This window comes from Diadema setosum, chromosome 18, assembly GCF_964275005.1.
Source record: "Diadema setosum chromosome 18, eeDiaSeto1, whole genome shotgun sequence".
Taxonomy (NCBI): domain Eukaryota; kingdom Metazoa; phylum Echinodermata; class Echinoidea; order Diadematoida; family Diadematidae; genus Diadema; species Diadema setosum.
The window spans coordinates 27080344-27199114 of record NC_092702.1 but is presented as its reverse complement, the minus strand read 5'-3'; the positions used below and the strand labels follow the sequence as shown (position 1 = coordinate 27199114).

Below are 118771 nucleotides of genomic sequence, written 5' to 3'. Positions count from 1 at the left end.
TGTTAAACGTTACTAATGTAGACATATAAACCACACAACACATCGGTTAAGGATTTTTGTCTAAGGTGGCACATCCTTTCTTTTGTAATGGTTATTTGGGTTGCAGTGGAAAACTATTTTTGCTGGAATGCCCCTCCCCCATTCTTAGAATAGGGCAGTGTACTTAATCGGTACTTCATTGGTACCCCATGTAAAGCTAGCAGAGTCGAAATTTTTTGTGTTTATCTGTTTGCTTTGTAAGAGTATAAAAAATGCATGCTTGTATTTGTCTGTTTAGAAGATTGTGCAGCAGTATATTTATTTCAGTGCTCATTTATTTCAATTTAAACACGATTTTGTTGAAGTGGGAACACAATTAACTTAGAATTGACTGAGAATGCACCAATTGGGCAAAAATCCAGTTTTACTTATTCACCCAATGTCATTACGCAATGTACTGCTGTTAATGGAATGATGCGCTTCTTTGAAATATATCTATGAAATACTGCTCTTGGGTTCGAACAGAAAAGACAAAAGAAGGGATATATGAGTGAGAACATTGGCCACTGATTATTGGATGAAATTTTGGCTCACTGAGAGGGAGCCCATTGTTGGACAGTGTCATCATTTGAGAACCAGATTTTAGTATTTTAGCCTCTGCGTGGTTGAGCGCCTTCTCTGCAGTACGTGATCTTTCACATTTCAACGAGTGGACGCATGCATGACACTGTGATGGGAGAGAGTGTTTGCAAGCTCTTTCACGAGTTCTAGCTAGCTTTGTCGGTGAAACCCCCGTCCAGTTCATGGAGGCTGTGCCACAAGCTGCAGTTTGCAGTAAGAACAGTTCCTTGTTTCCATATTGTCACATGGCATTCACCTTCTTGCTACTGCTAGCTTTCCATTGTGCCGCATCTCGCTGTCCTTGATTCTAATCCAGTTTGTGTCTCGACGCTGAAGGTCTTTGATAGAGTGAAAACTGTGTGTGTGTGTGTGTTTTTGCCAAACTTCATCCACACTGGGTTTGGCTGTCAAGGTGTAAGGGGAGAAAAGATTTGTTCATAAATTCTATGGTAGTGTGTATATACTTATTCATGCTCATACTGTATAAATGTACATATATCTACACCGCTGACTTCTTGTAGAATGAATAGCACAGAGCATCGATATCAGTGTGGTATTTTGTCGATAGAAATAGTCATATTTTGGGGGGGTCAGGCTCAATGCGTCGTAGAATGTTGGCCTGGGTTGATGACGATTGGTTTTGGTGGATTTCGGTTTTTGTTGGTATTTTTTAAAGCATGTGAGGTTGATTCATCTGGAAACAATGCAGATGCTGTGTAGAAGACGTACGTTTTCACTGTGCATGACATCTTATTATGTGTAGTTCATCATGTGTACATTTCTCTGCAGCCACTATGTTTTGTTTCATGGATGATGTTATGCAATGATTTCACATGCCTGTTCCAAAAAAAAAAAAGAAGGAAAATTATCAATAAAAAATAAAGTGATCAATACAAGCTATGTTGGAATAGTTGTTCCTTCTGTACCATTCGTGCGTGATGTTTGTGGACTAAGATATGAGAATGAAACAATTGGTTTGGTGCTTGCATGGGAATGGGAGAATTACGGGAACATGTATTTTAACATAATATGTATGTATAATATGTATGAAATGTAACATGTAGTCTCTATAAAATACGAACATTTGGTCTATAACAAATTCTACATGCAGGTTCCTGTAAGACAGCATCCTATAGGTAGGAGGGCAGGGGAATATATGTATACATGTGTAAATATATAGATTATGTATGCATGTATGTGTGTATATACATATACACTTGGTGATTCTATCCTTCTATGAAGAGTGCTCGATATATACGGATGAACCTGCTCTCAACCGAGTGAACTTGTTCCAATACGTATATATATATATATATATATATATATATATATATATATATATATATATATATATATATATACCATATGTCCCCCCACAAAAATACGATGGTCCCCTCTGCAACAATAACTTAAAATATAGTGAATCAATCTAAATACAATTACAGGGTATGAAACTACTAACTTATTGCCCACATCTTGCGGTGGACCCCATCCAATTTGCTTCAGTGGTCAAAGAGAAATGAGGATTTTTGTAGAGCATGTCGGGAATCCCTTCCCTCCAAGTTAATATGCAGTTCCAAGAGCATCCAAGCGCTAAATCTGGAAGAATCGGACCCATGATATGCTTTACAACTATCCACAGTTTCTCTGTGACCAGTAACCAAATTGAATGGGGTTTTCTGCAATATATAGGTTATGATGTCATATTTCTAGACCCTGAAATAGCATTCAGACAGTTTTATCATATTGGAAGTTATCAATGGGAAAGTCCGATTGTATATATTTATTTTGGGACATACTGTATTCTGCATATAGTTATACAAAAATTGACATACATTGTACGTGTAAATATATTCCTGTCAAAATTATTGCTTTTATTGTGCTAGTCAACATTTTCAAAAATGAACATGAATATGTGTGTAATCAACCATTTCAGAAACACATTTAGCTATTTTCCTGGGATTTCTACTGTTGCTGTTTCATTTCTTACTAATTACAGTTATGATTCTACAGGTTATTCATGTATCAAACTACCCTCTGATTCCAAGCAGCAGAAGATGATAAGTAACATGGGAAAAATGTAGTCTGGTTTTTAAAGCGGGTTAGTACTGTTAAAATTACGGTTGAATATGCTCTTCTTCAATTTTGTGCTACTGCCAATTCGCTCGTACAACCTGGAATGCAAACATCTAAATATGCCACACTACACTATACAACAGGCATTTATCAGGTATGTACATGTGCCTCCTTTGTCGAATGAGACATTAAATTCATAAAATTCACTCAAAAAGCTCACAAGAACAGTTGCAATTTCCATGATATTAGTGCATGCATGGTTTTTTTTTTTTAATATTACTATTATTCAAAACCATGCACATAAGAAAATTTGTTCAAATTCATTCTGTAAGACACTGTATCACCAATGTACAAAAGATATCAGAGGCATGGATTTAAACATTGCATTCATCAATAACTGCTCAGGTACAGCAACTTCATAATCTGAAAGATCCCATGTATAACAGAGAAATACATATCATATTCCATTGACTTCCATTGCAAATTACAAATGAAAGTATATAGTCAGAAAGAGAGAATGAGAGAAAGGGGAAAATAAGCAGGCATCAAGGTATCAAGGTATGATATATGAATATTATGCTATGAAATAAATACACTCAATATTTCTACCAGGTATTTCATTGTTTGTAGAAATGAACCATATTTTGACACATTGTGCTTTTCTCATTTTCTGGTCTCACGCAGGGCAGCATCATATAAATGATAACCAGAAGTTTCACAGAAAACAAAACAAAACACAATTTTAAGTGTCTTCACAGATTATTGTCTTTTCTATAGAATTTCAACAACGACAACACCATGCCGCAATAAATATATTAGATTTCCATAACATCTTCGCACACGCAAAAATCTTGGCTCTTGACTATGAAATATAAGAAGATGTGTCTCTGGAACCCGTCTTTTCTTGGACTATAGATGAGGTCAAAGTTAACTGACTCGCTGACATGTTTGTTTCTTTATTTTCCAGTTTCTTGAATACATACTTATGTCTGCATTTGATTTGTAAACATAGTGTCTTTTGCTATTGAACAAATGTTTTAGAGCATCCGGCTACATACTGACACACCTTCTGTCATGAACAAGATTTTGCAGCTTGGATGCAACTTCAAGGAATTCAGACTTAAATAAACACACAATGGTTGATTTGATTGGATTAATACATGGTGGTGTGTATGAAACATGGCGTCTCTGATATATAAAATCTATATCTATAAACTATACTCTATGAATTGCATGTGAGGTAAATGTGCAGCTACACAGAAGCTATCCTGAAAGAATGCAATTGTTTGCAAGTTAGAAAATGATCACTTACTGTACACAACATTTATTTTATGGTGTATTCATTTCTGTGAATTTTGGAGTCGGATGATATTCGCAAATTTCTATAAACACATGAAAGGACTTAACTCTGATCCTGGAATGAATGCAACATGTACGCGTACCCATGATCGCGAATCTAACCACTCATAAAATTGTCAGGAAGTCCTGATTTGTAAAAAAAAAATTATACTGCAACTGATAGAATGAATTGCCCTACATTGACATAAATAAGCACTGAATTGATCAGTGATTTAGTAGCAGCCATGACGAAAGAAATCATGGGCATACATACTCGGGCAGGATTCGAACCTACAATCTCCTGATCTCCGGACAGGCGTCTTATCCACTAGACCACCGAGCTTCCGCCCGACAGCCAGTGCTGGCTCTAATCCTTGTAGTTTGCAGCGAGTACCGCGTAATTATTCAAATTCATTGAATTCTAGTTGTTTTTATTGCAGCTGATTAACAAAGTGCCCTCATCGACATAAATAAGACACATTCATTTCATGAATTTGGAAAATTATACTTGCTAAATATATGGCACATAAATCGGTATCTATTTCCATGTAATGATCTCGACAAAGACCTTTTCGTCAAATGGACAAGAGATGACATCATCCACCTTTCCATGTGGAGATCACATTTTTTTTTTTTTTTTTTTTTTTTTTTTTTTTTGCTGATGCAGCTCCTATTCTGAGGAATAGGTTGCCAGACAGACTTAGGGCTGAAACAGACACTAAGCAATTTGCAAAATTGTTGGCAACTTAGCTCTTTTCTGAAGTATAGGACAGTTATGTAGTTATGAAAAGCACATAGAGAATCTTTTAGATTTTAATGCATCATATAAATGAAAATTATTACTATTATTATTATTACTATCATTATTACTATTACTATTACTATTATCATCATCATCATCATTATTATTATTATTATCATTATTATTAGCATTGTTATTATTTTGATGTAAAATATGTCATATTCTTCCTTCCAGCCTTTTTTTCTCAAGTCTATCAAAAGTGTAGTAATTCATCCCTTTGCAACTCTCACTTCAATTCATTTCATGAGACTGCGATTTGTCTTGCAACTGATTGACAAATCAATAAGCAACTCCTTTCTTTCCTTACATGAAGTATTAATCTCTTAGGGTGTCAGTTCCCCCCCCCCCCCCCAATGCATCATTTTCTTTGCCGACATCGAGTCAAAAAATAATGTCATTTTCACAGAAATGAGGCAATCCTGAGAAGATCACATGTCTGTGACATATGGGAAAGAAGAATAAATGAAGTCTACGAGCACACGGCCACTCAAAGGGTGACTGTAAGGCCTCTATGTTTTCTAACATACTCAAACCTATGAAAATTGTGATAATACCCTCTCATTCACTATCTTCACTACCATCAAAGAGAAAAGATATCACATAAGAAATATACTGTATGTGCAAAAACAGATTTCAGACAAAAGAAGCCGACAGACTAAGATATGTGTAATCAACTGTGACCTGTCTGGTCTGTTGGTGCCGTCAGCACTAAAGCCAAGAAATCTGCCAAATACTGTAAAACCACAACAATTCTCGGTATGAACCTTCCATGAATTGGAACCAACAGCCTTTTTTTTCTTCCTTTCTTTTTTTTTAGTGGCTTGAAACATTACCAGTAGACTACATGTACCAGTAATACAGGGATTTGTTGAACTTACTGTATATGTGAATCTTGGCTCCTTGCAAAATTCAAGAAAGTTTTACGCTCATGAAAATTTCTGTTTTTTCTGTATGGCGATTTCATTGATGCTTATGTGAGCTTCGAGATGATTTCATCTTGATGAAACATCTCAGTTGTTACCCCTTAAGACTCCATTCCTCTGTACATCATACAAGTGAAGGCATAGTTACCTCCGCCAAGTAGGTTACGTTTTTGTCGGTGTTGGCTTGTTTGTTCATTTGCCTGTTTGCAAAATGACTCAAAAAGTTGTGAACGGATTTGGATGAAACTTACAGGAAAAGTTGATAATGACACACAGAATGGATGATCAAATTTTAGTAGTGATCTGGCAATTTCTATGAATTTTTGAAGGACTAAAAAAAATCTTTTGGCAAATAGGTTCATTGAACGTGAGAGTTCAAACTAAGCTATGCATATTTGAGGCTTGCATACGTGCACTAAAGCTCATGCTCTGCTCGAGGGGCCAAGCAGTAGGAAACTACTCATAAACACTCAGCTCCTTTATTGGAAAATTGGGCGATTTTCAGAATGTTTATATGGGCTGAAATGAAGTGAGTGGCGGAGGCCTGCGCTCTACAGTTGTTCTAGTTGAACAATGTTTTCACTGTGGTAAGTTTCAGCTGCATAGTTCTACTTGCCACCAGATTATTTCATATTGACGAAATATGAAGCTAAGAAAGTATGAAGATTGCAGATAAACATTTAGTGCTTGATAAAAGTGCAAATCTATGCAAGAGCATAGGCATAATTTCCTATAGACACTAGCGTTAGGATAAACCATTCAGTGTAAGGTTTAGTAGCATGCTGACATTTTTTTCGCAGATCTCATAAAAGTGACAGCATAATGTTGTGTTTATACCACATACACTATAATGTTTATAACTACAGAGGGCGGAAACCCATATCTGTAAATTATCCGTGAAACCAGATCAGACAACTGATCTCTTTGAGTAGAGATCACTGGACCAGACTGAAGACATCTTTGACCTGAAAAAATGCCTCATATCTGCACTTCTTTGAGTGATACCATTAATAATTCTTAAAACTTTTGAATGCTGGAGTTCATTTTGATGCAGTTAAACTTTATCACACAACACAGTGAGCAAGGTTTGACCATGGTTTGACAATCTCTATTTAAATATCCACCATGATGCTAACCGAGTCTTTTTCAAGACAGCAACTTCAAGTTTCTTCTCAATGCATCTATGCACTTTCATTTTGTGTGGACATGTCAGATTTAATCCAATTTCATCAAAAACATATCTGTGATAGATTGCCCTCAATCAATGTGTGCAAGGCAAATCAACTACTAGATACAGGGGTCATCCCACGAGACCGACACCCACGAGTTATACACCCACAAGTTCGACATTGAAAACAGGTTCATGAGTCATACAGCTCACAAGTCATACGGCCCATGAGTTCGACACTAGGCAAATAAAGCCAATGAGTTCAGCACTAGGTAAAAACAGCCCACGAGTTCGACAGATACAACATGAGGCTTAATGTGTCATATCAGTCTCGTGGGCCTTGTTTGCTAAGTGTCGAACTCATGGGCTGTATGACTCATGAGCTGTATAACTCGTAGGCTGTATGACTCATGGGCTGTATGACTCGTAGGTTGTATGGCTCGTGGGTGTCGGTCTCATGACGTGCACCCCTGATAAGCTCCCTTTCACAGAAAACTTTTCGTGGAGATTACACTGCAGGAAGTTGGACACTACCTCTCAGACCTTATTCCCACAATGAATAAAACAGGACCGGTCTCAACTTGTCAGTTCCCAATAAAGCCCTATTTCAACTGTGGAGAGAAGCCCAGTACCATGTCAGTAATCTCTCTCGTGTGGCTCCCGATACTCCAGCCCAAGATGGCGGAAGATGTCCTCCTCGCTGTTGACTGGGAGAGGTATTCCTTCGTGAATCTTTTCGTTGCCTCGCCGCACCACACCGGTCCGCAGAGCATGCTCAGACAGGGACATGCCCTGAAAATCCAGAAGGAGTCATTGTTAGGTTAGGTTGACACAATGTGAATTTATATTCATGTATTTTTTGTTTTGTTTTGTTTTGTTAGAGCATAACATTACAAAATCTTTCATTTCAATCACATTTCATAACATAATTTAAATATAACAGAGCATACAACAAAAATATAACAAGGAAAAGTACAAATTACGCGGTGCGTAATATATGTCCCCGCCGGAAGTTTAAATCTTTGGACTGGCATCAATGAGTGTTGAAGTTTTTAAGACCTCACCTAGTGCCATCACATATTAAGCAAATGGAATCGAAATCGGGTTAGTAATGGCGAAGGAGTAGCGTTTTGTAGCCAATGTACAATAAGGTCAAAAATCAAGGTCAAAGGTCAAAGAAGTCAAAGGTCAAAATTCTGTGTAGAGGTTTTGAAGCCGTCACCTAGTGCCATCACATAAAGCAAACAGAATCGAAATCGGGTTAGAAATGGCGAAGGAGTAGCATTTTGTAGCAAAATGTAGCATTTTGTAGCAAAATGTACAATATAGGTCAAAAATCAAGGTCAAAGGTCAAAGAAGTCAAAGGTCAAAATTCTGTGTATAAGTTTTGAAGTCCTCACCTAGTGCCATCACATAAAGCAAACGGAATCGAAAGCGGGTTAGAAATGGAAAAGGAGTAGCATTTTGTAGCCAATGTACAATATAGGTCAAAAATCAAGGTCAAAGGTCACATATCCCCTCTCCAACGTATCCAAAATTCAGCCGCTAGATTAGTCTCCCTTAGTAGGAGACATGACCATATATCTCCTGTTCGCCGCTCACTCCATTGGCTTCCAGTCCATTCCCGTATTACTTTCAAGATCCTTCTTCTGACGTACAAAATCACACGTAATCTTGCACCCATATATCTTCAAAACCTAGTCTCTCTCCGCTCCTCCTCTTCTGCCAGACCCCTCCGTTCATCTTCCTCTCTCCAATTACTTCATGGCCCACATACAAAAACCCGTTATGGTGACCGAGCCTTCTCTTCCATTGCTCCCACTCTTTGGAATAAAGTCCCTCTTTATATTCAGAATGCCTCATCTGTCGAATCATTTAAAATTTTTCTCAAAACTCACCTGTTTAATCAGTTGTAATTTTTTTTTTTTTTCTGGAGGCGCACACAGTTATCAATTATTGTACCATTGCATCACATGTATTTTTCTTTTCTTTTCTTTCTTCTTCTTTTGTTACTGTTAACGCTGATTTTGTTAATGCTATTGTGTTTTCTAGTCTATTTGTATGAGTAGCAAAAGTGCGCTTAGAAACGTCAGTATGAAGCGCCATATAAATGCAATTTTTATTAATTATTATTAAAGAAGTCAAAGGTCAAAATTCTGTGTAGAAGTTTTGAAGCCCTCACCTAGTGCCATCAACATAGAGCAAACGGAATCGAAATTGGGTTAGAAATGGCGAAGGAGTAGCATTTTGTAGCAAAATGTACAATACAGGTCAAAAATCAAGGTCAAAGGTCAAAGAAGTCAAAGGTCAAAATTCTGTGTAGAAGTTTTGAAGCCCTCACCTAGTGCCATCACATAAAGCAAACGGAATCGAAATCGGGTTAGAAATGGCGAAGGAGTAGCATTTTGTAGCAAAATGTACAATATAGGTAAAAAATCAAGGTCAAAGGTGAAAGAAGTCAAAGGTCAAAATTCTGTCTAGAAGTTTTGAAGCCCTCACCTAGTGCCATCACATAAAGCAAACGGAATTGAATTCGGGTTAGAAATGGCGAAGGAGTAGCATTTTGTAGCAAAATGTACAATGTAGGTCAAAGGTCAAGGTCAAAGGTCACAACTGAAATTCTGTGTAGAAGTTTCAAAGCTCCCATGTAGTGCTATCATATAAAGCAAACAGAATCAAAATTGGCTCATAAATGACAGAGAAGACACACATACACACGGACACACACACGTACGGAGCCCGTTTCATAGTCCCCTGCTCGAACTCGTTCGGCGGGGACAATAAATTGATACGAGGCATAGAAATATTCCCTTTTTTAAAGTTAATGAAATAATGTAATCCTACAATTTCTTTAATACTATGGTCTGTACCATGATCACAAATGAGAGCAAAGTACATTTTATGTGGTTGAAACTTTGCTTTTACCTCTTACAAATACTGTTACCTTTTTATCAACTTCATTTCATGCCATTTAGGTCAGATGTAACTTGGGGATTGATTTCATGATGTTGCACAGCAAAAAAAAAGAAAAAAAAAGAAGGTATACAAGCCCCATTATCATAGGTAGCACATAGGAAACAAGAACAATTTGGTTCTAAGTTTTTTCCATATTTACAAATTTTCTCATCATCTACATTCCAGATGGACACATTGCGTATTGAAAGTGGCTCTATGTAAGGAAAATTCAGGAAAGATAGAAATGGAAAAATGGTCATTAATTAACATTTACAATTAGAAATGTTGCTATAGCGACTGGTATGCCTCTGCCATAATGCATGGTTCTCCTAATAGGTCTATAGTACAATGTCTTGACAATGTAGGATGACAGTTTCACAGAACTGGCAAAATATTAAAATGACAGATTTGTCACAAATGTGCTGAATATTTACTTTCCTTGAACTACATTTAATTGGATGAATGGCTAAATTGTCTTTTAACTTCCACACGAATTTTAATTCCAGTGGGAGTATTCAGGAGGATCTTAACCAAGTACGAAGTACCAAGTACCAAGTGCAGGTATTTGGGAATTTGAGGATTCTTACTTGACTTTTAACCCTTTTATATGTTTATGCATTAAGTAATTTTCAATGTATGGAGAAAAAGTTTAATTTCAGTAATAAATAGTAAAATATTAGCATTTAAACCTGGCCTTTGACCCTTGACCTTTGACCTTATGACCCTAAAGTCCCCAAGAGAATCACTGTCAGGTAGAACATGCATAAATATGTACTAAGTTTCATGATGATACCTTGAGTCAGTTTTGAGATATGGAGGAAGAAGTGAAATTTAGCACCTTCACTTGACCTTTGACCTTTTGACTTTTTACCTTTGGGCAAGAAACTTCCCAGAGAATCTCTATTGGGTAATACATGTATATATCAAGTTTCAAGAAAAATCCTCCAGGCATTGCATAAATATGAGGGCAGTAGTGACATTTTGAGGAGTTGACCTTGACTTTTGTTTGTTAATTGTTTGTTTGTTGACCTTTGACCCATGACCCCCCAAAATTCCCTAGATAATCACTACCAGTCAATACATGCACACATACTAAGTTTCATGAAGATACCTTGAACCATTTGGGAGATATGGAGAAAAATGGAAAATTTCAACATTTTGACTTGATCATTGACCTTTGACCCGAAACTCTCTCTGGACAATCTTTATTTGGAAGTTCATGTATACACTAAGTTTAAAGAAAATACCTTGAGGTATTGCATGGATATGGGGGATATAGTGAAATTGTGAGCATTTGACCTTGAGCATGTGCACTTAAAAGTTGATAGGCACAGCTTTGCCCACTCGTACATATACATGCCAAGTTTCATCATGATACCTCAAACCGTTTTTTAGTTACGCTGTCCACAAAATTGATTACGGACGGAAGGACGGACGGACGGACCGACAACCCGAAAACATAATGCCTCCGGCACCACTTTGTGGCGGAGGCACAAAAATAGCTTCACCATAACTTCCGAACACTATTTGGTTGGCTTGCTTGTTGAATGTTTTCTTTTCTCCCTTTTTCTGTCTGTTAGAGGAAAGTGTCGGCTTTTCTCAGTATCGATCTTTAGTGCTATCATATTATCATCAGCAATCATAAATTTGGCACCGACAAAAAGAAAAATAACCAGAACGAGATTTCAATTTGTCATCCTGATGATTGCCTAGGTGATGAGCAACTATAAATTGATGAAGACCTGGCACTGACTGAAAGAACCATAATTAGAATAAATCGAGTAATCTGGCTTTCATTTCTTCACAGAAAAAAAAATGTGAAATGCCACAGCTCTGCTAATCAGCGACAACTGCCGTCTGTTGACACTGCTCTGCGGCGGGATTATACACATTATACAGTACACGGTAAAACTCCTTCGCATGGAGGATATTATTTTCATTGTGTGCAACTCGCCACTTACCTTTTTCTTGGCTAGCGCCCTCATGGAGCGATTAAAATGGCCCGATCCCGTGAAATGAACAAGAGCACACGGGTACTCGCTGTACGGCGCAACTATGATATCAATGCGACGATGCTGTGAAAAACACAAAACACACAAAGCTAAGAAAGAAATAACGAAGTAAAAATGCATAGGAGGAATTAAAAAAAAAAAGTTCAGCTTTAAGTTTCTCCCATTTCGGCCGTGGTCATTCAGGTTAATTCACCACGCTTTCTTGCCTTATAAGTGCATGTCTCGTTTTGTTGCTCTTTAATTCTGCTTGTGATACCAATCCATTGCCTGCGATATGCTGTAATGCACGTAGCGCAACCAATTTCCATTACCTGTACATTGTATATGCAATGTATAGATTCGGTAAACAATTTATAGATATCGAACAAAGGCTATAAATTCATTCCAACAGATAACAGACTACGATGTCTATTGGTATGATGACGAGATATAGCGGGATGTATAAGTAACGGCATTATACTAGCACTGCTAGTGAAATCAAAACCTGACTCCGCGCGTTCACAAGAATACAGGAAATAACGGGGTTTTTTTGGTTTTGTTTTTTATTTCAAACCAATTAGTGAGTGTCAGTTTAGATCATAATAATGACGTGTTGTTAGTAAAATTATACTGAATACATGGGAACTGGATGTGCTGAGTATATACGGGAAATCACCAGATATTGGAGACACTTGGGTCAGATTATGATATTATGGCAAAAAGTAGAGAGTGGTGTCACCGCTAAAACCGTGTTGTCGGGACTGTATATTATCATAATCAGAGTGTTAATACTTCTTATCATAATTAACGATAATTACAAACTCGCACTCGGCTTAAAGCTGTTTTTCAGCAAGTCCCTTAGTGCAAAGATCAATGATTACACAGTGCCTTTACAATGTATATCGAAGGTTTCTTTGTCTTGTTCGTGGTAACGTACTTAAGTTTCGCAGAGTTTTATTTCTATTTTATTATTACTACTTTTTTTACGTTATTCAAATTAACCTGCCCAAGGAAACTGATTGTCTAAAATCACTCTGAGGTATTTAATTGACAAAGGGTCGCCAGGTGTCTTTCGTGTAAGTGAATTCTAACACCTGTAAACTTTGTTATTTCTTTCTTTGTTCCAAACAATATCAGCTTACACTTGCATACATTCAACAAAAGCCCACATTGACAGCGGCACGTAGTGACTGATTTCAGATCGATATTCCAACAATATTGTCTGAAATTGATTTGGATCGTTTGACTCGACACACAATGTGCAAGCATCGTCTGCATACAGCGACATCTTACAATGTTTCATCGTATTCGGGAGGTCATTCAAATCAGTGCCTTTTCAAGAGAGTCTGGCCAACTCGGTTTTCGGCTCATGAGTTTTGAAGCCTGTGATTGGTCAAAAAGGGTCCCGTGATCTTTGTGGAGCCATGTCGTTACTAAAGTGCGATGTCGTTACTAACGTGCGCTCATACGCAGTGCCCATTGTTATTACTACCCCTTATTTGGCTTGGTTATTTTGTTACGTCTGAGCGTACACGCTAACCCTGTAAAGCGGAATACGCGCGGTAACGACATGGCGTCCAATTTAGCAGTTGGCCAGACTCTCTTTATATACGGCACTGATTCAAATGCACGCAAGATAAAAAGAAGCGGGCCAAGAATTCTGCCCAGGGGAACGTAGCGTTTGACCATGGACCTACTACACATGGACGTTCATCGCTCGTTAATTAATTCATGCACCTATTTCTGTCAAAAGTATCACAAAACATTTTAAACATACTTTCCTGCTTTGATTTCATCATGTTCGCCGACAGCCAGCCTGGACAACAAACAACATGGCGCTTTGAGAAATCTAAAAACTATATGCGCAGACAGTGGCGTATCTAGGGAAAACGGCGCCCGGGGCAAGCGCGAAAATTGCGCCCCTAATTTCTGAAAAATGTCCACATGATATGCCTTTTCAAGCACTTAAAAGGGGTCTTTTGAGGGTGATTTAAATATAATAGGCAACCCTAAATTTTGATACATTTTGGCGACAAGCGAGCCGAAAATTTTTGTATTTCAGCTTACAAAACATGGAATTCTTGTCATTTTTGGTTATTAAATCTTCGAATTACAGTTCTAATCAAGATATAGTGACGGCCTTATAGACAAGATTAATACCAACACTTAACAGTGTTCAACCCCAATCCTATCCCGGAAGGGACTTAAAAAAATCCACATGATAAGCTTTTTCAAGCACTTAAAATGGGTTTTTTTGAGGGTGATTTAAATGTAATAAATTTCGATGAATTTTGGCGAGCGAGTGCAGCGAGCGAGGCGAAATTTTTTTTATTTCAGCTTATAAAAACATTGAATTCTTGTCATTTTGGTTATTAAATCTTTGAATAACAATTCTAATCAATATATCATAGTGACGGCCTTATAGATAACGATTTGTACCAACAGTGTTCAATCCCAATCCCGTCCCGGTAGGGACTTTAAAAAAAGTCGACATGACATGCTTTTTCAAGCACTTAAAACGGGTCTTTTGTGGGTGATTTAAATGTTATGAATTTTGATGAATTTTGGCGAGCAAGCGCAGCGAGCGAGCCGAAAATTTATGTATTTCAGCTTATAAAAGCATTGAATTCTTGTCATTTTTGGTTATTAAATCTTCGAATTACAATTCTAATCAATATATAGTGACGGCCTTATAAATAACGATTTGTACCAACAGTGTTCAATCCCAATCCCGTCCCGGTAGGGACTTTAAAAAAAGTCGACATGACATGCTTTTTCAAGCACTTAAAACGGGTCTTTTGTGGGTGATTTAAATGTTATTAATTTTGATGAATTTTGGCGAGCAAGCGCAGCGAGCGAGCCGAAAATTTATGCATTTCAGCTTATAAAAACATTGAATTCTTGTCATTTTTGGTTATTAAATCTTCGAATTACAATTCTAATCAATATATAGTGACGGCCTTATAAATAACGATTTGTACCAACAGTGTTCAATCCCTATCCCGTCCCGGTAGGGACTTAAAAAAGGTCCACATTCCGCATGATATGCTTTTTCAAGCACTTAAAACGGGTCTTTTGAGGGTGATTTGGATGTAATAAATTTTGATGAATTTTGGCGAGCGAGCGCAGCGTGCGAGCCGAAATTTTTTTGTATTTCAGCTTACAAAACATGGAATTCTTGTCATTTTTTGGTTATTAAATCATACAATTCTAATCAAGATATAGTGACGGCCTACATAACGATTTATACCAACAAACTGAGGACTTGCAAAAATACTCTAAATTAGTACGAGCGAGTGACCGAAATTTGTATATTTCCGCGTCATCATTACGTTTTGTTTTTATCTCTTTTTTTTTTGAAAAATTTTGGCGAGCGAGCGCAGCGAGCGAGCCGAAAATTTTTATATTTCAGCTTACAAAACATGGAATTCATGTTTTGTTTTTATCTTGTTTGATTTAGTTTTCTGCCCCCCCCCCCCATTCATTCTCCCTTCCCACCCCCCCCCCCCCCCCCGGTCCGGGCGAGTTTCTTTTTTTTTTTCTTCTTCTTCTTCGTCGTTTTTTCCCCCGTTTTTTTCGTTTTTGGCGCCCCCAAGGAGTGGCGCCCGGGGCACGTGCCCCCCTTGCCCCCCCCCCCCCCAGATACGCCACTGGAGCGCAGAAGATAGTAGCTGTCTATCAAGAAAATGCATGTGTAGTTGAAGTCGGTGTGCTTGTCTCGGGAAATCATCGCTCACGCAATTTCATTTGCGGAATGCACTTGCTTTACAAGAGAAAGAAAAAAATTGGGCAGGTTGGTTGTGACTTGTAATCTAATTTTTCCCATTTTTTTCGCACATTTTCAAAGTACACACGGACAGTATCCGTAGACCGACATGTGTATGCCTTTATACCATTAAGGAATGTTTACTGCGCGTCCACAGGATAGTGTACACTGCAGTATAATTACCAATATTGTGTCACAAAATTTGTCATATTTTCAGGTTTGCTGCTCCCCATCATTGGTGTTTATTCAAAAGCAGTTGAGTCTGAAAAGACACCTCAGCCAAATAAGACCGACATGACGAAACGGTTCTTTTGTAAGTGACGATGCCGACAACATCGTCATTATAATTTATATCCAAACATCTGAATGTACTCATTCAGATGTACATACTCAGGTGGCGGCAGTGATGCTAGGATCAAAGAAAGACCTATGTGATTAGTCCATGTGTGTAGTAGGACCATGGTTTGACGTTCATGACAATTGAATACTGATGTAATTTACTAGTCACTGAACCATTTCAGCACAGTGTGCTCAAAATATTTAGGCTAAAAAATACAGGATCATATACTACTAACTACTAATAATAATTAGAACAATGATAATGATAAGATAATGATAATTATGATGACAACACTCATAGTGACAGTGACATAATGATAATTAAGACTACAATAAACAAAAACATGTATACAGCAGAATCAACATTTTGCTCATTTTTCCCTTGTACCTTTCTGTTTTCTCCCGGAAGTCTGCACACGCCCATGTACTTTCTTTGCTCACCCTTCTCTTCAACTTTAATGAGATCATCGGTGATAAAACCTGTGGTTGGAAAACAATGAAATACGGATGTTTATGATTATTCAATTCCTATTAAGTAGCAGAGTGAATTTACGCATTGCGTTGAAAAGGCTGTTGTTACGCTTAATTGTTTGTGTGTGAGTTGTTTTTGTTTGTTTGTTTGTTTGTTTGTTTGGGTTTATTTTACTGTCTACTGAAAACTGTTCACAATGTTCATTCCCCAAACAACTTTCCTGTATTCTAACTTTCCAAATACAATTTTGCTGAGCAGATGAGACAGTAAGGACGCCAATTGACATATTACTATCTCACATAATATTTTGCTCTTTGTTTATATAGATCTCAGTTAAAGCTCTCTATTGCGATCCACTCTGCATGTTTAAAAGCTATCAATCCGGGCTACAAGCGCTATGTTATTAAAGACAGTCAAAGACCTATCATCCGATCACACACACACACACACACACACACGCACACATACACACACACACACATACACATAGCTACCCCACCTATTGCCAATATTCTCCTGGCATATTCCAAAGAGCAAGATATTTTCCAAAAAAAAAAAAATGCAACGCAATCACCACAACAAGAACAAGCCATATGCATTGTTTCTAACAACCAACAACAGACAGCAGACATTACTTTGCAATTTGTTTCATTGTTTCGTTGGCGGTTGGGCTGATACATGCAGAGCAAAGGCGCTTCTCTTTGGGCCATCGCGGAAATCATTATACCCTGTCTGCGCCACGCCCATTACCTTACGATGGGTTCAGTACGCAAGCAAGCCGTCATCGCCGTGGGACGATGAGCATCGGCGTAAAAACAATATGCAACAGACGATGATTTCCGTCCTCTTATCGTATAATAGCTACGATAATTACACCACGGGATTATCTACCCCCAACTCCCGCTATTTCTTCCACCATGTACGTCTGTTCATTCGTCACTATTGTTTTGATGAGCCACACAATAACAAGGGTATATACCACGCGAGGCGCGACAGGATTTATCAGTCTTATGAAACGATCATGGTAGTGGCGCGAGGGGATTTGCCAGTCTTATGAAACGCTGATGTCAGTGAATTAATGGTTTTGGTGGATCTGCCTGGCATTTCGATTCAAATTATTGACTCTAATATAAACACATGCTGGCGAAGAAAATGTAGAGTCGGAAGCCAAAGGGGACTTCTCAGAGTTGCAAGTCACTAGTGTAACAATCACCATCATAGTCACATTACTTGGACATAATCGTGGGCATCCTCGCGACAAAACGGCATACGTGTTTACAACATTATGAAGAACCCGTCATCGCTTCTGCTTGGTAAACAGTAAGAAAAAAGAAAAAGAAGAAATGTTTAAGAAGTACCCAAGCGGAGAATTAATGCAATGACACAAGATAAAGTTTTCCAGCTGGTGTTATATTAACCATCTCAACAAAAACAAACAGCAAGAGTACTAACACAAAACAAAACATGATGATGTACGCAATGACAGACAACAGTGCGAGACACAACGATCATCATTATTTTGTTGTCATTAAGGTACAGACGACACCCCAGTGAGTACTCAATTTGCGAATTCATTTTCCTGTCAAACACGCCAGTGTTTGTGAGTCAGCATGTTTTCATCATGTCCCGCATTTTTTTTTTTTTTTTGTATTTTGAACGAACCCATCACCAATGTCACCAGTGTATTCGATGTGTTGTTTTTATCGTTGACATTGAATAAGATATCATCGTACGTGGGTTATAAAGACGGTTTCCTGAGTGAAAATGCCGCACCAACAGTGATTTCTACAGTGTAGATCATCAATGGGGTCACAGTAATGACCTCTACATAGAGATCAGTGGGTCACAGTTGATTTTTTGACATTTTCTGTTCGCTTGGGGTCAAAGTTCACTGTGCACGTCGGTTTGGAACAGGTGGACCATGCATTATGAGTGAATGTAATTCTACACCATGTTCAAGTTGGCTACAATCCACATCGTCTAAAGGTGCGATCACACATCGCCGGTTTAGATGGCGGTTCATGGCGGTTCTCAAACCGCCGTGAACCGTGTCCCAAAGATGGCGGAAAGCACTTTGACTACGTTCTCAACACGTTTTGAACACGGAGCAAACGCGGATTGACGCGGTAGTAACACGTATCGTCCCGGAAGGTGGAGGAGTCCATACCAAGCCCATGTAGTTGGATGCAATCAGAGCCCTTTCACTTGTCCTCAATGGGTTTCAACAAGGAGCGTTTTGCTTTATTAGGTATATAAACACAATTTGAGTGATGCAACAAGCAATTATCTTCAAGTTTCAACGTGACTTTTCTCTTTCTCTTTTAATTTTTAAAATATCCGTATTAACTGTCATTAAAAAGACATACATATCAAAGCAGAATCCAAAATAGTTTCCAAAGTTTCCTGATCATTTGTAGGTTTATTTATCAAGTGATGTACAAGTACTTGCTTGTTTCAACATCTCTCTTTTTTCAATTCTTTCTTAATCAAGTTTTCACATAATTATTTCGCGTGTTGAATTTAAGATCTTGTTGCTTGTTTATCCATGTTTTCACAAAATTGCTCCTTCTTATCTTTCACAGCTTCTTGTGAAATATGAGCCTAGGAGAGTTCCTAAATTGTAAGGGGAATCTTTATGTGATACCCTCGATCCATTACGACAAACTAATATGGCAAACGTGGTTTATGCCGCCCCAGAACTGTGGACAGCATCCCAAGTGATAGAACATGCAAGTTCCATCAATAAGTCAAAAATGTTTTAAATACTTAACTGTTAAAATAGTAACATAGTGATTGTAGATGATGATTTATGCAGCATGTTACTCTTTCTGAAATTACCTTTTCCTGTTTATCTTTTTGTTCCCCCTCTAAAGCGCATAGAGACCTTGCCAAAGGTATTATGCGCTATATAAGAACGGTAATGATGATAATATAATAATAATATCTTTAATAACAGTCAATAAAAAGACATATTATGTACATTATACCTTATCAAAGAAGCATATATAGTATTATGTGTATAGTTTCCTCTTTACTTACAGGTTCATGTAACATAATAATGGTGTTTTTTTTTCAAGTTTCAACATTGCTTTTCCCTCTACTCTCTTAAGTTTCAACATAAATTATCTGTATCAACATGCAGTCTTACAAAAATGGCATACATAATCACGAAAGCAGAACCCAACATATTTACATAAGTCTTCTGTGTGTAACACGTTGCTGGCCATCTTAAAAGCTGTTAAGTTTTGACTGAACTTACCTTTTAATGTAAATGATGTACTATTCAACATACCTAACAACTTTTTGAACATTAAACTTTATTTGTTACTGTATAAATGTTAAAGAAGTAAGGAAACTGTAGCATTCAATATATTTGCCCGATCTTGCATTATGGGTTCATCTTTGCGTTTATCTCCATTTTTTATTGCTCCGCCACGAAGTGTCGCCGGAGCCATTATTCTCTTTTAAGTTCATTGTTTCTTTTCGCTTGAAAATTATGGCGGTGTTAACACGGTATTATCACGGATCATGCGGTGCAAAGACGGAGGATGCCGTTCTTAACACGATGAACGGCGATGTGAACACGGTCCATTTCAAACCGCCTAGACCGCCACGAAAAATTAAACATGTTTAATTTTTCTGGCGGTTCCCCGCGGTTCCCGGCGGTTCTCGGGGTTCATGGCGGATGGGTGACGGATGACCACGGTTTGTGTACGGTGTAAACACGGTCTTTGGCGGAGCACGGCGATTTGCTGAACCGCCATGAACCGCCATCTAAACCGGCGATGTGTGATTGCACCTTAATCGTCTTACAAACAAAATGGTGCAAGTTTCTTTGGGCGAGCTCGCCGAGTATCTCCTTGGTTTGGTGAGACCCAACGCTCGCGAGCACTGCGTATTATAGTCTGGCTTCCAGACCCTCTGCCCATACTATTTCGCTATCCATGATATTGACGCCCTCAACGTCGAAAACTAGTATAGTTTAAGTTGATTTTCTCAAGCCTTTGACTTCGGCAAAGGCGGCGACTTCGTCGCCGCGGAGTCCAGTTGGCAAAGGGTCTGGAAACCAGACTATGCGTATTATGATGTCGTCAAGTGCAAGGGCTGGGGAACCGGGGTGGGGGTAGGACAGCCTCCCCCCCCCCCCCCCCCCCCACGCCGCACACAAAATGTAGTGACGCGCTATAGAACCGCATAATGATATGGGATTTGATTTTCAAAAGTTAGAGTAATAACTTTACATGATTGATAAAGCCATCTAAATAGCCATTTCAACAGAACAATAACATTGAACAAGTTTATTTCGTCTTGAAGGAAAAGAACGGACGAGAGGTAGGCCTATATATTTGTGTCGTGGAGCGCCTTGACCATCATGATGTATAGGAAAGCAACAAAATATTGACGGATACATAAACAGCAACTGATTTATTACCAATCGATGAGATATACCTTGAATTGATCACAAAAATTCCGCGTGATATACTCACACCGCAAAAACTCCAGTTTGACAACAGATGTAGCCTATACGGCATGAAAATAAGCTTTCGGATGTGTTTGTAATATTACTTGTCATTGTCACATCAGAGAGGACACAAAATGAAAACAATCAGCTTTCAGAGAAAATCAGAGGAAAGCCGAGTCACGTCCTCATAACTTCATCTCCACGACCATTGTGGAGGTTATACAGGACAGGTGTTATTTCGACTCCAACTGTCATCTTCAAATGAAATTCAGGGCGAGTCAGTAATATTCATATCTCGGGAAAAAGCGCTTAACCACACCTATATATTACTTTGAATAATTCAGCGTCGAATAACAATGATTGATTAATTGAAAACGCATTATTTTTTTTAACAGTGTAAACAAACATGAAACTCGGTATCATTGGAATTGAAAATGAATGTTTTTGGGGTTTTTTTATAATCTGTCCTTTTCTTGAGCACATATAGGGAGATTACGCACTATGTGTCATGCCCTAATATATTAAAATCCACGTTTATCATAATCATATCATTATTATCAACTAGTCACTTTGACCGGTGGAATAATATTGCTAGATTTTCAGTGCACAATGTATTATGCTAAAACTTCTTTGAACAGAGTTCTGCTGACTCGTAAATTCTACGATATCGGTAACAAAATCGGACGGGTTTCTGGGCCATATGCTTAGGTTGCTCGACTCTGCCTATAAAGCGTGAGAACTCTGCGCTCCCTTCTCAGCTACGGGGAAAGACCCTTGTGAATTTGACAAATGCTACATTTGGCCTGGCCTCTTCATTCCTTTGACACTTTCGATACAACAATGTACACGTAGTCCCTGGCATCTACACGTATACCAATGGAAACTGCTCGCTGATACAGCGATGATACGAGAGAGGCTCTTGGCGCTTCCGAGAATTGGCTCAAGACGCACCTATATTATAGATATTAAAGAACAATACTGATGATAATGTAGTCAAAGAAACTTCGAACTTGTAACTGGTTTGTATGTTTGTTTCTTTTTTGTCACTGTTCATTCGGTGTTATCTGTGAAGCGCTTAGATACATTTTGTAATGGGCAGGGCGCTACATAACTTTTTTTTTTTTTTAAAAACCAGTTGCCCAGGCGGGCAAGCAGATTTTCAAAATTGCTGCAGAACACTTGAGTTCTAATAGCCCGAAAAAGAAAGTCCAAAAATATCAGAAAATTAATCATATAGAAAATAACTTGTAAGTCAAGGGTCTGATAAATCATAAAGCATTTATAATAAACAAACTTGGTTAGATTAGAGTGTTGGTATCACATTGCAATTGGGACTTCCTCATATCAGTGTTGGAGAGTTGCTGAAATGAAATAAAAACTGTTTTGCATAGATCGCTAAACAGTCATTTATCTTTGAGCTTCTGTATGGTTGACTTCATGGGATCGAAGCATGGCCGGCGCCACGTTTTCAAAAGTGTGTGTGTGTGTGTGGGGGGGGGGGGGGACACTTCTGGGTTTCATGAGGTAACAAGCAAAAAAAAAAAGAAAGAAAAAAGAGGTCTTCGCCGCATCTTTCTCACTCCACTTCCGGGTTTCTTCAGCTGACAAGCAAACAAACAAACAAACAAACAAACACACAAACAAACAAAAACAAACAAACAAACAAACCACACACACACACAAACGCACAAAAGGGGTCCTCAGCGCCTTTACCTCGCTCAAAGGTTCAGAAAATCATCGGTTGTTCACATTGATGTCCAGTCTTTCCTTCTTTCCCTCGTCATGAGATATTTCCCATTTTACCCTCTCTTTTTTTTCCATTTCCTAACCATGAAATCGGAAATGATGGTCCTACTAAGAAAATGATTCAATGACAAAACCCTCCTCATCTATACTTCCTTATTAGATCAACACTCAGCGAACATATCTCACTTTCATATAGAACAATGCCAAACTAAAATAGAATAACAACACAACAAAAACACTTTTGCTCACTCTTTACAACATTGTGTCTGGCGTTTGGTTTGCATGCAGGCAACACAATAAACCTCATCACGCGTTGAATTAAGATCATGAGTTGACTACGCAACATCGAAATTTCGCTCTTCACAGGGGAATTCCCTCTCGTGACTGGTTGACGGTCAAAAGTGAAGTGAAAGTGACATAAAATCGAACACAGAAATTACAGAGAATTATAGTGGAATTTCAAATGACAAGTGAGGTATAATGCTCATTATTACACATACAAATCAGGTCACCCAAATAGCTCACAATTTTGCGCATTATACACAGTATTCTCATCATTGAATATAAAATATCGTAAATCAATTTGAAATTAATTTAAAAACGTGATGGATTAATATACTTTTAATAAATTCATTGAGCTACGTATATAGTGTAACCCCCTTTCTTTAAAGTGAAAGCATAATTCTCAGAAGGACTAAAAATTCATCTTCCACCACTTATTGGAATTTGTTTACAATACAAAGTAGGGTCTACCAAGAAAACCTATCTGGCTGACGCGATTTGGAAGGATAATGAATTGTTTGGAGTATTTTAGATCAATAGTGTATAAGATAATTTAGATTGTATACGCATAAACGACCTTTAATACTGAAGCACCCTCTATGTATACGTGCACGATGATCGATCGTGCTTTATAGCACTTAGCAATCGTATTTTCAAACAAGCTGCAAGCGACTCACACTATAGCGCGGAAGATCGGTGGAGACAAGTAGCCCGATTTGTTGATTATCGATAACCGATTGTACAATATCTATAGCAACCACGATCGGGTAGGCCTATTATGCTCTAAGACTGTAGTACATGTACTTCCAGGGAGTCTTTTTGCGTTATATCATTATTCTCCTTATCGAGAATATCTTGAACATGGAGAGGAGTTCCCTCTTCACAATGTAACCTGAAACTGCCCGACTGGTTACAGGTATGTACTATACCATTGCCAAAAGACCGCGTAGTTTAAGATCTCGAAGTTTTGCCCGGGTGACCGTAAATTTCCCGAAAACTTCTCGCGAAACTTCCCACTCAAATTATCCATAGGGAAATTTGAACGCTCGCAACTGACACTGACTGAAAGCGTCCAAAGTTTGTCAGGTGACCAATCCATCCTTCACATAGCTAGCTGTCATAGCAGACGGTGCGCTCTTTCTTCTTTGTTGCGCATGCGCACCAGTGACCCTAACTTTCAGTACTGAAACACCGAGAAGTTTGGCTGCTGGTGTGGGACGAGTTAAACTTCGCGATCTTTTACCAATGTGACCGTGGCTCTTGATATCATTATAATAATGTTTGAGTATAATGTTTGAAAATAAATTGAGAATGAATTCTTTATTCCAAATGCATGTGATATGCCCCGTATAGTACCACCCTCGCGGTCTTTTGCATGAACGATGTCAAGCAAACCTGACGAACATGCAGTATAAGCGGTAAGATATATGAATTCGTTATTCAGGAGCGTCGGGAAAAGATTTTGCCGGCTGATAAAACATAGAGTAGTAAAAAACAAAAACAAAAACAACTAGATGCACTTTAAACGCTCTAGTGTTTTGAACTAAAATCACACTGACAATAACTGCATTGTTCCTAGAGCAGGAATATACAATAGTAGGTGATATAGGTGTGGGTCATAAAGAAAATAACAACGAGGTTGTGCACTTCGTTTCTTTGCAATGCAAAGAATAGCGTGGACTGGAGAGGTAAAGTCATATGATGACAATTTAACAGAGGAAAGAGATCATCCGGTGACTGGAGAGATAGGAAGGAAGTTTTGTAGGAAGGAATTGTATCAATCACAATACAGCCTGTTCGAATAAAAACAACAAAAAGGCATGGTTTCAGCCCTTTTTACTGAAAGTCACCGAGATAACCACAGTTTTTCCTACATCCGTTAATTCTTGTCTCTAACATCCGCTATCCGGATTTAAAAGTTTACGGTGAACTTCTCACATTTGGTTTGTATTGTTTTGATTACAGTGCGGGCGCACTGTAATTTGGTTTTCTTTTCTTTTTTCATTTATTTTATTTTTTCCATCAGCTGCTAAAAAAAAAAAATTATATAAAGTAAAGCTGACGAAAAAGTCAACTAATTCAATGGAGGCATCAAAATAACAATGAACATGTACTCACTAAAACATTTCAGAGAGTGGCGGAATCATCAACAGCCTAACTGCTTCTCTAAGGTTGATTTCAAACAAGAATAATATAAAGGATTACAGGAAAAGTGAGACACAACATTACATAAACTGCGTACATTACAAGAGAGAACATGCAAGGATGTGACAAGTATTTTTTAAACCTAAGGGCATGATTGTATTCAAGGAGTAAGGTTATCGTCTGATGATGGATAAATTTCTCTTCACACAATACGGTGAAAAGGCTGATGGTACACTGAATATAAGGTAATATCTGCTTAAACAATTCATAAAAGAGGATCTCTAATTTCATAATTATTTTGCATACTATCTCGAAATATGAGATTTAGAGTTGAGAATGTAGAAATTTTACCTTGTCTGGTATCATACACATTTCTATAGTACCGAGAAATTGAGGAAGTATGAATTGATATGAAAACACAAATTGAGCACCACCAAGTGTCTTGATTTTTTTTCTCTTCGCAAATTTGATGAATTCCACAGAAATGTGGCATTAAATAAATGTACCAAATTTCACTTTTTGAGCTATCCTTCATATACACCATATGCCATCAGCAGAGATTCACAAGTGCTAGACATCCTTTTGTCTATACCTTCCAGCCTGAGGCGTACTTCAGTCACCACATTTTCACAAGTCAGGCATGTACAAGAATCTTTCACAGGATCTTATAGGCCTACTCCCTTTTCCTCAATAACAATCGGATTGATACTGTATTATAGCGTATTATATCAAGAGGGGGGAGTGTCTTTCTTAACTGACGTATTCATTAGCTGTGTATAGAGAGAAAGCGCCAGTATGCAGTAGCAGGAAATCGTTGTCGAACCCGGAAAAGTGGCTGTACGCGGTCTTACACGAATTGGCTTGATTATATTCTGGCTGTGAAAGTAAAAACACGCCGATTTAAAGGATCATTCTTGATGGTGGCGCGGGAACACGCGTCCATGCAAAGACGTATAGAAGACAGGCAGCCTGCATGTTTCTGGTTTCTGGTTTCTGGTTGGGGAATTAAAGTTCGAAACTGATTAACACAGTTCTTTGAAATGCGTTTTAGCTCCCCCTTCCACATCTTAAAGACAGAATAATGATCATCACATTGACAACCCCCCCCCCCCAAAAAAAAAAAAAAAAAAAAAAATAGATAAATAAATCCTAGTTCTCTTTTCCATCTTAATTGTTGTCACTGCCAGAAAAAAAAACAACAACAACAACACTAGTAGTAGATGCTTTGTAAGTCCTTGTCATGTGATGTTCCTTGTGGAGCCTGGGCCCGCTAAGTCAGGTTAAGATGTTGAAGGTGCAGAAAGTGAGCGAAAAATACCACTTCCCCGTGCTTGGATGAGGGTTATAGGGGAGAATCACAGTCATGAGGAAGAAGAAGAAGAAGAAGAAGAAGAAGAAGAAGAAGAAGAAGAAGAAGAAAAGATTTTCATCGCTGAGAGGTGAGTATACGCGTTCATACTGGCAATTTCAAAAACAGCTAGGCGAAACAAAGGCGGAGGTGGAGATCGTTCTGGGGTTTCTAGCCGAATTTTCGACGAAGGCCTGGCATGTGTAAAACCCCGGTTTTGCTCCAAAAACAGACTTGTATAAAAGATATTCTGATGTATAAAGGCCTGCACGTTACAAGAAATTCAAGAACATTTTTATTTTCATGGGTTCATACAAACACACACAGAGATATACACACACACACACGTACTCTCTCTCTCTCTCTCCTCGTCCTCCTCTCCACGTCTGCCTGTCTGTCTGTCTGACTGTCTGTCTGTCTGTCTAACCCTATCCCAGGGCTGCCAACGATCATATTATAACAACTAGAAATGTCGCTTTGGCGACTGGTATGCCTCCGCAATAATGCATGATTTTCCCAGTAGGTCTAGATAGTACATGTGGACACTGTGTGATTACATTTTCACAAAATTGGCAAAATATTGGAATGACAAGTTTGTCACAAATGTGTTGAATGTTCACCTTCCTTGACGTAGGTTTAATTGGATGAATAAGAGAGCATGTATCTAGGGATTTAAGGACTTTATCTTGACTTTGACCCATTCATACATTTAGGCATTCAGTAATTTTCAAGGTACAGGTGTGGAGAAAAAGTGCAATTTCTGAATTGAATAGTAAATTGTTACCATTTTCATCTGGCCCTTGACCCTAAAATTCATAAGATAATTACTTTCAGGTAGAACATGCATAATATGTACTAAGTTTCAAGGTAACTTGAGCCACTTCCGAGATATGGAGGAAAAAGTTAGTTCAGCACTTTCACTTGATCTTTGACCTTTTGACCTTTGAGGCAAAAAGAGAAGAAAAAAAAACTTTCCAGAGAATTTCTATTACGTTACACACGCATACACCAAGTGTAAAAAAATAACCCTGCTGGCATTGCATAAATATGAGGGTAAGTCTTGCACTTGACCTTTGACCCCTGACCTTTGACCCCATGAACCCTACATTCTCTAGATAATCACTTCCAGTCAGTACATGTATATACTATGTTCCATGAAGATACCTTGAACAATTTTCCAAGGTACGGAGAAAAAAAAGAAGTTTTAATATTTTTACTTGACCTTTTGACCTTTGACCTTTGACCTCATGACCCAAACTTTCACCAGAGAATCTTAATTGGGTAATATATGTATACACTAAGTTTCAAGAAAATATCTTCAGGCATTCAATAGATATGGTGGAAATAGTGAAATTTTATGTATTTGACCCTGACCTTTTGACCTTTGACCTCATGACCCAAACTTTCACCAGAGAATCTTAATTGGGTAATACATGTATACACTAAGTTTCAAGAAAATATCTTCAGGCATTCAATAGATATGGTGGAAATAGTGAAATTTTATGTATTTGACCTTGACCTTTTGACCTTTGACCTTGAGCATGTGCACCCAAAAGTTGATAGGCACAACTTCACCCCCTAATACACATACATGCCAAGTTTCATTAGGATACCTCAACAGGTTTTGATAGTTACCTTGTCCACAAAATTCATTACGGACGGACGGAAGGACGGACGGACGGACGGACGGACGGAAGGACGGACGGACGGACGGACGGACAACCCGAAAACATAATGCCTCCGGCACCACTTCGTGGCGGAGGCATAAAAATCAAAATCAGGGACATTCCACAAAACCATCAGGGAGATCGCTGTACGGTATACGTGTCATATGAAATGAAATGAAATGAAATGAAATGACAAGAGAATGATAATACAAGCCTCCCTCATTTTTGGAATTCATTTGTACCGATTTTTGGAATTCATTTGTACCTCATTCCAAAAATGAGGGAGTTTTTATTATCATTCTCTTATCACGACCAGAAGAGACTGTTCATGACGTTGATTGTCATATCGAGGAGCTTCCTACACAATGAGGGAGACGTGTTGGCTCTGCGCTCAACACCGTTATTGTTCTTAAAGGGATGGTACAGTTTCGGTTGAGATGGGGCTTCAGGTTTCTGACTTCTTTTGATGATATATATATTTTTTTAAGGTAATGAGAAACATCTTATGAAAAATGAAAAAGCATGTAATTCTAACAGATATTCAAAATTTACTTCATGAAAATTGGTTTTGAAATGGTTGATATATCCAAAAACAGTGCGATTCTAATAAAAGGTGAGACCCACCTTTTATTACGAGCGCTTCGTTTTACTTTGTTTTTGGATATTTCAGCCATTTCAAACCCGATTTTCAATAAGTAGAATTTGAATTCTTTTTAGAATTGTATCCTCTTTAACATTCATAATCGCCGTCATTTTGCGCAGGTCGTGAAATGCTGGCAAGATGACTGCAAAGGGATTAATCTGACACATGAATGCAATTATGATGTTGAAATAAGTTTTGTGAATAAATATTAGGAAACGTTGATCACCTTCTTCATCAATACTTTAATGAGATCAGAGAAAGGGTACATGTAAATGACAGCACGGACTTCGTTTCCTTAACTCATATGTTCAGCTCTCGATCCGTAAATGCAATTAATTATAAATAATAAACCGGTAATTATGTATTTGTTACTCTATTATGAGTATAATTATGATTGTATGATAGGATATTGAGAACTGTATTTTATGCGTATGTATGTATATACATGTAGATATACGTATTTTTGTATAAATGCCAACAGAACGAATTTCTTATATTGGTGGGACTATTGGACAATATAATGAAATCTGAATCTGAATGTTACTTGAACTTTCGATCTATCAAGCTTTCTTGGGAAAAGTGTCACCAGTCCAAGTTTCTAGGTCTTCTGGGAAGAGTTTACTTCCTGTTCATTTGATACGATGTATCCGGATACTTATGTTTCGTGTGAGGATAACAGCGAGAGTGTATACCGTATATACTCGAGTTGGCTTAGTTGTACATAAACAATGGGGGAAAACCCCAAAATGACACGAGTTCCACTGAAATTGGATAGGGTCTATCGAAGAAGAGAGATTTTTAGACATTCATTTTTGTTTTCTTTAATTGAAAACCCATACCTTTGGGAGAGGTGACGTTGTTCTCACCCAATAAGTCTCCTGATGACCTACATACAAAGCTTTATTAAGATTCCTGTTAGAAATAAAAAAGCGAATTAGGAGGCATCATTTGCAACCATTGGACAACATGAATGAGATACAATAAAACAAATGATGCTTCGTTGTAGATTGTTGCAGTTGTTAGATATCAACAGTATCGCGATATTTCTACAGAACTTTTTCATGTCGATACAAACCACCATGGGGAACTTAACATAAAATGTGACATCATTGCTTCTCGTTAGTATCGTATTATATGAATAACTATGTTGATCATGTGCTTCGTAAGAGCACGGGGGAAATCCGTAAATGACAATTCAGCTACGCTGTTTGTTTATTTCTATTCTTCGTCATTGGATAAGAAAAAAAAAATCAAGTTGACCGTGAAGAGAAGCGTGCATCTTACGCTGACACAGCAGGGAGCCCACCAGAACAGTGACGCACGACGCGCGTGGGCCGTCACTTGAGCATTGTGGGAATTCAGAGCAACAACAGTGACAATCTCTGCATACTTCAAAGTGGTGACTACCGAGTTCTGACAACTTGCTCACTAGAACGTCCAATTTTCCACTACTATTAAGAGTAATGGATGCATGCATGAATGAAAAGGGACAACGAAATTTCACTAGACTGCACTAGATCTTGAGAGACGCTGAGTGTTTAGCGTCTCATTATTGATCCGTTGTTCGCCTCCGTAATATGCTGAAACAAACACACACACACACACACACACACACACACGCACACACACATACTATATATATTCTTTTTTACAGTTGCTTTCTCTGTAAATATTTATACAAAGACGTGCATGTTCACATGATGTCCTACCAATACCTATACAGTATATCACACTTCATATCATCAGAAGTAGTAGATATGATTCAAGGAAATAACCTATCATAATTACAAGTGTATGTTTCTACATGAAAACAGATCTTTGGCGCAGAAAGGAAAGGGGTCACGGCATGGGAAACAAGCTGATCTTTACTACTTTTGGGGGGAATCAAAGGGGTAAATTTCTTAAAACCTTTTTTGAGTTCTATACGTAGTAGTGCGATAGAAAGCTTTCAAATAATTAATGGTATAGGGGTTTCATCAAAATGCACCTTAGCATCAAGAATCACTGGAATTCTTAAGAGTTTCAGTGGTTTCTACGAAAGTGACAGCAACCGCAAATGCAAATTAGCTGAAGTTACGATGCCAGATCAGCACACATCTCAAATGCATTTCTTCGTGATTTTTTTTTCATGACATTAGAAAGAAAAACATTTAGTTTGCACATCACAGAATGTTTATCAACTGTTTGATGTACATACTAAGAAAACTTCGCAAACGGTTGTAGTTGCTAGATTATCACGTTATCAAGTTATTTTTGTGTACAAATTAAAGGCAGCTTTGTCAGCTGATGATCATCATCTCAGTTACTTGACACTATATATTTATTATGTCAAAGCAAATATATTCGGCGAAAACATTTGAAACTTTGGAATTTCATAACTCTCTTGCGATGTCCAGATCATGGTCCTATTATGGACGTTTATCGCTCGTTAATTAATTCATGCACCTGTTTCTGTCAAAAGTAGCACAAAGGCATTTTAAGCATGCTTTCCTGCTTTGATCTTATCATCACCGCCGACAGCCAGCCTGGATAAAATCAAGACGACGCTTTGAGAACTCTAAAAAGTACATGCGCAGAAGATAGTACTTCTCTTAAATCAAGAAAAGTGCATGTGCAGTTGTAATGTACATTGGGAAATTGTCGCTCAAGTAATTTCATTTGCGAAATTCGCGAACCTTACAAGAGAAAGCAATTATTTGGCAGGTTGGATGTGATTTGTAATCTAATTTTCATATTTTTCGCACATTGTTCCAGAGTTAACATGGACAATAACCGTAGATATGTATGTCCCATCATTAAGCCATGTTACATGCTTGTCCACAAGTGTCCACTTCAGTAATTTTCAATTTTGTGACAGGAAAGTTACTGTCATGTTTTCGGGTTTGCTGCTCCCTTTCATCGGTATTTATTTAAAGGCAGTTGAGTCTGGAAAGGCACCTCAGCAAAATAAGACTGCTTTGAGGGAAATGGTTCTTTTGTCAGGGACGATGCACGATCGCACAATCGTTATTATCCAAGCACCTGAAAGTACTCATTAAGATGCACATAATCAGGTGGCGGCGGTGATGATGGGATCAAAGAAAGACATTCGTTACTCGTCCATGTGTGTATAAGGTCCATGTCCAGATTAATGAAACTTATTTCCTTCTGCTCATCTGATGTTTATACACTTTCTATTCTTAACTTCGACATGGTGAGTAACAGCAATTTCAAGTATAGTTCTCCGTCGGTTATGTTAACTCTGCTATAATTACTGAAGCCGAATACTCAAAATGACTTAAGTTAAACAAAGAGAAATAATGGGAATAATATGATATGAAATGAAGAAGATTCATGTTTCCACAGAATGGTGATAATGGTTCCAAACATGCTAAAATCAGCGGAAATTATGACGTCATCAGCTCACAATAATCCAACTATACAAGAATGTGTAAAGATATCATGAAGATCATGTTTTTGATTGGTAATTACGAAAGCACATCTTCACTCTCATGCATATCTGCTAAGTTTATATATAAAAAGTTAAATTGTAGCTTGACATGGCTTTTAACCTGTGTGCAGATCAAAGGCAGACATGACCGTGAGGTCATGACATCATCACTTCATCTAATTTGCATGATTATGTAGTTGCTATAGATATCACGGTTGAATGAATAAATGCGAAACTTAAAAGTTCCAGTGATTTTCTTCATTTGGGTCCGAACTTTCTGAAACCCTTACCGCTCTGTACGTCTCATTTTACTCTACGTTTTAGCGCGAATTTGGACTGGGTCTTGAAATTTAACTTTAGGTATACATATAGGCTATACAGACAAGGAATCATAAGCTTGTGTGGAATCGGGGAGTTTGATGCCAGTTTGATGAAGTCGAATATTCAAGTTGATACAATTGATGTTACTTTCCAATAATCCCGACTGGACGGTGCGATGACCACCTCTTCCTTATGATTCCACTTTCTGGCCAGATTACTCTCCCTTAGAATGTTGCCACACTTTTGCTATCTACAAACTTCTTGCGTTCAAGAGGAATTTCAAACCAATTAAAAGTTAGCCTGATTAGAAGAGTGAAATCTTATAATCACAGCAGTGAAAATTTCATCAAAATTGGATACAAAAAATAATCAAGTTGTAAAATTTTGATTCGCTGATTTTTACAAAACAGCTCTTGAACAGATATGAATATGCAGATGAGTGATTTTATGTCATCGCCTTATAACTTGACAGTAGTTTGTACACAAAATCTTGAAATTTGCATATTTTTTTTTTTCAAATGCAATTGTGCCTCAGTCTTAAACCCTATGGAGCTATGAATAGGAGCTAATCAGCCAGAAATGAGATCATGTTCCATACTTTTATGACAGAAAATTGAATTTTAGTCAGGTGCTTCTTTGTTTTTTTCTTTTGTTTTTTTGGTGCACGATCAATGGAAAATTAAGAGGCGATGACATCATCAGGTCACACAGAATATTCACATCAACTGTTCTGGATGTGCATGTTTTGCAAAATTTATCGAAACTTTGTGACTTCATGACTTCCCATAAATATATTCTAATACGATTTCGATAAAATGTACACTAGTTGTGCTAGAAAAAAGTGTACATTTTCTTTTCAGACAATCTTTAACAGGTATAGGGAATCCCCCTTTAAGAGTATACCAACGAAGAATAACAACGTGTGAAGTATCATACTAACTACTACTACTACTACAAAAAAAAGAAGAAAAAAAAAACCCCAAGAAACTAATAAAATCATCGTCTCGCACCATACACTTTCATTTTCTTTGCTTCAGATGGTCTTTGTGACGTCATGGCATCATTACGTATGTCATGGAAGAACGGTTCCAGCGAGATAAACATTGAGCGAAATGCATAACAAGTGCCCTTAATACTTGCCATGTCCTCCCGAGTCCGCAGCGTAATTGCGACTCCTCACCTTCGCATCACCTTCGCACGCATGTCGTTTGACGAACGCGGTCGAGGCATAAACAAAATGATATCGAGCAGAACAATTCTGAAAAAAAAAAATACATCTCCCCTCCCCCCCCCCCCCCCGAATCGCTGCCATCTTGTGATGTTATAGGAAAAACGAGACGAGAGTGATACGTACTGCGTATAACAAAACCTCGCGAACATTCGTCAGCAGTCATATCTAATTATTCAGTAATCATGAACCGGAAACACCAGTCACATTTTCTTGTCTATATGCTAATCGTTCGTGCGCTTTATAATCTCATATATCGACTGTTATCAATCAATGAATCAAAATCATGGTACAAGATTGGTATAGTCGCATTTCATTTATGACTACAATTAAAGAAAATGTTCACACACTGTCTGATTTATATGTATGTATAGGCCTATATATGTAATTTAATGTAAAATAGGGCCTACATGAAGAGCGGACAATAGCTTGCAATGTAGTGTTTGGTTTAGAAAAATATGAACAGGGGGGCCTCCACTGTAAAGGAAAAAGGTGTAGACAAGAAATCAAGCCAGCCGAATACTCATGGGCCTCTTTCCAGTACTCGTATTACTGCCCAATCCAACATAGCCACAAATGATTTCTGAGCTACATGCTTTCTAATCAGTTTTTGTAAATACATTGTATGAATGCGTGAGTTATGTTAGTTCATCCAATCGATAGTGGCATTGACAAGATTAATTGTTCAATCGTTCAGGTTAAACTTTAGAAAGTTTCTTCAAAAATACACATTAACACTTCATGAATGGAAATGGCACCACTTTGTGTAGCTTTCCTGTACTCGTGTTCCGACTGCTGAATCCAAAATAGCCGTCCACTCGTAAGTGGTTTCTGAGCTCATGCTTTCTAATCAGTGTTTGTAAATATGAATGTGTGAGTTATGTCAGTTCATCCAATCGATAGTGGCATTGACAAGATTAATTGTTCAATTGTTCCGATTAAATTTAAGAAAGTTTCTTTAAAAATACACGTTAACACTAAACATTAATGGAAATGGCGCCATGCATTCTGCGTTGTTTGGGTCAGCGGTGACAGTTCAGGTTCAAGTCTAACTCCTGATGGACGTCGATGATGACGGCGTCAGTCATCATCCTGCGAACATACATCTACAAAATGCGTATCTCCGATTAGCTGACGTAATAATCGTGTTTTTAAATGAACAACTGATAATGGAATTATTATAAAAATAGGACCTTCTCGAGTTCAGCGACTCGCATGCAGATCTCATTTAACGCATTTAAGGCCATGCGCTGTCGATCCTGCAGGCATGATGCGTGGTAATGGTCTTGTAACTGTGCGTGGACACGAAAAATCGTCTTAATGTAAGCTGCAGAATTCAAATCTTATTGTAATGGTACATGGTGGCTGTTTAGCAATGACCTACAGAAAGGACAGACTTCAGCCATTTGCAGAAAGCGTCAAAAAAGCAATCAGTTGTTTTAAAGTTGAAATCCAAATTCGTGTCCGATTAGACGTCAATGACTAAAGTGGAATTAAATCAGACACAAAGTAAGACAGTGGTGGCGAGTTTATTTTACCTAACTTGTAGTCTTCATCTATTTCCTTTGTATATGCATAGTTCATGCGTCAGTTCGGGTCTGTTCTTCCGCATGTCCGTGCCGAAGAAATCATAGAAATAGAAATGAAGAATAGAAATGTTAACAAAATCATACAAAAAAAATACATTCAGTAATAAGAAGAAAAAGAAATCAAACACTTAATTAAGCTCATATTTCTCATAGAACATTTGCATAAAAATTAATGATTATAAAGGTAATTTAATTGGCTATCAACCCAGTAGGTCAATAAAAAGGGAAACTTTTTTTTTTACGGATGAGTAAACACATTCGTTTTTCTCTTCCACGGCACAAAAGTAAAAGTTGCAAAAATGAACAAGTTGTGACTAATGCGTAAGTACTCCTCCACATAAAATACGGAGAACAAAATAAAAAATTAATAATAAGAATAATAATAAGAAACATGAGGTAATGATATTTGCAAAACTAAATCTATGATTTCTATGTCTTTGTAGCCCCAAAGATAAAAAAGGCTAAAAACAATGGAGGCTTCTGTCACATCAAAATTTAAAGGACATTAAAGCAGTATCAACAAAAAGGTAGAAATTTGAATTTTTATCTTAAATTAGGAAAATTGAAAACAAAATTTCGTTCTTGAATTTGTTTCATGGATTCCTGCATCAAAAAAATCGAAAGAATTAAATTATAAAATTCTGTCCATTTGATTACCTTTGTGGTTAGATTAACTCCCTATGTCTTCTGAAATTGGAGTTGACAGAAAATTGTTTTCCCCCTGTAGTTTCCAATTTTGTCTTTGTTTAAAGGGTGTGTACAGTTCTGGTCGAGGTGAGGATTTAGCTTTTAACATTTTGCGAGGTATTCAAAAACCACTCTATGAGATGTCAAAGAGCATGCAATTCCAAGGGGTATCAAAGTTTATTTGATGAAAATCGGTTTTGAAATGGCTGAGATATCCAAAAACAAGGTGAAACAAAGAGATCCTAATAAAAGGCGTGGCTTGTAGTCTTTTATTATCACTATTTTGGATATCTCAGCCATTTGAAAACCAATTTTCATCAAATAAACGTTGAATCCTTCTTAAAATTACATGCTCTTTCATATTTATAAAAGGTTTCTCATTATCTCATATAGGAATGTTCGAAACATGAATCCCCACCTAAACCAGTACTGTACAGCCCCTTAAGGCTATAAAGAGAAAGAAGGGAACGAAAACTTATTTTTGTTATACTTCATCCATGCACATGAAGACAACATGCCTACTTCTGCAAATTTTTGCTTTTCAGTCTTGAAGGACAAAAACAGATGAGTTAACTAACGCATAAAGTTCCCTTTGTATTGACCCATCAGTCTAAAAACCAATAAAATTACCATTAAAATTGCATATAGTATATGGGTTTTGATGAAAATCTTCTATGATAAATATGAACTGGAAAAAAGTGTTTTGCAGTGTTTTTTCAGGGGCAAATACAGTTATCATAACAACAGTGTACACATGACCAGAAGAGGATACTCACACAAAATACTACATACTGCGTATGAATTAATCTAAAAAGAAAGATAAGAAAACAATAAATTAGTTTAAAAAGAAAGATAACAAAACAATAAATTAGTTTAAAAAGAAAGATAAGAAAACAAAGGAGAGTAAATGAGATTGAGCGAAAGCGAGACATACTAAGGGAGAGAGAGGCGGGGGAGTGGGTGGGAGAGGGAGGGAGAGAGAATGAAAGTACAATAGAGAAGGAAAGACTGACCAACTGTACACGCCCCGAAAATATATGAACTATGCAAGGTGCATTTCGGTGGGAACGGGGTATGTATACTCTAAACGCGGGGCGGGTATTTCTGGTTTTCATATTGAGTCATCGAGACGATCACTTACGGCGTTATAACGGGCGCTTTTGACAATCATTGTCCAAGGCATTCTTAAAACGTTATGAGGGTTTATGGTTTCTGTTTTACCTCAGGTGGTAACTTCCATAAAACATTAATCCAGAGAGCATTAGACCCTTTTTTTCTAAGAAAAACCGGTCCTAATCTGAGGTTAATGAATGTTCAGCGATGAATGTCTTATAACCGTTATAATTGAAGGATTTGAATTGAAATAACATTTTATCCAGCGTATGTATTTAGGACAAAGTTGGTTCGTAATTTCATATATGGCATGTGAAGTATGTTATCCCTCCTGTCTAGTTTTTCAACGGACAATAAATAATAAAAGAATCTAGCACGTGCGCTTAGTACAGTAATGTTAGTGATCTATTCTCAAGAATTTGGAGTATTTGAATACGGCATTTCTTTTGACAGATCATTATTTTGAAGCTATACAATATTTAACCTGGAATAAGTTTATGTTTTACACTTTTATAGCAGAATATTGAATTTTATTCATTTTTTTTTTGTACACGATCAATGGAAAATTGTGAGGAGGTGACATCATCAGCTTATTCATGTACATAACATTCATATCAAAACTGTTCAAGAATAATTGTTTTGCCATGACTAGCGAATCTTTAAAACTTTTAATCCTATTCTGACCAAATTTTCACTGCCGTGCTTGAAATTTGTTACTCTTTCCTTTGAGACTAATTTTTAACTGGTGCGGAATTTCCTTTATAGTGTTTAGAAACAACAGTGATGTTTGCCACACTCACAATAAACGCAAACTAGATGAAGACCAGGCTGAGATGATGCCATTGCTAAACATGCAACTTCCCACAATCTAAATTGTCCGATTTCACTCGGTGTCCTCCATTGTTGGTTTCATTGAAAGATTTCAAAAAAAAAAAAGAGAGAAATCATATCTCTAGCATCACATTATTCCACTGTTGTTTATAAGGATCTATGTAATATGGCTTTTCAAAGGGTAACTATAGTTGAATCTGCTTGAACATTTTCAAGAAACCACATGTTATAGACACATTTTTTTTCACTTATCCCTTTAGTAAAAATAAATGTGAGGGTGAAATATATAATTGCTGCCTAAATACTTAAGAGACTTTTACATTTTATTCATATATTATCATCTTTTTTATTTTATATCTGATTCGCTTGAAGGTGCGCATTACGGAATGGAGGTATTTTTTTTCATGTGTCGTTAATTTTTTTGTTAACATTCAAATTTACTTCATTGAATGAGTATACATGTAGGCCTAGGCCTACATACATGGTATCATCTACATACACACATATACAAACATACATACATACATGTATACATACATACATATACATAGGCCCTTCATTGTACATGCACATTACAGTTAGTGATGGTATGTGGTGAGACTTAGTTTGCTTCAGAAATTCCAAGTAATCCCTCTTAGCGTATATAGTTTCGGGTAGGTACTTAACGATGTAGAAAGATTTCGTTGAAATTTTTTATCTCTTTTCAATGAATATATACCACAGAATGTCGCCATATACACCTCAGCATGAAATATCTCAATCATTAAAAGTCCGTTAAAGACCGGGCTACAATATTCGAAAAACTGACATGACATAATTTTTTTTTGTGAACAAATTCATTTATAGAATGCTGCCAAGAACAGGATTATTAGGAACACAGTACGGCAAACCATTTACAGCAAAACTAGCAGTGGCCTGTTTCTTTTCAAACACAACTCATGAACTGAATTCAAAGTAAACTGCTGCAGGTGCAATATGAATTGCTAGCAAACGCAGATGGATCATCTGTGTTCAAATGAATATTCAGGTACCAAAAACCTATATATTCGTGATAGTCTATACACACGCTTGACTTGTGAGGTATTTGAATTATGATTAATTTTTTTTTTTTTATTTCTTACGTGGCGGCTAGAATAAAACAAACATCACAGCTCTATCAAAAGATAAATAAGGAAAACAATACAAAGACATATTTCCCCCAAACAGTTCCTACACGTACAGACACTAAATTGTGAAAATGTATGGATCACAGTTATTTTCTAGTGTATAACTATCATGCTTGTACCGAAAGAAAATATGGCCATGTTTGTTGGGGAATTTTTGTTTTGTTTTGTTTTGTTTTGTTTTGTTTTTCTATTGATGGTCTTGCAATATTGGAGCTTTATATGAATACCGAGAAACCACATCAATCACGTCTTACTACACAGTGCCTTGGAAGATATCCAGAAAGTTTTCCGTGATCTTGCTATAGACAAAGGGCCGCAGTTAAGCTTGTCGCACGGCTCACACTGACGCATACTATTCTCATGCAAATAGCCACCGCCGAGTTTCAATCCTACAGCCACATGTGTTGATTCACAGAACGCCTGTCGACGTTCTTAAGACGAACAAAATCTGATGATACATCTAGTAACTTACTCATGGATTAATTATGACTCCGTGTTTCTCACCTAGTTTTCGACCGACTGTAGTCTTTAAGTGGTATCCACCTGATGGAAAGCGTCATGCGCCTCCCATGTATTGTGTCACTTTCGATTGGTAGATTCATCTTATACTTGTTTTCTCTCACAACACGTCTCTGTTTGACACTTCCTCATTGTCGTATTGTCTGGAGGAAGCGTTTTTCTTTAAGCGAATATTTTGTCTTGAATAAAATCGTTTAAATCAGTAAAGCACGGGCGCTGATCTGTTTTCAGGATGGGAGGGGGGGGGGCAAAACTTGGAGGATACAGTTATGTGCGAGAGAGCGAAGCAACTTCCTGTCGCAGGCAGGTATAGGGACTTGTTGAAAATATGCATAAAAAATAATACATATGTTTCCAAGCACTGGAAATACAATACATGTTTGAAAAGTATAATTCATCAAAATTATCAAGGATTACAGTCAGGATTCAAAACAGATTATAGTTTACATACAATTTAATAAAATTTATGCACTAAAAATTGCATATGGTCAAATAAGAAACCCAGTGGGTCTAGCGTCCACCTTACTGCGTTCTCACAGACTGTATTACTTGAGAGCATATCAAATGGGGGGGGGGGGGGGGCTCCAGGGGTATGGTGTCAATCTATTCTACATCACACTGGCGTTAACCTGGCAAGATGGTCAAAATTTGGCCATGCAATTTTAAAAAGATTAAAATGTGAAAAATTACTCCCTATTTAGTTCCGGCCTCAAGGGGCCACCCCTATAGATCTACCATTAGACAATAATAATAATAATAATAACGATAATAAAGCACCTCAAAAATACACTTAAAAGACTAATATCCTCTCCTCCAAATTTGGTAAAAATTTGACCATATCATTTTTTAGGAGATGAGAACGTGAAAATTGGACCCTAATTTAGAAATGAGCATTTTGAGCATTTTTAAATTTTAACGCGCACGTATGCGCGTCTAAAAGTCAGCCAGATTGATAAGTGTCGGGCATAAAGATCAGGCGTGACTTGAACTATTAGAGCGGTAGCGAAGATATGAGATTTCGTTATGAGAATATTATCGATATTTTGATATTATTACAAAATCACAAAATGGCGCCTAAAGATGTCAAAGACAAGTAATTTATCGTTCTGAAAAAGTTTCGTGTATCTAGAAACAATGTGTTGATATTTGATATGAGATAAGTGGTGGAAGATTTCATGTCATAAAGTGAAGTCATTGTTGAGATATTTCGTTAACAAAACATGTCAGAAAGAAGGATGAATAAAAACGAAAGATGGAACTCGTCACTGAGACGAGTTACAGGACGTGTGATACGCGAAAAGGAGGGGGAGGGGAGATTGAGAATGATTAGTCGTCCGTGATCGTTATCTCTAAAATTTAGAGTTCCCTGAAAAAAATAAATAAATAAAACAATAATATATAGTTATGTATATATTATATATATATATATATACATATATATCATGATGAAGTAATATGATCGGATAGAATATCATAGCCTGTAGATCGGACTGTGAGTCAATTTACACGGCGTACGTCATTCGTCCAAATACAATGTATGACCTTTTTTTTTTTTTTTTTTTACAGGTATTTCCGAAGCAAACAGCAGAAGCGAAGCTGGTATCAGATCTCTTGTCTCTCGTGTAAAAGAATGAAGACTAAAATAATACGGGGGAACGTGATTTATACACATAACCATACGTGTTCAATAACTTCCGCGCTCCAAACTAAAATGTAATATTGTGCTCTCCTCTGTAACGCCTGAAGCCTTGGAAATGCGATATTAATTAGTGCGAGATTCGTACATTTCTAAAAGTCACCATGAAACGAAATTGATCTGCTTATCAAGGATATCAAGGTTGGCGTCCATCATAACACTTCGAGTTCGTCAAGGTTCTAACAATGAGCCATTATCATTAGCTGGATCATGAAAGATTTCTCAGTCTCTCTCTGGCTCGAAGAAATAATTGTTAATGAAAATCTTTGGGTGCATGGGGATCCTTGCGGGCTTGTGCACAAACGATATCAAGCAGGTGGGCGATTCCCTTGTCTTTGGCAGATCGTATATAAATTATGCTTCTTCTAAGGCCTCTTGTCTCATGCTCGTACGAGCAAAACACTACATTTGCGTCATTAGTAAGGTGGGTTTTAACATTAATCCTTCCCAGTGATAACAAGACTGCATAGCGGTGAAGAGAAACACAACTGGACGTAAGCAACCTACTGCTATAAACTGTTTGGCGTCACGTCTTGTAAATCTCGTCCTTAACGTGATGTTTACGCTGCCTTTGATGCTATACATTTACAGAAATCTCATACATTCATCCGTTTTCGCGCGTCCTTCATCCTTGTAAGGATTTTGAAGGAGATGCGTAATCCCCCCCCTCCATCTCTCTCTTTTCTGCCTCCTCTCGTATTCATTCTTTTGCAACTGCTTCACGTACTCGGCTCGAGTACATAGCAATCTTTCTTGAATGCGTCATAGTGATGTGAGGAATATCCAGGTCACTCATAATCATTTTGTTATTCTAACCTTTTCCTCGCCCTTTAGAGGGATCGTACAGTTTTGGTTGAGACCTAATTTCAGGTTTCTAACATTTTTTGGTGAGATAATGAGAAACCTCTTATGAAATATGAAAGAGCATGTATTTTTTATGAGGAATTCAGCATTTATTTGATGAAAATTGGTTTTGAAATGGCTGAGATATCTCAAAAAGAGCGATTCTAATAAAGTGTGGGACCCACACTTTATTACAATCGCTTTGTTTTACTTTGTTTTTGGATGTTTCAGTCATTCCGAACCCGATTTTCATCAAATAAACTTTGAATTCCTCTTAAAATGGTATGCTCTGTACTATATCATAAATGTTTTCTTGGTATCTCGCAAAAAGTTAAAAGCCCAATTCTCATCTCCACCAATACTGTACTATCCCTTTAACTATATCATGCGTGTCAGTCCATGTCAGTGAGCACAGTATATCATTCGTATTATATATTTGCTTACTTAAGTGGTCGTGCGTGACGAAATTGCTTCGACAACTGTAGACTCTACTGTTCAAGAAGCCAACTTTGCATGTTAAATTTATATAATATTGGATGGCCTTGAGGTTAATACAAGGAAATATTGGACGAGCTATGCACAAATATTGGACGAGTCGAAGACGAGTCCAATATTTTGCTTAGCGAGTCCAATATTTCCTTGTATTGACCGAAAATAGGACATCCAATATTATCATTATTATCCTACAGAGGATTTTAGTAAAGAATATTTTCACTTAGGGGCCACCCTTTCTGTCTCTGAGTGCTGTATGGTCTCCTACTGTACTTGATCCTGACATGGGGTATGGTACACTCTTCAGTGCAAGTTAATCCACTTCATTCCCAGATCTATGTGATCTATGTATTTTGATGTACATTCCAAAGGAAACTTAGATCAACGTCGAATTACTACGATGAAATTTGTTTGTATAAACACAGAATTTTAGAAAAAACGATATTTTAGTTAATTCGTGATTGACCAATCACAGACGTTTTTACTTCATATTTCGGGTCATCTCGTATATCTCAGCCAATCACTGTGCAGTTTATAAAAACTTTGGGGAATCCCCCTCTTGCCGTCCAATATTTTAAATATTGGTCGCCTCGGCAAAAAAATATTGTTCGAGTTCAACAAACTTTCTAAGTGGGTCGGAGGTTATGAGCTGCGTCGACAAAATAACACTTGTATTTGGGCTCTAAAAATCCTCTGTATGGATAATAATTAAATAATATTGGAAGTGAAGCCAATGAGAAAGCCCGATCACTGAGAGCAAAATTGTTTGATATTGACAGCTGAAACTTCTGTATAATATTCTGTATACTTAGCATGTGATATGTTGACCTTGCTGATATTAACTTTATGTGTACCTTTTGTAAATATTGTAAATATGTTGTTTACCTGTTGGTTTACATCCAATAAAAAGTAAAAAAAAAAAAAAAAAGATTTGAAACAGAATGAGACATTGAATCCCAATATCAAAGGAGCCATAAAAGTGTCGAGCACTTCAGTGAAAGTTTTAGGAAAATCGGACAATCAATTTAAAAAAAAAAATGAATTTTAACAGTTTCGGTGCCGTCATCGCTGGATAAGAAGACTACTACAGTTCATTTGGACAACAACATAAAGTAAAATATGAGGAGAAACTCACAAAATCTCATCTACAAAGACAACGAATTTTGAGGTGCCTTTATTTGGACGCAATTTCATCTGATTTATCGGTATATATATATATATATATGTATACATAATTAATGTAAAGAAAATTATCGTTATTTCATCAGCATTGTCGCATGGAACTTCAAGTTTAGCGCAAATAAAAAAAAAAAATGTCGTTTCTGTCTCAGCATGGCTGTATTAAACCTCTCCGTTCCGACGGCAACGCTACTGCGTTAGATGTTCTGCTTGTGGCTTGAAGGGAATCAAAGGCATAAATTTACCATTTGAAGATGAAAAAAAAAACACCCAATAGCTTAAGTGCTTCAAAATAGTAACAAAGTGTGAGTTAGGGATAGAAACAAATACCGTAAAAATGTTAATCCGTATAACCAATACGAAATGTTGTTAGATATGTATACAAAATGTGAACAAACGTGATAATGGAATTATTTCTAGAATAAATCGTCTACAGTAATTATTGTTCATTGAGAAAAATAGTGATATCTCCTCATACTTTAGACTATATTGCCTTTTTAAATGGTAGGATGTTTTGTGATACAATTAATGACCTACACATGCATCAAATGTGTTAATTTGAACATTTTTTTTTTAATTACTGCTCCCAATGGCAAACAATACCTTTAATCGGATAAACGATCACTTTTGAGTAAATTTATTTTAATGACCGAGGGCTTTCCACCACAAGGTTATGCAGGTGATGCAATCAACGATCGTAAAGACATTACAGATCAGCAACTTAAATACCCCTGTCCAGACAATTAGGCCTATTATGTGATGCATCCACACATGATACCACAGACCCGCACTTCAAAGTTCAGATCACGAAAACGAAACACAATGACAGATAGTGGGGCGAGTCGGGCCAGGGTTTAATGACATCATCAAATTGCTATTCGGTCCACTCATTGGGGTCACGGTCAGGCCAGACTGTTGGCGGGATGGCCCGCAGAGTAGAACCTCTTCATAAAATGAATCTCTACGGGATAGTCACGATGTTTCCACAGAGTCGTGAAATTTTCCCTTTGCTTTGTCTGTTTTTGACTGTTGGTCTGGATCAAAGACTGCAAAACACCGCTCTACTATGCGCAAACATGACTGTGACTAAGTAATAAAGACTGTCGGCTACATCATGGACCTAGGTCCATAGCTACATTATGCACGGTATACCTCCACTTTAAAGGGATGGTACATTATTGGAGGAGATGAGAATTGGGCTTTTAACTTTTGCGAGATACCAAGAAAACACTTATGACATAGCACAGAGCATATCATTTTAAGAGGAATTCAGAGTTTATTTGGTGAAAATCAGGTTTGGAATTACTGAAACTTTTGTGGTAGGGTCCATGGTAAAACAAAGCGAGCGTAATAAAAGGTGGGTCCCACACTTTATTAGAATCGCTCTGTTTTGGATATCTCAGCCATTTCAAAACCAATTTTCATCAAATAAACATTGAATTCCTAAACAAATTACATGCTCTTTCATATTTCACTAGAGGTTTCTCATTATCTCACCAAAAAATGAGAAACCTCCCTGGTTTGAGTCTATAGGTATAGTAAGTGTATCACTATAGTATATCATGTCTATATGCGTGCGTGTATGCTGCAAAATAATACATACATTTAAGGTGTCTTTCCCAGCTTTTCTCTAAGTTTCCATGTGTTTTTTTTTTATTGCATCAGCTATTATAGAAGGAGATCAGATGATGCAATCATCATAAAACTCCTGTATATTTAAAGGCATAATCTACTATTTGCAGATAAAACAAAAACCCAGCATTAGTTCTAACAAAAACAACCACTGTAAAAATTTGAATCCGTATTATCGATGTTAAATATTGTTAAATACACAAAATGTGAACAATAGTTATTATAAAAATATTTCCAGACTAAACCGTCTGCAGTTATGGTTTATTAAGAAAAATACTGACGTCTCCTTATATTTTAGGCTTCATTGCGAAAATTTTATATGATAGGATATTTTGTGATACAACAGACCTACACAATTTGCATGATATGTGATATCTTGAAAAAAATTGAAATCACTGCTCCCAAAGGTAAACTGCAATAATATCATGGAATATGGTGCGTGTTGTGTACAATCAATGTCCAACGTTGGCATAGCACGGTTGGAGCACGGTTGTAATGTGCTTTGTGCGTATACACTGTACTGTGATTCTGTCCCTGCTGACGGTGAATCCTGTCCACAATGTAAAGGTCGAGATTGCGTGGGCACCCTTGACAATGAACTGGCTCTCGGCGTAATACCTCGACAATGATTCATCCAGTCATTGGGTGCTGGTATTCTAAAAGGCTTTCACACGGACACAGACACACACACACACACAGACACACACACACACACACAGGTTACATATACACCAAACATATACATGTACACCCATATACACCCATACGCGCAGAGACTCGCAGCATTTCATACACCAACGCACACTCACCTCCCCCTTACACCAATACATTCATGCGTAATTACACAACATAACCCATGCATCCGTGGACCATCCATTTGAGTCATTTGACTCTTGGAATAAATCTAAACTATCATTTACTAGTATGTAATGCAGTACCTTATTCTGTTCACATGTACCACACAACACGGTATCAACAAATAAGAATTGTAGTTAACGTGAGTTTTGTCTTTATTAAAAGTCAGTGCAAAACGTCATGATCATCATAAATAACATTATTATACAAGATATTATAGCAGTAGAAAACAAAAGTGGTGACATCTTTCTGATTTGATACGCTGTACGATCTTACCGAAAATAATCAACCATGTCATCAGCTCAGGAAATGGAAAATAAGAATAAGTGAATTGCGACAAGTTGAAATGGTTTCAAAGTGCGTACTTCACCGAAATGGTGTAACAATTATCTACCAATTTCTATCCACTCATTGAAGTTGTACTTTAATATATCCAGATTTCAAATACCCTTTTCTGAGACCTGTCAGAAAATCGAAAGAAAACGCCTCTTCAGCGATTTTAGCTGGAGATTTTGTAATGATCCCCGAGGCTCAACCCCGTAAAGATCATTAAATCATTTTCACATCAAACTATCAGGCGCCGATAATCCTGCGGCTTTAATACACTAATATCTCACTGAAGTGAAATACGACTAGAGATATGTGACTCGCCACAAATATTCAAACTCCGTCACACCTATCGCATACCTCCGTTAATCATAATGATTAAGCCTTGATGCATTTCACCAGACGCCGGTCAGGGGTGACAGAAAATTTGTGCTCAGCTGCTCCCAGTGAGTTACAAAGCCCACGCAGCTCTACGCACTGTGTACGTTTTCAAAGAAGAGCAAATAAACAAATATATAGATAAATAAAAAAACAAAGATTGTGAGACTGAAGCTCTTCGTCACCAGACACCACGATGTCACGCTTCTCCTTTACACTCATCCGTTTGGCATGTTTTCTGCCCTACATTTTGAAGGATTTCATGCTTGCCCACGGTCTAGATGCAATTTACAGCTTATTGATTTGCCGGGGCTTGCTAGATACTGTATCTCTCGTTTGGTGGAAAACAAGTGTCGGCGTAGGTCGACTGACACAATGCGACCCAGAAATCCACGGCCTTAGCTTCATTACACGAGTTTTTACCATCTGATCTACGACAGGCATTTCCTGGAGAGGCGATTACCTTTATCTCCTCTCGTTTCACTTCAGTGACATGAAAGAATGATGCAGTTTACTGGCTGACATCTTACTCAACTAGTCATTCAGGTGCCTTAAATCCAAATAACTAGAAGCGCCATTAAGCTGGTAGTTCGTACATAACATGCCGGCAGCGGCATCATCATGCACCATCAGTGCCTTGGAATGGGAAACATGAACGCTACGGGCGTAAGCATGACGTCACAATAATGCAGCATCAGTTACACCAGCTATCATACTTATTAATGATTCTTATATACCATGATACCCATTTGACATAACATTATGGACGTAAGTATCTTTGTCAATAAAATAATGGCTCAAGCATTACCGTATTATATTTATACCTTGTACATTACAATAAGATATCGGGGGTAACATTTCAAGGCTATTTCCTTTGTCAATGCGGGAGGAAATGCATTCGTAAACTTCAGAATCACAACCGCTGACAGAAGTACCCTCAGTACAGACAGGAGAGATAGTACAGTAATTATAAAATGATTAACAATTGACGTGAAAGCAGCACGTGTAATATTATGTATAACACTTACATTACATGTGACTAGCACAATGTTAAATGTTGAAAATGAAATGATGTGCGGCTTTCCCGCGTGAACTGTTCGGACGCGATGTCTCGTCCACTGCACTGTCGTCAGTAAAAGAGTAAATGGCCCTTTTGTAACAATTTGAGTCAAGGGCATTCCAACTGCACTGGCGAGGCTGAGTTGTGTTGTCCACTCAGTGAAAGCTGAAGTGGTGGTCAGCATCCCCGTCGACGTCGTGTCTCGGCGAAGACTGTTGATACGCTTCCCGGATTCGTCGAAGGAGGGCCTGGTCGACGTCAGCCAGGGCGTCGGGCACAGCGTTCCTCCTATGCTTCCAGCTGGGGCTCAGCGGCGGAGAGGTTGAATGGGATGATGATGGCGATGGCGTTTGGTAGGCCAGGGCCCCAAGACCATTGCTGCTCGAGCCAACAGAGGACATGCGATCACTCGACGTTCTCATCGTCGTGCACGTTGGACCAGCGGTGCTCAGAGAGGAAGAAGCCAGAGCGTGGTCCCTGATCAGACTGATGTCAGCGTCGGATACGCCGTCCATGACATTGGCCATTGCATTGCGCCGCTGGTTCAGGCGGCTGGGCTGCTGATCGGCCGGTGCGGAAGAGGCAGTAGGAGACATGATAGTGAATTGGCAGGCCAAACTCATAGCAGGCATCAACCTCAGAAGATACAATAGTTGTTCGACGCCTCAGTCAAGATACTTCAAAATGTTATCGAATGCTGTATATCAGCAGCAATGAAATACTAAGTATACAGTTTCTCCTGTAGGAATAACCACAGGGCAGAGAGCTCTGCTTCAGAGTTGTAACGTGAACTCGGACGCTGCAGGTAATGACGAGTTCGTGGTTTACCGGCGAATTTATAGAGAATCGGCCTTCGCACTCACAGCACGCTATCACACATGACAGCAGGCCTCAGGCGGGTAGTGAGCAATAGCCCGGCGACAGTCCGTGGCATGACGTAGTATCAGACACGCCCCCACAGCAAGCGCAACACGAGTGACAGAACGACTAGCTGCTATTATATTTTGCAGCCCCGTCTCTTTTACGTGAGCTGGCGCTGGCATGATAGCATGAAGCTCCTTGCACAAGTAGAAGAGCTCATTTCGCAATGATTGTTAGGGCATGGGGAAATATTCTACCCTTTTGTATGGCTGGAATCGTCGAGGAAAATGAAGTCATCCACAGTACAATCAGGGGCATTTTTGCCCTGGTAAAAGGATGAACCCTGGTAGAAGGGAATTTTAAATATCACACAGAGAGTGAGGTGTTTATCTGTGACATTATACCTGTCGTTTTATGACAAAAAAATCCCAAACTGCAGTCCTAATGGTATCAAAATGATCAAACAATATTCACTGACAATTCAAACAACATCATTTTAAACGTATCAGAGTACAATATCTCCACAAGGGTGTTCATAATAATGATGATAATAACTGCCCCAGAAGATCATGATGTATCCACAAAAGAAAAAAAAAAAGACCACAAAAATGAAAAAATAAGACAGTGTTTCCTTGCAACGTACTTCTTGACGAAAAAAAAAAAATGTATCCAGGTCCTCCTATTTAACCTAAACATCATAAATAAACCATTGAGTTTGTATCATGTGCCTCACCCTGACGAGAAATGTACTCAGGATCCTCTAGTCAATGTAAATATCGTAAATAACTCAAACATACTGTACGTGACGACCAGAGGACACGTCACTTGAATTCAAGAACTGATTTGTGAGATTTGCCTGATTTACTATAAAAAAACCCCAAAACAACACCTCAGAGAGTGATACAGTCTGAGAGTCTGAGATCGCCTTGAGTAAAACATAGCCCGTTGTTTCATTAGGACAGCAAGCAGCCAGCCTGCGCTTCGTTCCCATATTGTTATGCCCACCGGAGTTTTGAAACTTGCCATAACATATTCATGGGATGGTGTGGACGGCAAATTACACACCATAACATACCGTGTAAGCGTCACATCGATGTCAGTGTCCAGCGAACATCAGACACTGGTATGCTAGAAGTATACTATTTTTCATACGGTTTGTTTGGTTTTGTTTCGCTTTGTTCCACCACCGCTCTGATGATCCATGTTTCTGCAGTGATTATACAGTAAATGGGGTCTACCACTTTCCACTGTCACAAGGTATATACATCACTGTAATCATTTATAATAGGGGGCGCCTTCAGCAACTTCCATCGAACGTGACCTATAACATCGACCTGTTGCGCTTAAACCTATGTATTACAGTGCTCGACACAAACCTTCTTTTTTTTTCCACTGGTGGTCCGTTTGAGCCAAGAAACTCTTTGAATCTGAAATTTTGGTGGCCACGAAAAAAAAAATTAATGTACAGTGGCCCGAAGTAAACGGAAAAATAGCAATCCATTAGAGCCCGATCGGGCAATCACGGTGGTCCGACATAAATTTTCAGTAGCCCAAGGCCGCCGGTCACCTCTTATGTCGAGCCCTGAATGATAAATTATATATATATATATATATATATATGTATTATGTATATATATTCATATATTCATATATATTTATGTATTTCTGTAAATATATTTATCATACAGCCCGACAAAGCGAAGGCACATGGTTGCTCCCTGTGTTTGGCAGCTGATTTCTAGTCTCAGAGTCGAAAGCTTATTTGTCCTTCATGAACCCCCTCACAACAATTACTGTATTATGAATCAGTCATCTAGGCACCTTGTTCAAGTCGAAAAGGGGAAAGGGGAAAGGCAACTCGCTTATCATAGGTGCCTTTTTGTGGATCATAGCGAAGAGGCGACGAGGTGCAACTCGCAGGGGCGCTTTGCTTTTTGAAACTCGCTATGAGGGGCCTATAAAGGTGCCATCACCTCACATCAAGTTGCCTTATTCCTCCTTGTCCTTTAATAACGAGGCATCTTGCAGGTTTCAACCCATCGCATTCTTGCCACACTAAAAGCTTCTCAATCTGTATGATAAACAAAAATATGAGCAGGATCGCTAGTGGCAGTGACAGTGCTAAAATTGATCGTGATTCTTTTCAGTGTTTATTAGTGACTCAACGTGTTTTGCACGTTAGAGAAAAAGTATCACAATGCCTACAAACCAATGAGAGAATTGTGGAAAGATGACACGACGCATGATCTAATTTGCATGGTGTGTTTGCGTCCAATCTGTTTTGTGAAAACATAAAACTTTACATAACCCCCATAACTTTTTTTTATGGATAAATACAGCATTACCCTTTGAAAGTTTTAAGCATTTTTTTTTTAAAACAACTATATAGGAATCATTATGACGGACATCAATTTTGTGCTCTCTGGGAAATTTGACACAAGATACGACGTAACATGAAAACGACCTTTGCTCTGACCAATATCTGCAAATCAGGTATGAATGGTAAGACTATCATTGTGGTGCTATCAGATACAATCTGCCCCATTACCGTCTATTATTCTTCGCATCATTGCATAACAAAGGTTAGAGCTCCAAGCAGCTGATTGGTCAAAAGTGATGTCACTGATCACAATAGACGTTAACGACAACAGTAGGGGGTTTTCCACGGTATAGTATAACGTTACTCCAGCATAGCCTATTTGAGATTTTAGGGAATGGCAAGTAACTGATCAGTGGGAATGCTGGGGGATGATTGTTCCAATCCTTGTGGGATTCATTGAAGAGTACATCATGTATCTACTGTTGTGTGAAAATTATTTGCTTCAGAATGGTCTCATATTCGAGTAATGTGCAGTTTAATGTTTCCAGGTTAGCGTGCCTGGTCAGTGACGGGGTGATTAAACTGCACATTACCTGAATATGAGACCATTCTGAAGCAAATAATTTTCACACAACAATAGATATGTAATGTACTCTTAAATGAATCCCACAAGGATTGGAACAATCATCCCCCAGCATTCCCAATGATTCCCACTGATCAGTTACTAGTCATCCCCTTTAAGCCTTCGTGTATCTCAATGAAATGATGGTAACATATAATTATTAGATATCAACAAAACTTACACGAGAATCTCCCATAAAACTCGACAAAATAGTCAAACTACAAAATAGTCAAAATAGTGGATATATATCCTATATGACTTAACAGTCGCACACCAGCTAAAGCATCAATCGCTTCGTTCCATTTGTACTATTCAACAGTACATACAGACGGTGGCCTATCGGCCTCGTATAGAACTAAATGCGTGTATGATATTGTCATGTTATATGATCATGTTCTATCAGAGACAAACCAGTACTCAGTAGATGACGCGATGCAATATAAGGTTATAGTGCATGGAATACATCACACCATTAAGAAGGGACTTCGTACGGTAAAGCTCTGTTCGAGTGTTGATATTGCATTGTTTGATCACAAGAGATAACAGATTCATTATCAGATATAATGAGAGTGTATTTTGTTAAAGTGTATTTTCCACACCACGTGTCAGTTGGCTTCTTTAAGTTGAATTAAATAAGACGAACGGAATGGCAGTAATTTCATCAAAATAGGACCTAAGATGAAACCTCAAAGCTTTACATGTTTAAACAAGACAGCGATATCAGTGGTAAACCACAATGAGTATATCAAGTGCAAGACGTGATGATGTCATCACATAAGAATCTTCAATTGAAATGTATGTATATATACCTTCACTAAAATCCTTGAACTTTTTATAAGTGAAATAAATAAGGAGAAGACGTCTCAAATTATTGTAGACTTGTCATACCCTTGTAACAATTATTCTCAGGAATAAAGGTGTTGTAGTTGCCACATTTTCAACTAAAAAAAAAAAAGATTTCTATAAAATTTCTGTCTACAAAACCGATGGGGGATTGTGAAGTGATATAATGTCACACCATTGCCTCCTATATCCATTGTGGTGTGGCTGCGATCATTATTACAATTCGTAGTTGACACACAATATGACATCATAATCTACAAGTCCACATAGCTGATGACTGACCGCAAACACAGCATGGGTCTTCCACGATAACAGCTCAATCAACAAAGACAACAAAGCAAAGAATGACAAGAAATGAGACAAGTCCGCTCTCGTAAACAAGACCGACGGAAACCGAAGATCGTAATACCATGCGTGTGAATTATCGGGAAAGTCCCTCTGGTCGCAGACATGCCGGATTAACATTGACTCAATAATTACGCAGAATGTTATGGAATATTGCTGTTGTTGCTGTTGTTGTTTTTTAACTGCGTTGTCTTTTCCATTTCAGAGCAATTTGCGGTCTATACCACAATATATATGTGTACTGATGCGGTATATAGTTCCGACAAGGACTGTCACGTGACTGTCAGAATGGGAAGCGCACGAGGAGGATCCGATAAGAGAGAAGAGGGAGGGGGGTAAAAAGACGGAGAATATCTCGTATTATTAACAGCAGCAGTTATCACGAAGGGAAACGAGGAGAAGTACCAGGAGAAATCTGAAACAAGATACGAGGTTGGCATATTATTATGGAATATATGGTGAAAGATAGTGTGATACATGCATAGAGAAATAGTATACTCTGATATAATATATCGCAAAATAGATAGATAGATAGAGAGAGAGTGGGGGGGGGGGGGACAAGAACCACTATGGAAATGAATAAAGACCGTGAATGGACTAGTCAGAGACTGTACTGATGTTATACTTTCTTTCAAAAATCAACGGATACTTTTTATTACATTTTTTCTTCGAGTATATCTTCGTAATTTAGACGGTACGTATAGAGTAAAGAGGGCGAGTTTGCGGAAACTTTGCTTACCCCAAATGCGCGTGAAAATAATGCACTCGATCAAAAACGTAAAGAGATGGTACAGTATTGGTGGAGATGAGAATGGGGCTTTTGACTTTTTTGCGAGATACCAAGAAAACACTTATGATATAGTACAGAGCATATCATTTTAAGAGGAATTCAAAGTTTATTTGATGAAAATCGGTTTTGGAATGACTGAAACATCCAAAAACAAAGTTAAACAACGCGATCGTAATAAAGTGTGGGTCGCACACTTTATTAGAATCGCTCTTTTTTTTATATCTCAGCCATTTCAAAACCAATTTTCATCAAATAAACGTTGAATTCCTCATAAAATTACGTGCTCTTTTATATTTTGTAAGAAGTTTCTCATTATTTCATCCAAAAAAAAAAAAATGTTAGAAACCTGAAATTAGGTCTCAACAAAAACTGTACGATCCCTTTAAACGGGAAACGAGACATTGTTTACCCAAAAGCACGTGAAATGCGATCTTTAATAAAGGGTATGCACCTAATTTTTAATACACGGGATATGAAAACTTCAGACAAGGTCATGCATCTCTCTGTTTTCCTTAATTATGAGCACCATCTGGGTCAATGTTAAATGGCAAGGCCCACGGTGATGATATTAAAATTCGAGGTCACCATCATTAATGAGCGATCTCCGTGACTGTGCGCCGAAGGTTAGTTAGCACAACGGTGAAGACATAAATCCACGAGTAAGGATTGAGGTACTGCGAAGAAGGCTGCAAACACGACAAGTTGCCTCGTGTTTTGAGGACACGCAATCATTTTTCACAGACAGTTCAGATAAGTGTCTGAAGCGCACACCTATCACACTGTGAAGTTCGGACTCACTAATTATAAATGGAATGACACAACGTTGGTGTTTCAATGAGTCATAATTATGCAATATTCGCCGTTAATAAACAAAAATCATACAAACAAAGGCCTACAATGAGGAATAAAAATATTCTGGCGGAATGAGAATATCTACTTCATGCCTTGATAAATACTCGCTGATACATTGAAATCCGACCGTTCCAAGTGCAGCTGCACTCTAATTTAAAGCGATCACATAGTTTTGGTTGAGACCTAATTTCAGGTTTCTAACATTTTTGGTGAGATAATGAGAAACCTCATATGAAATATGAAAGAGCATGTAATTCTATGAGGAATTCAACGTTTATTTGATGAAAATTGGTTTTGAAATGGCAGAGATATCCAAAAAGAGCGATTCTAATAAAGTGTGGGACCCACATTTTATTACGATTGCTTTGTTTTACTTTGTTTTTGGATGTTTCAGTCATTCCAAACCCGATTTTCATCAAATAAACTTTGCATTCCTCTTAAACTGGTATGTTCTGTACTATATCATACTAGTAAGTGTTTTCTTGGTATCTCGTAAAAACTTAAAAGCCCAATTCTCATCTCCACCAATACTGTACCTTCCCTTTAAAGGGGAAGCTGCACTCTAAGTTAGAGGGGAAGTTTCTCCAAAAATGTGTATTTAATGAACACAGAAATACAATGTACCACTATAAGTTTGAGCGGGAAAACCGGGAAATTTATTCAAAAAATGCAATCTAAACAGTTTGATGCATCCATGTGCTGTCATCGCTTAATAAGAAGGCTATACACCGTTCGAGCTGCCCCATAATAGTGCAATAACGTAAAGAACATTCGACATATTGTCACTTGTGTAATGTGCTGAACGAGTGCTTGACTTTTCTCCTACAGAAGAGATCGAAGACCACGAACATGATAATCAACAGAATAATGTCATTCAGTAGTAAAGGGAATGTATGCTTTTCATACAAAACATAATTTTGAAAACCATAACTTTACTGATGTGATATGCTAGTAATTCTGGAGTCACTGAATACACGTTTTTGATTGCGGTAAAATCCTCTTTACAGGAGAATGAAATCCAAAAGTAATATGTGGATGAGTGAATGAGGCAGTGCTGGTAGAACACATCAACAAGATTTGAGGAAAATCGGGATCTTTCTTAAAAGTTTCGGTGCGGCCATTGCTGAATACTGTACAACAGTTTCTGAATCACCGCAGGACAACGATACAGGAAATATGAAGAGAACTCAACATGATATTAATTTCACTCTTCTAGTACAATAAAAGGGCACCTGAATTACCTCTTTCAGAAAGCAAGAGGAATGAAAAAATGTTCCCTTGTTATAAACATATGGATGTCACTAACAAGTTGAGGGAATGTGTACTTTCAATTACAGAAAAAAGAAAGTTTTGTGGAATTCTCTGTATATTTTCTTTACGTTGGACATGCCGTGATATACTCGATTTACGTGTATATTTGGGTTTCATTCCCCGTAAGTATAATTTTAGTTGAGATGGGGATTCGGATTGTTATTATTTTTTTTTGGCAGATAATTCGAAACAACTTATGAAATAATAAAGGACATACAATAATCACTATCAGAGTTCAATGTTTAGAATGATGAAAATCGGTTTGAAATGGCTGATATATCAAAGTCAAAGTAAAACAAATATTGGTCCTGATAAAGGGTAGGTCCCACTTGTTATTAGGACCTCTCAGTTTGTGGATATGTCAGCCATTTGAAAACCAATTTTCATCAAATAAACTGTATTTTCATCAATGAATATATGCTCTTTCACGTAATCATAAAAGGTTTCTCATCATCTCACAAATACGTTGGGAACCTGAAGCCCCATCTCATCCACATATACCATCCCTTTAACCAAGGGAGAATGAGACATTACTGAATATGTTCGAGACATCAATGCCAAACACGTTCGCACATTACAGATGAGGGGGTCATCAGCGATTTAATTAAATTTACCGCATGTCAGTTGGAATAATGACTTGGGGATCAACTACTCACCATCCGGTTCATTAATCATATTGCACGAAATTGGCTTTCATCAATAATTCAACATGCATAGCTCCACCCTTTTGATAATAATTTTTTAATTTTTATTCATTGCAAGTCAATAATCTATCATCAGACGCGAAGGCAGTTACGCCTTCAATGGTATTTAAAAACCATAAATACATTGTAGTATCAAAACCATCAGTGGAGTTGATATTACAAGTTACTGAGCGATTTGTAAAGCGAATCACAATCATGTACTCATCTGTATAGGTGTCATTGGGACCAATATTACTGTTTTGTGAAATCTTTCGAAATTTTTAAATTTCGAAATTGTCTTATCTTTGCTGAATTTCGTGACAATTTCACTGCTCAGTTTCTTTGATAACCCTCAATCTCATCAAAGAAAACTTGTAGGAGTGGTGTTTTTCTTTATAATACAGCATCAACAAGCGATAAGGTATCAATCAAGGAAAAATAAAGGAGAGTTTTATGCTCTCAGTCATATGAAAAAAAAAAACAAAAATCATTGCACTTTTCCCCAAAGGAAGTTAATTAAATCAAAAAGTCGCGAGAAGCAAGCGACATTTATACGAGTGTCTTGCTTGTTCGAGGGTGTTTTTTTTTTTTTTTTTCTGAGCAGAGTAATATTTCGCCATTAGAATCCCGTGGTGGACGTCTGCCACTCTGATAAGAATAATCGAAAAATATGTATGTACAATGTATATAAACTGTGGCCAGTCTGTGGGAAGTGACACATCGGCACTGCTCTGCTGATGTGACGGATGACGATGGCTGTATGGGTGAAACCTCGAACACGACTCGTGATCAAGCGCCAATGCCAACGACAAGACCGCGTCACATGCTGCTGGATGTGAGAGGAAATTTTCCCCATATGAAAAAAGGGCGAGGGGAAAAAAACCGCACGCAGTCAAAATAATAATAGACTGGCAGGGTTTTCACAAGAGTGATAGAACGCGAGAAATCAACCCCCCCCCCCCCCTGTTTTGGAGATATAGCGGTGTGCATGTTTGTGAATAAAATAAAAACGTGATATATCATTCAATTCAAAGTTTATTTCATTTTTCGACAAAACATATAAGTTACACTTCTTTTGACAACAGAGAATAAGGTAAACAGAACATTATGTATCGAAGAGAATGTAAAACAATTGAGGAGGACCTTATAGTAATTATACATTGTAGTTTAAAAAAAAAAAAAAACAGAAGTGACCGAAATAAAGTACATGTGTAACTTTGCTTAAAGGGCGAAAAATGGAGAGACCCACTAAAAAGACAGAGCTTGTAGAATGTGGGCCCCTCTGGAATAATAACATCAATGGAAAGATTAATTGAAGCATCATAAATACAAAAGGAGAAAAAACTAGAAATGTCGCTACGGCGACTGATGCCTCCGCCATAATGCATGATTCTCCCAATAGGTGTATAGTACAATGTTTTGACAATGTGTGATCACAGTTTCACATAACTGGCAAAATATCGTAATAACAGGTTTGTCAGAAATATCTTGAATGTTCACTTTCCACGAACTGGGTTTGCTATAATTGTCTATTAAAGAGTACAGGTACACTCTTGGGGAATTGAAAATTTTTACTTGACTTCTGACCGACCTTATTATAAGTTTATGCATTGAGTATAATTTTCAAGGTATGAAGAAAGAGTGTAATTACAGTACAAAATATTTTTTTTTCATTTAAACCTGACCTTTGACCCTTAACCTTTGACCTTTGACCTTCTGGCTGGAAATTTCCAAGAGAATCTCCATCAAGTAATACATGTACATATATTAAACACTTTTAAAACTAATAATGCAATCATTGCATATACTAGTATACATGTATGAGGGAAATACAGTAGTAACATTTTGAGGAGTTGACCTTGACCTTTGAACCCCCTGACTATTGACCCATGACCCCTAAATTCCCTAGATAATCCCTGCCAGTCAGTACATGCATATGTACCATGTTCCATGAAGATACATTGAACCATTTGCGAGAAAAGTGATATTGCAACATTTTCACCTAACCTTTGACCTTTTGACCTTTGACCTTATGACATGAAACTCTCTCTGGAGAATCCTTACGCAGTAGTATACATGTCTATACTAAGTTTCAAGAAAATATCTGCGGGCATTGCATAGATATGGGGGAAATAGCAACATTTTTAGCATTTGACCTTGACCTTTTGACCTTTCACCTCTTGTCAATGTCACTAGAATCTACTCAACTAATTGTCCCATCATACATCATCCTTGGACCAAGTTTGGTGAAAGCTGCTTCATCCAGTTTTGAGTTATCATATAAACAGATAAATTTTAGGATTTGACCTTGATCTTTGACCTTTGACCTCTGTCCGATTTCACTGAAAAACTAATCAAGTAATTGTCCCATCATACATCATCCTCCAACAAAGTTTGGTGAAATTTGCTCCATACAGTCTTGAGTTATCGCATAAACGGATACAATTTCATGATTTGACCTTGACCTTTGACCTTTGACCTTTAGCCGATTTCACCCAAAATCTAATCAAATCGTTGCCCCATCATACTTCATACTTGGACCAAGTTTGGTAAAATTCCAGTAAATATTACTCAAGTTATCGCGTAAACGAAAGCGGACGGACGTACGTACGGACGTACGTACGGACGTACGTACGGACGTACGTACGGACGGACGGACAACCCGAAAACATAATGCCTCCGGCACCACTTCGTGGCGGAGGCATAAAAAAAGAGAGGAAGAAGTCTGGAAGCCCACTGAGGATTAGATTCACAGATAAATACACTTACTATCATAGACGTGAACAACATGGAACAAGACTAGACAACAAAACAACTGCTGGAGAAAAGGCTGTACGGGACAAAACGGGATGGACAAGACTAACAGACGCGAACAAACATGAAACAAGACTAGACAACAGAACAACTACTGAAGAAAAGGCTGTACGGGACAAAACGGAATGGAAACGATTAACAAATAGAAGACAAAATAGCAAACGAAAATGCACAACAGAGACAGCGATCTTCGACAGAAGCGTGTCAAGAGAAACAGATGATAGTTGTGGAGGAAAAAAAAAAGTGATCATGACATGAATAATGACATTACACTTCAACTAAACTTTCCTAACACGTCTAGAAAGTATATCTAATTAATTTTGGGTGAACTTTGAACTTGACTTTTGCTCCAATCATTATTTCTGTCTAAATTAGTGTATTTCATTTTCCATCATTTCTTTACGAAACTATACAGGGCCCTACATCACCACTGGACATTCTACAGTTCTAGCAAGAGCTCATGAGTGACAATGGACTTTAACTTGAAATCAGCTGCAATGAAGCCTCTGTAATAAATGTTATTTTGTAGGTTGTGTTTTTTTTTTTTTTAATTTGTATTTACATGGGACGCCCCTTGCTGTCCATATCCGCGCAAAGTGCACTACAAGACATCAGCCCCTGCGCAGTGGTACTGATATCGTTCTGTAGGGCTGTTGACTTTCAAGCACAGTTTTTGTAGATGGTGAGGGAAATGCCGATGTCCTTGCCATGAGTTGTATATAACAAAAGTTGCTCGACACATTTTTTTTTTTCCGTAGCCAATATTTGAAAAATGATATGAGGCAGGTTGCCGAATTATACTAGTTTTGCTCACATGCTCATTATCAAAATACAAATGTCAGCGTGGTAAAGAGGTGCATACAATACAATAACTCATCCAAACATCAAGGTTTTTCGCTATTTCGTGCTTTTCTAGATTAACTTATCATTGACCACATAACCAAAGGTAAACATTATTGAAACATTCTTTAGTTAGTTCTATACTGACTGATGGGTGTCATGATAATAATAATAACATACATAAAACTATTAATTTAAGAAATATGTATGTATGTATATATATTGTAACAGAATTACTTTATTATCATTATTATTATTATTATCATTATTATCATTATTATTATTACTACTACTACTACTTCTACTATTATCATTATCATTATCGTCATCGTCGTCATCATCGTCGTTGTATCATTATCATTAGTGTGGTGAGTATACATGCGTGCTGCGGGGAAGGCTCCATAATATATAGTGCAACTTTAATCACCGTCTGCGGTAAGCTGTGATTTCCTATCACAGCGTGATTTCCTATTGCACGAGACAACCGGAGGCGATAGTATCTTCATTACACCTATCAGAAGAGAGTCACGACGCAGTGCAGTGAGTGCGGGCAATCGATCAGGAGGAATTGAAACACCGTGTATGATCGGCTGGGAAGTAACAACCGCGAAAATGAAGCTCTTTAAAGGCCCTGTTTACCTTTGGGGAACAGTGATTTAAAAAAATTTCAAGAAATGACATTTAATGCATATGTGTAGGTCTGTTGTACCACAAAACATCCTATCATATAAGAATTTTTGCGATAAAGCCTAAAATATAGGGAGATATCTGTATTTTTCTCAATAAACCATAACTGTAGATGGTTTAGTCTGGTATTATTTTTATCATAACTATTGTTCACATTTTGTATATTCAACAATACTTAACATCGATTTTACTGATTCAAATTTTTACAGTGGTTGTTTTATCATCTACTCTCTAAAAACAAGGAAAAGTAGAAATTACGCGGTGCGTAACATATGTCCCCGCCGGAAGTAGCATTTTGTAACAAAATGTGCAATATAGGTAAAAAATCAAGGTCAAAGGTCAAAGAAGTCAAAGGTCAAAATTCTGTGTAGAAGTTTTGAAGCCCTCACCTAGTGCTATCACATAAAGCAAACGGAATCGAAATTGGGTTAGAAATGGCGAAGGAGTAGCATTTTGTAGCCAATGTACAAAATAGGTCAAAAATCAAGGTCAAAGGTCAAAGAAGACAAAGGTCAAAATTCTGTGTAGAAGTTTTGAAGCCCTCACCTAGTGCTATCACATAAAGCAAACGGAATCGAAATCGGGTTAGAAATGGCGAAGGAGTAGCATTCTGTAGCAAAATGCACAATATAGGTCAAAAATCAAGGTCAAAGGTCAAAGAAGTCAAAGGTCAAAATTCTGTGTAGAAGTTTTGAAGCCCTCAACTAGTGCCATCATATAAAGCAAACGGAATCGAAATCGGGTTAAAAATGGCGAAGGAGTAGCATTTCGTAGCAACATGTACAATATAGGTCAAAAATCAAGGTCAAAGGTCAAAGAAGTCAAAGGTCAAAATTCTGTGTAGAAGTTTTGAAGCCCTCACCTAGTGCTATCACATAAAGCAAACGGAATCGAAATCGGGTTAGAAATGGCGAAGGAGTAGCATTTTGTAGCAAAATGTACAATATAGGTCAAAAAATCAAGGTCAAAGGTCAAAGAAGTCAAAGGTCAAAATTCTGTGTAGAAGTTTTGAAGCCCTCACCTAGTGCCATCACATAAAGCAAACGGAATCGAAATCGGGTTAGAAATGGCGAAGGAGTAGCATTTTGTAGCAAAATGTACAATATAGGTCAAAGGTCAAGGTCAAAGGTCACGACTGAAATTCTGTGTACAAGTTTCAAAGCTCCCATGTAGTGCTATCATATAAAGCAAACAGAATCAAAATTGGCTCATAAATGACAGAGAAGTAGCAAATTGAAGATTTTGATCACACACGGACGCACACACGGACACACGGACGGACACACGGACGGACACACGGACGGACGGACACACGGACACACACACGTACGGAGCCCGTTTCATAGTCCCCTGCTCGAACTCGTTCGGCGGGGACAAAAAAATCGAGTGAAAATATTCACTCCTAAAAGAGTGAATACAAAAAAGAGTGAATTTAGAGTGAAATTGGAGTGAATTTTGAGTGAAAATGTTCATTTTCACTCATTTTGGAGTGACCTCAGGGATCACTCGAAGATTTTGGAGTGATCCCTGAGGTCACTCTAAAACGAGTGAAAATGAACATTTTCACTCAAAATTCACTCCAATTTCACTCTAAATTCACTCTTTTTGGGATTCACTCTTTTAGGAGTGAATATTTTCACTCGATTTTTTTTTAGAGAGTACTCACATTTTAGAACTATTTTAAAGCACCAATGCTGGGTTTTTGTTTCATCTGCAAATGGTAAATTATGCCTTTAACAACTCGCGCCCTTTTTACCTTTCGCTATACCTGAAATTAATATGATGAGCTTACAGGTTTCAAGCATGACGTAAGCCCGCTCCTCTGCACAACCCTCTGTTCAAACTTCATCAGTAAAAATGCCACTCCATAATCAAATCGAGTGGAACGTACAGATCATAGAATCAACGGTGGAAATTTCATGTAGAAAATGGAGACAAGTTCGTTAAGATAAAAAGTTGTGGACTTTCAAAGTTTCACGTACGTGTTTGACTAAAAGATTGATATTGGTCGTATGCGATCACATTTAAATATTAGGTATGCAGAATACTAGTAGATGGCAACATGATAATGATTGTATCCACATCACAGTGTATTATTGTATACATTATACATGTATTTATTATGATAACTTTTGACAAGGAGGAATGGGTTGTAGTTGCTGCATGCATTATCCGCCCGAGATTATTTTATTTACACATCCCCGCTCCCCCCCCCCAAAAAAAAAAATGGCAGTAAGAGTCATTAAAGAGTAAAATTGTCTCACCTCATAAATATTGTCTAACTAATTGCAACCGATATCACTGCTTCGTTTAAGAAACATTTAAAACTTTTGAATTCAATATTATAATAGGCCTATCCTTCCCCTTTATGTGATAGACCCCCAATTACTCTGAAAAAGGTTTCCTTTCATTCTATTTATCTATAAAGACAACTTGTACACGAAGTATAGTATCGCGTTTATAGCGGTCTGTAAGGGATTAAAGGACAACTTGTTAAAGTTTAAAACAATTACTGTTGGGGCCAACGGCGTAAATCCGTACTGAGGAGTGGGGGGGGGGGGGGGGATGGTCACCATCACCACGATCAGATCACAAGCCCATAACCGGACCGGCGCAGCCTGGGGGGGGGGGGGGGGGGAAGCTTTGTGCCCCCTCCCCCCCCCCCCCACACACACACACACTTTACAGGGATCGGATGTCCCACTCTTTTGCAGAAATATGAAGTGGGAGGAGAATGGCAGCAAAAATATGAAGACTTTTTGTTCTTGTTGTTGCTTTTTTTTTTTTGCTTATCAGATGACTTGCGGCGGAAAATCAGTTTGTTTTTGAAATATCTGTAAGAGGGAGCGGAGCGACCGAACGGGGGGAGGGTGTGTATGGGGGGGGGGGGGGTGTATCCCTCTCCCACACCAGGAAGATTTTGCATTTTAAGACCTGAAATTCAGCGATCTGGTGCACACGTTTGGTGAAATTTTTATTTTTTTTTTCTTTAAAAAACCCAATAGAAAATGAAATATTCACAATATATTATTGATTGACTAAATCGTGGTATTTCAGCTCTTGCTCCGCCTGTGCGACATCACTGCGAAGGCCTACTAAATAGTGGGGCCTATCACCGGCGTAGACAGGATTTGATCTTAGGGGGAGCGGTTATGAGATCGTGAGGGAGCGAAGCAAGCAAGGGGGAGGGTATGGTAGGGGGGTTTCCCCCTCCCACGGTGAAATCTTTTTACATTGAAAATTTTGACATTTTACTGTCCAAAAACTGCCGTTTGTAGCTATATTCTTCGCTTTGGAAACTAAGGGGGGGGGGGGGCGCACCGGCGCAACTGCTGTCAATCACTGGCAGCAACATCAGGAGAAGGCATAGCGATTAAAATGCGAGCGAGCGGAGCTGGCGAGCTTGAAAATTTTGACATAATACTTTTACAGTCTAAAAACTGTCGTTTGTAGATATACTTCTTTGCTTTGGGAATTAAGGGGTGCCGCACCGGGCGCCGCACCGGGCGCAACTGCTGTCAGTCATTGGCAGCAACATCAGGAGAATGGTGTAGCGATTAAATGCGAGCGAGTTTGAAAATTTTGGCATTTTACAGTCCAAAAACTGCCGTTTGTGGCTGTATTTTTTTGCTTTGGGAAATTAAGGGGGGCGCACCGGGTGCAACTGCTGGCAATTACTGGCAGCAACATCAGGAGAATGGCATAACAATTGAATGCGAGCGAGTGAAGCAAGCGAGCTTGAAAATCTTGACATTTTACAGTCCAGAAACTGCCGTTTTTGGCTGTATTTTTTCGCTTTGGAAATTAAGGGGGCGCACCGTGCGCAACTGCTGGCAGTTACTGGCAGCAACATCAGGGGAATGGCATAACGATTAAATGCGAGCGAGTGAAGCGAGTGAGCTTGAAAATTTTGACTTTTTACAGTCCCAAAACTGTCGTTTGTAGCTATATTCTTCGCTTTGGAAATTAAGGGGGGCGCACCGGGCACAACTGCTGGCAATTACTGGCAGCATGCAACATCAGGAGAATGGCATAACGATTGAATGCGAGCAAGCGAAGCGAGCGAGTTTGAAAATTTTGACATTTTACAGTCCCCGAAGTGCCGTTTGTGGCTGTATTTTTTCGCTTTGAAAGTTAAGGGGGGGGGGGGGCACACCGGGCCAACTGCCGGCAATTATTGGCAGCAACATCAGGAGAATGGCATAACGATTAAATGCGAGCGAGCGAAGCGAGTCAGCTTTAAAATTTTGATATTTAGAGTCCCAAAAACTGTCCTTTGTGGCTGTATTATTTCGCTTTGGAAAACAAGGGGGCGCACCAGGTGAAAACTGCTGGCAGTTACTGGCAGCAACATCAGGAGAATGGCATAATGATTAAATGCGAGTGAGCTTGAAAATTTTGACATTTTACTGTCCAAAAACTGCCGTTTGCAGCTATATTCTTCGCTTTGGAAACTAAGGGGGGGGGGCACACCGGCGCAACTGCTGTCAATCACTGGCAGCAACATCAGGAGAATGGCATAGCGATTAAATGCGAGCGAGCGGAGCGAGCGAGCTTGAAAATTTTGACATAATACTTTTACAGTCTAAAAACTGCCGTTTGTAGATATACTTCTTCGCTTTGGGAATTAAGGGGTGCCGCACCGGGCGCCGCACCGGGCGCAACTGCTGTCAGTCATTGGCAGCAACATCAGGAAAATGGTGTAGCGATTAAATGCGAGCGAGTTTGAACATTTTGGCATTTTACAGTCAAAAAACTGCCGTTTGTGGCTGTATTTTTTTGCTTTGGAAATTAAGGGGGGCGCACCGGGTGCAACTGCTGGCAATTACTGGCAGCAACATCAGGAGAATGGCATAACAATTGAATGCGAGCGAGTGAAGCAAGCGAGCTTGAAAATCTTGACATTTTACAGTCCAAAAACTGCCGTTTTTGGCTGTATTTTTTCACTTAGGAAATTAAGGGGGGCGCACCGGGCGCAACTGCTGGCAGTTACTGGCAGCAACATCAGGGGAATGGCATAACGATTAAATGCGAGCGAGCGAAGCGAGTGAGCTTGAAAATTTTGACTTTTTACAGTCCCAAAACTGTCGTTTGTTGCTATATTTTTCGCTTTGGAAATTAAGGGGGGGGGGGGCGCACCGGGCACAAGTGCTGGCAATTACTGGCAGTATGCAACATCAGGAGAATGGTCTAACGATTGAATGCGAGCAAGCGAAGCGAGCGAGTTTGAAAATTTTGACATTTTACAGTCCCCAAAGTGCCGTTTGTGGCTGTATTTTTTCGCTTTGAAAATTAAGGGGGGGGGGGGGCACGCCGGGCCAACTGCCGGCAATTATTGGCAGCAACATCAGGAGAATGGCATAACGATTAAATGCGAGCGAGCGAAGCGAGTGAGCTTGAAAATTTTGATATTTAGAGTCCCCAAAACTGTCCTTTGTGGCTGTATTATTTCGCTTTGGAAATCAAGGGGGGCGCACCAGGTGAAAACTGCTGGCAGTTACTGGCAGCAACATCAGGAGAATGGCATAATGATTAAATGCGAGTGAGCTTGAAAATTTTGACATTTTACAGTCCCCAAAACTGTCGTTTGTGGCTGTATTTTTTCGCTTTGGAAATTAATGAGGCGCACCGGGCGAAAACTACTGGCAATTACTAGTAGCAACATCAGGAGAATGGCATGATTAAATGCGAGCGAGCGAAGCGAGCGAGCTTCAAAATTTTGACATTTTACAGTCCAAAAACTGCCGTTTGTAGCTATATTTTTTCGCTTGGGAAATTAAGGGGGGGCGCATCGGGTGAAAACTGCTGGCAATTACTGGCTGCAACATCAGGAGAATGGTATAATGATTACATGCGAGCGAGCAAAGCGAGCGAGCTTCAAAATTTTGACATTTTACAGTCCAAAAACTGTCGTTTGTAGCTATATATTTCGCTTTGGAAATTAAGGGGGCGCACCGGGCGCAACTGCTGTCAGTCACTGGCAGCAACATCAGAAGAATGGCATAGCGATTAAATGCGAGCGAGCGGAGCGAGCGAGCTTTAAAATTTTGACATTTTACACTCCAAAAACTGCCGTTTGTGGCTATATTTTTCGCTTTTGTTTGTCCCACTTTTATGGGGTAACCATTCCCCCCCCCCCCATCGACGCCTCTGCATATGAGGGTGCTTTTGTTAAGTGAAAGATCTGCTGCACACTCTTTGATAAATTAGGGAAATATACGTCAATCTCAAAAGTGTACAAAGTCTATCGAAAGGGATCCTGTATAGCGGAGCTTTTGCATGTTTAAGATTGCAATAGAACTATCTGGTGCATAGTTCTGGCGATATTTGGACAATTTTCCATTAAGAAGGTTCGAGATTTGTCCTCATCTCGGGAATTGCTTGGGGGATAAATGATTTGTCTGCCTAAACACTTCCGTAGGGGCGGGCAGATGCCCCTTTGCCCCCCCCCCCCCCGAGATAGATTCGACGCCCCTGATCTTCCCTGGGTATGCCCATAGATGTATCCTGACTGAGTCACCAGTCACTGTCGTTTCTCAGGAATGATTCAGGAAATGGAGGGGGTTCAATTATGGCGATATAGTTTTTTTTATTGTTTGTTTGTTTGTTTGTTTTCGTACATATTTTGCAGATGGTCCCAAGTTACTCGCGTCATAGCATGTTTACATGTAGGCCTATACTATGTGACGTTGTCAACGTCTGAGCCATACCTTACATTGTACAGTATCGTCGGCCTCATGCCAAAAGGGCACTAATAGTGTACAAAGTCTATGGTGTTAAGGCCCTTTTGGCATAAGGCCGACGGTTATGTCGATGTTACTTTCTTCGCGAGCGAGCGCTTGAGAAAATTATGTATACATTTTCCTACAAGATAGAATACTGTTCAGCTCTGTTACCTGTCTGAAGGCCGGTGTACAAACGTCACGCAATATGCCAAAATTGATACAATCACATTTCTGCTTCCTCCATTTTTTTTCAAAATTCAGGGGGGGATGATTGTACAGGCCATCCCCCCCCTCCTCCATTTCAGGGGGGGATATATCCCCCCCATCCCCCCCGGGATTTACGCCCATGGTTGGGGCTACAAGTCGCAACGAGGTTGGAGGAGGTGATATATGCAGTTGCGTGACACTTCTTGCGACCACCGTAGTGATCATAATGGGGCTCATTTTTGAGTGACTGGTTGCAGCTTTGCTGGAATGTGATACAGGTTTATCGCAACAAACGCGCATGCAACAAATCGTTCGGAATGCATGTTAGAGACATCCGTAATGTACTCGAAGCGCTTGACTTTCTTCAAATTCAATGTAAGACACAATTAAGAACACTCGCTGTGAATCATGGATTATATTTACTTAGTAGATGCATATGAGCAAGGTCACTTGCAGCGTTACTGATCACGGGTTAACTTACTAATTGACTTCGTGGGATGTGCATGTCGTGCGCAGATCAGACACGACTATAGATAACCAATGAGTATAATGATCCAATCAATGCACATGTAATGATGATTAGAGTCACAGGAAACCGGTTAAAGGGGATGGCTAGTAACTGATCAGTGGGAATGCTGGAGGATGATTGTTCCGATCCTTGTGGGTTTCATTTAAGAGTACATTATATATCTATTGTTGTGTGAAAATTATTTGCTTCAGAATGGTCTCATATTCAAGTAATGTGCAGTTTAATGTTTCCAGGTTAGCGTGCATGGTCAGTGACGGGGCATTAATTTGCACATTACTTGAATAATAATGAGACCGTTCTGAAGCAAATAATTTTCACACAACAGTAGATATATAATGTACTCTTAAATGAATCCCACAAGGATTGGAACAATCATCCCTCAGCATTCCCACTGATTCACACTGATCGGTTACTCGCCATCCCCTTTAAGCAAACTATTTTTTTTTTATACGGCCTCCTTCAAGGGAACTGAAAGGCTCTTTAATAAAGATATACATTTCTATTGATCCTCCAAGGCTCACCACACCGCTCCGTCATTTACGAGGATAACTTTATCAAAGAGGTCGAGAATCCACCGCTCTATGGGATATATTCAATATTTACCGAAGTGATAAAAAAGCAAGATAACAATTACAATTGATTTTTTATGAATCTTAATAAGCTAAGACGGTATTGATATACGTTACGTGCAAGGAACGAAATATCATTTGAATATATACATACGGTATATAATTACATACTAGTCCTCTATCACAGCGTCTCTATATAGTATGCACGGGGATGGAAGACGGAAGCAGTATTTATCATTGTTTCTGGTTGACGTTTGCGTACACTTAAATTTTAATCAAATTTCAAACAGCTGCGACAGTTTGAGCATGACAAATATTGTGACCAGGGTCACCGAATTCCGTATTTTTGTCTCTTTTTTTAATGAAGTCGGTATGTATGTGTCACGTCGATTGTCTTGGGTTACCGGCTTGCGTAAAATGAGCGCCCTCACGAGTAAGTATTAATCACATGATATACACTGCCAATGACCTGACCCGATTTTAAACGCTCAAGCGGTCCTCCGACACCATACCGAGAAGCATAATATGGTGCTAATGCCAATTCATAGCCATACAGCCACAAAACAGGATGACACCACTCAAAATTCAAGAAGAAGAATAAAAATCACAAGGGCCACGTTTTGAGGGTGATTGTGAGGTATAATAGTCTATGTTAGAACTATAAATCTTGACCTCGAACTATATTTCATTTCATTTTCATTTCAATTTATTTTCATATTTCTCACATATATCATAATAAAATATATAAATACGAACATTATACAAAACATAAGTTAGATGAGACTTCATCGGAATGTACAAAAGTTTGATTTGGTATAAACACAAGGTCTGCATACATGCGAATTGAACTGTGGTCATGATGCGAAAAAATATGATGGGGCCTGCGTAAAAGCATTAGCTTGTACAGCCGCAGGTCGCGTGATAAATCAGATCAGGGGAAGTTTAAAATGCAGATGATTTTAAGACCATATAACTGGGGGAACTGTTTAAAACAACCCCCCCCCCCCCAACAAAAAAAAAAAAAATCAAAAAAATCAAAAAAAAAAAAATCAAAAAAAAAATCCGAACAAATAAGTGTTACTAAATAGAATAAAGAAAGGTGACATGTCACATATATCAAACGAGACTGACATTCTTTTCATCAAGTTTGTGTTGGTATAGAGAGTCCAAAAATTTTGAATAGTATAGAGAAGCAACTGCAGCACAGCAGTATTAAACCCTACTAATAGCTACTACTTTAACTGCGACTAAATTACTACTACTACCACTACTACGATATACTACTACTACTACTACTACTACTACTATTGCTTTTATTACTTTAGTACTAGTACTATTTTATTACTACTACTATAACTGTCATTACTGCTACTACACTATACATGTACTTCAAAATATGCTCACCTTAATTGATGCGATGAATAACAAATAAATGACTACTGACTAATATTAATTTGTAATATCGTAGCAGCAGCAGTATAGTGTTAAAATTAACGTAATTGTCAAAATGCTAATAATGCAAAAAATATCAAAATTTCAGAGCAGCTGCGTCGTGGAGTATCGCGACTCTAGTGAACACGATGCAGCAGACAATATTACTTTAAATGGGGGGGGGGGGTGGTGGGAGAGACATGTAGGCTTATGTCATGATCTCTCCCCTCTCTTCCCTTTATTCCAGTGTAGGCTGACCGGAAAAAAACCTCTCTTGTAAAAGAGAACAACAAAAAAATCGTATCAACACGATCATGAAACATAATGTAGGCGCGGTCAGACTGGCAAAAGATCGCGAAGTTTAAGATCGCGATCTTTAAGATCTCGAAGTTTTGCCAGTGTGACCGCAAACTTCCCGCGAAACTTCTCGCGAAACTTCTCGATCTGTTGGCGGGCCTTGTCTCCGAAGCGCGAGGCCATTGTCATGTTCAGATGTGCATTGTTACATCACAATCACTAGCCATCGGACGGCGCACTCTTTCTTGCGCGCGTACGAATGGCCCAAACTTCGCGATCTTAAACTTCTCGATCTTTTGCCAGTCTGACCGCGCCTAATGAATATGATTTCTGAATTTACTTTTCTCTCCCCCCCCCCCTCTCTGTTTTACGCAATACGACCAAAAAGCCCCCCTGGAGTACTGTCTTGTCATCGTTTACCTACCCTCGTAAGTATCGGACTGACGTCACGATAACGAAGCATGTTTGTACAGAGATTGCACTGGCACGCCAATAGAGATACGGAAAGCGAACTTTGCTGGCCTGAGATAAAAATCTTATTCTAAAGGTAATTTCACACGACTAATTTGCTGTTGGTATGAGTGTGCATTATGGGTACAAAATTCTGATGCCTCGCTCAACAATACATGTCGTTGGCAAACTTAATAGTCTATATACCCAGGGAGGTGGGACACCTCCCTGATATACCACTGCTCCTTGGTAGTCATAATTGGTACCATACGATATGTATTTGTTCACGCTACAAAGTAGTTATGTGATGTTCAGGCAGTGGAAGTTCCGTTTTCAGAGTCAGTTTTCAGAGTTTGAATATGTGCGTTTGTGCGTGTGTGTGTGCGCGTGTCTGTATATATGATTGTGTGTATTACCATTTCAGTCGAAACGCATTAAAATGATAACGAGAGAGAATTAGGGGATTTAGCACCGACAGGGCATAATAGTAGTATCAACATCCCCGAGGAAAAGTCAGAATTTCTAAGTTGAAGTTCCGCATCAAAGAAACAACACCTCCCCCATAATAGGATAAAGGGTAACACCACTGCTGATGAAGTATCTCATTAAAAAAAAAAAAAAAATGGTTTCATGCATCTTTTAATGACCGTTACATTTGACCTATACACTTCAACATAAATTGTCAAACATACAGTTACCAAATAATAAAGGATGCAAACACAATACGTGATTTAAAAAAAAAAAAATCGGAATAAGGTCAAATTTCATGACATTTTCATTTTCGTATGTCAATATTGTGTAGTACCACTGAGCAATCCTATATAACTTATGCAGGGTGTTATCAGGGAGGTGCCACCTCCCTGTTGTTATAGAATGCTATACACCATTTTCAGCCAACGTTCAGAAAACTAAGACCTGGGATCTTGGGGGGACTTTGGTCAAACTGTGTTCAGCGCACCCATATACCTCATCTTGCTTGTGAATATCAACGAGGGGAACTACCTCCCTGCATATTATATAGGCCATACATGTATCAAAAGACCCATCTCAGGGTTTTGAATCATGAGTTCGAGGTCCGGAGTACCAGGCCTGGCGGCTGGAAGGAAATCTCACCTCCGTCTCTCTCATAGTGCTTGAATCTTCGCGATTTTACATACAGCACACATGGTTGCGTTGAACATCTGTAACTACTGGAAGGAAAGAAAAACTCATTTGAGTGTGTGTGGACAGTAAACGATTGTTCTTCATTTTACTTGATTTTTTTTTGTGTGTTTTGCATAAAATGTCGGATAGCAAATGTAAACAAGGAAAAGTAGAAATTACGCGGTGCGTAATATATGTCCCCGCCGGAAGTAGCATTCAGTAGCAAAATGTACAATATAGGTAAAAAGATGAAGGTCAAAGGTCAAAGAGGTCAAAGGTCAAAATTCTATGTAGAAGTTTTGAAGCCCTCACCTAGTGCCATCACATAAAGCAAACGGAATCGAAATCGGGTTAGAAATGGCGAAGGAGTAGCATTTTGTAGCCAATGTACAATATAGGTAAAAAAATCAAGGTCAAAGGTCAAAGAAGTCAAAGGTCAAAATTCTGTGTAGAAGTTTTGAAGCCCTCACCTAGTGCCATCACATAAAGCAAACGGAATCGAAATCGGGTTAGAAATGGCGAGGGAGTAGCATTTGGTAGGAAAATGTACAATACAGGTCAAAAATCAAGGTCAAAGGTCAAAGAAGTCAAAGGTCAAAATTCTGTGTAGAAGTTTTGAAGCCCTCACCTAGTGCCATCACATAAAGCAAACGGAATCAAAATCGGGTTACAAATGGCGAAGGAGTAGCATTTTGTAGGCAATGTACAATATAGGTCAAAAATCAAGGTCAAAGGTCAAAGAAGTCAAAGGTCAAAATTCTGTGTAGAAGTTTTGAAGCCCTCACCTAGTGCCATCATATAAGGCAAACGGAATCAAAATCGGGTTAGAAATGGCGAAGGAGTAGCATTTTGAAGCAAAATGTACAATATAGGTCAAAGGTCAAGGTCAAAGGTCACAACTGAAATTCTGTATAGAAGTTTCAAAGCTCCCATGTAGTGCTATCATATAAAGCAAACAGAATCAAAATCGGGTTAGAAATGGCGAAGGAGTAGCATTTTGAACATTTTGATCACACACGGACGCACACACGGACACACGGACGGACACACGGACGGACACACGGACGGACGGACGGACGGACACACGGACACACACACGTACGGAGCCCGTTTCATAGTCCCCTGCTCGAACTCGTTCGGCGGGGACAAAAATGATAATAATAACCACTTTCACTTCTGTAATACTAAGACCGAATTTGGCAAATGCGTGATATCCCTTGCATAATACCTTATGTGCTTATTAATGCAATCTCTGTCTAAAAAAGCTTGACAGAAACTGCTGAAAGTTAAAGGGATGGATAGTTTTGGTTGAGATGGAGCTTCAGGTCTCGAACTTTTTTTTGTGACATAATCAGAAACCTCTCATGAGATATTAAAGAGCATGAAGTTCTATGAGGAATTTAAAGTTTATTGGATGAAAATCAGTTTTTAAATGGCTGAGATATCCAAAAACAAAGGGATCCTAATAAAAGGTGGGACCCATCTTTCATTAGGACCACTTTGTTTTACTTTTTTTTTGACATCTCAGCCATTTCAAAACAAATTTTCATAAAATGAATAAACTTTAAATTCCTCTTAGAACTGTATGCTCTTTGATATTTCACTAGAAGTTTCTCGTTATCTTGTAAAAAGTTAAAATCTGAATCCCCCATCCCAACCAAAACTACACCACCCCTTTAAGTGTTTTATACAATACAATGATCTCTTTCACTTCGACAATTGCGTCATATCCAACAATTCATTTTTTTTTCTTAACAAAGTTTGGCAGAAATCTGGGAGGCTGACAAAACAAAAGAAGAAGAGGAAAGAGACAGCTACATCCACTCCTTTTCTGACAATCTCTGAACAAGGTCATTATCTTCGTGACGCAATAATATAGACATTTCAACATTTCCAATCTCTTCTTCTTAGTCGTGGAAAAAATCCGGGCGTCATTATAGCCCTGTAGACATGTAATCAAGTGCTTCAAAACCTTCCTTCGGATAACAGTCACAGGCATAATGATTCCATTCACGCGATAGAATTTAATTATTACGACCGTCATCAATGCTATTTCCTCGGGTAGTTTAACTCTATACACACTCTAATGGTAGGAAAGAGGGGGATAATTATTATACCCCGATTCTTTGTATACTGGCGTCACAACACGTCACGTGTAAATGACAACTCCCGCATCATTTTGTTTCAGCGTCATGGCAAATCGCATGGCGTGCTATGAAACTTGTAATATTCAGTTCACAAAAGACTGGGTGTTTATCAAGGTGGTTTATTAACATTCTGCCACGAAGCATAATTTTGCAATAGGAAAGAGGAGCATCGGTAATGACGAGCAATGTGTTTTGTACGGACCGGGATAGTTTCATGCCCCGAAGAACTGCCATTTTATCGACATATTTCCCGTAAAAGCTTTTGAAAATCTCACTTTTCGGGACATAACGACGAGCTCGTGAATTGAATTCCCTCTTTGATAACTTTGTTAATTAATATCATTCGAAGTTCCAACCACCCCATCCCAAATAAAAATCAAACAACCAACCAACCAAACGAACAAACAAATAAGTTTCACCGATTTCTAAGAACAGTGAAAACAGTAATGATCACAACAGATGAGAATGGTTGCTGTGGGTCCAATTCCCTTTTCTTTTATCATATCAAAAATGAAATCACTTTGGGCTGATTGTTCTAGAAATTTAACAATTAATCAGCTATATACTTTGTAACGGGGAAAGGGTTTTTTATTTCAATAATGCATGCGTAAAACGGTGAAGAAGTTGGGATGCGATGTCACTAATAACATGCCCTATAAAGGTACATGTCACCTTTATTTATCTAATCTTAACATTTCAGTGACTTTCTCTTTATTTATGGAATTTTCGCTGTTCTATTTAGTTGGCTTTGCTCTTTTCATTAATCCAAAAAAAAATCCTCAAAGTGGAGTTTACTTTCTAGAAACAGACAAACTCTGTCTTACAGGATGAGAACACAGTAAATATACTGTCAAGTTAATGTGAAAATTTGAGCATCTCAAATCATAAGTCAAGCAGATCATTTCGACTTCGATAGACGCAATGCCAACTTGCTTTGTAGGAAATCCTGACCACTCTTTGTATCAAAACGTTTGATCTCACATGGACCAGGGATAATGTAAAAATCTCTACTGACTTTAGAGTTTGAAAGTAAAGATGATCGATATATTAGGGGACGGGAAACCATCCTCCAAAGACGATACTGCATATCAAAGGACGTGAAATATAACGAGACAAGATTACTATCACTTCTGCGTTCTGCGATGGCGAACTGTAAATTCACACTTGAGGTCGTTTATGTTTACAAGCGGAGTTCATGACGGGACCCCTTCGTCAGAGAGAGAGAGAGAGAGAGAAAAGGAAAATGTGTAGGGAAAAAAAAATAAAGATTTGATGTTTCATTACGCGCGGTTGAGGATTTTCTCAGTCTTGGGATTTTTCGACGTTGCACGTCCACGAAGACTAGTCCCGAGTATTCGCAGGCAGGTATACTCGAGTACGTGTCTACGTGTTGTAGCAAAATCAGTCCGTCCTCAATGGGTTAAGGCAATGCGCATGCGCAGCAATACTGTCCACACGTTCTTCCCGATGGCCATGGTTCTTCCTCGATATCATTTTCATCACAAAGTATAGAAGCTACCGCTAGCGCAAGCTTATTCTCTTTTTCACGTTCGATCTGCGAAGGCGCCATTGTCACAGCTAATACTTACTATTTCTTCTGCCACGATAAACGCTTACACTGACTTAAAAAAAAAATGGATTCGTTCACCCTTATTCCCCAGAAGTGCAGTGTTGGAAGTTGAATTTCCAGAGAAGTACACTATATCCCAATCTTTTATTCACGTAGGCCCTATATGTGAAATAATTTTGTCCTGCTGCAAAATAGTCCATCAAATCGAGGCACTTCGGTGACGCATCGCAAACAAGCGATGTTTGCATAGTCCCATGAACTCGATTTTGTATTATATCTCGAGCGCTTACGCTAAGCATCGCTTTCCCGAGCGTCGCTAATACAAAAACTTGAATGAGTCATAGATAAGAAAGCATCAATCGCTAAATGCTACATGGATAAAATGTAACGTCAACCTTATCTTACTTTGTCTTTATGCAATAATTCAATCTGCGAGGGGGAAAGTATACTTGCCAAAAAATGAGTTAAGTTCGTGTTCTTGTGACTGGAAGCATGAACAGATGGAAGTCATTTGTACCAACAGGACATGTTGGTTTTAAATTCACTGAGATAAGCATCTGTGACCTAATGAATATCCAAGTAATCCTTATAAATTTTTCTTGCCAGCACATCCCCCTGACATCAAAAGTGGTATTTCGCGACACCAATAGAAAAAGATTGTGATACATTGAATGCAAAATAACGAAATGAATGATTTCCCATCCTGGTCACCTGGTCTATCCTTTCTTTGAACATGACTGTTGAATTCAATAATTTGTTATGTTTGGCAAACTTCTGCATTATGTCGCTTTGAAAACGAGTGAAGTGCTTAATCGACTGAGAAAAAAATGAAAGGTCATTGGTGCCCATGTCTACATGAGCTAAATTAATGAAATTCACGTTCGTGAACATCTGTACGGAAAATTTGTAATGGATTCAAAGTGGCTGGACGTGTTAAATGAGTATTAAACGAGAACGGCGTCAGGCTAGATGAGTAAAAGCAAGATTTTATCACTGAAGCGTACCAGAGACTTCCCGAGAGCGAGGTTTTCGTTGGAAGAGGATGAATAGTTCGCAAGTGGTTTTATCCGGTTAACGTGTTATGGAACTGCTTGTAACAGAGCGGAAGTAAAGCTGTAAGAACTACCATTGTATATAGCTAGATAATCATTGATCACAGACTACCACATGTTCTATACCACCGTGTCACTTCCCATTCATTCACTCTATGACATCACAATCACTTCATCAACTATAGAAAAAAAAAATCCAGACAAATTCACACCCTGTAACGATTTTCGATTTCATGGCAGCTTTGTCTAATAATATCATCACGGAAATGACACCAGACTGCAGTGTTCAAGTTTTATCACTCTCTGCCACTGTTTTTCATGCAGTAAGAAAACGATATATGTGTTATTATAGGCTTCAGATAGTTACTTTAATTTACCAATGAAACAAAAAAGCAAAAGCAAAATCGAGAAGGGGAAAGGATGAAAATTGCACTTTTTTCAAAAAGTTACCCTCTTCTGAATAATAATTCGAAGACCGCAGTATATATCAACATGTGTCTCAGCGTCATAGAGCATCCCCCCGTCAAATAAAGAAAAAAAAAACACAACATGATGCTATAATTATTCCACGTTTTAGTACTTCCAGCTATAGCTGTCATAATGCATTTATACTGAATGACCTTACCAAAGTATGGTATACAGTGATATAAAAAAATACTAAACACGCACTGTGGTTCTCATCTGTAGAACCACACATTTCTGTCTCTAACATCACACGTGTTCAGTTTCAACTACACATTAATCATGGTCATATAGGCCTCACATTTGTTAAAAAAATCAATAAGGATAATGTGGTCACAGGATTACATGCACACATGCGCATGCACAAACGCATTCTTTCACATATTTTACATCTATTCATTTACTGAGTAAGGGTGTATAATATACATCATGAAAAACGCATGAACGATTTTCTGTGATATGAGTTTGATATCCGTGTTATAAAGCATGTTTTTTCCTCCTATTCTACGTTCTATCTACGTTGTCACCCACTAACATATTCGGGAGTCCACGCTGAATTAGATCATGGAACTACAGGTCCATTGAATAGATAAAGCCCCTCTTATACTTTCAAGGAAAACATTTCAGTTTTTAGATGGGGTGAATATCAAAAGGGAGTGCACACCTCATCAACTACAACTGGTCCTTTTCAAAGCTGGTATTCTAATTTTAAGGCCTTTTTCAGAATTAATGATAGGATCCGGAAAGACCCATTTTGTTTACAGGTGTGCGTCCTGTCCCCTTTATATCATTCGTACGTAATTCATTTACATAATGATTAAGATCACACTTGTTATAATACTATAGCCTGCCACATACGTTATGACTTCACCGGAAGAGGACACAAAACTCCAAACAAGATAAAATACTCGTACGCAAGAGTTTCGTTTTTAGCGGGCCAGATAAGTGTCCAAGTTTTTTTTTTTTTTTTTTTTTTTTTTTTTTGGTAACACTTTGTATCATTCAGTGTTAAGTAATGTATTTTTTTTTTATCTCGCGGAAATAAAATCGTATCAATATCAATCAATCAATCTGTCCATGTGTTCGTTTGTTTTGTGATTTTAAAATCTTCTACTCTCATCTTGCTAAAACGCCGTGATTATGATTATGGGAGTGAAAATAATTCTTTCTCTGTTTCGTGTCACACCTTTCCGGGCAAGCCTTGCGTGCGACTTGCAAAGAGCATTTTTGACTACCCGGAGGTCCCCGTAGATGATCCGCACATGACAGTACCTAGCATGTATCTCAACCGTAGTCGCCCGGAGGTGCGCACGCATATATTTTTACCCGCAACCGTGTTTAGGCCCTGTCACACCTTTCCGGGCAAGCTACTCGAGCTTGTTACGTGTAGGAATTTTCTAGCATACCGGACATTCCTGAGGGCGGAAAAGGATTTGAGCGAGTCAGCGCATGTGTCTTACTTGCTGGACGCGTTCTACTTAAATTATACTTGCGAGTACACTGTGTGACCTTTGTACCAGTCGCGTGGGGGCTGACAACTCAGTGAAGGAATTCCTCTAATGGAATGGCTGAAATCCCACAGAATTTCATTATCTTGGCTGCATACGGGACTGCGAAGTACCTGCGTGGGAGTTGCCTGGGAAGTGCTGCCGCTAAGGGCCTCCTACTGGCGTTCTGCGTGGACCTCTACGGGCATTCCCGCGACTCACCCAGAAAAAGTTTTGGTCATGCTCAAAACTTGGCTGCGGTTAAATCGGACTTGCGTGAGCACCTCCGGGCATCTACGCGCTAGATACTGTCAGGTGCGGACCAACTGCGGAGAGCTCCGGGGAGTAAATTTGTTTCCCCGCAAGTCAAGCCGCAAAACTTCCCCCGTACGGTATGACAAGGCATGAATGAAAATTGCAAACATTCTTGTTCGCCCGCTGAAAATCTTCTACGTGCTGGAAACTACCTCCTCGCCACAAGCCCGCGTATTATAGCTTGCCCGGAATGGTGTGACACGGCCTTTAATGTGAATATTGCTATGGAGTTGGGCACACATCGAAATGATCAAACGGGTATACACGGGCAACGCTGAAAGGATTTCGTTAACTCTTCGAAAAAAATAATGAACCGACAAGGTTTTCACGTGGCGAATAGGATGACCATGATTTCCCAATACAGATTTGACCATGGATTTCATTCAACATTGACAAGTATAAAGATCACTGCAATGGGAACAAGTCAATACAATTTAATTATTCGTGGAAAAAGATTTATGGCAACATACATCCCTATGATAAATGTCATACCAGCTCCATCTTTTAGAAATAAGTTTATTGACTGCTTGCCTCAAGCCCAAAGAGAGGGCCTTAATTTGGGTGTAGTGGTGAGATAACATAATTTATAAGTCATTGTTCAGGCCTCACGAGCTCTAATGCCCATATTCATAATCACAGATCACATGCTATATCATAATTATTGTAGTCTTTCCGGAAAGGAAGAAAATGTGATATCACATGTTAATCGATCCCGTATTATATAGTTTCCCCCGCCAATTTCGTTAGATTTATTATCACCCATTTTCGTTTTCGTTTTATGGGCATTCAAATTCGTAAGTATGTGTGTGAAGCAGTGGAGTTACTTTGGTGAAACGATTTCGTGTTTAGTGCTTTCGAATTCATTTTTAGGCCCATATGAAGTAAAGATCACTTGTTTGGGCATGAATTTCCACATTTTTGCATTCAAAGTACATAGCAGCGCGATGGGCGAGGTAAGCACTTCGCAGTATAACTTTCAGTTTCGTGTTTGAGCAATTATTGATATCCACTACATCAACGGAGCACTTTATTTCGTAATACACGTAAATAAGCAAGGATGATTTTGCCCATTTATCATTGAACATGTTGAAAGAGACTTGTACTATTTATCCTTAAAGGGTATAGGGCCTATTGTTTACCACTGGGAGCAGTGATTTCAGAAATGTTCGAGTGATCACATTTTGATGTATATGTGTAGGTCAATTGTACCACAAAACATCCTGTATACTATTTAAAAATTTTGCAATAAAGACTAAAATATGAGGAATTATCACTGTTTTTCTCAATAACCATACGTAGACGGTTTAAGAAACAATTTTATTGTAATTATGGTTCACATTCTGTATCCATTATTTAACAATACTTAACATTGATTATATTAATGAATATTTTTACATTGGTTGTTTCTATCCCTAACTCACATTAGAGAACAATTTTGAAGCACTAAAGCTGTGTTTTTGTTTCATCTGCAAATGGTAAATAATGCCCTTAATTACAACATCACGAGTAACATTTTTTTTCTAAATCTGAACATATTTCTTTTCCTCAACTGTCACATTTCATACTGTGATCGTCGACATAAATCTTTCTTCTCATGATGATTAGCACAATGTTCTTGTATATTTCCATAATGATGATCACAATGTTTTTGTGATCTTCAATTTACATCTATATTTTCATAATGATCATCAGATTTTTTTTTTTTTAATCTACATTTTAAAATTGTATTTTCATCACCATTACAGTTCTGAAGTTGATATTCAGCCATCTATGGGATGGACATGCCATCACCAAGGAGCAATGTGACCAGTGGTATAAACCGTCATACCCAGACCTAGCCTACAATATTGGAGAGGTGCTCAGCACACCAACCCATAGCGGAATATCAACTTCAGAACTATTATGTGGATCACATACGATGATGAAAATAAAGACGTAAAATGAAGATCACGAGCCATAGTCAACTGGTTTCATACACATTTGTGTTTGTTCGTTTTGTTTTTGTTTTTGTTTTTGTTTTTTATGAAGTAGGAGGGGTAGACTACTTTTTTTTTCTTTTTGGGGGCTAGCTCGGTGTGGGATTGTATGCACTGTATATTATATTTTATCTTGTATCATATCACACACTCTACTACTATAGTGTATACCATGATGTATATACACAGTATTACATAATGTATACAAACTGGTTTTAATTACATTAAAAACCTACATCCTATACAAGCTTTGCTTTTTAGTAGGTTCCTCATCATTACACATCATTTACATATGTCCTTTACACTTTTGTGCATTTTTTTTCTCAAAATGACTGTTGTGATAAACATTTCTTGTAATCAAATGGAATGTAAAACTTGCATATGAAATGTGGAATATGGAACAAGAATGACTAATATATATATATATATATTTATGCTTGTGTCATTACGATCCCTTAAGTGCCGCGATAGAGCCATGATCAAATCCATATCACAAAGGTTATTCGCGGTCCTCGTGGCTCTGCTTTACGTGATATTAAAATGCAGTGCATGTGACATCATCATAATATACAATGTACTTGGAAGCTGCGATTTCAAAGGGATGAAGCCTCGTCAATGCCAAAAACAACGCCCTCGGCATCCTAGCTGCAGCATCATGAAAAATCTGCGGTAAGTCAGAGTTGTTAAAGTGAAGCAAACGATCTGCAACTTTGACTATAAGACAACAGTTTTAATCGCCTATCGTCATTGCTTACGTCATTTGGTTCAGACAATCTGCCATAAACACATCATAAATGAAATATAAACCATTTTTTTTTATGTTTCAACACATTAACGTCAAGCGCAAAAAAAAAAAAAAAAAATCCTTCTCGCTATTACGTTGTTGTTGGTTTTTCATTTAAACTCTTTACGATTACTTTCGCGAGCACGAATCTTACAACAGCCATATACTAAGTACTATACACTCTACTGCCGACACAAGTGCGCGGTCGCAACTCACAGCTGGTTTTTTGAACAAACATTGAGATTAATGAATTGGTTGGATTTTTTTTTCGGGATTTGGATCGATGTGGCACAGTATCTGTAGAAATGGCTTTTCCATGAAAAAAAAAGAAAAAAAAAAATCTTCCCGACTGAACACGGAGACCGTTGCCAGAAGAGCTTGTCATTGTCGCGCTCAGAGTCAACCATCACTACACGGAGTTCGGCGACGGTAGCTCATTGTAGATTTCCCAGTAGGCATTCGTCCCTTGTACAACAATAACATTTCCCCGTCCGATTATTATTATTATTTTTTTTTAATATTTAAACCTGACCAGCCCAATGGAGGCTAAGGTTTATTTTTAGCGCATATCCACGAAATCGTTCCGCCTTTAAAGCCCATTACAGGGTTTTTGCAATGTTTCAGATCTTTCTTTTTTCCCCGAATAATTAAAAATGGATTCGTCGAGACTTTATGGAATTCATACCAATTTTCTAGCACTGGAAATCATCTGAGTTCAATCAAAACCGGCGCTCCATCCTTATACAGAACTTGCGACTGAAATCAATTTCAAATAACATAACACCTTGCTACTGCTTTCAACTACATGGCATGTATAGTGATTACTCGGAAATATCCGTCTTGGTGATGTAAAGATAAGACTCAAATTGCTATCAATCTGTTTTATGATGATGAATTGTATTAATTTTACAACACTCTGACACGAAATGCATAAGTAACTTCGGTATCTTCCTATTACAAATCTAAATCGGTGTCCTTTGAATTGCTTTCAGAGTACAGAGTCATATCTCCCCTATGCAGTGATAACCTATTCATACTTTTGATATGAATAATAACTAATTGCAAATCCCATGGCGACCTAAAATAAGCGATTGATTTGTAATCAATCGCAACTTTTGACAGATTTTCAATCCATTCAGTCCGACAAATCATCACAGTCATTGATGTCAATCGTAACTTTTTGATGCGATGGATCTGAAATCAATCGCAAAGTTGCGATCGATTGGGGAACTTTGATTCGGATCAAATGCAACTCTTTCGCCCGGCTCTTCAAAAACCTACCAAACTACTAATATATTTGTTGACGGCATGTGAGGCAGATATGTATTCTCTTTTCCGTTTGTAACTATACTGTGTAGAATGATTTATATTAATCTCCCAATCCAAAGTGTATCAAGCGATTGTTGTATTCAAAAGCAGAAAAGCAGTAAAGCTTCGGGCATGCTTTGTAGAAAATGAATAATATATAATACGACATGGAATACTAACAAAATATCCGAAATTGGTTTCCTTTTTTAGATGGTTTCACAGAAAAGCATGCGGGCCGCAATGCTGGTGATGAGGCATTGAGCTATAAGCCATACAGGACAGTCACTGAACGACGCCCATCTCCAGTGGTCACGATGCGAGTTCATGATATAATTTGTCACTGCTTTCTCCGCTCTTCGACATCGCTTATGAGAACAGATGCCAGGGGCACATTTTTTTTTAAATCTTTTCCATGCCTTTTTCGCCGTAGAACAGGGAAGTCACCTCCCTGTATAGAATAATGGTGTGCAATCAACATGGATAAAAATAGAACAAGACAGGTTCAGGAGGAAAAACCCTCCGAGTGTTGTGCGATCTCCAGAAATTGACTGAACATTAAAAGGTTAAACTCCTGTATATAGGCCCTACTTCATAAGAACGCAAATTAAGTCTCATGTAATATAAATGCAAGGGAAGGCTTATGTTAAAGAGGCTTCCAACTCTCCTTAAAGATTTTTATCCACGCACTAGAAGACGCATCTTCCCTGCTAAATCGACGCGTGTTACATACTCTACAATGATGCAATGTGACAATAAAGTCACAAGGTATTATTTATTCTGTTGCCTTGTATAAACCTGCGAAAGTAATAGAGAAAAAACTACCGAAATTACTGATTGAGACTAACTATCCATACAGACGATGAAAAAAAAAAAAAAACACACACACACACACACAAAAACCCCCCAACAACAATAAACAAGCACATAGCTGAAGGATGAAGGGGGGGGGGGGATTTGTCAATAGGCCTTAGGAAATTCGCAAAAAGAGAACTTTAAGACTCGATCAATATGGAAGTAATGAGCTAAACGTGATTACATTTCAGTGCTCTTGGAATTGTAATTCTCACTAATAGTGTATGGAAATGGTTCATTTTTAATTTATTTATATTTTTTGATTTTATTTATTTCTTCCACTTGATGAGGGCCATAACTGTCCTCCTATCCTCCCCATCTTCCTCCCTCACAGGGTCTGGTGCGTGTCTGGCATACACTGTATTAAAAAGTGGCAGCACGATCGAGGACGGAACACCTGTCCTCGAAAGGTATTCCAATATTCCTGGAGGTGACACCTAGACTTTTCGAGAGCGTGCGAGTATACCTGAGGAACTATTAGAGACATCGTGGTTGACTGCATGGATTTGAATAGGTGTACCCTGGATACAGCGTCATGAGAGCGAGGAAACGTATATAGGCATACCATTCCACAGATTTTTTTTTTACTCATGGGTAACTCGTCGGAAGCAAAGTTTTCTGCATCTGGCCACCGAGGTGTGCGGGATCGCAGTCTAATGAATCCGACTTGTGTTGATCGACTATCAGGTCAGTGTCAGACATGTCCGGCGGTGATCCGATGAGGCATGATCGTCCGGTGAGGATCACGCGCGACATGTCCGACACTGACCTGATAATCGACTAGCACAGTTGGATTCATCAGAGTGCGATCCAATGCACTTCGGTACGTGGCCAGCAGCAACAAACTTGGCATCCGACGAGCGACCGATGAGAAAAAAAAAATCGAACTGGAATGAGGGTATAAATGAAGAGTTAATCTCTTCTGAGTTGCATGGAAGTAACCAAAGTTGCGCACGTACACTCAAGAAGTTAGTGCGTTTTCCAGGAACGTGATAACACTCTGTATTCTATTTACAGCCTGAATGACATTTCCTGATTCCTGCTCAGTTCCTTGTTAGCATCCCAGACTTATTAGTTTTGGTTTAAAAATGTTAAAACTGCGACATTGTTTCTCAGGTTTCCTTTTTGCGGGAAATGTTTCGTCGCTCTTCCTCGAACACGCACGGGTCAACATGATGGCAATGGCGAGTCTACGTGTCAATTCCAGTGGACTAAAAGGCTATCGAATGTTTGACGAAGAAATGGGCGACATGTTTACACCCCTTCTCTTACCTACCTGGATAATTGTTGATATGCGAGGGGATGGGAGGGGGTTCTCCCCCCCCCCTTACAAACTAGGCCTGCTTTTTTAGAATATTAAAAGAGAAGAACGAGGCCTGATGAATAACCTATAATTCTCTGGTCTACCATTAATACATCGTTGAAAAATGTAACCGCCAACAAGTGCATGAACAACTACTCATTCATTATTTCTGTTTTCTTTGACTTCGGTGAAAAAAAATCCAGTTATTGAGCTCTGTTTGATTTCTTTTCTCTGACCATCTCCCAAGCACCCCCTCCCATTCCACCACCCTCCTCGAAACATTCCTAGTAACCGGCCGGCTTGCGGAGACCCGATGAATCGGTTCTCCCAAGAGAAGTGGAGAGGAGATTATGGAAGATGGATTGGCGCGGGAATTGCGGATAACGGGGAGCGGTCCGCAGCGCGGCTCATCTCGGTGAGATGTGGACTCCTTCGACATATCAGTACGCGTACGCCTCAGTAGTCTCCAGTTCAGACCAATGCAACCACACGGAAAAGGGCGTGTTGGACTTCTTCTGACAATGTCTCATGGCAATTTCAGGGAATCTTCAGTTCTTCACTTTTCTCTACAAAAGTATTGTGTGTGTGTGTGTGTTTTTTTTTTTTTGTACTGAACAATGCTCTAAACGATGTACACTGCTGGTCCTCGCTGTCTGTGAAGTTCATTATTTTGTATAAACTTGTGACAGTATAGTGATGACAACTATAACGGATAATTTAACAATATCTATATAAATTGTTGCAATAGTAATGGCAATGATGATGATGATAATGAAAATAATGATAAAGATATTAATGCTAATAATAATAACAATGATAATGATGATAATAGCAATAACAATTTGAATTTAAAAACAAAAATGACACTGACTGGAGCAATATTGACAATGTGTCACTTCTTTTTGATATCACTTACCAACAACTCAACATAAACAAGAATTGTTCGAAAAATCACCTTTTGATTATCACGAAATACCGTCAGAGATCATCAACCCATGGTTGATATATCTAAAGGAGAGTTTGTTTACACGTCACTGATGCCTTGCATATTTGAGTCATCATGAATCATGCCATACAGAGACTTAAATTTATACATGTACATCAAAATGTTTATAACTCAAAGCACGGGTTAGTTTTGATTTGTTTTCTATATGTCATGAGGTGAACACAATAGTCTAGCAGGGTACTATAGATATATATTTTTTCCCAATTGTTGCAGAACACTTACCCAAACATGAATATTATCTATCCGAAAAGAAAATCCCAGAAATATATAAGAAAATGATATGAAAAATCACTCGTAAGTCAAGGGCTTAATGAAACATATTTGAATAATCAGCATATCCAAAACAAAACAAAAAAAGTCATGTAAAAGCAAACCGCGGTACGCAATTTCCCAGAAGTTTTACATAGGTCACAGAAAGTTTAAACATTAGGGAGCGAAATGATAAGGGAGTGGAGAGAAGAAGAAGAAGCTGTTGTCAAGTTCTGAGCAACATTTGAGTCTGGTATTGACACTACCGCCACGCTGACCTGGTTGGGGAGAAAGTCAATTTGCACTGCATGCATCACAATTCAACCTGCTCGCTGTTTTCCCTCTGCATGAGAAGGTGCCGCCACCCTCGGGCTAGCATGTCGACAACACGCCTTGCACCCCTCCCCCCCCCCCCTGCTCTCTCTCTCTCTCGCCATCACCTGCTCCTCCTCCTCCTTCTTTAAATCCCTCCTCTTCTCTTTTCTCCGAAGCGGGCACCGTGTTCCCGCTAACTGCCAACTGATAATCATCGTCTTCTTGAATTCTCTTCTTTCCTGAGAAAAAACGAACCCCTCTAGAATTAAAATTCTCGGCAGGCAGCTACAGAGCGGATTCTGAGATTTGCGTCGGAAGGTGGGGGGGGGGGAGGGAGAGGTGGATGGAGGGAGCGGGTCACACGAGGAGGAAAAGTGCAACGTGTTGTGCCATCGAATGAAACCGATGTTGATAACATGACCTCTTTTCGATCATGATGGGTAGGAATTCCCAATAACATCGCTGACTTTCACTGGCTAGCCAGGAGATGAAATTCAATTATTTTCTGGCAAGGACGTGAAAACATTGTTAAGAAACGGTTTTCATTTGCTGGATGAGATTGCCTGATGCATTAGGGGTATGCACGATTTCAACGAACTTCTTACACTGTCTTTTTTGTGCCACTATGCGCGTCTTCAAACAGACTTTTAGTTTTTTTATCGATAAAATCAGTGTCGTTACATTTTCTCCCATGTATATGTGATTCAGTAAATACATGTAATCGTGATCAAGTGAATCTGTATGTTAGCTGCAAACAAGTACCCAGCTCAAACCCTGTGATCTTCCTTTCCCAAAGTTAAAGTCATTCTGCTGGAAAATTACAAGTTGTTTACATACCCTTTAAAATCATTATTCTATTTTTACGTTTCATAAGACTCATTCTTGTGAAGAATTGCTATGAAGTGATTACGGGAAGGCGTATAATGTTAAGGAACCTAAATATAGAAATCAGACTGCTTGTACTCATCTTTATTTAGATTCCTTAACAACGTTTAACAAGACTCATTCTTGGACACGCTGTAGGAAAACACAGTATTTCCTTTTCTTTATAAAAAAAAAAAGATACTTGTCTATTTTTGAACCTCAAGCAGTCTGATTCCTATATTTAGATTCCTTAACAAGATTCGCCTTCCCGTAATCACTTCATAACAATTTTATTTCGGGCCCAGGAGGCAATGGCCGTACGGAAGCAAAGGTTACAAAACGTCTCATCTTGAACCTTTTTCACCCAAGTTTTATTGCAAGTATACAGACATAAATGTATGTCTGTACTTCCACTGATATAATGTGATAATATCACACACTATCGAGCCATAATGTGACTAATCTTATCTAATGCACCATTTCGAAGCGACATGCAGATACTGAATGGTAATCACGCCACACACTATCAATATATGATATTTACTGCACTCATTGGAAAATGAATGATCCAAGATCTTGAAAAGTTACTGCACGTTATGGTAACATTCATATAGATTTTTTTTTTTTTTTCAGATGAAAAAGACACTGTTTATAAAAGTCCACAGTTCTCCTTGTGAACTGTGTCGGATGCAAAATCAGCACAAAATTTGTACTATCATTCAGTTTTCTTTTCATTCCTATCATTACGTTTACTCCAAGTAAAATGATTTCTCTGTTCTTTGCACTTTCCCCATCTGTATAGATCCAAGGGTGGCAAAAGCTTGCTTCTATGTATATGTTTCTCTTGCATTTAATGTGTTACTATATGATACTGCTACTATGTAGTACGCACTGAATTTTCATCTGCTTTATGATTATACCCATCATGACTTTGTGTTTATCATATTGCAAGAAACATTATTCCTTTTGAAAAAATGAGGAATGAAATATATTGAAATGAACAAATTTGAAATCACACACATGCATCACGTGGTAGTCTTTGTTCTTCCATCACTAATGGACAGCTAGGTCATCATTCTAGCATGATATTCTACGTGAGAAGGGCAAAAACCCATTGCATGGAGTTGAAATGAAAGAAGAGCTAAAATATCTCACAAGTATCAATCTAACGCGTAATGTATTGTCTTATAGTAGGAATAAATGAATTACTCTATGAATACAAAACATCAATAAAACACCTTGAGCCTTTCAATTGCAGGTGCACTCCGTTAAGATGATTCTACCTTTCATTCAGTTCATAATACTAAGTTCAGTGATCTTGAAATGTGACCGTGGCATGAAAGAAACATTCCACTTTTTAGCATTCTCACCAATAATGTGTTTCCATTTGACTTTCCTTATAGACGTCGTTGTGGCTGTAAAAATCACCTTTAGTCTAACTTTTATAGCAATTGCAGATATCAAATAAAAGAGCAGATCGAGAAACGTGAAGGAAACCTACAAAAAGCTAACAAAGTTGAGTGACGTTATCTATTTAACTTAGTCAATTTGGGGTGAGATCTTATCCTAGCAGCTACATCTTATGCAACATACCAGGGCCAAGTATCAAGAAAATCAATCAAAGTTTTTCTTGTGAATCACATCAATGAAATCAACTCAAAAGCATAATCACTGGTGTTCGTTCCTTCTAGTGAGCATAAACATTTTTAGAAGTCTGTACATGCTTCAGAGCACTTCACTCGTAAGTTTCAGTCACTGGCAGTTGGCATGTATATGTGTACTAACGATGCATGTGTATGCATGGCTAGCCTTTTCATAGCTCGTACATTTGGTTCTGTTGACTGGCGTATCATCCGAAGTAAAGTGATCCAAATACTAGTGCAGAAATTCTGAATAAGCTGACTTGGCCAAAAAGCTTTGGCTCTTTAAGACAATGTGAGAAATTGATTTTACCGAAACCTAATTCTCAAAATTGCAAACACACATATTTATATCGTGGCAGTAAATTTATTCTATACAATGATCTGCCTTTGTCTATTAGACAGTCCAACAGCCTTACTGATTTCAGTAAAGAAATCAAAAACTGGAAATGTAGATTTAGATGTAGATACTGTAAAATAGTAGACTTATTAGAAAATGAATTGATGAATATATATTTTTATGTATGTATATGTATTTATATATGTATATTACCCTACATCATCAGAGATTTAAAATGAGTATGGGGGGGGGGGGAAGGGAGGGGTAGTTTTGAAGGATTGATTTGTGATATGATTTTAGATATTATGTTTGGTATGAATTAAAGACATGTTAGTTATTATATAGGTTTATAAATCTTGGACCCCATGGAAGAACAGATCTGTCATGTTTGCCTCATAGATCTGAAATGGGCTATCCACTGTTACACGTTATCATCATCGTCGCATGTCAACTTGTTTTCATTGCGTTTTGATACTTCAATATTGATTCATGTTTCAGTTATGTCATGTTCAACACTGTTTATCTTGTATATGATTTTATTGTTTGGAAATAAAAAACAAACAAACAAACAAACAGTAAGGCAATTTTCACCTAAATAATGAAATTTGCACACACTTCTCATGTCTTGGTAAAGCATATACTGCAACTTCAGTGACCTTTTTGACTTTTGTAACTTTGACTAAAACCAAACAGCATTCTAAAAAATTTTAGCCACATGTCGCCACATATAGTGAGTTCTCAGGGCTTATACATGACTGGCGAGCTTGCCAAGCAAGGTGTGACATGGTACATAACATGATGATGCAATAGTTGGGACTGTGTGTTCTGATCTCCTGTAAAGTGTGCATTTTATTCACTCGTCAATCTACAACAGTGACTGGTTGAATGTTTACATGTAGCTGAACTCATTTGCTAGCTCTCCAACTCTCCACCACATTGTGTTTGATGTTTGCATTTGGTTGACCTTAGCTACATGTGCACAACATACTGGTGAGAAATGACTGATTTTGTTTGCATAATTATAAATTCTTTATTTTTCTCTCTCTGAGAATGTCAACTGAGTCATGCTGTAAGTCACCGTGAGCCATGTCCACTTTTGGGGGAATTCTTTTGATTTTTGGAAGCCTCCACCAAACAAACCAGACAAACAAAGAGACCAGGAATTTCCTGTGGCATAACAACACACGAAAACAAAACTGTCACAAACAAAACAGATAAATTACCTTGGGAGTTCAGTGAAAAATTTAAGGGGGAAAAAAAAAAGGCCTGTGTCATTATCTCACATTACGTGGCATCCCACGGGTACAAGAACACAAGAAGAAGAATAACAACAACTAGCACAGTCACAAGACCATGTTTTCTTCAGGGTAATCTCTTCTCTGGTGAAATCTAAAGCAATTTTTTGTTTGTTTGTTCTTTCAAGGGACAATGGAGAAAAATTTCCCTCTGTTCTAGGTCATATAACAAGAAAACAATCATGATGTGTCTTGAACAGTGTCATGAGGAAAATGCTAACTTTCCCTGTTATGTGAAGTCATTCATACTTTGTGTAAAAAACACAAGGGTAGTACAAGGCAGGCTCCATCACACTGGCCTGATTACAGCAAATCTAAGTGAAGTAATCGTGCCATTAAATATGGGATGACTATGATTCAAATGCCTAATGTACATTTTTCAAAGTTTAAATCCAAACATAAAGCTCTCCTCTGAAGTTACAATTCTTCTTTGACAAAGAAAACAAGCATAGTGAAAAGGGAAGAAAGTATATTATCAAACCAGCGTCCATGTTTCCGGGATACAGCTGTCTGTGGGAAGACTGGAAAATGCATACATACAAGGAACTATGAAGGTGACCTGTGTGTGTCCCACCCTGAGAGGGAAGTTGTACATCCTGTTCGGGACAGACAGATGTAAAAATCGTTACCAGTCTCCTCTCACTTCACCCTTGACCTCTGGTAGCCAAACAGTTACACCCAACCACTGGCAGACTCGAACAGACAGGATTTCTTTCTTTTTTCCCCAATATCTATCTAATTCCATTCCAATAGTATCAAGGACAGCAATTCACTTTGGTATTACTGTGTATGCGATGTAAGAAAAATTCATCATTGGTCAGATTTTACTCATAAAGCACACCATTTTATTGTACATATTAAGAGATCATCACTATGACACCTCCCCACGACACCTTTGTAGTTCATCCCACTATAGCTTCTTGGAGCTGCAACATGGATTACTTCATGAAGTATCAGGTAAGTTGCAATATTTATAAGAAAAGTTCCATCAGTGAGTGAGATTTTCTCATTTTGGAAATAGAAATTAACAAAGGTAATTATTGAAATACACATTTCTTTTTTTTTTTCATTGTAACAAATGGAATGAAGATAGAATATATGAATAACAAAAACAAACTAATGGAAGTACAGCTCTATGTTATAATCTGAAACTAACAAGCCTACTACCCCAAGGATCTTGCTAGTTGCCCCTCCTAACCCTTTACAACTGTCCAAAACTACAAAAGTCTTTCCTCCCACATATCCCCCCCCCAACAGAATACCATACACAACTGCAAACAGGCACACACACACACACACACACACACACTAGCACCCCTCCCCACACACACACAGTTAGGCAATATGACAGCTGAGCAAACACAGATCACCTTGTTCACACTCTGTTAGTCAACCATGTCCCACTTCCCTTCCATTCCAACACAATTCCACTCCATCACAAAAGTCTGCGGATGGCTGGACCTCCATTTGCTATCAGCAACAACCACCTGACACTCAAAGGGAAATTCCCAACCAGTTAAAAAGTTTGTCTGAAAAGAGTAAAATTTACAAGCACAACACTGATCAAATCCGGATAAAAGGTAAGAGAAGTTATAGAATGAAAAAAAAAAGAATGCTAAAATTTGAGACACAGGTTGATATGCATATGCAAATGGGGTAGCTGATCACTGTAAAAGTAGAAATTTTTGCGGTGTTGAAATTTTTGCACATTTCGCGCAACCAGAAACTAGCGCGAAAATAAAAGCACGCGAATATTTTTGCTTGCCATATGTTCCAGTGGTTGATGTCTTGATACCACGGAATTAAAAACACACGAAACTCTTCTTACCCGGCCGAGCGCGAAAAATTAGTCACGCGAAAATATCCACTTTAACAATATGTCATCACCTCACAAGTTTCCATTAATCATGTAAAAAGAAATGACCCCCCAAAAAATATATTCTTCTGCTTACAAAAATATATAGAATAACTTTTGGCCAAATGACTTCAAGATATTGATCAGTCAGATATGTTAGGATTTGATACTGGGGCATACTTTTGTGAGAAAAAAAAAATGAAAACATTGAGAATTTATATACAACTATATGGGAAGTTGTGAGGCGATGAAATTATCAACTCAATATTGGCATACTCATGTTGCCTGTTTAAAAACTGCATTTCTGTGACAATTACAGAAACTTTACAATTTTATAACTTCCCTAATTTTTATCAGACTTTTATCAAACTGAACAGTTGTGCTTGTAAGATTTTACTCTTTCTTTTCAGACCAATTTTAACTGCTGTGGAATTTCCCTGTAATACACTTGTGACCGTTTAATAATATAGATGTTACTTTTTTTTGGTGGAAATACTGATAACTTCATTCAGTGAGTTAGAGACTTGTACCATCCTCTGTCACAAAGTGTAAAACCAATGTCATTACAAAACTTGTGAACAAACAAACAAAAAAATGACTCATACTGAAAGTTGTTTTCAAAGAGGGCAGTGACCTGTCTTTTAGAATCCTAAAATCAATTCTAAATCATACGGTCAATGAATTCAACACAGGAAAAAACTCTGATGAAGAGTAACCTGAGATTTCTACTAAGGCCCCAAGTGTTGTCAAGAGACAAAACACAGGGCAACATTCCACAGATAGTAATCAAAACATAGGGCGAACGATGAGTGCACCATTTTAACAGGTGCTGCTCAAAGACCTTCTCTGGGTATTTAAAAGCACATGGTCCAGGTGGTTTAGTCGAATGCGTACGCAGGCGCACGGCGCAAGTTTCCTATAGAGACCTACGCTATCCACTCCTCTTTAGCGCTTACGCTATGACCCATTTCCCCGAGTCCGAAGAAGTGCGATTCACTGTAATCAGTGGTCCGATCGCAGTTCGGCTCATGATTCGGCTGAGGGGAATAACAGCTTTGGCAAACTTCTTTTGTGATCCATAATAAGAAGCACATATGCATGCACCCTGGCATTACTACAGACTGCGTGATGCGCAGAGAAGACAATGAAGGCAACGTTACCTAGCAACACCTATGCACTTTACTCTTGATGACAGCTCAACTTCGGCAATCTTCATATCAATGCTAGCAGTGATCTGCAGTATCACCAACAGCGCCCTCTATACTACCGGGATTATGCGCATTTAACTACAGGAAACTCAGCCGTCCCTGGTCAGTCGACAACTAATACACAGGAAATATGTATCACCAACGCATATCACATCATCAACATTGCTGAAGTATATAATAAGTGTTTCCTGTGCGGATGTGTACTATTACAGGCATATATTGTCAACAAAGACATTTCAATTACTGTCTTCTTGCTTGAAATATGTTTACTGTGTCAATGCATTCTATTTTTCATTTCCTAAGGATATCATAAGAAAATAGAGAAAATGTAAATCACAAAATCAGCAACATTGTTCACAACCAGAACTTGACGGTGGTATACAGTTCGACTCGTGGCATACAGTGAATGTGCTGGTTGCAACAAGATTTCTGGCAAAGGTCACATCATCTGGTATCTTTTGGTAGCATTAACCTTGAGAGCTTACCCTGGTGTCTTCCGGAGGCTACATAGAGTCTACCCTGGATGGTCTAGGGTAAAATTTACCCCCAGGTCCTCCAGAGGCTACCCAGGGCTGTCACTGTATTGTGTCTTAACAGACATGAGGTAACAATGTTCTCTGGTTGTTCTCCTGTGGTTACCCTGAGTTCTGTGGTCCCTTTACAACAGGAGACCATATGCAGCACATACTCAGCGAGTCCAGTTTTTCATGACTCCAGACACCCCCTTCAATTTCTCAAGCGGTTAAATTCACAATCTTGGAGTATAGGACAGAATGGAGACATGTATGTGTGCACTTCACAATTATGTCAGGATCAGAGATATTTTCTTGTGTTTTCAAAATCGGGAATAGCACCAGACTCGCAAAAATTGTGAATATAAAAGCCTCATGAAATATTTGCATATACAGTATTAGTTTCTTGATCAGGAGTCTACGCAGATTAAATTTCATGTCATGATCGCAGTTCTTGTTAGGATGGCAACTTCTTGTAGGAACAGCTAATCAGGAAGCAGGAGTCTTGTCATAACCACAACACTTGTCATTGCAGCAAGGGTAGCTACCATAGCAACTTATGACATGGAGTCCTGTTTCAGTGTAATGTAAATACAAAATACTTTGCAATATGAAACTTTTTATGGAATTTGCACTTAGCAGAATTTTTGAGAAAAAGAAAGAAAGAAAAACAAGAGACCCGCGGGTCTAGCGCTCACCTGAGTATCGCAAGTTCACCTTTCATGCAGTCACTAATCTAAATTATTCACAGCTCTACTAAAATTTGACCAGGCTTCTCAAGTACATGTAGAAGATGAAAATGTACAATAAGGGCCGAAATTTTTAAAGATTCCTTAATTTGGGGGGATTGGGGGCCCCCTGGGGCCCTCTAGGTGGGGCATGGTGCCCATTTTGATAAATTGAGATCCTGGGCTTCTCAAGTAGAAGATGAAAATGTACAATAAGGGCCGAAATTTTTAAAGATTCCTTAATTTGGGGGGATTGGGGGCCAACTGGGGCCCTCTGGGTGGGGCATGGTGCCCATTTTGATAAATTGAGATCCTGACCCCCTAGGGATGCTACCTGCCAAGTTTGACGAAAATCCATCATGAGGTTTTCAGGAAGAAGATGAAAATGTACAATTCAGGCCCACATTTGGACCTTCCCAGCCTCCCCCCCCCCCCCTCCCCCGCGCCCCCAAGAGGGGCACCCCTGGATTTGCTATGAACAAACTTGAAACTACAGTCATTAATGTACTCACTCATAGTATTATCTTAGCTCTATAACTTCTGATTCTAGAGAAGATTTTTAAAGATTCCTTCATTTTGGGGGGTTTGCCCCCCCCCCCCCCCCCCCCCCGGAGCCCCTGGGTGGGGCATGGTGCCCATTTTAACAAATTGAGATCCTAACCCCCTAGGGATGCTACCTGCCAAGTTTGGTGAAAATTGGTCATGGGGTTCTCAAGAAGAAGATGAAAATGTATAATTTAGGCCCCATTAGGACCCCTTCCCACCCCCCTCCCCTGGGTCCCAAGGGGGGCACCCCTGATTCTGCCATGAACAAACTTGAAACTACAGTCATCAATGTACTAACTCATAGTATTAACTTAGCTCTATCACTTCTGGTTCTAGAGAAGAAGATTTTTACAGATTCCTTAATTTTGGGGGGTTTGGGCCCCCCTGGGGGCCCCCTGGGTGGGGCATGGTGCCCATTTTAACAAATTGAGTTCCTAACCCCCTAGGGATGCTACCTGCCAAGTTTGATGAAAATCGGTCTTGGGGTTTTCAAGAAGAAGATAAAAATGTAAAAGTTTACGCACGACGGACGACGGACGACGGACAACGCACGACGGACGCCGGACGAAGGGCGATCGCAATAGCTCACTTGAGCCTTTGGCTCAGGTGAGCTAATAACAAGAGGGGAATATATTCTGACATACCAAACTCCATACAAATATATTCTGTTATTCATTAGTCATGAATGGGCACATTTTACAGAATTTGACATACCGGGAAAGATCATGTGAATGTTTCTCCTCATACAGAGTACATCAAACACTCTTACCCATCACCAATCAAACATCCTCTTATACACACACACAGACAGACAGACAGACACGAATCACATTTCAAGTGATGCTCTGATGCAAAGTAGCATGGGATCACCTGTCTCGCGGAGGGCGTCGAGAATCCTGCTCAGCGCCCCCTTGTGCGACTTTCCGTCGGGATGGGAGATGAGGACATCCACGTCCCCACACGTCTCCTTCCCACGTCGATACGACCCACACACCACAGACAGCATCCCGGGAAAGAGCAATGCTGCAGTTTCTCTCACCTGTGCCAGCATGGGGTGATTTTCAGAGATAGCACCAATGTAAAAAAGAAAGAAAGAAAGAAACGAAACTTATGTGGCTTCTCACTGCAAAACTAACAAAAAGGCCACCAAAGAATTTTTTTTTTTTCACTTCAGGTCATATACAGAGAGAAGAAGAGATTCCCAAGCCTCTACTTGTATACTGTATGGTGACACATTTGCTCCTGCAACAACTACTCAGGTTCTATTTTCTCCAAGGACTTTGGGTTAGAGTTAGGGCTGTGATAGGCTTAAGTTTAATTTTATGTGAGGATTAGGATTAGGGTTAGGGTTATGTTTGTGGGGAAAATTCTTGTTTGGCGGAGCATGCAGATATTTCATGAGAGCAAAAATTTTGTCACAGGAGCACATGTCATGGAACCATCCTGTATATGCCATATATTTTGCGTGGTGTTGATTTTCACAAACTTCGGGAGTCAAATTTGATAATGTATTAAAATATCAACACTGATCCTGACATAAATATGATGTGCACGTGTACATTTCTCCATTCATTACTGTACTCCATGATCACAAATTTAACCACCAGCAAAATTATTGGGAAGTCTGGATTCACAAAACATGAGACTCGCTAAATATATGACACATACAGTATGTAACTCATCCAAACTGACTGTTCCTAACCAACTGAAATAAAAGCTAGAAAATCCAATAGCAAGGAACATTGCATTTGAGGTAAACAGCCTTGAAGTTAATAGTCCGTTAAAGTGCACTGCTAACTTCTCATTGTTCAAGGCACAAGAAGGGATTCAAAACTGCAGCAGTTGCTATGAAGGGACTCTGACACCCATGCGGCATATTCTATAATCATTCATGACTCATTCCATGTAGAAAATGTAACTGATGACTATTTTGCTCAGTTTCATTTAGTTAAGTTTTAAAGAACACTTTCATATGCCATATATGGCTACAAAATGGAAATGGAAAAAGAAACGTCACACCAAATATGTTGCAAAAAACCTGTTAAAATCATCACTCATACTTAACTCATGATTTGCACATATATTGAGTTTCAGACATATATGCAAGAGAAGAAGTGTTATTCTTTGAGAAAATATCAGAATCAAGAATGGACCTTGGTAACCAAAACACATATTTTCATGTGCACCAGGAAATCAACCTGTACAACTTTTTGATGGTCTTTTCTGTGATTAGTTACAAATGATTATAGGAGCTGTATTAGCACAAGTAGTAGCAGAATCATAACAAGAGACCCGCAGGTCTAGCGCTCACCTGAGTATCGCAAGTTCACCTTTCACGCAGTTAATAATCTAAATTATTCACAGCTCTACCAAAATCTGACCAGGCATTCTCAAGTAGAAGATGAAAATGTACAATAAGGGCCCAATTTCTTTTTTAATGATTCCTTAATTTGGGGGATTGGGGCCCCCTGGGGCCCTCTGGGTGGGGCATGGTGCCCATTTTGATAAATTGAGATCCTAACCCCCTAGGGATGCTACCTGCAAAGTTTGATGAAAATCCATCATGAGGTTTTCAGGAAGAAGATGAAAATGTACAATTCAGGCCCCCATTTGGACCTCCCCACCCCTCCCCCCTGCCCCCAATAGGGGCACCCCTGGATCTGCTATGAACAAACTTGAAACTACAGTCATTAATGTACTCACTCATAGTATTATCTTGGCTCTATCACTTCTGATTCTAGAGAAGATTTTCAAAGATTCCTTCATTTTGGGAGGTTTGGGCCCCTTGGGGCCCTCCAGGTGGGATACGGTGCCCATTTGAACAGATTGAGATCCTATGCCCCTGGGGATACTACCTGCCAAATTTGGTGAAAATCGGTCATGGGGTTCTCAAGAAGAAGATGAAAATGTACGATTTAGGCCCCATTAGGACCCCTCCCCACCCCCTCCCCTGGGTCCCAAGGGGGGCACCCCTGATTCCGCAATGAGCACACTTGAAACTACAGTCAACAATGTACTAAGTCATAGTATTAACTTAGCTCCATCACTTCTGGTTCTAGAGAAGAAGATTTTTAAAGATTCCTTAATTATGGGGGGTTTGGGCCCCCCTGGGGGACCCCTGGGTGGGGCATAGTGCCCATTTTAAAAAATTGAGATCCTAACCCCCTAGGGATGCTACCTGCCAAGTTTGGTGAAAATGGGTCATGGGGTTCTCAAGAAGAAAATGAAAATGTACAATTTAGGCCCCATTAGGACCCCTCCCCACCCCCTCCCCTGGGTCCCAAAGGGGGGCACCCCTGATTCTGCCATGAACAAACTTAAAACTACAGTCATCAATGTACTAACTCATAGTATTAACTTAGCTCTATCACTTCTGGTTCTAGAGAAGAAGATTTTTAAAGATTCCTTAATTTGGAGGGGGGGGGGTTGGGCCCCCCTGGGGGCCCCCTGGGTGGGGCATGGTGCCCATTTTAACAAATTGAGTTCCTAACCCCCTAGGGATGCTACCTGCCAAGTTTGGTGAAAATCGGTCTTGGGGTTTTCAAGAAGAAGATGAAAATGTAAAAAGTTTATGCACGACGGACGCCGGACGCCGGACGAAGAACGATCGCAATAGCTCACTTGAGCCTTGGGCTCAGGTGAGCTAATACTGTACGAGCTGAAATTTTCGCGGTGGTTTTATTTTCGCGAATTTCGCGAATCGCCTTTGAATCGCGAAAATAACAACACGTGAAAATAACAAGGCGAAAATAAAAGTTCAGTTAGACCCTCGCAACCGCGAAATTAACAACACGCGAAAATGTCCTCAAAGTACCAATTCGCAAAAATATCTGTACGCGAAAATTTCAGCTCGTACAGTAATAATGATGATGATAATGACATTGATAACAAATGAATGATAATTGAATTGATTAGCACTGTAAAACTGTCTGCTGTTTCACTCACTGTTCTCTCGATATCCCCGGCCTCTTCGCGAGACATCCTCTCAAGAAACTCATGGTAGTGCTTCAACCCAATCTGCTGCTGCTTGTTCAGCTTGGCCTTTTCTCTCAAGTCGTCGAGGGTGCGGAACCCCTGGTGTGTTGGAATTAGCATTTTAACATCATAATGTCTGTCATTATAGTGATATTGACAATCAACTTACATGGACATACACACAGACACACACATACACATATCATTTTTCTTTTCAAAGAAATCATACCTGAAATGAAGGATCTATTTGGCCTGACATATATTTACAAAGTAATAGTTTCTTATGTGTGCCAGATCAAAGTTAAATTTCTGCTGTAATCAGGTTCCTCTTTACCCATTTGCATTACACATATGTACATGCCCATGCCTTTTTCATTTTGTGTCAACGTTTTTGGATCTTGATAAAGCAAAGTTAATAAGTGCCAAGTTCATGAATACAGAATGATGAAAAAATATTTTGTGAATCCCTCGGTCAATTAAACGAAAAGCACTTGTCATGAAAAACTCTTGAATACACAGAAAAAAGCAGTAGTTACAATCATACAAAACAAATGAAAGATGTTAATCTTTAACAAAATATTGTTAGCCCAGTTAGCCCAAGAGCCCAGTTGCTCCCCGGTTTATCCTTCCACTGAATGCAGATCAAGGAAAAAAATATATATATATATTACAAGTCTATCTATTAATCAGAAGCATACGTTGAGAGGGGTATGAAACATTGCTATTACTGTTCTTGTTGTTTTTGTTTGTTTGTCTAGTCTTTGACAACTCACAAAGTTTTGTGCAACAAAGTTCCTGGCATTGATTCTCATGCTTCACAACTCACCTGCTGGACCCAGTCCCTGGCAACCGTTGGCCCCGCCCCCCAAACATTGTTGAAGAGGTCGATGGCCTCCATGTCCTCCCCTTTGCAGACAAAGTCAATCTTGCGCAAGTGACCACTCTGGATGATCTCCCAGATTTTGTCCGCCATCTTTGCCCCGATGCTGGGGATGGCGCTGGCTTCCTGATGAGAAAAGAGAAACAGTGTGTGAAATGCTATCGCATTTTCTTTGCCAATCAGCACTCAAAGCACACAAAGGGTCAAAGGAAAATGCCATTTGATGTTCAAGTTGACTACGATAAATGGATTAAAGTCAAGAGAACAGTACTGTGGGGTGAAAGCAAAGAGATTTATAACGAGCACTGGCCATACGCCTGAGAACAAATGAGATGTCTAAAATTGAATGGGTCGAGCATGCTCCAATCAGGGAAATTATGATAACTTCATTCAAGTCATATCTTTCAATCATCAATGATACCTTAGTGATTTATTCAATAAAAAAAATAAATAAATGAATAATAAAAAAAAAAATATATATATATATATATATTTTTTTTTTAGGTCTGATGTATATTCTACAGAACATGATAATATTTTCATTGGTCAGATATTGTTTTTCACAATACCATTATACTGTTTTAATTATTGCTAAAGGCAAAGGGATTTTTTAATCTCAATTAAGAATTTAAAAACCAAGCATAGACTACAGGATTATTTGAGTACTGTGAATGATTCAAGTACTGTAATTCTAACGTAGGGCCCCGAGTATCTACAGTAGTGAACATGTATAAACTTTTTTGTTTGCTTTAAATGTGGAGAGCAAAGAACTGTGTGTGCTACCATCTACTGTTCAAAGACTGTACAGTATCCACCGGCAAGACAAGCTCTAATGACAACAATGGCAGATCGCTTCCACAGCAGACTCCATTTTGGACCAAGTGCTCTTGTGCCTATAAACCTCTTTGTGTGAAAGTTACATCAGAAGGTGATAAAACTAAGACAATTATTATGGAATTTCAGAGTTTAGACATCGTCTTGAAATTGTGAGATTGGTGACAATCACATAATGTGTATATTCAATGAGGCAATGAGGTCATTTTCCTAACAGGCGTTTTAGCGATTTGGACACAAATCTTTGCTAAATTTCCTCTTTTGAAACTGGTGAAAAAAAAAAATGTCTGTTTTTGCCTGTTCCACAAAGTCAACACTATTCCTTTTCTCTTTTCTTTTCCTCTTGGCAACACCTTGTGACAAATTTTAAAAAACAAAAAAAGTTTAAGAACATATTTCAGAGAATTTTTGCCTCAGTTACATGATAAATCAATCCATTTCGTTCTCACCTCCCAGGATGTGACATCTTTGCCATAGTTCTTTAAAGCTGAGATAGCCTTCTTATAGCCCAGCGCTCTCCATCTGTCCTTGGTGTTTTCATATGCCTTCATCAGAATCTGACCACAAAAAAGTAAAAATACTTCATTGATGAGTTATTTGTATTTACATTACGCATCATTAAGAGTGTTGTCATTTGATTGCTGCTTTTAGTTTTATTTATTCATTTTTTGTGTGTGCTCTGTTTGGTATTTGCTCCAACAAAGCAAAGTAGGAAAATGTACACTAATAGGGTAATAGCCTAATAATACACTCTTGTGATATCTACTAACAATTTGATACTTTTCAGTAAATATGTCTTAAAGGCATCATATAGTTTTGTTTGAGACCTAATTTCAGATTTCTAGCATTTTTTGGTGAGATGACGAGAAACCTCTTCTGAAATATGAAAGAGCATATAATTATATGAGGATTTCAACGTTTATTTGATGAAAATTGGTTTTGAAATGGCTGAGATATCCAAAACAGAGCGATTCTAATAAAGTGTGGGACCCTCACTTTATTATGATCGCTATGTTTTACTTTGATTTTGGATGTTTCAGTCATTCCAAACCCAATTTTCATTAAATAAACTTTGAATTCTTCTTTAAATGGTGTGCTCTGTACTATATCATAAGTGTTTTCTTGGTATCTCACAAAAAGTTAAAAGCCCAATTCTCATCTCCACCAATACTGTACCATCCCTTTAAACAAATTTCAGTTACATTATTTTGAAGAGATACCATGAACATCCATGCACCGCATCAAAGAATGATGTTGTCACTAATGTAAGACCCAAAATTATGTCCTTCTTCCCCACTCCTCACTTCCCACTGTAGATGTCCTTGCAGTGCATTATGACGCAGGACGCACTGGTTTATTTGGAAAGTGGTCAGTCCCCACTGACCCATGCCACCCACCGATTATGAGCCCCTTTGTTTAGACTTCTCCCTAAAACACTTGACCAGCACATTCCTTTGTGCTGACGACCACTACTACAGTTCATTCATAAACTCTCATGACCAAATATGGTATATGAACTTTCCCCTTCCCAAATTTGGATTGCCTTCTAAGAGATATCCTGCATATGTATTAGTTAACAATAATCTCCCCTTTTATTTTATGCAAAGTGTCAATAATAATGTATTCACAAGTTTTAGTATAAATGCCCCTGTAAATCCATACTCTTAGTTCTTGTTCAGCCAAACTTACACTGGTTCGGCCAGGCCTCTTGCCACCCGGCAGAGGGATATCAGCGATACACTCCAGCCCCGATTGGGAGCATACCAGGGAGTGCCAAGTGTTCATATATTGAGATTGTACTTTCACCAAGTTCCTGTATTACTACAAGTAAAGTATACATTCTGGCTGAACTGTACTTTCCTTCGCGTCTCTTCGTCATCATTATCATTGTGTCATCCAGTTGAGACTGTCATCGCACATTCTACTGAACTGTTATACGTTTATAGTAACACTCAGTTACACAAGTGTTACGAGTGGTGACTTTGCATTATTATCACCGTCGTGATCCTGATACTTATACTCCAGTGACACTCGCCTACAAAGTCCACGCTTACCACAATCAATCCAAAAACACAAGAGTGTTACAGTGGTGGCAGCGGTAAAGCGGAGCCATCTACCCGCTCAACGTTACTCTTGGTGGCAGCAGCAAAACGGTGACCTGCAACCCGTTGGCGTGATTGACTACTCGTCGTGCTGCTGTTCATCTGGATGTCAACTTATATGAGCCTGGTACATGTGTATGTTTCGTGCATATTGTACAATAATTGTACGATAATTTTTGAACGCTTTGCTGCTGTTGACTAACGCAGGTTAGTCAGTGTTCGAGTGTACTCTGTCTGTGTTTCCTGTTCAACTCCCCCGGTCATCTCTTCTCATCGACTTTCTGGGATCCTGTTCATCTTCTTCCTGTCTACCTTCGGCTTCTACCCGACGATCTTCTGTACCTGACGATCTTCTGTCAACCCATCATCTTCCCTCTACTGTGGTCATCCTCCTCATCCTGTCTCTGGACTTGTGCTACCTGAAGCTGCGCCTGCAAGGAAGCTGCCTTCGTGGGCTCCTCAACACAGTCTTCCCGGCAAACCTCGCCTGTTCATCTGTTACGTCTCTCCAGATTGTTAAGTCTACTTTCAAACTTTATTTGCCCTCTTTCTACATTGTATATTATTTCTACTGTCTGAATCATATTGCATTTGTGTGTATAGTACCATATGCTCTATTTTAATTTTTTATGTTAGCTGTCATTATCACTGCATTCCATGATTTATACATATATGATATAGGTATTGTGATAGCTTATAGTAGTATATCATATCGTTTGTTTTCTTTGCTATACACTATACTACCCCTCCCTTTGTAGCAATTGTTTTCTTATTTGTGTTGTCGGCAGACACTTTACTAAGCATAGTGCATGTGATTCCATAGCTTTGCATTGCAAAGTTATAGTGCTCTCATCCTCCTCCAGTTCCCTGATCCGTTTTCATAGTTTTATTTCTCGTAGCCTTTTTGTCACTTACGTTATTTGGTTACTTTCACAATGCCTGACTCTGACATTGGTTCTACCTCCCCCTCCCTTCCTGGTGCTTTTGTCCCAATCACGTTCCCCCCATCCTTTTCGGGTGATGGCACCGCTGATTTTCGCCAGTGGTGTCGACGCTTGGAAGTAGCAATTGATGCCTTTCCCAATTCAGATAATATTGATATGGCAAAAATGTTAGGGTCCCGTCTACAGGGCGCTGCATTCGCAGTTTGGGATGCTTTCCCTGCAGCAACCAAACAAGACTTCAAGAAGGCCAAAGAGCAACTTGAGAGAATTTTCTCAAAACAAGATGAAATTACCTCTTTCCGTAGAATGCTAAATGGCCGCCCCAGACAACCAAATGAACCCCTAGAAGTTTTTTTGTCGGAATTAAACCGCCTGACAACTCTAGCCTTCCCCAAATTAGATACTGCCGCCCGTGAGGATGAAATTTTTCGGAGATTTGTGGCTGGCCTCAGCCCGGACATGCAGGCGAAATGCCACGAGCATGGAGCCCGCAACACCGACGAAGCGCTGAGCATAGCTCAACGCATTGAGCGTGCCTCGGAATCACTAAAATTTTCCTCTCCTTTCTCTTCACAACCCAACCAAAACCATGTTGCTGCTACTGCAACTGCTCCTTGCGATCCCCTTGACAAAATTTTACAACGAATCGACTCTCTTCAATTGTCAGTCCATGCCCTACAATCACAATATGACTCATTTCAGAATGCTCAGAGCGACGCATCTCGTTCCCGTCCTCGTTATCGTCCTGATTACACCCGGTCTCATTCTCGTGATCGTTACCGCTCCCCTTCTGTCCATGACCGTCATGATAGGTTCTATGGTGATACATATCATCGCCAGTCATACCCCCGACCTCGATCACCGACTCCTGATCGACGACATTATTCCCCTATGCCGCCCTCCCGCGGGCGAAGCCCAAGCCCATACCCCACTCGTCGTCATAGCAACAATTATACTGCCGATCCCTATTCGCGTGATTACCCTGCGTCGCCGCGCGATTCTCCCCGCTACAGTTATAGCTCGCGTTACTCAGACGATAGACGTCATGACGATAGACGTCGTGACGATGTACAGTCGCGTTACTCAGAAGATAGACGTCGAGACGATGTCCAGTATCGTCATCGATCTCAAAGCCCTTCCTCCCGATCAATGCCTAGTGCAATGCGCCGCAATTCTCCTGCCCGCGTATCATTTCAGAACCAGGGAAACTAAAACAAGCTGAGAGCACGGGTCACCTGTCAGCATCCTCCACTGAGACCCAACCCCGCCCTTCCCCTCCTCCCTCCATTTCATCCCGTCTATTGATATCCATTGGTTCAACTGCAATACATGCTCTGATCGATACTGGTGCTACGGTGTCACTCATTGGTGAGCAACTTTGCTTCTCTCTCCCCTCACTCTCCTCCCGACCATATCTATCATTGCCTACTCCTATCAAAGCTGTTTCAGGTGATGTCTTAGATACATTAGGCTCTATTTTGGTTGACTTTTCTTCTCACTCGGCTCAGTTTTCACACCATTTTCAGGTTGCACGTGGAATTCATCCTCAAGTCATTTTGGGATGGGATTTCCTATGTGCCCATCAAGCTTGCTTAGACTTGAATCAAGGCTCTATTTCACTGTCATCTATTTCCCTCCCTCTCGTAGAACCTGCCCTTACTGTTCCACTAGTTGTGTCCGCAGTCGTCGATGTCGAAGTTGTTATCCCTCCTTGGAGTGAAACAGTCCTCCCCATCTCCCTTGGCGAGACTTTTGTCAATTCCTCATCAAACATTGATGGTGTGCTTGAACCTACTAATGAGTTGCCTGTTGTTGTTGCATGTACTCTCTCCTCAGTAGTTGATGGTGCAATCCCAGTTCGTGTAGCAAATCCGACATCATCGTCGATCACGTTGTACCCTGGGATGCCGCTAGGTGAATTCCACCCCCTCCTCGGCCGATCTGGAGAACAATATTGTGCTTCGAATGTCACTCAACCTATCCCCTCTACTAACTCTCACACCTCTCCCTCATTTGATCTCTCTTCAACATCATTGACTTCTGATGAATGTGCTCAGGTTACTGCTCTGCTCAATGAATATGCAGATGTTTTCAGCCAGTCTGCTGATGATTATGGTCGCACTGATCTTGTTCAACATGTCATCCCTACTGACACCGCTCCTCCCATTCGACAACGTGCATACCGGACTTCTCCCAACATTCGCCAAGAAATCAAACAGCAATGTGATCGCCTGCTTGAGGCTGGAGTTATTGAACCTAGTTCTAGCCCTTGGAGCTCACCTGTTGTTATGGTGAAGAAAAAGTCTGGTTCATATCGGTTCTGTGTTGACTATCGCAAGTTGAATAGAGTTACATGTCCTGATTCCCATCCTCTCCCCAGAATTGATGACACGCTTGATGCACTTGCTGGAAATGTCTATTTCAGTACGATAGACTTGTCCAGTGGGTACTGGCAAGTTGCTATGGACCCGGATGACAAACCAAAAACTGCTTTCACTACAGGTACTGATTTGTATCAATTCACTGTGATGCCTATGGGACTTCGAAACGCCCCATCTACCTTTCAACGACTCATGCAATTAGTTTTGCGTGGTTTGCACTGGGATTCTGTGCTGGTCTATCTTGATGACATAATCATATTTGGCCGCACATTTGATGAGAAGCTTGGTCGATTGCGTGCAGTGTTTGATCGTCTTCGATCAGCTGGTCTCAAACTACGTCCCGACAAGTGTACCTTCTTTCAGAAGGAAGTTACATTCCTCGGTCATGTCATTTCTGCTGCTGGTGTCCTCCCTGACCCTACCAACATTGACAAGGTACGTTCATGGCCCATCCCTCGCAATGTCACTGAACTTCGAGCTTTCCTGGGTTTGTGTTCGTATTACCGCCGATTTGTGAAGAACTTTGTGCATGTAGCTCGATCGCTATATGCACTTACAATGAAAGGTGCCTTGTTTGAGTGGTCAGATGAGTGCGGAAAAGCATTTCGCACATTGCGAGACACACTCACTTCACCCCCTATCATGTCATTCCCTGTCTTTTCTGAGCCATTCACACTGCATACTGACGCATCAAACTTTGCTGTAGGTGCAGTATTGACGCAACGCCTCAATGGCAAGGAACATGTAATAGCGTATGCTAGTCGTGCGCTGTCGCACACTGAGCGACGTTGGTCTACCTATGATCGTGAATTGTGGGCAATAGTCTGGTCTGTACGTCATTTCCGCCACTATCTGCTGACTTCCCCATTTACCATCATCACAGATCACAAGCCTCTTGTCGGCCTCAGGCGGCTGCCTGTTGGTCACGACTCTGGCACGGCAACTTCACGACGTAGCCGATGGGCCCTCGAGCTAGAGACGTTCGATTGGGTCATCGAACATCGTGATGGTGCTCGTCATGCCAATGCAGACGCATTGTCTCGTGTACCACCTCCACCTGAACCACCTGAACCCCCTATCATATCTGTCGTGTCCATCCCTCCATCTCATTCAATACCTCCCCTCTCATCACCTCCACCTATCTCATCATCATCATGTTCATGTCACCATTCCTCACCTGTCTCCCCTCCTCCTACCCAAACTGACAATCCTGCTGTCACAATTGACCCCACCCCCAGCCTGCCCTCACAAACGGCAACACCTCCTGGTAATCTTGATACACTATGTGCATCATTGTTGGCTGATGGTCATCGTCTCCATCAAGCACAACAATCTGACCCCGCTTTGAGCAAAGTAATGTCCTGGATTCGATCTGGTTCCATTCCCCCTCGATCTGCCATCCCTAGGTATGAAATTCCCCTGCGTAAATTTCATAGTGAACTTGAACGCTTAGAAATTCATGACGGACTGCTATGTCGCATTCGACGCCTCCCTTCAGGCGCTATGAACAGACAAGTTGTCATTCCACATTCACTCATCCCATTGGTGCTCTCTATCCTCCATGGTGGACCACTATCTGGTCATTTCAGTGCTGATAAAGTCTTACAGAAGGCTGATCAGATGTGTTACTGGCCTGGAATGCGTAGCGACATTGCAGATTTTTGCAACCGCTGCCTCCCATGTCAGGTAAGGCGCAACCCTGTCCCTGCTCACAGAGCCCCCCTCAAACCCATCCCCTCCTCCCGTCCCTTTCAGCGCATTGGTGTTGACATAACTGAGTTACCCCTCACCCCTCGTGCAAATCGATACGTGCTTGTCGTAGTTGACTATTTCACAAAATATGTCAACCTCTACCCTATGCCAAATCAGACAGCGACTTCTGTAGCAGACTGCCTATTCGACAATTTCATTTGTCAACATGGCATTCCGGACTCCATTCATTCCGACCAAGGTCGACAATTTGAGTCGAATCTCATGACTAGGTTGTGTGCAAAACTTGGAATTTCCAAAACACGCACCACCCCCTACCACCCTCAGTCAGATGGTTTAGTCGAAAGACATAACCGCACCCTCAAACTTGAACTTGGTAAACGCCTCTCCTCCGCCCTTACTGACTGGGATCTTGTCCTCAGCCAGCATCAATTTGCGTACAACACTACACCTAATTCCACCACTGGTTTCACCCCCTACTTTCTTGTCCACGGACGTGAAGCTTCCACCCCTCTCTCAGTCTTGACCTCATCTGACCCCGTTGCAACATCACACACACCAGATGATTACGCAACAACCCTCCTCCACCGTTTGCACTCAGCATTTGAGCACGCCGATGCAAAAACCGAACGAGCGCGACACTCACAAAAAGCGCATTATGACAGAACCACACGTTTCATCCCATACGAAGTAGGAGACAAAGTGCTTGTAACTGTTCCAACTCGTGACAAGCTCTCTGCGAAATGGAAAGGCCCCTATCGCATAATGCGGAAAGATAACAATGGCATTCTATACCACTTATCAGATTTGTCTAATCCCAGCTCTCCCCCTAAAGTTCTCCACTACAACCGCCTCAAACCCTATCTTGAACCCACATCACAACCCGCGCCCCCTTTCACTCCCAACCCGCCCTCTCCACCTACATCTGAGGAACAAGTTGTTTTTCACATACCTGTGTTTCCATTTCCTACCTACTCGTCTTCTCAACCAACTGCTGAAGCTCCATCTCCTCCTCCTCCTCCTCCTCCTCTTCCACCTTCCCATGATGCCCATGCCCGGAATCATGACCCTCACATCCACACTCGTAGTGGTAGGTTAATTAAGAGACCTGATTTTTATGGTATTCCCCTTTACTGAGATAATTATACGTGGACAATGACTGTACTACGTTATTAGTTACGATAATAATGATGTAATTCTAATGCTGATGCCTAGTTATACGATATGTTTATCTTCATAGAAATTGATTTTGCCTATATGTTATGTCTCTTTATGCCTGCTGACTTTATGTGATGGTTCATTTTGTCGTAAGTAGCATTTCCTGACTAGGTGAAAGCTGACATCACCACTTTCGAAGTTTTTCATACAACAGGTTAAGTCCTTATTGTATGTTCATAATGTTACATAGCCGACAGTTGGTACGATAACTTTACGTGTACTTGAATTACATTGATATTTTATATGTTTGTTTTGTGTTTTCTGCCATTTTGTTTGCTGTAATCAGTTGATTACATTACCATGTTTGTATTCTATCATGTTTCATATTTTAACTATGTTTCCAGTATCAGTCAGTCAATCATTTTAATCACTTTTACTCAGTTCACAAATTTTGATTACTTTTGTTAAGTTAAGCACGTGTGTTCGAGTATACATTTTTGAGATTATAATTTGTACATTCCCTTGCAATATCTAAAAATAATGTTTGTTTTATTTCCTATATGAAACGAGGACGTTTCTTTTTGAAATGCCGGACGAATGTAAGACCCAAAATTATGTCCTTCTTCCCCACTCCTCACTTCCCACTGTAGATGTCCTTGCAGTGCATTATGACGCAGGACGCACTGGTTTATTTGGAAAGTGGTCAGTCCCCACTGACCCATGCCACCCACCGATTATGAGCCCCTTTGTTTAGACTTCTCCCTAAAACACTTGACCAGCACATTCCTTTGTGCTGACGACCACTACTACAGTTCATTCATAAACTCTCATGACCAAATATGGTATATGAACTTTCCCCTTCCCAAATTTGGATTGCCTTCTAAGAGATATCCTGCATATGTATTAGTTAACAATAATCTCCCCTTTTATTTTATGCAAAGTGTCAATAATAATGTATTCACAAGTTTTAGTATAAATGCCCCTGTAAATCCATACTCTTAGTTCTTGTTCAGCCAAACTTACACTGGTTCGGCCAGGCCTCTTGCCACCCGGCAGAGGGATATCAGCGATACACTCCAGCCCCGATTGGGAGCATACCAGGGAGTGCCAAGTGTTCATATATTGAGATTGTACTTTCACCAAGTTCCTGTATTACTACAAGTAAAGTATACATTCTGGCTGAACTGTACTTTCCTTCGCGTCTCTTCGTCATCATTATCATTGTGTCATCCAGTTGAGACTGTCATCGCACATTCTACTGAACTGTTATACGTTTATAGTAACACTCAGTTACACAAGTGTTACGAGTGGTGACTTTGCATTATTATCACCGTCGTGATCCTGATACTTATACTCCAGTGACACTCGCCTACAAAGTCCACGCTTACCACAATCAATCCAAATGATCTTCCTGCACTTGCCTATTACCAAGGAGATCTGCACCAAAACCTAAGAGCTTTTTTCCCCTAAGAGTGAAACATGGTATGTTTCATGGACAAAACAAACGGGGAATAGTGCAGTACAATGATTAGCAATGTCAAGTTACACAGTTGATACACTGTATATAACACATTCCAGATGGACAACATAGTAACTGACATTAAAACAGCAGTTTAATGATATTCCCATTAGTTATCTGACTTTGTTCTAAATCTATTTTACTCAATTTTCATTCCAATAGTTTCATTCACAATGAGTTTCTTTTGGGGCAACTCCTATACAGTATGTCCAAAAAAAAAAAATACAATCAGATTTTCACATTGTTAACACCCAATATGATTAAACTGTCTAAATGCTACGTCAGGGTCTTAAAATACATAACATCTTAGCTCTATTTTGCAGAAAACCCCATTCAATTTGGTTAAGCGGTCACAGAGAAATGTGGATTGTTGTAAAGCATGTCATGAGTCTGATTCTTCCAAGTTTAGCACTTGGATGCTCTTGTGTGTGAACACAATAGACAGAACTTGGAAGGAAGAGATTCCCGACAAAATTCCTCATTTCTCTTTGACCACTGAAGCAATCGAATTGTTAGTGGATAATGCCTTTTCTACAAAATTCTATGTAATCAAAAGAATCAGGGCTGACTTTCTCTTCTACTGTCAAACTAAGGAATGACATGATGAAAAATTTGTAAAAAGACAAGTTTCTACAAGAGCTAAAAATGAAGCTGGCACATATTTCACAGAAATGCAGAGAATGTGTAAGTGATACTACTTCCAATCCCTCATACTTCATACCTCTAACTTCTCTGTTATGTGTTCATTGTGGACAGTGGTGTGTGTAGTAGAGGGTTTGGAGCAGACCCAGTTTCCTCTCTGAAAATCAAACAACATACAAAACAAAAAATCAGCAAAGAAATGCCTAGAATCAAATGCTGGTCAGATGGCAGAGAAATAGTAGGACATGTATGATATGACATATTGGTTTAATGACATACTTAGCTTCATGTCAGGATCAGTTTGCCTAGTATCTTAAACATTGCCATCCATAAAAAAAAACAATTTCCAGCTACAAATGTATGTGATATTTTCATTAATTATTCATTAAGGATTTTATAACAACAACCCCCCCAAAAAAAAAAAATAATAATGACAACAAAAACAAACATCATCACTTCAATGGCACTCATTCCACTTATACATTTTTCCCCTTCTTTTTACATAAAACATGCTTGATATCTATGCTTGATATCTATGCTTGATATCTAACGTTTGGACAATAAGGTGATATGCTATGAATTGCTGTGAATTAAATGGAAGTATAAAGAATGATATCATTCAATGAAACAAACCATCTTTGGTTGTAAAAACTCACTGAGCAGAGTTCCTTCTCAGCACTGCTCTCCAACTGTCATATATGGCTTTGATTTTTACATAAAATCTACATGACAATAAAAACAATGTACACCAACAGGGCCGGCAGAGCATTTTCAAAGATCACACTTCAAGATCTCTATCTATTTCTTTTTAGTGCCACTTACGTACTTCTGGGTTAAAAAAAGTGGGGGGGGGGGGGGGGGTGGGGCAAAGTGATGACACCTTAATATGTACTCCTTTGTATGGTGCACAAAAAGTGGGGGCCCGAGCCCCCACGCCCCCCGCCCCGTTCCGCCGGCCATGACCAAAAAGTACCAGTATCCTAAATCTTATTCTCACTTTTGTCATTTATCAAATGAGGGACTCTTTACCTCACACTTGTTAAATCTTTATTAAAATTTAGAACTAAAACTTATCTACTAAAATCAAGTTGGATAACTAACTGGTAGCTTTGCTGGTGAGGTGTTGGGTGTGGATACATTGGAAGAAGACCCATCACCAGAAGTGGGCTTTCCATTCCCCTCCAGATCACTCTCATCATCCTCATCACCACTGCCGATGTTGTCATCGCTGGGGACATAGTTGCTATCGTCACTGTCATAACCCCTTGAAACTGGTTTCTTCTTGCTAGGAGTGGTCCTTGTGAGTCCAAAGGTGTGGGAAGTGCTGGGCTGATTTAAAAGCGTATTTGGTTGGTCCATCCGAGAGAGAGTAGATGCCTTGGATTGATCTTCTTTGGTGTCCTGCGTGCTACATCCTCCACTTTGATCGTCTTGTCTGAACAAAGCTGCTTTTTTCTCCACCCTTGGGGCTGGAGCCAAGATGAATTCTTCGGCATCCACTAGAAGATTTTCAGACAGGCAGCTGCTAAGCCACTTGGCTTTGATGATTTGGAAGTGCTTTGGCACCTTGTCTTCCTCATACTTCATGATCCTGCAGAATCGAGGATGGGTCATCTCCTCATCCACAATGACGTGAGTTGTTCCGTCACCGATGGCCATCTGAACCTGAGCACCATGTTTGTTGAGTTGCTTCTTGAACAAATCGGTCCTCGCCTTCCCAAGACCCGCTTGGAGAACAAAGACCTTGATGCCACAGAAGATGCCACTCAAGGAGGCAGAAGTTTTGTCGGACGTTTCCTGCTTTGAAGGCTTGCCAGGGGATGTGTTCGTCTTCCGTTTTTTGTTGGGGGGTAACACACCACTGTCACTTGCACTTGTTTCCTTGTCCTGCTTCATGGCTTGCTGTTGGGTATCCCAATCAACCTGATATTAATCAAAATTGAGAAAATGATCATCATTATATATTCATATCCACTGGTCACTGAAACCACGGAGGTGAACATCACCTCCCTGCTGAAACATTGCTGATGTTACCATATACAACTTGATGTACCAGTGGTACTTGCAGTGCACTGCCAGCTTTATGAATTCATCATAATTTTCAAGTCTATTACTCATCGATCACCTATATTTAGATTGACACCTTTGCGCAATGGCTTTCTTGCGCATAAAATCAAAATTTTGCATGGGACAGAGTGCAATATGCTAGAATTTATATTCGAACCCTAATACAAATCACAAGAAATAAGGAGGGAACAGGTAATTAACCCGAGGAAAAGGGGGACAAAAATTGAAGAAAATCCTCATTATCAGTTAATACACATAACCAATGTTAGCATGTCTTTGCCATTCCCTAGGGCTTTCTAGATTTATGTGCTTTATCAATGGAGAGCAGGTAGTCAGTTTTTGGGGGTTTTTTTAAGTCACTTGTGTTTGTCGCCAAGAATTTCTGTGCATATGGTACCTACGAGTCAGCATTCTGAGCCCAGGATATGAATCTGTGTTATTCTCTGCCTCAGTGAAATGAAATTAGAGGGTGTGTACAGTTCTGGTTGAGGTGAGGATTTAGCTTTAAACATTTTGTGAGATGTTCAGAAACCACTCTATGAGATGTCAAAGAGCAAGCAATTCTAAGGGGTATCAAAAGTTTATTTGATGAAATTCAGTTTTGAAATGGCTGAGATATCCAAAAACAAGGTGAAACAAAGATATCCAAAAACAAGGTGAAACAAAGAGATCCTAATAAAAGATGTGGCCTGTCGCCTTTTACCATTATCGCTTTTTTTGGTATCTCAGCCATTTGAAAACCAATTTTCATCAAATAAACATTGAATCCTTCCTAAAATTACGTGCTCTTTCATATTTCATAAGAGGTTTCTCATTATCTCACTTAGGAATGTTCAAAACATGAATCCCCACCTCAACCAGTACGTGTTAAGGTGAAAGCAGGGCTGCCAACTCTCACGCATTGAGCGTGAGACTCACGCAATTCTACCAATTTTGACTGTCTCACTCTGATAAACGAAATCTCACGCTAAACCCCCAAAATGGAATGTACATGACTACAAAAATAAATCTCTAAATTTTCTGATATTCTGAATATTGATATGCCCAAGCCCAAAATTTCGAGATTTTCCTGCGCAGATGTAAAAGCTTAACCAATAATAATCGTTTCGGTTTGCGCGCAAAGACGAGCTGTTGGATTACGATTGGTTTCTGCCTATACCACGTGAGCGTAGCTTGTACTTTTGGCAAATTACAGTACATGTATGGCTATGACATGTGCTTTACATCACTTTGCATACACTGACTGTGCTGTGTACGTAGTATGTACGACCGCACAGCAGGCCGCCAGACGCTAGTCAGGAGGTCGCTCCGCTCCCTGGCCCTCGCAGTGTCTCACGCCAAACTCTCACTCAAGGTTGGCAGCCCTGTGAAAGTGAGGAGTATTTTCTAAGATACAAGGTAGGTACCTATTTAATCAAAAAGCAGTCTATGAGCAGTAGGTCCAACCATGCATGTATGTGTTTGCACTTTAAAATTATATAGACATCAACATACCCTTCTTTTTTAAGAAAGAGGGTCTTCAGCCCCTGAACATATTTCACTTGTGACCTTTAAACACAAAAACAAATTTGCCTGATAGGAGTGTCACTGTTACAAATGATTCCATCAAAACAAGGTAGAGTCTACCAATAGTAGGGAGAAAACTATTATCAATACTGATTGACTTGGCTTGGAGCCAAAAAACAAATTAGCCAACAAATAAATAAAAATAACAGTAAACAATACTAACATGAATTGGTACGTAAACTCAGTCATGCTGCAGTACCAGTACATGGGCTAAGATGGACTAGAGTATCTACTAGACCGATCTAAGCATTTTGGCCCGAATTCACAAAGGTGGTACAAATGAAACCATGGTTTAAACCATGGACAAAAACCATGGAGCGCCAAGTGTCGCATGGAATATTTCGTTACGAAATCAGTCATTTCGTCGATGAAATGATTTTTTTTTTTTAACGAAATGACAACATTTTGTAACTAAATGGACATTTCGTCCACGAAATGATAATTTCGTTAAATTTCGTTAACGAAACGGTCATTTTGTCGACAAAATGATCAATTTCGTAACGAAATACTCCATGCGACACTTGGCGCTCCGTGGTTTTTGTCCATGGTTTAAACCATGGTTTCATTTGTACCACCTTCGTGAATTCGGGCCTTTATGGACAACTTTAACTATACACAGCCCTGTCGCTGTACACAAGTGCTAGCGCTAGCGCACGGCGTCTGGTCGGGCTAGGACAACTTATGATATGTGACAGTTGTTGAAGAAGCTAGACATGTCAATACTAAATAATGACTTGTTCTGTTTTTGTTTGTGGTTACATAAAACAGATTTACTACATTTTACTAGTTAACATCTATAGAGCTATGGTCATGGAACTATTGCTGTTTTAGTGTTAGCCTGACCAGACTGCTGCACGACAGTGGCTGCGTGTACTGGTGTAGTTATTTTAGTGTAGTACATGTTTGTACCTAACTATACACAGCCCAGTCGCCGCTGTACATACGTAGCGCGACAGGGCTGTACCAACGAAGCTCCAAACACGAAGAGGGTCCAACGATAGCATGCGATCGGATTGAATTTTGATACTTTAGATCATTTTTTTGTCACTTCAAACTCATCTGACGAACAAAATGATAATGAGACTTCATATCTATGCTATGAATATTGAAATTTAGATTTGATAACTTACCTAAAATGATGGTTATATGCAGCATGTGTGAACGGTTCACGAACGGTACATCGTCTTTCACGCCAGGCCATTTCCAATATCCGGGAGGTCACATGATCTGAATGCCCTTTCAAAAGGTCGCGCTGTCGACCGTGCTGCTACACCAACATAACACTCAAGCAGCGCATCGCACGCACGCAAAAGATTTCCGCAGAGATCAAGGCGCCATTTTGAATTCTGCAACGATGAACCCTGACGGTGTTAGGGAATCCGCCAGAAAGTATCATTTTTTGGTTCCACGGACTTATCACGAGGGCTCTCAATGGACTTACGAACCTTCTGTAATACAAGCATGCACTTAAGGTGAGTAACGTTTGGTAACGTGTACATTGTTTATAAAGAACGTATAAATTTTCATAAGTTTTGTAGTTGTGTTGTGGTTCCCCACTTTGTAGGTGCCCGCTCGTTGGTCAGACGCTGTATTCGCGTAGCGTATTAACAGCGTCTGGTCGGGCTAGTTTGTACCCTAAGTTTAATTTGACCATGGAGCTATAGCTCCATGATACCACAGACCCACACTTCAAAGTTCAGATCACGAAAACGAAACACAATGACAGATAGTGGGGCGAGTCGGGCCAGGGTTTAATGACATCATCAAATTGCTATTCGGTCCACTCATTGGGGTCACGGTCAGGCCAGACTGTTGGCGGGATGGCCCGCAGAGTAGAACCATGGAGCTACCGTAGCTCCATGATTTGACTTTTTCTGTCTGGTCATACACTCAGTATTATACTTATAGACTATATGCAAGATTATACGAGAGCAACTTCATTATAACATCACAGACAACATGCATTCTACGTTATTAATACGTTGGGTATTAAACGAAAAAAAAATCAGAGATTAAAATGTCAAGAGACGAAATAAAACAAAAATTTACTCATTTATATATCACAACGAGCTCCATACAGTCCCACATAATATCAAATGTGTTGGAACCTCACGAATTACAGTGTACTGTTAGTGTTATACTGCTTGCATATTTCAAGAGTAGTTTATACTTACATTATATTAACTTCTGAGTCTGAAATAGATTTCAGGTTAAACCTGATCCCCACCTTCACAAAGGAACTGATGCGCAATGAGCCATGTATCGAAAAGAATCTTCAGACAAGCCAGCACATGTTGTATGTTGCGGATTCTTTCGAAGTATCGCACTGGCGTGCTGGCTACTATACTGGTCGTCCGTTGCTTTGTTTTTTTTTTCCGAGTGTTTACACTCCCGTGACCTCAGTTTTGTATCGGGATGACAGCCTGTACCACAACCTAGGGAGCTGTGATACATGAATTCGAGTTATGATTATGTACAGGTGACAGATGCTTAGGCCTCAAATGACTGATTTTGATACAGTGGTCTGAAGGCCTTGCATGTCACAGATAACATTTAGTCACCCTGGCCCTCTGAAATCTTCATTGTTGTTATCCGAGGCACATGCGCGCGTAGCCCCCAATTTGCATAACATATGTAAATTCACTTTAATTGCTTCTTTATTTACAGACGCACAACCCCCCCCCCCCCAAAAAAAAAAAGATTGAAAGGTTGTAATTATGAAAACCATCATAACAAGGTAATGATAATGATTAGGATGGTGAAGCAGATGGTACTCACTGGTAGAAAATTA

At 39.1% G+C, this 118771-nt stretch overlaps 1 protein-coding gene across 3 annotated transcripts; it reads right to left on the bottom strand.

The window, feature by feature from the left end:
- Positions 1 to 7383: 7383 nt before the first annotated feature.
- Positions 7384 to 118305, bottom strand: LOC140241592 (DNA polymerase lambda-like). Of its 3 annotated transcripts, XM_072321325.1 has the most exons (10): positions 118208 to 118305; positions 113449 to 114270; positions 112427 to 112504; positions 102341 to 102448; positions 101004 to 101183; positions 100148 to 100276; positions 97073 to 97241; positions 16347 to 16438; positions 11824 to 11937; positions 7384 to 7699 (listed from the first exon to the last, which is right to left on the bottom strand). In XM_072321325.1, the coding sequence occupies exons 2-10, from the start codon at positions 114241 to 114243 to the stop codon at positions 7544 to 7546; spliced, it is 1821 nt and encodes a 606-aa protein (XP_072177426.1). In that variant the 5' UTR covers positions 114244 to 114270; positions 118208 to 118305; the 3' UTR covers positions 7384 to 7543. The 3 variants fall into 3 exon arrangements, with proteins under 3 accessions (XP_072177426.1, XP_072177428.1, XP_072177427.1); XM_072321327.1 differs by lacking the exons at positions 7384 to 7699; positions 11824 to 11937; positions 16347 to 16438 and adding an exon at positions 49138 to 49273; XM_072321326.1 differs by lacking the exons at positions 7384 to 7699; positions 11824 to 11937; positions 16347 to 16438 and adding an exon at positions 72312 to 72435.
- Positions 118306 to 118771: the final 466 nt, after the last annotated feature.

Excerpts from the sequence above, each read along its gene's own strand:
- LOC140241592 (XM_072321325.1), bottom strand. The coding sequence starts at position 114,243 with ATGAAGCAGGACAAGGAAACAAGTGCAAGTGACAGTGGTGTGTTACCC. Across the intron at positions 101,184-102,340 it reads AAGATGTCACATCCTGGGAG|GAAGCCAGCGCCATCCCCAG; the intron begins GTGAGAACGAAA and ends TTTTCTCATCAG. Across the intron at positions 16,439-97,072 it reads CGACGCCCTCCGCGAGACAG|GTTTTATCACCGATGATCTC; the intron begins GTGATCCCATGC and ends TTCCAACCACAG.